Source organism: Rana temporaria, chromosome 13 (genome assembly GCF_905171775.1).
Source record: "Rana temporaria chromosome 13, aRanTem1.1, whole genome shotgun sequence".
Taxonomy (NCBI): Eukaryota; Metazoa; Chordata; class Amphibia; order Anura; family Ranidae; genus Rana; species Rana temporaria.
The window spans coordinates 15,129,133-15,269,454 of record NC_053501.1 but is presented as its reverse complement, the minus strand read 5'-3'; the positions used below and the strand labels follow the sequence as shown (position 1 = coordinate 15,269,454).

General features: G+C 48.6%; 9 protein-coding genes across 17 annotated transcripts; 5 read left to right on the top strand and 4 right to left on the bottom strand.

Annotated features, from left to right (window-relative positions):
- The first annotated feature begins 8,323 nt into the window (after nt 1-8,323).
- FOS (Fos proto-oncogene, AP-1 transcription factor subunit) lies at nt 8,324-12,301 on the top strand. Its single transcript, XM_040332272.1, is given in 11 exon segments — nt 8,324-8,811; nt 10,211-10,422; nt 10,550-10,621; nt 10,623-10,658; nt 10,783-10,804; nt 10,807-10,918; nt 10,920-11,172; nt 11,174-11,247; nt 11,249-11,310; nt 11,313-11,377; nt 11,380-12,301. Coding segments are annotated over 11 exon segments (1,134 nt in total). The 5' UTR covers nt 8,324-8,645; the 3' UTR covers nt 11,440-12,301.
- A 17,130-nt stretch (nt 12,302-29,431) lies between these two features.
- On the top strand, nt 29,432-47,607 carry NEK9 (NIMA related kinase 9). 3 transcript variants are annotated; one of them, XM_040333386.1, is made up of 23 exons: nt 29,432-29,680; nt 32,688-32,865; nt 32,938-32,993; nt 34,399-34,469; nt 34,998-35,103; nt 36,085-36,216; nt 37,188-37,298; nt 37,683-37,747; nt 37,835-37,885; nt 37,971-38,163; nt 38,245-38,389; nt 39,542-39,742; nt 39,821-39,867; nt 40,000-40,155; nt 40,236-40,344; nt 40,424-40,585; nt 40,657-40,827; nt 40,917-40,976; nt 41,894-42,075; nt 42,172-42,318; nt 43,414-43,581; nt 46,262-46,315; nt 47,203-47,607. In XM_040333386.1, exons 1-23 carry the CDS (start codon nt 29,513-29,515, stop codon nt 47,332-47,334), a joined length of 2,865 nt encoding a protein of 954 aa, XP_040189320.1. In that variant the 5' UTR covers nt 29,432-29,512; the 3' UTR covers nt 47,335-47,607. The 3 variants fall into 3 exon arrangements, with proteins under 3 accessions (XP_040189320.1, XP_040189318.1, XP_040189319.1); XM_040333384.1 differs by having other exon boundaries at nt 29,433-29,680; nt 40,233-40,344; XM_040333385.1 differs by having other exon boundaries at nt 29,434-29,680; nt 40,233-40,344; nt 46,265-46,315.
- A 2,747-nt stretch (nt 47,608-50,354) lies between these two features.
- ZC2HC1C (zinc finger C2HC-type containing 1C) lies at nt 50,355-63,046 on the bottom strand. Of its 3 annotated transcripts, none has more exons than XM_040332816.1 (3): nt 62,913-63,046; nt 52,731-54,042; nt 50,355-51,081 (listed from the first exon to the last, which is right to left on the bottom strand). In XM_040332816.1, the coding sequence occupies exons 1-3, from the start codon at nt 63,029-63,031 to the stop codon at nt 50,827-50,829; spliced, it is 1,686 nt and encodes a 561-aa protein (XP_040188750.1). In that variant the 5' UTR covers nt 63,032-63,046; the 3' UTR covers nt 50,355-50,826. The 3 variants fall into 3 exon arrangements, with proteins under 3 accessions (XP_040188750.1, XP_040188752.1, XP_040188751.1); XM_040332818.1 differs by having other exon boundaries at nt 50,356-51,081; nt 52,731-54,053; nt 62,913-63,000; XM_040332817.1 differs by lacking the exon at nt 62,913-63,046 and adding an exon at nt 58,144-58,267 and having other exon boundaries at nt 50,356-51,081.
- Nucleotides 58,324-60,753, top strand: ACYP1 (acylphosphatase 1). The gene is made up of 3 exons (XM_040332821.1): nt 58,324-58,442; nt 60,214-60,301; nt 60,437-60,753. The coding sequence occupies exons 2-3, from the start codon at nt 60,218-60,220 to the stop codon at nt 60,650-60,652; spliced, it is 300 nt and encodes a 99-aa protein (XP_040188755.1). The 5' UTR covers nt 58,324-58,442; nt 60,214-60,217; the 3' UTR covers nt 60,653-60,753.
- Nucleotides 63,047-63,123: 77 nt separating the features above from the next.
- MLH3 (mutL homolog 3) lies at nt 63,124-84,820 on the top strand. Of its 2 annotated transcripts, XM_040332813.1 has the most exons (13): nt 63,124-63,240; nt 66,928-69,526; nt 71,018-71,110; nt 71,268-71,332; nt 72,319-72,423; nt 75,664-75,736; nt 76,478-76,549; nt 78,727-78,832; nt 78,900-79,059; nt 79,143-79,166; nt 79,391-79,463; nt 81,338-81,489; nt 84,643-84,820. In XM_040332813.1, exons 2-13 carry the CDS (start codon nt 67,003-67,005, stop codon nt 84,817-84,819), a joined length of 3,624 nt encoding a protein of 1,207 aa, XP_040188747.1. In that variant the 5' UTR covers nt 63,124-63,240; nt 66,928-67,002; the 3' UTR covers nt 84,820. The 2 variants fall into 2 exon arrangements, with proteins under 2 accessions (XP_040188747.1, XP_040188749.1); XM_040332815.1 differs by lacking the exon at nt 71,018-71,110 and having other exon boundaries at nt 63,125-63,240.
- Nucleotides 84,782-92,204, bottom strand: EIF2B2 (eukaryotic translation initiation factor 2B subunit beta). Its single transcript, XM_040332819.1, has 8 exons — nt 91,974-92,204; nt 89,304-89,424; nt 87,968-88,119; nt 87,730-87,893; nt 87,565-87,660; nt 87,352-87,489; nt 85,090-85,156; nt 84,782-85,017 (listed from the first exon to the last, which is right to left on the bottom strand). Exons 1-8 carry the CDS (start codon nt 92,137-92,139, stop codon nt 84,860-84,862), a joined length of 1,062 nt encoding a protein of 353 aa, XP_040188753.1. The 5' UTR covers nt 92,140-92,204; the 3' UTR covers nt 84,782-84,859.
- LOC120920634 (protein RNA-directed DNA methylation 3-like) lies at nt 89,441-91,958 on the bottom strand. Its single transcript, XM_040332820.1, has 2 exons — nt 90,006-91,958; nt 89,441-89,975 (listed from the first exon to the last, which is right to left on the bottom strand). Exon 1 carries the CDS (start codon nt 90,894-90,896, stop codon nt 90,291-90,293), a length of 606 nt encoding a protein of 201 aa, XP_040188754.1. The 5' UTR covers nt 90,897-91,958; the 3' UTR covers nt 89,441-89,975; nt 90,006-90,290.
- A 222-nt stretch (nt 92,205-92,426) lies between the features above and the next one.
- On the top strand, nt 92,427-112,221 carry RPS6KL1 (ribosomal protein S6 kinase like 1). Of its 4 annotated transcripts, XM_040331933.1 has the most exons (12): nt 92,428-93,022; nt 96,496-96,583; nt 96,729-96,989; nt 98,898-99,022; nt 100,341-100,433; nt 100,918-100,965; nt 106,690-106,822; nt 106,909-107,184; nt 107,378-107,467; nt 108,132-108,214; nt 108,995-109,090; nt 111,984-112,221. In XM_040331933.1, exons 3-12 carry the CDS (start codon nt 96,794-96,796, stop codon nt 112,089-112,091), a joined length of 1,248 nt encoding a protein of 415 aa, XP_040187867.1. In that variant the 5' UTR covers nt 92,428-93,022; nt 96,496-96,583; nt 96,729-96,793; the 3' UTR covers nt 112,092-112,221. The 4 variants fall into 4 exon arrangements, with proteins under 4 accessions (XP_040187869.1, XP_040187867.1, XP_040187866.1 ...); XM_040331932.1 differs by lacking the exon at nt 96,496-96,583; XM_040331934.1 differs by lacking the exons at nt 92,428-93,022; nt 96,496-96,583 and adding an exon at nt 93,085-93,143.
- Nucleotides 112,222-118,012: 5,791 nt separating this feature from the next.
- Nucleotides 118,013-138,488, bottom strand: DLST (dihydrolipoamide S-succinyltransferase). The gene is made up of 15 exons (XM_040333580.1): nt 138,344-138,488; nt 129,114-129,147; nt 128,995-129,043; nt 128,849-128,898; nt 128,693-128,767; nt 128,509-128,564; nt 124,682-124,793; nt 123,664-123,831; nt 122,373-122,449; nt 122,158-122,255; nt 121,949-122,079; nt 120,691-120,764; nt 120,532-120,615; nt 120,003-120,170; nt 118,013-118,429 (listed from the first exon to the last, which is right to left on the bottom strand). Exons 1-15 carry the CDS (start codon nt 138,398-138,400, stop codon nt 118,295-118,297), a joined length of 1,368 nt encoding a protein of 455 aa, XP_040189514.1. The 5' UTR covers nt 138,401-138,488; the 3' UTR covers nt 118,013-118,294.
- Nucleotides 138,489-140,322: the final 1,834 nt, after the last annotated feature.

The window sequence follows — 140,322 nt, the reverse complement described above, 5'->3', positions numbered from 1 at the left end:
ATACGTTGGATATTAGCACAACACATTTTGGAATGGATTTACACCTCTATTCATACAGTATTATATGTGTATGGAGATTGCACAGTATATACTGTATGTTTAAATAATATTGGAGTGTATTAATACTTGGACAATCCTTTTGTTTTTCCACCATCATTCACACTTATTTTTCACATTTGAATTAATATAATTATAGGGGGGTTGCATTTTTTTATTTTATTTTTTTAGATCAGAGTCCCCTATATCCGATTTCTCTTTAGAGACCAGCCATTTGTCTGTAAGGGGGCTCCTGATATAAGGAGAGTTCCCCATATCAAATAGAGGTCTCTAACTGAGTGGGGGGTCTGATATAATGGGGGGGGGGGGTCTATAAGGGGGGTGCTGACTGCTGATCTAATTGGTCACCAGCGGTCAGCATCCCCCTCCCTACAGACTCTCCCTTCCCTTACATCGGTCCCTCTCTCGATTAGATTGGGGAACCCACCCATCGGTGTCCCCTACCCTGAAAGACCCCCATTAGACTGCCTTACCGAGAGCTGCTTTGAGACAGCAATTGTGGGAGCCGGTAGTCTGGGGGTGGAGCTCCTCTACTGTAGAGCCATTTTCCTTACTTCCATTGCGTGTGGGGCCTTGGGGAGATGTGCGTTGGCAAGACACATCCGAACTGGTGCACTCACTCACAAGGCGGCTGTTATCAATTATTGGGGCCCCATGCAGCCTACCTCATGGGGACCCCACCCCCTGAGGAGGGAAAGAGGTGAGGGGGTGAGATAAAGGGGGGAGGAGGCAGGAGAGAGAGAGGGGGATGAGAGAGAGAGACAGGAATGAGTGAGAGAGGAGGAGGAGGGGTGACAGAGAGTATGGGGGTCTGATAGAGAGGAGGGGGGTGACAGAGAGGAGGGGAGGGGAGGTGACAGAGAGACACAAGGTTTATACCCATACTGTATCACAAAGCTTCTGTTCTGCTGTGTTCTAATGTAGAATCTCCAAAGTACATGTCAGATAATAATATATTCATGTTTTTATTTTTTTTAATCGGAGATCAATCTATTCATGTTTATGTGGAGTTCCCTGAGTTTAGGACATCTGCACTGGGGCATTATTAATCTACATATCAAAGGGAGGACAATGTCTACATACACTAGGTGTGTACGCGGGTGTCTGCTTTTGACTACTCCATGTTTTGGGCGGGGTCTACTGTGCCCGTGCACGTGGGGTAACTCTCGCATGGAGTGTGCTCATTAATACCCAGGACCAAGCAAAGTCTGCGGTCATGTGAAGAATCTAACATTAAAGGGGTTGTAAAGGTTCGAATATTTTTTTATTTATTTTTTTAAATAACAAACATGTCACACTTACCTCCACTGTGCAGCTCGTTTTGCACAGAGTGGCCCCGAACTGCATTTTCTGGGGTCCCACGGCGGCTGTCTCGGCTCCTCCCCGCCTCAGATAACCCCCTCTGGGAAGCGCTCTCCCAAGGGAGATACCTTGCGGGCGCGCTCCCGATCCTGTATCCGGCGTCCATAGCCGCCGAGTACAGGACTCGGCCCCGGCGCCCACGTCATTGGAGTTGATTGACAGGGCGCAAGCCAATGGCTGCGCTGCTATTAATCTATCCAATGAAGAGTCGAGAAGTCGAGCAAAGGAAGAGCGCGTTCACGACGCAGATCTTTCCAAGGCTCATGTAAGTAAACCGGGGGGCTTGGTAAATGACAGATGTTTTTTCACCTTAATGCACAGGATGCATTAAGGTGAAAAAACATAAACCTTTACAACCCCTTTAAGGCAGTTCCTCAACTAAGCGATTCCTCAGAAAATCAACTTGTCCCATGTCACTACACACTGTAACTTGTATTGTTGCATTAGGAGGGATGTGCTGTGCCTGCACCTACTCCACCAGTCCTGCGTACCTCTGTTACCTCACTCCCAGTAACAGAATGGGGTCCCACCGAGCAACTAGCACCGCCCTTATGCGTGCTCTGACTTAACAACCTTCCTTCCCGTACCTCGTTGCTAGGCCATAGATCTCTTAACTCCAGTCTGCCCCTGGTTGCCATTGGAGATAGACCGAATAGAGCCGAGCCGACCCGAGCTTCTTTCGGGAAGTCGTGACACGCTGTATGCGCCGTCGTTTAGAATGTCAATCAATTGGCATGTCAATAGGAACGCCCACTCCCGCGGGATTCCCTACCAGGAAGCCGCGGTAAATTCTAAGGATAAACGCTATCTACGACGAAAAAAAAAAAAAAAAAGGTCAGTGTCATTTTATTTGCAGAACTGGGCTGGATGTAGTGTTAGAATTTTTTTATAGGGTGAACCCCCGCTTTAAGGGAGAAAAAAAAGAATAATCTTCCAGGGCTGAAGTGGTTAAAGTTTATGGCCCGGGTTCACATACACTGGCGCGTATTTATGACGCCGTAGCGTATCTCCTTTACGCTACGCCGACGCAGCGAAGAGAGGCAAGCACTGAATTCACAAAGCACTTCCTCCCAAATCTGCGCTGGGTTTCCAAGGCGTAAGTCGGTGGAAGTGGAAGTGGGCGTGAGTCATGCTAATGAGGCGTGACCCCATGCAAATGATGGGCCGAGCGCCAGACGGATACGAATGGCCAACTGCGCATGTGCCGTCCCATGGGCACATATCAGTGCGCATGCTCACAATCACGTCGGAACAACTGCCTAAGATACGTTGGATCACTGCCTATGGCGTGAACGTAACCTACGCCTAGTCATATTCACGTCCTACGTAAAATACGTTAGCTTGTGTTCCCTGGTGCAGCCCTTTGCATGGATGCTGCTGAGTTACACCTCCTTTATGGGGCATAACTTTACGCCAGATGTATGACTTTACGCGCACTGCGTCGGACATACGTTCGTGAATCGGCGTATCTCCCTCATTTGCATATGTGAAAAGAAAATCAATGGGAGCGCCAAATACGTCCAGCGTAAATATGCGCCCACTCTACGCCGGCGTAGGCAAGTTACGTCGGTCGGATGAAGCCTATTTTCAGGCGTATGTTAGTTTCTGAGTCCGGCGCATAGATACGACGGCGCATATTTGCACTTACGCGCCGTATCTCGAGATATGTCGGCGCAAGTGCTTTGTGAATCCGGGCCAATGTGTGTAAAAGCAGGTGTCCCAATACTTTTGACAACATAGTGTATGTTACTTTTATGTCCCCACCACACTGCATGGCCAGGAGGGTGACGCACACTATTACCTCTATTATAGTTGGCAGATATATTTTCTTAACATGAATTAAAATCTCACGTATCCTTAGGAGGTGCAACTGTTTTGAAATCCAAAGAGAAAGGGCTATATTCAGATAGCCCAGCGTAATTTTCTGTGGGCGTAACGTATCTCAGATACATTACGCCGCCGTAACTTAGGGCGCAAGTTCCGTATTCATAAAGAACTTGCGCCCTAAGTTACGGCGGCGTAGCGTATGTGGTCCGGCGTAAGCCGCCTAATTCAAATGTGGATGATGTGGGGCGTGTTTTATATAAATTATTTATGCCCCCACGTATTTGACGTTTTTTACGAACGGCGCATGCGCCGTCCGTGAAAGAATCCCAGTGCGCATGCTCGAAATTACGCCGCAAATCGTCAATGCTTTAGACGTGAACGTAACTTACGTACAGCCTTATTCGCGAACGACTTACGCAAACTACGTAATCGACGGAAAATTTGACGATGGCCCGACGTCCATACTTAACATAGGATACGCCTCATATAGCAGGGGGTAACTTTACGTCGAAAAAAGCCTAAACGTAAACGACGTAAAAAAAATGCGCCGGGCGACGTACGTTTCTGAATCGGCGTATCTACCGAATTAGCATATTCCTTGTGTAAATCGACGGAAGCTCCACCTAGCGGCCAGCGTAACTATGCAACTAAGATACGGCGACGTAAGAGACTTACGCCAGTCGGATCTTGACCTAATTTCGGCGTATCTTGCTTTCTGAATACAGAAAGAAGATACGCCGGCGCAGCTTTAAATTTACACGGCGTATCAATAGATACGCCGACGTAAATTCTTTCTGAATCTAGCCCAAAATGTACAAATGTTTTGGGGCTGACAATGGTATTCCAGCATTGTGTGTCTTTTTCAGGCTGTAGTGGTGAATGGTGTTAGAATACAGGCGGGGATAATCCTCTGAAGAGTGACATGTACAGTCTGGTGGAGAACACACAAGCAACGTGGACACATACTCTGACAGGGTGTGCACAGCTTGTTTATTGAAAATCCAGTCTGAGCAGTCCTATGATGTCACAGCCGACTGAGGGAATCCCTCTGCAAATCTCACAAGCCCAGTCAGGGAAAACCCTGATCTGGCCTCACATTGAAGAGGAGGAGGAGGGAGTCCTTCACTGGCCTCACATAGGAGGAGGAGGGGGGGGGGGAGGGAATCCTGCAACTGGGCCCTCACACAGGGAGGAGGAGGGAATCCTGCACTGGGCCCTCACACAGGGAGGAGGAGGGAATCCTGCACTGGGCCCTCACACAGGGAGGGAGCTTCCAGGAACAGAACAACAGACCAAAACAAAGTGAGAGTAGGGCTGAGGTTTCCTGCCCCCACCACTGAGGATATCCCAGCAAGAGGCTCCCTATACATGACATAAGAGCCAGAAAGGGAAAGTTGTGCCGTTGTGTCCATAACAACCAGAAACATAGTCTACAATGTGCACTGGGGGACACAACCCCCCCCCCCCAAATACACACACTATACAATCCACTCTATACACTGAGAGACACAACCCCCCCCCCCAAATACACACACTATACAATCCACACTGTACCAAATACACACACACACTATACAATCCACACTACCAAATACACACACACACACACACACACACACTATACAATCCACACTACCAAATACACACACACACACACTATACAATCCACTCTATACACTGAGAGACAACCCCCCCCCCATATACACACACACACTATACAATCCACTCTATACACTGAGAGACACAACCCCCCCCCCCCAATACACACACTATACAATCCCCTCTATATACTGAGAGACACAACCCCCCCCCCCCCCATACACACACACACACACACTATACAATCCACTCTATACACTGAGAGACACAACCCCCCCCACCCAATACACACACTATACAATCCACTCTATATACTGAGAGACACAACCCCCCCCCATACACACACACACACACTATACAATCCACTCTATACACTGAGAGACACAACCCCCCCCACCCAATACACACACACTATACAATCCACTCTGTACACTGAGAGATACAACCCCCCCCCCAAATACACACACGCTATACAATCCACACTGTACACTGGGGGACAAACCCCCCCCCCCCAAATACACACACTATACAATCCACACTACCAAATACACACACACACACTATACAATCCACTCTATACACTAAGAGACACAACCCCCCCCATACACACACACACACACACTATACAATCCACTCTATACACCGAGACACAACCCCCCCCCAATACACACACACACACACTATACAATCCACTATATACACTGAGAGACACAACCCCCCCCAATCACACACACACACACTATACAATCCACTCTATACACCGAGACACAACCCCCCTATACACACACATACTATACAATCCACTATATACACTGAGAGACACAACCCCCCCCCCCCCAATACACACACACACACACTATACAATCCACGCTGTACACTGAGAGATACAACCCCCCCCCAAATACACACACACTATTCATCCACACTGTACACTGGCGTAACACAACCCCCCAACACACACACCCACTATACAATCCACACTACACTGGGGACACCCCCCAACACACACACTACACAATCCACACTGTACACTGGGAACACCCCCCCCCAACACACACAGTATACAATCCACACTGTACGCAAAAATGTATAAGAAAGAACCGGGACGGCTGGCACTTCCAAAGAATAAAAATGTTGTTTCCTTTTAATAAAAACTGGTCACAACATGGATGTCACAGCAAAAAATCTGGAAAAAGGGCTAACGCGTTTCACACTCATACAGTGCTTATTCATAGCTGATACAATCCACACGGTACACTGCCACTGGGGGACACAACCCCCCCCCCCCCAACACACACATTATACAATTCACACTGTACACTGAGGGAAACAAACCTCCCCCCCCTCAACACACACAGTATACAATCCACGCTGCTGTGGGAATACGACATGCAGTATAACGATCCACATTGTACACTGACATGGCAACACAACATGCAATCACACTAACACAGTGATATAATATACACATGTCGTACATGGACACTACAGTCTATGTCTTTGACAAAACAAGTCCAATGTATTGTAGTGTGAAGAAAAAGGTGTGACTTTCTAGGTATAAACATCGATATGTTGTGTCCCTGTGGCATGTACAGCGTTAATTGTCTCCCTGTTTCAGTGTGGATCAGTATACTCTTATGTGTTTGTTGTGTCCCACATTGCATACTACATTTGTGTTGTATTCCCATGGCAGTATGGATTGCATAGTGTGTGTGTGTGTGGGGGGGGGGGTGTCCTCAGTGGCAGGGTACAGTGTGGATTGTACACTGTGTGTGTTTGTGGTCCCATTACAATGTACACTTTGGTGTATGTTGTGTCTCTGTGGAATTGTACAGCGTGGATTGTATGCTCTGGTTGTGTATACCATTAGACTATGCAGGTGTGTCCCTATGGAAGAGTGCAGTTTTGGATTGTATGGTGTGTGTGGTGTTCCATGGTATTTATAGTGTGGATTGTATAACATGTGTGTTGTGATCCTATGTCCGTGTCGATTGTATACTATGTGAAGTGGTGTTAATATAGCAGTGTAAATTATATACTGTGTGTGTGCTGTGTTCCTATGACAGTGTAGATTGTATACTGTGGTGTTGTGTTCCTATGACATGTAGATTGTATACTGTGTGTGTGTTGTGTTCCTATGACAGTGTAATTGTATACTGTGTGTGTTCCTATGACAGTGTGCAGTGTAGATTGTATACTGTGTGTGTGTTGGTTCCTATAACAGTGTACAGTGTAGATTGTATACTGTGTGTGTTGTGTTCCTATGACAGTGTAGATTGTATACTGTGTGTGTTGTGTTCCTATTACAGTGTAGATTGTATACTGTGTGTGTTCCTATGACTTGTGTGCAGTGTAGATTGTATACTGTGTGTGTTGTGTTCCTATGACAGTGTAGATTTGTATACTGTGTGTGCTGTGTTCCTATTACAGTGTAGATTGTATACTGTGTGTGTTCATATGACAGTGTGCAGTGTAGATTGTATGCTGTGGGTGTGTTGTGTTCCTATGACAGTGTGCAGTGTAAGATTGTATACTGTGTGTGTTCCTATGACAGTGTACAGTGTAGATTGTATACTGTGTGTTTGTGTTTCCTATGACAGTGTAGATTGTATACATGTGGTGCTCCTACAGCAGTGTACTATGTGTAGATTGTATACTCGTGTGTGGTTCCTATTACAGTGGTAGATTGTTACTGTGTGTGGTGTGTTCCTATGACAGTGTACAGTGGTAGAGTGTATACTGTGTGTGTTCCTATGACAGTGTACAGTGTAGATTGTATACTGTGTGTGTTGTGTTCCTATGACAGTGTAGATTGTATACTGTGTGTGTTCCTACAGCAGTGTACAGTGTAGATTGTATACTGTGTGTGTTCCTATTACAGTGTAGATTGTATACTGTGTGTGTTGTGTTCCTATTACAGTGTAGATTGTATAGTGTGTGTGTTGTGTTCCTATGACAGTGTAGATTGTATGCTGTGTGTGTGTTCGTACAGCAGTGTGCAGTGTAGATTGTATACTGTGTTCCCATGACAGTTTACAGTGTAGATTGTATACTGTGTGTGTTGTGTTCCTATGACAGTGTAGATTGTATGCTGTGTGTGTGTTCGTACAGCAGTGTGCAGTGTAGATTGTATACTGGGTTCCCATGACAGTGTGCAGTGTAGATTGTATGCTGTGTGTTGTGTTCCTATGACAGTGTAGATTGTATACTGTGTGTGTGTGTGTGTGTGTTGTGTTCCTATGACAGTGTAGATTGTAGCTGTGGTGTGTGTGTTCGTACAGCAGTGTGCAGTGTAGATTGTATACTGTGTTCCCATACAGTTTACAGTGTATGATTGTATACTGTGTGTGTTGTGTTGCGTTCCTATGGCAGTGTACAGAACCCCTCCCCTCTCGCTCTCCTCTCAGGGCTCTTCCCGGCAGCCCCGCCCTTCGGACGATGTTTTCCTTATAAGGATAACTGCGTCAGTGGATTCCCGTGGCCGAACCAAAAGCAGGGAATCCAAGGGGGGATCCGCGGCACATTGTGCGGCTTGTGGCGAGTTCTGACCAGTCAGAGAAGTGATAACACGGCTGTACCTATCAATCAGCTCTGGCCATTGAGATTCAGTGTAACGGAGACTGCGGCAGGGCTGTGTGGAGCGTTCCTTTCCTCCCCCCACACACTTGGTCCGTCCCGTTTTTTACGTCACCCATTCATAAATTGGCATGACAGCGAGTATAAAAGGGAGTCGAGCAGCTAGTTCGGCAGTGACAGCTCCGGCATTATAGGACGATCCTTTGCTTTTATACACAGCAGACATGTACCACGGCTTCTCCAGCAACAGCACCGACTACGAGGCGACATCCTCTCGGTGTAGCAGCGCCTCTCCAGCAGGAGACAGCATGGCTTACTACCCCTCCCCGTCCGCCTCCTTCTCCACATGATCCCCGCTCCACCCCCAACGGTAAGTGGGCGACACAAGACGTGAAATCTTGGGGGAGATTTGCTTTTTTGGGGGGGTTTACCTTACACTGGACCCGACTTTATAGTGTGTGATGAGTCTGGATCGGGCTCTTTACGGGTCACTATGTCCTGAATATGGGGGCTTATCTGTGATTGGGGTGTACAGCACAGGCAGTGGTGATTGAGGTTAACTGTGTCTGGATTTAGGTGCACAGGTGATATGGGCTGGGGTTAATGGTGTCTGGCTTGGGGGGTGCAGAGACCTAGACTTGGGGGTACACAAGTAACACAGATTGGGGTGCACAGTGCTGATGATATGCACTTGGGGTTAATGCTGTCTGGATGGGATGCACAGTACTGCTGATATAGGTTGGACACACCAATGACATGGATTGGGGGTGCACAGGTGCTTTGGACTTGGGGTTAATGCTGTCTGGATTGGGGGTGCACCAATGACATGGATTGGGGGTGCAACAGGTGATATGGGCTGGGGTTAATGGTGTCTGGCTTGGGGGTGCAGATGACCTAGACTTGGGGGGTACACAAGTAACACAGATTGGGGTGCACAGTGCTGATGATATGCACTTGGGGGTTAATGCTGTCTGGATTGGGGGTGCACAGTGATGTTGGGGGTTATACCGGTAGCATAGATTGGGGTGCAGGTGATATGCACTTGGGGGTTCTGCTTTCTGGATTGGGATGCACAGTACTGCTGATATAGGTTGGGACACACCAATGGACATGGTTTAGGGTGCACAGGTGATTGGGGACTTGGGGTTAAGGCTGTCTGGAGTGGGGTGCACAGTGCAGGTGATATGCACTTGGGGTTAATGCTGTCTGGATTGGGGTGCACAGTGATGTTGATATGGGTTGGGGGGGGTATACAGGTAGCATGTATTAGGGTGTAGGAGATGTGCACTGGAGTTAATGCTTTCTGGGGTGCCTAGTGTCGGAGTTATGGGTTGGGGTTGGCTGGTAACATTGATTAGGGTGTAGGTGATGTGGATTGGGGTGCACAGTGCCAGTGATGTGGACTGGGGTGCAGGGGATGTGGATCTGGGTTAATGCTGTCTGAATTAGGTTGCATAGTGCAGACTTTTGCAGCCCTGCTTGCTGCATAGTGCAGTGGCTGGGCTGAGCAGCTCCCCCCCTCCTGTGTGTGTAAAGCGGATTCATTGATAAAACACTTCCAGAGTTCATTCAGGAGACTCCAGAGCGGCCCCTGCGTCACTAGTGACGTCAGGGCTATTTTTATCCCCTTCTGTCTGGTGTGCTGGGATTGGAAATGCAGCTCCCTCTGGATCAGCCCATTCAGCGTGTGTGCATAGAGGGAGGGGAGGGGGGATATGGTGACTTGTCACACTTTATACTTAATGTCCCTTTTTTTTTTTTTTCCTTTAATTTCAGGAATTCGGCACAGACTCCAACAACAGCTTTGTCCCCACCGTCACAGCCATCTCCACCTCAGCAGACCTGCAGTGGTTGGTCCAGCCTACTCTCGTCTCATCTGTGGCCCCATCCCAGACCAGAGTTCACCCCTATGGAGCAGTTCCAGCTTACAGCCGCAGCGGGGTGTTAAAAAGCTCTTCTGGCAGAGGACAGAGCCAGGGCAGGAGAGGAAAAGTTGAACAGGTAATTGTCCAGATATTGTGTGCGATTTGCAGTCTTTTGCTTTTTTGCTCTCATCACGTATGAGACTCTGCAGATTTTATTCCTGAGTTCTAACTGGCTGTCCTTTTTTTTTTTTTTATCTTCATAGCTTTCTCCCGAGGAAGAGGAGAAAAGGAGAGTTAGACGTGTAAGGAACAAGATGGCAGCAGCTAAATGCCGTAAACCGTCGCCGGGAGCTGACAGACACCCTCCAAGCTGTAAGTAGATGTCCTTTTTAGCCTTTGGTGCTGTTGTACAGATCTAGTCTTGCATACCAGGTGGCATTACTGTGTTCTAGAATCCTCCTAATCTGTTGGCTTTTTTCTTTTCTTTTCTTCTCAGGAAACTGATGAGCTGGATGATGAGAATCAATCCTGCAGGCTGAGATTGCAGCCCTTCTGAAAGAGAATGAAAAGCTTGAGTTCATCCTTGCTGCTCACAAACCTGCCTGCAAGATTCCACATGACTTGGACGCAACCTTCAGGACCTGACCTCATCCTTGGACCTGACCCCCTCCCTGACATCCTCCTTGGACTGTCTTTGCTCCCAGAAGTGACTACTCTTCCAGCTCACAGGAAGACACAATTGAGCCCATGTTTTCCATCACCTCCACAGTCTTCCATCCCTGAGAAGGAATCCTCCCAGCTGCAGGTATCCCTGGGACTAAAATCTGAGCCTCTTGATGACTTCCTGTTCGGCGCTCCCCTTCCATGGGGATCTTCTGACGCAGCTTCGCTCTGTTCCTGATGTGGATTTGACAAGCACACTATACACCTCTGAATGGGACCCCTGTATAACACATTGTCTGTGACATGGAGCCTCTGTGTACCCCGGTTGTTACCTGCACTCCAACATGTACCACCTACACCACTTCTTTGTCTTCACATACCCAGAGTCTGAACCCTTCCCCAACTGTGGAGCCGCCCACAGGAGGGGAGCACCAGCAACGAGCAATCTTCTTCGGACTCTCTCAACTCTCCCACTCTACTGGCCTTGTAATGCCCAAGGTGAAGGTGACCTGGGACTGTAGCCACACAGTGGTCACAGCTTGGTGACTCTCTCCGCAGGCAATAAAAGGGATGTGGTTTCCTCCTCATCTTAGTAAGACTGCCTCCTTGCTGCTATAAGTGTACACTGTGCATGTGTAGTCCATTCATCTCTGGCCAAAGTTGTAATTGTGAAAAGCCTCGACTGAGCACACTGTCACTGCTAGAGCAAGGGTTGCCAACCTTCCCAGTGCCCGACAACTGCCACCCTGTCCCGCTGGCTGTGACTGGCAGACGTCTCCCTCTTCTTCCAACTGCCACCGAAGGCCGATACCTCTTCCTGACATGTAGCACTGGCATGGACCTTGTTGTGACTCCTGTTTTTAAATATGTAGCATGTTGTATCCTCGCTGCTGCGTCAGTGATGGTGTTTACATGTCGTGTTTCATTCTCCTGGTTTGGAAGCTACGGGCTGTCCATACAGCAGGTTTGTTATGGTGCTGGCTGCTTGTGGGCCGCTCTCACACAGAGCTCCATATCAGTCAAGATTATTTTATTTTCTGATCTGAGTTATATGATATATAAATATAAAACCCTCCCCTCCGAAGCCGGGAACCTTGTGAACGTGCAGTATCTTCCGTTTGATTGTAACACTCAGTCTTTGCTGTCTCTTTCCAAGGTTTCCATTGAAAACGTTTTATTTCTGTGTAGGACGGTTTTCGTTTAATTTATTTTGAATTTTGAGAATATTTATATTTTTATTGGTATTTTTGTTTTCTACTTTTGCGGACAGAGGGCCTGAAACAACTTATAGCATATTGTTTTTTGCTTCTTGTCCAAGACATGGAGAAGAAATTGTATTTGCATTCAATGCAGCTCTTGGTGTCTGAGTTTTCATTATCCTGAGTGCTAAGTTTATGGTGCGCTATTACTCTGGTACTGTCCAGGGGCAGAACTCTTTTATATGTAGGAAGCTTTATTAGATCTGTAAAAAAAAAACGCTCTTCAGGAAATAACAATTCACCTAGATCTGCTCTTCAACTTTTATAAATCCACTCATCATACACTGTATAAGGCTTGGCACAATGACACAACCTTTACCTGATCTAATCATTATGGCCGGTACACTGCCTACGACTGGCCACTAGAAATGCGCAGTTCTCGGGAACTGAAATCATGTATTTCAATTAGGTAATGAGGGATGTTGGGGTTTTTTTTTTTTTTTCTATGGCTTTGGATAAAGGGGGGGGGGGGATTAATGTCTCTTTATGATGGGTGGGGAATACTCAAGATATTTAGAGTGCTGAAATATTTTTCTAAATACAGGAAGAAAGTGTAATCTATTGCAGCCTACCAGTTCTTGGATGTGGTAGCTGAATTGGGGTCCCCCCCCCCAGGTGATCCTGCCAGAAACACACTTCCTGTTCTAGGGTGACAACACACTCGCTGCACTATGTCCAGAAGAAGTGCTGTCAACCTAAGAGTCGGTTCACACTAGGGCGACACGACTTCCAGCGGCTTTCAGAGGCGACTCCGACACGACTTGAGCATGAACCACAGGGCGATCTGGGGCGATTTACAACACGACTTGAAGTCGTCTCAAGGACAGGAGACTTTCCAGTGGCCAATCAAACAACAATCAGCTCTAGGGGAGGGAGAGGTTTGCCTGAGAATTGTATGTTATCTTCCTGGAAAGTCGCTTCAGTCCTGGAAAGTCGCTTCAGTTAAGACAGTGATCAGACTTGGAGGCGACTTACATTGAAATCAATGGGTACAAATCGCCTACAAGTCGGATTGAAGTAGTACAGGAACTTCTTTTTGAAGTCGGAGCGACTTGGGACGACTTGAGGCGACTTCAAGTCGGATTCCAAGTCGCCCCAGTGTGAACCGGCTCTTAAGCTGCTACACAATTTTTCCTTTTAAGATTTCCCAAAACCATATAATATGAGGTCAAACCTAAAACCTTTCAATTTGTATGCAATCAGGCAGGCCCTTGCACTACATGGGTTTTGGTAAAGCTGAAGGAAATCTGACAATAAAAGTTTGGATGGTGCGGTATGGGTAAGGTGACCAGATTTTTAAAATGAAATCCAGGGACATATTGTTTCTTTACTAGTAATGGCAACAATCAGCGACTCTCTGCCCTTCGCCGCCCGCCTCACAGCCTCTCAAGTCTAACTCTTCGGGCCCCGGCTACTACTGGATGGGGAGCGGAGGAAGATCACTCCGCAGGAGGGAAGGGAAGGAGATAGGCAGGTGGCTGGCCAGGATTTGAGCCAAGGCAGAAGAATATGCGTGGAGCTGAAGGGCATGCGCCCGAAACTGAATAAATATTCCCTCCACTCCGACCAGCACATGATCATCAGAAAGGGCACAGATAATGGGAAAAATACAACCCCTCCCTATGCTAGTAGGCACAGCGGAGCGGGGTGTGTAATTCTAATTTTTTTATTTTAATTCTGAACTGACTGTCTTTGAAATTGCCCCCTGCCCCCTATTAAATCTAATCTGGGGACAAAACCAGGGACAGACTTGGTCCGGGGACAGTGTGAACATTCAGGGGACTGTCCCCTGAAACTGGGGATTGAGCTGGTCACCCTAGTATGGCGGTCTAAGGCTGGACTACTGAACACCTCATGTTCATAACGAAGAGGGGAGCTGTTCTGCAGTTCAGTTGAACTGGACAGGTTCGGTTAAGATAGAAAAAAAACGCTGGGTACAGGCTAGGGCTAGATTTCCCCAGCCATCTTTCAGGGTAGCTGACAAGACGTAGAGCTCTTGCCCAATGGAACAGGAAACATGTTACACCCCCCCCCCCAAAAGAGAATATAGGGCAGTCCAGGCCCCGCTTCATTTTTAGGGGTTCCCTGGAACCATTGAGAAGGTCCCCCCCCCCAAGGGCTGCCAGAATCAACATTGCATTTTGTCACTTCCTGAACAGATAATGCCTTTAATAGCATATTAAGCAGGCCCAAAGTGAGCAAATACGTGAAGTTCCATTGTTAGGGTTTACATAATCTTTCATTGATAAAACCGAGGCAGACAAGTAGTTGCAATCTGTAAATGCCCCGTAACAACAAGACCGGGTCTTCCGAGGAGAGCTTTTGGCCGGGATTCCCGGCCATGTGTATGCTCCCTCGCAGTTTTTTCCGACTGGGGGAAAATTGCCAAACCCGCCGGCCAAAGAAAAGATAACCAGCTCTTTTTTTCCAGTCGGAATTCCCAACTGACTTTTTCCCGTCGGGACCACCGATTGTGAAGCCATAAGGCCTTCACTGACTCCCTTACTTGAGATGCTTGCGCCTGCACCCGAAGCCGATTGAAGAATTGACTCGGGTGAAGACACCGCTGGATTCCTGGACAGGTAAGTGTTCTTATAATAAAAGTCAGCAGCTACAGTATTTGTAGCTGCAGACTTTTAATGTTTTGGGGAGCCTGGAGGTCCTCTCTTTAAGGTCTCGGGGGAACTCTTACTAAAACTATTTAATGGGAGCCAGTTTATTTTCTTATTTATTGTAATTGATTTTATTTATTTTTACACTTAGGAATAAAAGTGACCCATTTTTTATTTATTTTTTTTATTACAAGGGATGTAAACAAAAAAAAGCATGACAGGTCCTCTTAAAATATGAGATCTGGGGTCAAAAAGACCTCAGATCTTATATTTACACTAAAATGCAATAATAATAAAAAAAAAATAAAAAAAATTGTCATTTGAAAAAAAAATGACGACAAAAAAAAATGTGCCTTGAGGCACCCGTACACACGACCAGTTTCCTCGGCAGAATTCAGCTTCCGACCGAGTTTCTGGCTGAATTCTGCCGAGGAAACTGGTCGTGTGTACACTTTCGGCCGAGGAAGCCGACGAGGAGCTCGACGAGAAAATAGAGAACATGTTCTCTATTTCCTCGTTGTTCTATGGGAGCTCTCGTCCCGCCGAGCTCCTCGGCGGCTTCAGGGCTGAACTGGACGAGGAACTCGATGGTGTTTTGGCACGTCGAGTTCCTCGGCCGTGTGTACGAGGCCTAAGACGTATGGTCGTAAGTGACATTTTGACGTTGCTTCCCTTCTGCTATGGTATGGAGACGGGTGGGGGCCATATTTGCCCTCACTGGTATCCATGCCACAGAGGGAGAAGGACCCGATCGCCTCCGCCGCTACCGACGGCTCTGGTAGCGGCATAGGATGCGGGGGGGGGGGGGGTAGCCCTCTCTCGCCGCTGATCTTGCGGCGAATCCGCTGCGGAGACCATCTATTATCGTTTTACAGCACCCACCGACTGAAGAGATGGATATCTCGGTTGTGGCAGCAGCTGCCGTTACCGAGATATCCCCTCTTCAAAGAGAGGACGTAATATAGTCGTGCGGCGGGGCTTAAGTGGTTAAACTCAACAACAAAAATGTATTATATTCCAGCCTTACCAATTCTTAGATGTGATGGCGGCACTTGTTTTTCTTAAGCTTTTTTTCTCCTTTATTTTCCCCTGATTATCCAGCCAGTAAGGCCCCTTTCACACTGAGGAGTTTTTTTTAGCCGGTTTTAGCGCTAAAAATAGCACCTAAATACCACATGAAAAACTCCTGCCCTGTAGTTCTCAGTGTGAAATCTGAGGGCTTTCACACTGAGGCGGTGCGCTAGCTGGACTGCTCCAAAAGTCCTGCTAGCCGCATCTTTGGAGCGGGAAGGAGCGGTGTGTTTTACTGCTCCTCCACCGCTCCTTCCCCGTGAAAACAATGGGACACCACGGCTATACCGCCGGCCAATGCGCCTCTGCAGAGGTGCATTGCGAGCGGTATAATACCCTTTTTCGGCCGCTAGTGGGGCGTTTTGTTAAAACTGCACCGCTAGCCGGCCGTATACCGCCGCAATGCCGCGGTAATTCCGACGGTATAGCGCTGCTAAAAATATACCGTCAGCGCACCTCCCACCCAGTGTGAAAGGTGCCTTAGTCTTTATGTTTTTAAATTCTTTTGACAGACAAAGCTGTCCAGCAAAACTGGCAGTTAGAATGGTCAGCTTTTATTCACTTATGTAAAATGTTTATGCCAAAAGGAAAAATAAAACAATTGCTGTAATGGCTTAGAAAGTGTTAGTTGGAGTCCAGGTTTCATTAGTGGGCCACTTAATCCATCCAAGCCGGCTAGTGCCTCTGACGCTACCCTCCCCGAGATTGAAAATGCTTCAGTCCAAAGACAGGAGGAGTGTTACTGGCCAGATCCCCAGGTGAAAAAAAAAGGAAATAAAAAGCCTGTGGTCATCGACTGTATCACGGGAGCGCGCCCGCAAGCTAACCCCCTTGGGAGAGCGCTTCCCAAAGGGGGGGTTAGCTCTTGCGGGGAGGAGCCGAGACAGCCGCCGAGGGACCCCAGAAGACGAGGATCGGGGTCACTCTGTGCAAAACGAACTGCACCAGTGGAGGTAAGTATGGTATGTTTGTTATTTAAAAAAAAAAAAAAAAGAACCTTTACCAACCCCTTTAAGTATGTGTGGGATTCAAACATGTATGGTCAGGTAAGGAAATGCCATTGCTGCATATTCTGCTTGTAGTTCTAATAGATGTTGCGTGCTGTAAAGCCTCTGTAGTGTCTTTCACTGTGGCCTGCAATCACAGGTGGGTTTCCATTCTGATTCTAGAGGCTTGGCAAAGAGTGTCCTCTGCTGGCCATTATAACTAATGACATCCTGGAGACCTGCTCTGTGATAACAGTTCCTCGTATACCTTTGAGCTACTAGATCCCATAAAGCTGCTGGGCTTTATACTAGCTAACTCATATACAATACATTTCCAAAAGAATTTGGGACGCCTGCCTTTACACGCACATGAACTTTAACCACTTAAGACCCGGACCAAAATGCAAGCTAAAGGACCTTGCCCCTTTTTGCGATTCGGCACTGCGTCGCTATTTAACAGACAATTGCGTGGTCGTGCGACGTGGCTCCCAAACAAAATTGGTGTCCTTTTTTTTCCCCCACAAAATAGAGCTTTTTTTTGGATGATATTTGATCACCTCTGCGGTTTTTATTTTTTGCGCTATAAGCAAAAATAGAGCGACAATTTAGAAAAAAATGCAATATTTTTTACTTTTTGCTATTATAAATATCCCCAAAAAAGATATACATTTTTTTTTTCCTCGGTTTAGGCTGATACGTATTCTTCTACCTATTTTTGGTAAAAAAAATCGCAATAAGCGTTTCTCGTTTGGTTTTGCGCAAAATTTATAGCGTTTACAAAATAGGGGATAGTTTTATTGCATTTTTATAAAAAAAAATGTTTTTACTACTAATGGCGGCGATCAGTGATTTTTTTCGTGACTGCGACATTATGGCGGACACTTCGGACAATTTTGACACATTTTTGGGACCATTGTCCTTTTTCACAGCAAAAAATGCATTTAAAGGACAACGTACATATACGTTGATGTGCCCAGCCATGCCATTCTGCCGACGTATATCGGCGTGAAGGGGTCGTTAAGTGGTTAATGACATCCCAGTCTTAGTCCGTAGGGTTCAATGTTGAGTTGGTCCACCCTTCTTCTTCAGGGAAGGCTGTCCACAAGGTTTATAGGAGTGTGTCTATGGAAATGTTTGACCCTTCTTCCAGAAGCACAGAGTCCTGACCTCAACACGATAGAACACCTAATTTTAAGAGGAGAGAGTTTGGTGGGACTTTATATGAGTCATTTACCTCCATCCCTATTAATTGTATGAAAAGGAGAGCGGGACTTTAAATGAAGTAAGTGCGGAAAAGCTTTAAAATGATAAAAAATAATTAAAGTATCTAATATTCATTGTAAATTATGATCTTTTGATACTTTCACATAATGTATCGTACATGACTATATTCCATTATTGAAGATAATCACAAATATACAATATTGGAAACCTAAATAGATTTATTCTAGTTCATGTCAACAGGAGAAGAACAAAGGAATAATAAGATTAAGATGCATAAACTTTAATGGAAAGGTTAAAATAGTTCAAAACAAACACTGGATACACAGACACAAATTGCAATGTGGGGTACTGTAATAACATATAATTGGAGCATGAAGTTGTTAGCTCTACGCGCTTTCGCGACTTTCAGTCGCTTTCATCCGGCGCAAAGATGCATTGTGTTTCTGTAAAAACAAAAGCACCAATTTTAGGGCTGGTTCAGGGCATCTGACATTCTGGAGACTGTGAACAATGGTCAAAGTCCCAGTTGGTATCACCGGGTATCCCTATGTAGCTGGCATGGAAGTCCAGCCCAGACAGACCCCAATAGGCATAAATAGCTCCTGCCAGGGACTGAGGGCAGGGTGCTGCACGACAGACGGCTCCCCACACACAAAGGGGCGTACCCAGGATGGACAGGCATCGGGCAAGAAGTGACGTATGGAAAAATTATGACTGCAGGGGGTGAGAAAGAGAGTGAAGTGCAAATTGCTAAGCAAAATAATGTTTGAAAAGAAAAAGATAAAAAAGAAAAGAAAATGTGTGTGAAAGGGGAAAAGATTGATGTGAAACTGAGCGCGTTGTCAGTGAGAGAGACTTAAGGAAAAAAATTACCTGTTAGATCAATATATGATGTAAAGCTCAATAGTGTCTTTCACTGAGGCCTGCAATCACAGGTGGGTTTCCATTCTGATTCTACAGGGCTTGGCAAAGAGTGCCCTCTGCTGGCCATTATAACTAATGACATACCTGGAGACCTGCTCTGTGATAACAGTTTCTCGTATACCTTTGAGCTTACTAGATCCCCATAAAGCTGCTGGGCTTTATACTAGCTACTCATATACAATATATTGCCAAAATAATTGGGACGCCTGCCTTTACACGCACATGAACTTTAATGACATCCCAGTCTTAGTCCGTAGGGTTCAATTTGAGTTGGTCCACCCTTCTTTCTGGGAAGGCCGACACAAGGTTTATAGGAAGTGTGTCTATGGAATGTTTGACTATTCTTCCAGAAGCACAGAGTCCTGACCTCAACACGATAGAACACCTATGGGATGAGTTAGAGTGGAGACTGCCAGCCAGGCCTTCTCATCCAACATCAGTACCTGACCTCACAAATGTGCTTCTGGAAGAATGGTCAAACATTCCCATAGACACACTCCTAAACCTTGTGGACAGCCTTCCCAGAAGAGTTAAAGGATCACTAAAGGATTTTTATTTTTTTTAGCTAAATCGCTTCCTTTACCTTACTGCAGTACTGGTTTCATGTCCTTATTGTTCGTTTTTGCTTTGTAGTTGCTGTAATTCTGCTCTGATCTCATTCTGGTTGTCTTTTTCCTTACAACCATCGTACTGGGAGCTTTTCACGATGGTCCTAAGCTGTCATTACTGTGTGTCTAAACTTAAACAGAACCAATCAGATTCATTTTAAAAACAAAACACTGCCCTGGATTTGTTTGTTTTTGTTCTGTGTGTCTCTCTAGTTCACAGGAACATGAAAACAGTTTAAAAGTGAAACTAACCTACAGGCACATTATATGATTGATTTTTTTTATCTATTTGTAATCATTTTTAAAAGAATCAGTTAACTTTTATGTCTCTATACCCTGTAAACAGTAATTTCAGCAAAAAAAAAAAAAATTCCTTTAGTGATCCTTTAAAGCTGTTATAGCTGCAAAAGGGTGGGCCAAACTCAATATTGATTCCTACGGACTAAAGTATTGGGACGCCTGCGAGTAAAGGCAGGTGTCCCAATACTTTTGACAATATAATGTACTTCTAAGCTGTATACTAGCTCCGTCCTCATACTATATTTCTAATCCTCATCTTAGGGTTGTCCAGATACCGATACTAGTATCGGTATCGGGACCGATACCGAGTATTTGCGGGAGTACTCCGTACTCGACGCAAATGCTCCCGATACTAAATAGAATACTTTTTTTGTATTTATCAACATGTTCTATGAAAATTCTTTGAGTTTTTTACTACTGCGTGACAAGCAAATAAAACATTTTTTACTCATTTTTATTCTTTTATAATGTCTTGAGTTAGAGTTCTTCATAATTCTAAGAAAAAATATCCTTAGTCTGTATTGTGGCTTGAAAACTGTCACATGACATTTAAAAAAAAGTATCGGTATTCGTTATCGGCGCTACATGAAAAAAGTATCGGTACTTGTACTCGGTCCTAAAAAAAGTGGTATCGGGACAACCCTACTCATACTATCACTTCATATACCTCTGTGCTTAATACTATTTGTTTGCATACATTTTTGATTCATGCCAGCTCCTTGTATACCTCTGAGTTTTTACTTATGCCGCGTACACACACGATCGGAAATTTCGAGAAAAAAAAAACGTGGATTTTTTTCCGACAAAATTGTGGCTCTAACTTGTGTTGCTTACACACGGTCACACAAAATTCGACCGTCAAGAACGTGGTGACGTACAACACTACGACGAGCCGAGAAAAATGAAGTTCAATGCTTCCGGGCATGCGTCAAATTGATTCAGAGCACGCGTGTTTTTTTTGTGCGTCGGAATTCCATACAGACGATCGGAATTTCCAACAAGAACTTTTCCATCAGGAAAATTTGAGAACCAGCTCTCAAATTTTTTGCTGTCGAAATTCCGACAGAAAAAGTCAAATGGGGGCTACACACGGTTGGAATTTCCGACCAAAAACTCACATCGAACTTTTCTTGTCGGAATTTCCATCGTGTGTACGCGGCATTACTCCTATGGCTTCATACTAGCTAGCTTTTCGCTTCAGATTAGCTCCTCTATGCTTCATACTAGCTCCTGATATATTTCTGTGCTTCATTTTTGTAAACATTTTAGGACAGCGGCTTTTTTTACAGTGACGAAACCTAAACGAAATCACATTTTCGTCCACTGACGAAAACTATGATAAAAAAATCAATTCCGTTTTCGTTAACGTAAAGAAAATGTGAGGGGGAGGGATGTTTTTCACCCTCGTAAACTTCCGGTTTTCCATGGAGCTCCACTGTGTAGAGCCTGTGAGTGCATCCGTTCCCAGCAAGCAAGCGACTGGAATGAGGGACACCTACTATCAAACGCATGTAGGCATAGGACACGCCCCCTGCCACACCACTTAAAAGAGAATCAACCAAAGAAAAAGGTTAATCAAACCCACAAGGAGCTTTTTTTTTATCCTAAGGCTGCATTTCACATCTTAGCGCGGCATTTTGTACCGCGATTTGCCGCGACAAATTGCAGCGTTTTGTACCGCGATTTTCCGCGACAAAACGAGTCGTTTTTTTAACCCAATCTTTTTTACAGGTCATTGTCGGCTAAGCCCGAACGCCGAAGCCGCCTGAATACGCGCGACAAAAAGGGTCCGGGACTTTTTTGAGCTTCACTTGATCGTGCGTTTCGGCGTTCGGCATGGAGATGTGAACCATCTCCATAGAGATTAGTGTTATTTCTCTCCTCCAGCGTATCTGAGCGTCGCGCTTCAGGCGTTTTGTCACTCAGGTTGTGAATGGAGCCTTAGTATTCCTTTATATTGGCTTTTAAAATGTACAAACACAGCCATTTAGAATTTGGATGAAAGGTTTTAGCACCGGGAAACACTTTTTTGATAGATAAAAAGTGCATTTTATATACAATTATAGAGATCAGACCAAAATAAGGGACAAATGAGGAGGAAAGAGGGACATTGCTCCAAATCAGGGACAGTCCCTCGAAATCAGGAACAGTTGGGAGCTATAGTAGAGTACTGGTGGATATAGGCTTTTGTGCAGTCAACACCAAAAAGTCTGATTGTAGCATACAGAATCTAGCAAATCTCAAGTGAGAAGGGTAGATGTGTCTTTACTCGGTAGGGGGTGCAAGCCAAATGGTACAACACTTCATCTCATACCTCCAGATGGTTTAATTGTCAGGCCAATGCTGGTTGCTCAGTTTGAACCATTGAACCTATTCCAACTTGCACTTGTACTTGAGAGGGAACAACTTTGATTTCTTCCAAATACCGTATTTATCAGCGTATACCGCGCACTATTTTGCCCTGACGTCCTGAGCGTACAGGACGTCAGCGCGAGAGTTGCCGAGCCTGCCCGAAGATACCCGAGTGTACTGCGTTTGGTATATGCCGGCGCAGTATTCAAACTCATGGCGGGGAGAATGCGAGGACGCCGCAGAAGAGATGCCGGACCAGCCGAAGAAGAGGACACCCGACCCCGCCGAAGACGGACGCCGGACCCGCCGAAGAGGACACCCAATGCCGCAGAAGGACGCCGGACCCGACGAGGCCGCCGATGGACGCCGCGCAAGACACCAAAACTGTAAGTACAAAAAAAAAACAAAAAAAATTTTTTTTTCCACAGGTTAGGGGGCCACTTTAGGGTGTGCGCGGTATTACGCGGGAGCGCGTTATACCGCGATAAATACGGTACTTCTCTACATCGCCCTGTGGCTGTTCCAGGACAAGGCGTCCACATTGCTGTGCCATCACTTGGCTTATATTGGTCATGTAGTTAAATGAGCCACCCAATGCCACTCCAGTGCTCCCAGCTTGTCTGTTTCCAGTTAAGCCATGGATTGTTGTATAGATGTCCCACCTGTCCTCCTATCGGGTACTTAAATTACCGTATTTATCCGGCGTATATTGCACACTTTTTTGCCTGAAAATAGGGTATAAATCGTGGCGTGCGCGATATACGCCGATACCCGCGCTGTGTTTGAACCACTGCACCGACATATAACCGAGCGCAGTACACTCGGGTATAGTCGGGCAGGCTCGGCTCCTCTCGCGGTCACGTCTGTGCCGTCCATGTACGTCCTTTACGAGAGAGGAGCCGAGCCTGCCCGACTATACACGAGTGTACTGCGCTCGGTATACGTCAGCGCAGTGGTTCAAACACAGCGCGGGAAGGGGATCGAGCAAAGAGGACACCACGATTGGCCGCAGAAGGACGCCGGACCGGACGAGGCCGCCGATGGACGACGGGCAGGACGCGATGGACGACGGGCAGGACACCGACGAGGGCATTCAAACTGTAAGTATTTTTTTTTTCAGGAATTTCCCCTCAAGTTCGGGGGTGCGGCGCTATACGCCGGGGCGCGTTATAGCAAGATAAATACGGTAATTTCTCAGTTATGGCCCAGACCAGAAGCAAACAGTTTCAATTTGAAGGAGCTATAATTGTGTGGATTACATTTTGTTGGTCGCGGACTGCGGTTGGCACAAGCGATAACATGTTCGAGTCCATTTTGTTCTTGGGCAAGCACAGGCCTTAGTCCTTAAAGCGGGAGTTCACCCATTTATTAATTTTTTTTTTTCTCCCCTTAGATTCCTGCTCGTTCGGTCTAGGGGAATTGGCTATTTGTATTAAAATATGAGCAGTACTACCCGTTTTCGAGCTGCATCTTCTTCCGTCGCTTCCGGGTATGGGTCTTCGGAGCGGGCATTCCTTCTTGATTGACAGGCTTCCGAGAGGCTTCCGACGGTCGCATCCATCGCGTCACTCGTAGCCGAAAGAAGCCGAACGTCGGTGCGGCTCTATACTGCGCCTGCGCACCGACGTTCGGCTTCTTTCGGAAAATCGTGACGCGATTGGATGCGACCGTCGGAAAGCCTCTCGGAAGACTGTCAATCAAGAAGGAACGCCCATTCCCGCAGCCCATACCCGGAAGCGACGGAGAGGATGCATCTCGTAAACGGGTAAGTACTGCACATATTTTAAAACAAATAGCCGATTCCCCTAGAGAAAACGAGCATTAATCTAAGGGGAAAAAGTGCCCTCTAAGGGTGAACCCCCGCTTTAAAAACGACTTTTCAGGGTAGACACGGAAAGGTTTTGTATAATCAGGCAAACACAAGGAGAGGGCAGTCATTAACCACTTCCGACCGCCGCCTGTATATGTACGTCCACAGAATGGCACGTACAGGCAAATGGCGTACAGGTACGTCCTTGCCTTCTAGCGGGTGGAGGGTCCGATCGGGACCCCCCCGCTACATGCGCGGTCGGGATTCCCGCGGGGAGCGATCTGGGACGACGGCGCGGCTATTCATTTATAGCCTGCTGCGTCGCGATCACTCCCCGGAGCTGAAGAACAGGGAGAGCCGTATGTAAACACAACTTCCCCGTGCTTCACTATGGCGCTGCATCGATCGAGTGATCCCTTATATAGGGAGACTCGATCGATGACGTCAGTCCCTACAGCCACACCCCCCTACAGTTAAACACACACTAAGTGAACACTAACTCCTACAGAGCGCCCCTGTGGGTTAACTCCCAAACTGCAACTGTAATTTTCACAATAAACAATGCTATTTAAATGCATTTTTTGCTGTGAAAATGACAATGGTCCCAAAAATGTGTCAAAATTGTCCGAAGTGTCCGCCATAATGTCGCAGTCACGAAAAAAAATCGCTGATCGCCGCCATTAGTAGTAAAAAAAAAAAAATAATAAAAATGCAATAAAAATATCCCCTATTTTGTAAACGCTATAAATTTTGCGCAAACAAATAAAAAAAAAAAAAAAAAAAAAAAAAAAAAAAAAAAAAAAAAAAAAAAAAAAAAAAAAAAAAAAAAAAAAAAAAAAAAAAAAAAAAAAAAAAAAAAAAAAAAAAAAAAAAAAAAAAAAAAAAAAAAAAAAAAAAAAAAAAAAAAAAAAAAAAAAAAAAAAAAAAAAAAAAAAAAAAAAAAAAAAAAAAAAAAAAAAAAAAAAAAAAAAAAAAAAAAAAAAAAAAAAAAAAAAAAAAAAAAAAAAAAAAAAAAAAAAAAAAAAAAAAAAAAAAAAAAAAAAAAAAAAAAAAAAAAAAAAAAAAAAAAAAAAAAAAAAAAAAAAAAAAAAAAAAAAAAAAAAAAAAAAAAAAAAAAAAAAAAAAAAAAAAAAAAAAAAAAAAAAAAAAAAAAAAAAAAAAAAAAAAAAAAAAAAAAAAAAAAAAAAAAAAAAAAAAAAAAAAAAAAAAAAAAAAAAAAAAAAAAAAAAAAAAAAAAAAAAAAAAAAAAAAAAAAAAAAAAAAAAAAAAAAAAAAAAAAAAAAAAAAAAAAAAAAAAAAAAAAAAAAAAAAAAAAAAAAAAAAAAAAAAAAAAAAAAAAAAAAAAAAAAAAAAAAAAAAAAAAAAAAAAAAAAAAAAAAAAAAAAAAAAAAAAAAAAAAAAAAAAAAAAAAAAAAAAAAAAAAAAAAAAAAAAAAAAAAAAAAAAAAAAACAAAAAAAAAAAAAAAAAAAAAAAAAAAAAAAAAAAAAAAAAAAAAAAAAAAAAAAAAAAAAAAAAAAAAAAAAAAAAAAAAAAAAAAAAAAAAAAAAAAAAAAAAAAAAAAAAAAAAAAAAAAAAAAAAAAAAAAAAAAAAAAAAAAAAAAAAAAAAAAAAAAAAAAAATAAAAAAAAAAAAAAAAAAAAAAATGAAAAAAAAAACAAACTAAAAAAAAACCTATCTATAAACGCCTATTTGCGATTTTTTTTACCAAAAATAGGTAGAAGAATACGTATCGGCCTAAACTGAGGAATTTTTTTTTTTTATATATGTTTTTGGGGGATATTTATTATAGCAAAAAGTAAAAAATATTGAATTTTTTTCAAAATTGTCGCTCTATTTTTGTTTATAGCGCAAAAAATAAAAACCGCAGAGGTGATCAAATACCACCAAAAGAAAGCTCTATTTGTGGGAAAAAAAGGACGCCAATTTTGTTTGGGAGCCACGTCGCACGACCGCGCAATTGTCTGTTAAAGCGACGCAGTGCCGAATCGCAAAACCTGGCCTGGGCATTTAGCTGCCTAAAGGTCCGGGGCTTAAGTGATTAATCGTTCCTTGGGGGTTTCAAAAGCTTCTCCTGTGCTGCTTACCAATTGGCCTGGAACGAAGAAGGTGACTTCTGCTGAGTAGAGAAGCCCTTCTGCTGAGTAGAGCGCCCGCTCAGCAACTGTGTACGATTGGCTGCAACCTGAGCAAACCTGTCAGTAGTACCCTACCAGTCCAAGAAAAGAGCACAGTTCCATCCCAGTTTTGGGGGCTGGCCAACGCCAAACTGCTCATAGCTTGACCGGGTCAGGGGACACCCCTCCAGCCTCTACTACATGGCTTAGATACTGTATTCAACTTCTCATATAATTACATTTGCCTGGTTTTCGTCTTTAGCGTGTACTGTGTTAGTCAGGTGAAAATCGGATTAAGATGGTGAATATGATCTTCAAAGGTTTTTAGAAAAGATGATGATGTCATCCAGATAAATGAGTGCTGTCCAAAAATTGAGGCCTCCCAAACATTGTTCCATGAGTCTCTGAAATGTACTAGGGGCATTAGTTAGGCCAAAGGGCATGCAATTCAAGTTATACAGTCCTAGAGGAATGATAAAAGCAGGTTTTTCTCGATCCTTCTCTCTCACAGGTGCATGCCAGTAGCCACTAGCCAAGTCCAAAGTTGAAAAGTAGCATGCCTGCCTTAAGGCCATGAAAAACTCTATTCATGGCAAGGGATAAACATCTCAATGAGTGTGTGCATTCAGCTTCCGATAATCCACACAGAAGCATATGCTCCAATCTTTTATTCTGAACTAGGACCATTGGGTCAGCCAACCAGCTCTGACTTTCTCAGAAGACCACACTCTGTAACATATTATGGAGTAAGTCCTTAATATGATCGCGGTGATCAGTGGTGATGTGTGTCACTCTGCATTGTCCGATCGTAGTAAAGAACCTCTGACGGAGGCCCCTTACCACGTGATCAGCTGTGACCAATCACAGCGTGAACTAGGAAGTGCCGGTAAACGGCTTTCCTCGGTTTGCGCTGACAGGGAGAGCAGATCCCTGTCAGAGCGGGTGAGGGGTCTGTGCTGATAATCGCAGCCTCATCAGATGTGCCACCAACAGTGCCCATCAGCTGCCAGTCAGTGCCCCATCAGAAACGCCGGTGCCCGTCGGCGCTGCATATCAGTGCCGCCTATAAGAATTTTATAACAGAAACAAAGAAAGACTTTTATTTTTCAAAAATGTTGGTCTTTTTTAGTTTGTTTAGCAAAAAATAAAAACCGCAGAGGTGATCAAATACCACCAAAAGAAAGCTCTATTTGTGGTAACAAAAATGTAGTTTGGGTACAGTGTCGCATGACCGCGTAATTGTCATTCAAAGTGCGACAACGCTGAAAGCTGAAATAGTCCTGGGCAGGTGGGGGGTAAAGTGCCCGGTATTACCCACTTAACCACTTAAAGACCTCAGGTGTTTTTCAGATTTGGTGTTTGCAAGACTAAAACAGTTTTTTCTGGGATCTGGGGTCAAAAAGACCTCAGATCTCATATTTAGGCTTAAATGCAAAAAAAAAAAAAAAAAAAGGAAAATGAAAAGAAAAGAAAAAAGGAAAATGACAAAAAAAAAATTGTCTCTTTAAGAGGCTGGGCGGGACTGACGTTTTAACGTCACTTCCGCCCAGCAGAGCTATGAGGATGGGTGGGGGCCATCTTGCCCTCACTCAAGTCCTCACTCTCCAGGCGGCAGCATCGGATCTCCTCCGCCGCTACCGACGGCTCCGGTAAGCGGCGGAGGGCGCGGAAAAGCGGCGTGAGGGGGGGGGGCCCCCTCTCCCGCCACCGATAACGGCGATCTCGCGGCGAATCCGCCGCGGAGACCGCCGTTATCGTTTACATGGCCGCCCGCTGAAAACATGGATATCTCAGTTGTGGCAGCAGCTGCTGCCGTTACTGAGATATCCATGTTTAAAAAGAGGACGTACATTTACAATAGGCGGGTCTTTAAGTGGTTAAGGACCGCCTCCTGCACATATACGTCGGCAGAATGGCACGGCTGGGCACAAGCACGTAACTGTACGTCCTCCTTGAGTGCCCAGCCGTGGGTCGCTGGCGCGCGACCCGGTCCGAAGCTCTGTTACCACGGCCGCGGGACCCGCGGACCCGATCGCCGCTGGAGTCCCGCGATCGGTTCCCGGAGCTGAAGAATGAGGAGAGCTGTGTGTAAACACGACTTCCCCGTTCTTCACTGTGGCGCCGTCATCAATCGTGTGTTCCCTAATATAGGGAAACACGATCAATGATGTCACACGTCCAGCCCCGCCCCCCCTACAGTGAGAAACACATATGAGGTCACACTTAACCACTAGGGGGTTAACTCCCAAACTGCAATTGTCATTTTCACAGTAAACAATGCATTTGTATAGCATTTTTTTGCTGTGAAAATGACAATGGTCCCAAAAATGTGTCAAAATTGTCCGAAGTGTCCGCCATAATGTCGCAGTCACGAAAAAAAACCGCTGATCGCCGCCATTAGTAGTAAAAAAAAAATTATTAATAAAAATGCAATAAAACTATCCCCTATTTTGTAAACGCTATAAATTTTGCGCAAACCAATCGATAAACGCTTATTGCGATTTTTTTTACCAAAAATAGGTAGAAGAATACGTATCGGCCTAAACTGAGGAAAAAAAAAGTTTTTTATATATTTTTGGGGGATATTTATTATAGCAAAAAGGGAAAAATATTGCATTTTTTTTTCAAAATTGTCGCTCTATTTTTGTTTATAGCGCAAAAAATAAAAACCGCAGTGGTGATCAAATTCCACCAAAAGAAAGCTCTATTGGTGGGGAAAAAAGGACGCCAATTTTGTTTGGGAGCCACGTCGCACGACCGCGCAATTGTTAGTTAAAGCGACGGCAGTGCCGAATCGCAAAAACTGACCGGGTCCTGCATTTTGGTCTGGTGTGTTTTGGAGATATTGCTTGGACACCAAACCAACTGTGCTGAGAACTATCAGAAGAAAGTCACCGCCCCCTCCTGCACTGAACTGTCACTTTACTAGTAACATACATCCATGACGACACTGTGGCTCTATAATGGGGATCCGCCCAGAAAGATCTGATTTGCTGGGTGACATTTCATCAGCTAGACGGCTGCTGGTTGTTAGCTCCGCCCTCTGGGCGGGTCCTGTGGCTTCTCAATCCAATCGCGATCGAAGGACACCGCAATAGCAACACTACATCTCCCCGCCCCATTTGCTGCGACGTCAGAGACAGTAGCAGCGTCCCTAGCAAAATCACGTGCTCTACGGCTCGGCACCTGCCCTTAAGAAAGATGGCGGCGGCTCTGGATCACGTGCCTGTGAGCGGGGCGGTCAGCAGTTCCGGGTCAGCCTGAGTCCAATATGGCGGCGGGCAGAGTCGGCTGAACTCGCCATGTCCGCCCTCGGCCGGTATGACCGGCACTGCGACTCCATCAACTCGGACTATGGAGAGTCAGCGCGGAGCTGCGCCGGCCCCGAGCAGGAGGAGCTTCACTACATCCCCATCCGGGTCCTGGGACACGGGGCCTACGGGGAGGCCACCCTCTACCGGAGGACCGAGGTAGTGCTTGCCCCTCCCCGGGGGCGGGTCGCTGAGTGGAACGGGGAGGGTGGGCTGTCTCTGTCTAGCGACCGAGGCACTTTATTGCACCTCCCTGGGGGCGGGGTTCTTTCTGCCTGAAGTGTACTCCTTGGGGGTGGGGTTCTCCACCTTACAGAGGACTAAATTACCATATGCTTCTTTTGTGGGTGTTTCCTCCACTGGAAGAATGAGGTACTGCACACTGCTCCTCAGGGGCGGAATCAGAGAAGGCTATTTTGGCAGGAGGGGCTTGAGAATGGCTCCTCAGGGGGAGAGCAAAGCAGGAGAAGGTTCCTGGGGGGAGGGTGAAGCAGGAAAAAGGTTTCTTTGAGAGGGTGAAGCAGGAAAGGGCTCCTTGAGGTGAGGAAGGGCACAGAAAAGGCCCATCGGGGAGGAGTTTGCATGGGAAGGAAGGAAGGAAGGCAATAAAGGCGCATGCGTCGTTCGTGAAAGAATCCCAGTGCCCATGCTCGAAATTCCGCCGCAAATCGTCATTGCTTTCGACGTGAACGTAAAGTACGTCCAGCCCTATTCGCGAACAACTTGCGCAAACAACGTAAAAAATTCAAAATTTGACGCGGGAACGACGTCCATACTTAACATTGGTTGCTCCTCATATAGCAGAGTCGGCATGATGCGGTGTCTGGACTGATATTGGTGATGTCAGCAGAGTGGACTTCAGTCTGCTCTGTGCTGAAAAAGGGTCACAGGAGTGCAAAATGAATTGCACTCCTGTGACCCAGAGGAGAAGCCCAGCCAAACGAGCTCAGGCTGAACTTCTCCTTTTAAGTGTTTAAACTGACCTAATTTACAGTCCGAAGTGCATCCCTTTGATCTTAATTCTAAAAGAACCAAATGATACAATGTTTCTTTTTATCTCTCAGCGCTGAGCAATGCTGTGATAAACTTTGCCAGCTGCCTTTTTTTTTTTTTTTGTGACAACTCTGAGCAGAGAATGGCTCTGCACTTGTTACATGAATTGTGGAAATGCTGGATTAAAATCGTGAGGGGCGTTCGAATCAATTTTTTTTTTTTTTAAGGATTAATTGTGCAGCTCTAGTCCTGCCCAGTGCAGCTGTTGGAGGGGGGGGGGGGATCCTGGCGAGTATATACTGTAAATGGTGGCCTCATGCAGTTGGATCAGCTCTGAGGAAGGGAGCGTGTCTACCGAAACACGTCATCTTCCCAACCCTAGAGGTGTGATATTCCTGTCACTGGAGTTTTGTGTTCGACATGCATTTTATCTTCTCATGTTTGCGAGTATGACTTTGGCGGGTTTAATAAATTTAATTGGTGTTGAAGGTAATGCACTAGGGCATGGGTGCTCAACCTGTGGCTCTCCAGCTGTTGCGAAACTACAATTCCCATGAGGCATTGCAAGCCGCTGACAGGTACAAGCATGTCTCCCAAAGGCTGAGGCATTATGGGAATTGTAGTTTTGCAACAGCTGGAGAGCCACAGGTTGAGCACCCATGCACTAGGGGTTTGCGCTCCCTCCTTTTTTCTTTGTAGTCCTTGCAGAGAATAGTGAAGGAAAGGCTCTGGAGAAGAAAGAGGGGCAGGAAAGGTTTCTCAGGGAAAGGGGGTGCCAATTAGGTTCATTGCAGCGAATAGTTCAGGAGAGGTTCCTCGAAAAGAGGGGAGGGAAAAGTTCCTCAGGGGAATGGGGTGCCAGAAAGTTTTCTTGGGAGGAAGGGGTCTTGAAAAGGCTCATCAAGAAGAAAATGGGGTGCCAGATAGGTTCCTTGCAGAGAATGGTGAGGGAAAGGCTCCAGAGAAAAAAAGGGTCGGGAAATGTTTCTTGGAAAAAAGGGGGTGCCAGGTTCCTCTGGGGGAAAAAAGGGTGTGGGAAAGGCTCCCCAAAAAGTAAGAGGGTCAGGAAAGGTTTCTCGGGGAGAAGAGGTGCCCGTTCCTTGCAGAGAAGGCTTGTGAGAAAGGCTCCCGGAGCAGAAAGGGGGTGAAAGGTTTCTTGCAGAGAATGGTGTGGGAAATTGTTCGCGAGAAGGAAGGGCGATAAAAGTTTTTTATGGAGAAGGGTGTGCCAGGTTCCTTTGGGAAGAAAGGTGTGGGAAGGGCTCCCCTAAAAGAGGTGCCAGAAAGTTTCCTTGGGAAAAAGGGGTGTAGGAAAGGCTCATTGAGAAGAAAAGGGGAGGCTGAATGGACGACGCGTTACGAGGGGAGATTGCCTCTTCCTCAGTGGATCTCCCCTCGAAACATGTTAGTAATTGTGTTGTTATATTCTGGTGCCAGAAGGTTCCTTGGGGAGTAGGGGTGTGGGAAAGGCTCATTGAGAAGAAAAAGGGCCTGGAAAGGTTTCTCAGGGAGAAGGTGTGCCAGGTTCTTTGGGTAGAAGGGGTGCAGGAAATGTTTCTTCGGGTGATGGGGAGGCCAAATAGGCTTCTTGGGAAGAAGGGGGGGGGGCATTAAAGGCTCAACGAGAAGGGGAAAAAAGGGGGCCGAAAAGGTTTCTCAGAGAGAAGGGGTGCCTGGAAGGTTTCTTGGAGAGAAGGGGTGTGGGAAAGGCTCCCCAAGAAGAAAAATGGGCAGGAAAGGTTGAAGGGGGAGGGGGTGCCATATAGTTTCCTTGGGGATAAGGAGTGTGGGAAAGGCTCCTGGAGAAGAAAGAAGGGCAGGAAAGGTTTCTCAGGAAGAAAGGGCGCCAGCTTCTTTGTGTAGAAGGGTGCAGGAAATGTTTCTCAGGGTGATGGGTGGGGGGGGGGGAGATAGGCGAGAGGGGTTGCGGGGAAGGCTGCCTATGTTAGGGAGAGCTTGAGGAAGGCTCCCCAAGCAGGAAAGATTTCTCAGGGAGGAGAGGGTGCGGGAAAGGTTTTTCAGGGAGAGGAGGGTGCGGGAAAGGTTTTTCAAGGAGAGCCAGGGACCAAAAATATAAGATACTTTATCAGTGTGTTAAAGCACAATGAAACTTTAGTAGAGGATTATTTCCCCTTCTCTTACACTGTTCTTGCTCGGAACTGTTTCACTAAAGGATGACTCGCTGGTTGTATGGAAGGAGGTTGGCTTGGCTCGACTTTCGGAAAAGGAACGCCGCGATGCTCTGAATGAGATTGTAATTTTGTCCCTCCTCCAGCATGATAACATCATAGCGTATTATAACCACTTCCTGGACAGCAACACACTGCTGATCGAGCTGGAGTACTGCAATGGTGAGTTGAATTTCAGCTGCTCCTCTCTGTGGAACTGAACTGTCTTCTTACCTCCATCCTCCTTTTTCACAGGTGGTAATCTGTTTGACAAGATCGTCCGTCAGAAGAGCCAGTTGTTTCAGGAGGAGGTGAGAGGTGGTGGGTGGAGGGAGCGGGGTATGGAGTTCCAGGGGAGGAGGTGGTGGGTGGAGGGAGCAGGGTATGGAGTTCCAGGAGGAGGTGAGAGGTGGTGGGTGGAGGGAGCGGGGTATGGAGTTCCAGGAGGAGGTGAGAGGTGGTGGGTGGAGGGAGCGGGGTATGGAGTTCCAGGAGGAGGTGAGAGGTGGAGGGAGCGGGGTATGGAGTTCCAGGAGGAGGTGAGAGGTGGTGGGTGGAGGGAGCGGGGTATGGAGTTCCAGGAGGAGGTGAGAGGTGGAGGGAGCGGGGTATGGAGTTCCAGGAGGAGGTGAGAGGTGGTGGGTGGAGGGAGCGGGGTATGGAGTTCCAGGAGGAGGTGCAAGGTGGTAAGTGGGGGGGAGAAGTATATAATTCCAGGAGGAGTTAGCGGATAGTGAAAGGGGATATACAGTATAGTTCCAGAAGAAGGTGATAGGTGGGGGAGGGGGGTTTAGAATTCCAAGAGGAGGTGGTGAGGAATGAATGAATGAATGAATGAGTGACTTGTATAGCGCTACACATGCAAACTGAATCGCCACTAGGCGCTTTTTGCAACCAGTATTTTCCTGGCTGGTGCAGTTATTTACCCCGTAGGATCTCAACATGCTTGGGACACACAGTCGTACACACATATATACTTGGCCAATTTGGACAGGTTCCAGTTAACCTACCAGCATGTCTTTGGAGTGTGGAAGGAAACCGGAGTACCCAGAGGAAACCCACACAGAGACAGGGAGAACATACAAACTCCAGGCAGATGGTGTCGTGGTCGGGATTTAAACCAGCGACCCTTTTGCTGCTAGGTGAAAGTTCTAACCACTACACCACTGTGCTGTAGTGGGACTCTATACCCCCTCCTCCACTCGCTATCGAGGGGATGTACAGGCGATGGCGAGTGGAGGAGGTGAGAAGTGGAAAGTGGGGTATAAGGTGCCCTTACTTGTCAAGGACCAAGGGGATGTACAGTATAGTTCCAGAAGGAGGTGGTGGGTGGTATAGAGTTCCAGAAAAAGGTGATAGATGGTGGGTGGGGAAGGGGGGTATAGAGTTTCAGGAGGAGGTGGCGGGTAGTGAAAGGGAATGTACGCTATAGTTTCAGAAGGAGGTGCTAGATGGTGAGTGGGCAAGGGGGTATAGAGTTCCAGAAGATGGTGGTGGGTGGGGAAGGGGTATAGAGTTCCAGGAGGAGGTGGTGGGTAGTGAAAAGGGATGTACAGTATAGTTCCAGAAGGAGATGGTAGATGGCAAGTGGAGGAGGGGGTATAGAGTCCCAGGAGGAGGTGAGAACTGGAAATGGGGGTATAGAGTGCCCTTACTTGTCAAGGACCAAGGGGCAGAACAGTATGTCATTGTGACATGTACATTTATTTTCTGCAGATGGTCATTTGGTATCTCTTTCAAATCGTGTCTGCGGTGAGTTGCATACACCGAGCTGGGATTCTTCACAGGTAAGTGTACATGTCCCATAGTCACTATATAGGGCAATGATAGATATACTGCTCCCTAGTGGTTTTGGTTGGAAGGTGGTGATGGTGGGTACACTGCCCCTTAGTGGTATCATCTTGAAGGGGAGTGGGTACACTGCTCCTAGTGGTAAAATGATAAAGTGGAGGTTATGGCGGGCACACTGCTCCACCGGTTACATCATGGAGGAGAGGTGATGGTGGGCACACTACCCCTACTGGTAAAATCATGGAGGAGAGGTGATGGTGGGCACACTACCCCTACTGGTAACGTCATGGAGGAGAGGTGATGGTGGGCACACTACCCCTACTGGTAACGTCATGGAGGAGAGGTGATGGTGGGCACACTACCCCTACTGGTAAAATCATGGAGGAGAGGTGATGGTGGGCACACTACCCCTACTGGTAACGTCATGGAGGAGAGGTGATGGTGGGCACACTACCCCTACTGGTAACATCATGGAGGTGGGTGGCTTTTTAGTACGTGTTAACGTCTCCAGTTTCTCTTTACAGAGACATTAAGACATTAAACATCTTCTTAACCAAAGCCAACCTAATCAAACTGGGAGACTATGGACTGGCAAAGCAGCTGGGCTCCGAGTTCTCGATGGCAGAAACGGTAAGCCTCTTGTTGTATAGAATATAGAAGAAATTATTTGCATCTCTTCAGTTTTCGAATCTGACAGGAAGAGAATACAATTAAAGGGGTTGTAAAGGAAAAATTAGTTTTCCCTAAATATCTTCCTTTCCCTTAGTGCAGTCCTCCTTCACTTACCTCATCCTTCCATTTTGCTTTTAAATGTCCTTATTTCTTCTGAGAAATCCTCACTTCCTGTTCTTCTGTCTGTAACTCCACACAGTAATGCAAGGCTTTCTCCCTGGTGTGGAGAAAGCCTCTTGAGGGGGGAGGGGGCGAGCAGGAGTGTCAGGACGCCCACTAACACACAGCTCCTTTCACTATCTGCAAAGTAGAGAGCGTCCTGACTCTCCTGCTCGCCCCCTCCCCCCTCAAGAGGCTTTCTCCACACCAGGGAGAAAGCCTTGCATTACTGTGTGGAGTTACAGACAGAAGAACAGGAAGTGAGGATTTCTCAGAAGAAATAAGGACATTTCAAAGCAAAATGGAAGGATGAGGTAAGTGAAGGAGGACTGCACTAAGGTAAAGGAAGATATTTAGGGGGAAAAAAAAATTCTTTACAACCCTTTTAAATGCTATCTCGCATATGTCATTGTGGTTGAGCAGATTCCGATTTTTTTTTTTTTTTTTTTTTTTTTTTTTTTTATAAATGTCCCTTCCTGACTAGTTCTCTGTTTATAACCAAAACATAGCTATATCCCAAATTTTATACAGTGCTGAGTATATAACAGCCTCACAGGGAGGGCATGGTTTTCAATGAATCAGTTAAAACAAAGACTTGCATTATAAGAAGAGGCATTAAAGCACAACTACTGTGTTGTGCTGCCAAGCAAGAAACAGCTAAAGTACGTAATGGGCAGACATGTCTGTGTGTACATACATCATTACAGATGATACAAATTGTTGTATATATGTTTGTACAGTCCAGTGCTGTGGTCACATACATGTATAATGTGTTTGCAGTGTGTGGGCACCCTGTATTACATGTCCCCAGAGCTGTGCCAGGGGGTGAAGTACAGCTTTAAGTCCGACATCTGGGCAGTAGGATGTGTGCTGTACGAGCTGCTGACTCTGACAAGAACCTTTGATGCAACGGTAAGTGTCCATCTCCCTTTCCTACACTCTTCTCCTTCCAGCAGTTCCCCCCTCCGCTCCACTCCACTCCTCCTGTTGGCGGTTCCTCCCTCCCTCCCCTCCGCTCCACTCCACTCCTCCTGTCGGCTGTTCCTCCCTCCACTCCACTCCACTCCTCCTGTCGGCTGTTCCTCCCTCCACTCCACTCCACTCCTCCTGTCGGCTGTTCCTCCCTCCGCTCCACTCCACTCCTCCTGTCGGCTGTTCCTCCCTCCGCTCCGCTCCACTCCTCCTGTCGGCGGTTCCTCCGCTCCTCTCCTCTCCACTCCTCCTGTCGGCGCTTCCTCCGCTTCTCTCCACTCCTCCTGTCGGTGGTCCTTCTACTCCACTCCTCCTGTAAGTCCCTCCCTTCTCTCCACTCTGCTTCTCCTGTAAACGCGGTCGCTCCACTCCTGTCAGTGGTTCCGCCCTCTACTCCACTCCTCCTGTTAGCGGTTCCTCCCTCTACTCCACTCCTCCTGTTAGCGGTTCCTCCCTCTACTCCACTCCTCCTGTTAGCGTTTCCTCCCTCTACTCCACTCCTCCTGTTAGCGGTTTCTCTCTCTACTCCACTCCTCCTGTTAGCGGTTCCTCCCTCTACTCCACTCCTCCTGTTAGCGGTTCCTCCCTCTACTCCACTCCTCCTGTTAGCGGTTCCCCCCTCTACTCCACTCCTCCTGTTAGCGGTTTCTCTCTCTACTCCACTCCTCTCCGGTCCTTCTGTCAGTGGTCCCTCTACTCCACTTCTCCTGTAAGGAGTTCCTCCCTTTGCTCCACTCTGCTTCTCCTGTAAGGGGTTGCTCCACCCCACTCTTGTCAGCGGTTCCTCCCTCCGCTCCACCCCACGCTCTGTGATTTCACCCTCCACTCCTTTTCTCTCCGGTTGGTGGTTGCTTCGCCTGCTCTTCCCCTGTCAGCCATTCATTCATCATCTTATTCTTCACTGCCTGCAGAATCCTCTGAATCTATGTGTGAAGATTGTGCAAGGAAACTGGGGAGTGCAGCTGGACAACAGCGTCTACTCCCAGGAGATGGTTGATGTGGTGCGGTCCTGTTTGGAGCAGGTGAGTGTATACTCCAGATGCTGATTGTAGGAGGTTACTGCTTAGTTCAGGAGCTGATTTGTTATAGTGTGGTCCTTTTCTGTAGAAAGTTAGTGTGTCCTCGAGAAACTGATATATGTAGTGTGGTCCTGTGTGTAGCAATTTAGTGTGTACTCCTGTAGCTGAGTGAGGTAGTGTGGTCCTATGTGTAGCAGGTTAGTGGTGTACTCCAGGAGCGGATCGATCTAGTGCAGTCTTTTGCATAACAATTGGTGTATAGTCCAGGAGCTAATTGATATAGTGTAGTATGGCTATGTTTGAAGCGGGTGTGTACTCCAGAGGTTGAATGTGGAAAGCTGACAATGTATTTTCTGGCCTCATCTGTGTCCTCTCTCTCTAATTCAGGAACCAGATATGCGACCGAGTGCTGATGAGATCCTGGAGAGGCCTCTGCTGGCCCGGAGGGGGAGGTGAGGCTGGACGATGTGCATCTTCTAATGTGCTCTTTCCAGTAGTCCTCTTTGCAGGATAATTTTTTTGCTCTGGTTTCTCCACAGAGAAATGGAAGAAGAGGTTTCCCTACTGAACAAGTCCAACAAACGCTCCAGGTGAGAGCGCTTTGGAACGCGCAGCAGCCCCTTGTGCTAATCCCCAGCTGGTACCATGTCTCATCAAGTCCCTTCTCTCTCCCAGGCCAGGCGCAGTAAATGAGGCGCCAATTGCAGTGGTGACCTCTCGAAGCAGTGAAGTTTACGTGTGGGGAGGAGGAAAGTCCACTCCTCAGAAATTGGACGTTTTTAAAGGTGGTTGCCGTGCGCGGCAGGTCTGTGCTGGAGATGCTCATTTTGCGGTGGTGACTGTGGAGAAGGAGTTGTACACCTGGGTGGTAAGTGCTGCAAGTTGCTGGGGGTTGGGTAAACACAAGATGTGCCAGGATCCAATACCATAATATATTCTCGTTGCTTAGAACATGCAAGGGGGATCAAAGCTGCATGGGCAGCTGGGCCATGGAGATCGTGCCTCTTATCGACAACCAAAACATGTGGAGAAGCTGCAAGGCAAATCTATGAAACAAGTCAGCTGTGGAGGGGATTTCACTATGTGTATTACAGGTTAGTATGAAGGGTGGATGAAGACATGAGAGGGAGCCTCAGGGCTGGATGAGGTTAGAGGGGCCCCTGAGGGGTGGATGAAGGGAGGAAAAGGGGCCCCTCATGTTGACGAGGAAGCGAGAGGACATCAAGGGTGGATAAGGAGGTGAATTATAAGCATCTTCTTTAAAAGGATTGCAGTCGGATTTTGAAACATTGGCTCCACTCCACTCCTCCTGTTGGCTGTTCCTCCCTCCGCTCAACTCCACTCCTCCTGTTGGCTGTTCCTCCCTCCGCTCCACTCCACTCCTCCTGTTGGCTGTTCCTCCCTCCGCTCCACTCCACTCCTCCTGTCGGCTGTTCCTCCCTCCGCTCCACTCCACTCCTCCTGTCGGCGGTTCCTCCGCTCCTCTCCTCTCCACTCCTCCTGTCGGTGATCCTTCTACTCCACTCGTCCTGTAAGGAGTCCCTCCCTTCGCTCCACTCTGCTTCTCCTGTAAACGCGGTCGCTCCACTCCTCTCCTGTTAGCGGTTCCTCCTTCTACTCCACTCCTCCTGTTAGCGGTTCCTCCCTCTACTCCACTCCTCCTGTTAGCGGTTCCTCCCTCTACTCCACTCCTCCTGTTAGCGGTTCCTCCCTCGACTCCACTCCTCCTGTTATCGGTTTCTCTCTCTACTCCACTCCTCCTGTTAGCGGTTCCTCCCTCCGCTCTGCTCCACTCCTCTCTGGTCCTTCTGTCAGTGGTCCCTCTACTCCACTCCTCCTGTAAGGAGTTTCTCCCTTTGCTCCACTCTGCTTCTCCTGTAAGAGGTTGATCCACCCCATTCTTGTCAGCGGTTCCTCCCTCCGCTCCACCCCACGCTCTGTGATTTCACCCTCCGCTCCTTTTCTCTCCGGTTGATGGTTGCTTCGCCTCTGTGCAAAACGAACTGCACGGTGGAGGTATGACATGTTTGTTGTTTTTAAAAAAAAAAAAATATATACCTTTTACAACCCCTTGGCAAGGAGGTGAATTGTATGAGCATCATCTTTAGATGAATTGCAATCAGACCTTTAACCATTATTTGTAGAGTGTGACCATTGAACCAGGCAGTGGAAACATGATGAGGATAGTGATATGATATATAATGGTGGAGGGGCCTCAGCCCATTAACCTTGTATGTCTTCTTCAGATGAAGGCCAGGTCTACTCTTTCGGCTCAGACTATTATGGCTGCCTCGGCGTGGGTCAGGCTGAGGGCTCGGAGGTTCTAGAGCCCATTCTGGTAGACTTCTTCTTGAATGAGCCAGTTGAGCAGGTGTCCTGTGGTGACAGTCACGTCATGGTGCTAACGCGAAGCAAGTCTGTGTACTCCTGGGGTTGTGGAGAGTATGGTGAGTGTACTGTGGTGTTCTCTATATGAAGACATTCTGGATCTGGTGGGCTCGGTGTAATCTATATGTCTCCTGTAGGACGCCTAGGCCTGGACTCAGAAGATGACGTCTACTCTCCTCAGAAGGTGACTCCTCAGCCCTCTTTGTCCTGTGCTAGTGTTTTTATATCTATGTATGCCTTGTGCTGTAATCTCTGCTCTCGGACTTGGACACTGTATCAGGTTTTTCTTCACATCCAATTTTCCTCTCTGTGTCAGGTGGAGGTGCAGCGAGGCCTCTGCATTGTGAGCGTCAGCTGCGGCTCAGATGGCAGTTTTCTCCTGACACAATCTGGTAAAGTTCTTGCCTGCGGTTCGAATGAACACAACAAGCTGGGGCTGAACCAGTGCACGGCTGGATTAATTAACCATGAGGTGAGAGCCTGACCACTCCTTGACTAAAATGTGAGGATTTCACTACACAGGGTGACCAAACTTTCTTCTCCTTCCAGAAGACCTATGAGGAGGTGCCGTACACCACCTCCCTGACGCTGGCCAAGCTGCTGTCCTTCTATAAAGTGCGTAGCATCTCTCCGGGAAAGACGCACACTGCTGCCATAGATGGTGAGATGTGTCTATAGTCTTCCCTCTGTCCCTTGTCATCTTCCCATGTCACTTACACTCCCTCTGCTTTCTTGAATAGAGCGTGGCAGGCTCTTGACGTTTGGTTCCAACAAGTGTGGGCAGCTAGGTGTTGGAGACTACCGGAAACATCTTGGCATTAACCTGCTCGGAGGACCTCTTGGAGGGAAACAGGTGATCATAGTGTCCTGTGGGGATGAGTTCACCATTGCTGCTACAGCTGGTGAGTAAACCTGCCTGTGCTAGCGGCACTGTGTGCTGTGGAACTTTTTAATGAAGGATTTCTCTCCTCAGATAATCACATATTTGCCTGGGGAAACGGAGGAAATGGACGTCTAGCCATGACTCCTAATGAACGGCCTCAAGGCACTGACATCTGTACCTCGTGGCCTCGTCCGATATTTGGCTCATTACATCATGTGCCCGAGCTCTCTTGCCGTGGCTGGAACACCATCCTCATTGTGGGTGAGTATTTGGAAATTGTGTCTTGTTGGTGGGGTATGATGAGATTTTTAAGCCTCTTATGCTAAGATCTCTCTGCTTTCTTCCCGTAGAGAAAGTCCTCAACTCAAAGACTATCCGGTCAAACAGCAGTGGCCTGTCTATTGGAACCCGTGAGTGATTGGCTGGGATGGGGGGGGGGGGGGGGGGGTGTCTATCGAACCCCATGAGAGGTTGGCTGGGAGGGTTGTATCAGAACTGGTGAGTGAAGGCTGGGGGAGAGGGTTAAAGGCATGGGGAGGGCATTAAGTCTTTTGCATCTCTTATGCCAGGGGTCCCCAACCCCCGGGCTGCTGTCCACGGCCTGTTGTTGACCAGGCCGCACAGCAGGAAATGAGTGCTGACCACGGTCTGCACAGGGCTATCGCAGACCACAGTTGCCGCGCAGCCATACCGGTTTGTCCTTTTCCGGCAACTCTGCCCACCTGGCTAATGATGTCATACAATCAGGGCAGGGGCAGGAGGAGCTGCAAATCAGAATAGAGAGCTCTTCCTGCCCCCTGACGATAGGGTGACATCATCAGGAGGGTGGGGGAGCCGGGAGAGGACACACGGACTAAAAACAGCCTCTGCCCTGTGTGCTGTGCAGGAGAGGCAGAGATTAAAATTAGAATTGGAAAGTTTCATATTAGAGGGGAAAGGGGGGCAGCAGACTGCAGGGGCATTGTGATTGCTAGGGGCACTGTAATATAAAAGGGACTGCACTGATTTACAGAGCAGTCCCCTTTACATTACCGTGGCCCCTTTACATTAAAGTAAAGGGCACTGTGATGTAAAGGATACTGCACTGTCATTTAAAGGGGGGGCTGTGATGTGAAGGGGAACTAAGGATACTGATGTAAGGGGGTGCTGAGGACAGACTCCGTCAATAGCCCATCCCTGACCCTGAACCCCGCCCCTCCCCCCGGGTAAATTGACTGCAGTGAAACTGGTTTCTGGTGCCAAAAAGGTTGGGGTCTGCCATCTTACAGGACCAGGGCTTATTTGCTGGGTAGCTCTGATAAAGAGATGGGAATATTTTTACTTACAGTTGCCCAGAGCTGCTCATCAGGGGGATCTGCACAAGTGGAGGTTGACAGCGCACGGGATTGCCTGTCTTCTGAGCCCAGTGATGGTGGGTTCCGTGGCACAATGGAGGCGGAGCCAGAGACCAGTCCATTTAACACCACAGAAAATATGGAGAGCAGTGCTTGTCCCAGCTGGTTGCGGCAGGTAACAGGACCATGCCAGATACATTTGTTTAGGTTCTGCTTATTAATTGCTCTGTGTGTATTTGAAAGCTATGAACTTCGGTTTGTGTATCTGCAGGAGCTGGAAGAAGCAGAGTTTATCCCAATGCCAGATACACCATCCTCTGCAAGTATGGATGTGCCGCAGGTTATATCGGCATCTCTTCCACAGCACACAGAGGCCTCTCCGTCAGCAACGTCACAGAGTACAGAGGAGGTTCTACAGGTGAGAGGGAGGCCATGTGGAGGATGGATGGGGGAAGTACAAAGTAGGTTCTAGAGGGGGAGGACATGTGGAGGACTGCTGGGGAAGTACAAAGTAGGTTCTACAGGTGACATGGAGGCCATATGGGGGGGATGGATGGGGAATTACAAAGTAGGTTCTACAGGTGAGAGGGAGGTCATGTGGAGGATGGATGGGGAAATACAAAGTAGGTTCTACAGGTGAGAGGGAGGCCATGTTGAGGATGGATGGGGGAAGTACAAAGTAGGTTCTACAGGTAACATGGAGGCCATATGGGGGGGATGGATGGGGAAGTACAAAGTAGGTTCTACAGGTGAGAGGGAGGCCATGTTGAGGATAGATGGAGAAGTACAAAGTGGGTTCTACAAGGGGAGGCCATGTGGAGGATGGATGGGGAAATACAAAGTAGGTTCTAAGGGTGAGAGAGAGGCCATGTGGAGGATGGATGGGGGAAGTACGAAGTAGGTTCACCAGGTAAGAGGGAGGCCATGTGGAGGATGGATGGGGGGGGTACAAAGTAGGTTCTACAAGGGGAGGCCATGTGGAGGATGGATGGGGAAGTACAAAGTGGGTTCTACAGGTGAGAGGGAGGCCATGTGGAGGATGGATGGGGGGGGGGGGGGGGAGTACAAAGTAGGTTCTGCAAGGGGAGGCCATGTGGAGGATGGATGGGGGAAATACAAAGTGGGTTCTACAGTTGAGAGGGAGGCCATGTGAAGGATGGATATGGGGGAATACAGGGGAGACCGGATAGGTAGGAGTACAGAGGAGGTTTAACAGGTGAGAGGGAGGCAATGTGGAGACTGGACAGGGGGCATGAGAGTTGATATGATTTCCTTCATCCCGTCCAGCTCTGCACTCCATACTGTATATAAGGCTGGGTACACACCTCTGGGGCGGCCGCGGTTCGCACTGGAAAAGGGTCATGTGTGTCTTTTGGCTTAGTTTCAGGTTCGAATTCAGGCAAATATTAGGGCCGTATTCGCACCTGAAATGGAGAACAGGGACACACCAGACCCCCTGCTGTGAGCCGCAGCTAGTGAGAATCTGGCCTGAAATGTTACTCTTGGTTTGCAGGAGCAGCAGGGCTCCAGCTGTGCGTGTAATGCTCTGCAGGAGGAGGTACAAAGGCTGCAGACTCTTGTGTCATCCTGTAAGAGTGAGCAGGAGAATCTACGGCGAGAAAACACGCAGCTGACGCTAAGAGTTCAGGAGCTTGAGGACAAATTGCAGGTGCTGATGCAGGTGAGCGTCCATTCTGTTGTATGTTTATAATGAAGAGGGCCGCTGTGCTATATACGTTTTTATTTAAAATCTGAAAGCAATCTTTGTTTATACTGTATAAAGCGGAGCCCATTCCCATCATGACAGCTTGTGTGACACAACAAGAAGTGTGTGCTCTCTAGCCACTTGCCTACCAGACACTTTCAATCTTTTCTGCCCAGGCCAATTTCCACCTTTCAGCGTTGTCACACTTTGAATGACAATTGCACGGTCATGCAACACTGTACTCGTGAAATTTTTATGATTTTGTTGACACAAATATTATTTTGGTGTAATTAATCACCACTGGGGTTTTTTATTTTTTGCTAAACAAATGAAAAAAGACCAACAATTTTGAAAAATAAAATTTTGTTTTGTTATGAAACTTTGGCAATAAGTAATTTTTCTTCTTCGCTGATGTGTGGTGATGAGGCGTCACTGATGATCAGGGCACTAATGATTAGAGGTCCACTGATATATCGGACAATTTTTTTTTTTTTTTTTTTTATTAATTGACCGATTGTATTGCAAATTAGGCTGATTAATTTATGCACTAGCCGGTTCACACAGGGGCGATCCGACTTGCGGGGCGACTCAGCGTGACTTATGTAATAGAAGTCAATGCAAGTCACCTGAAGTCTCCCTGAGTCCTATTTGGGCAGCCTGCCAAGTCTGAGAACATGCTGTTAAAAGAAGCAAAGAGATGCAATGTTTCTACTTATCAAAGGAATGAACACCAGTGTGTAGATGATCTCAGTTTAACCATTTAAAGACTTGAGGCCCCTTTCACACTACTGCAACTTCAAAATCACGTGATTTTACTGCAATTTTGCAGTGATTTCAGAGAATGCCTGTGTAAGTGGCATCAAAATCGGACAAAAGTACTGCAGGGACTACTTTGAAGTCGCAACGACTTGAAGTCATACTAATATGAATGGTTGTCATTGGAAATAATGGAAAACAACTTGTCATGCTACTTTGCCATCACAAATCGTGGGACAAGTCGTATAAGTGTGACAGGGGCCTCAATCTTTTCTGACATGTGTTGCTTACAAGTAAAGATCCAGTATTTTCTGCTAGAAAATCAATTGGAACCCCCCAATATATATATTTTTCTAAGCAGAGACTTTAGAGAATAAAATGACGTCTGTTTTAATATTTTATGTCGCACCGTATTTGCGCAGCGGTCTTTCAAACGCAATTTTTTGGGGGGAAAAAAATACACATTAATAAATGAAAAAAATAAATGGTAAAGTTAGCCCATTTTTTTTTTTTTTTTGTCATCCACCTGTTTTTGTGTATTTATTATTTAAGATGGATAGATAGTGTTTTTTTTTTCCCCCTATCTAAATTATACAAGTGCACTGATTGGAGGCATGTTGTGTTTAATAAATGCTTAATTGAATACATTTTCTGTATCGCTTATTACTTAACTGTCAGATTTTATGAGATGAAGGGGGAAAAAAATAAAAAAATAATCGGAATCATATATCAGCCGCCGCAATTTCGAAATATCGTCATTGGCCAGAGAAAAACCCATATCGGTCGATCTCTACTAATGATCAGTGGAAATGTGCCCTGTCACAGGAAAGCCAGTTATTGGCTTTTCTTTCCTCAGACAGTAACAGGGCTGAGGAAAGGAATTGCTAATAACTGGCATTTGTTTACCATATGATCAGCTTTGCCCAATCACAGCTGATCAAATGTAAACTGTCGCTGCAATTGGCCCTTTACCTCGATCAGGGATCAGCTTTGTTTGAAGGACACCGCAATCACAGACCATCATTTGGCTATAGTGTGGTCGGGAGGAGGCTGGTGTGACAGTGCTTGGGAAGGGGTGGATTGAGTTTGCTGTCCAGCCTGACACCGTAATAGTCGTGGGAGAGGTGTCTTCCCCCGGTCTGACACCATGGTGGGAGGTGAACCAAAAGATTGAGAGCTGGTTCTCTATTTTTCAGACGAAAAAGTTCCTGTCGGAAAATCCGCTTGTCTGTATGCAATTCCAACGCGCAAAAAAAACACGCATGCTCAGAATCAAGCAGAAGAGCCGAACTGCCTATTGAACTTCATTGATCTCGGCTCGTCGTACGTCACGCGTTCTTGACGGTCGGAATTTCCGACAAGATTTGTGCGACCGTGTGTATGCAACACAAGTTTGAGCCAACATTCCGTCAGGAAAAATCCATGGTTTTCTTGTCGGAATTTCCAATCGTATGCATGCGGCATTACACTTTGTTGGTGGAATGTGTGGGAAAGTTCCCCCCCCCCCCCCTCTAGTCTGACTGTGGTGGGTAATGAAGTGTGCTCTGTAGTGGAGGGTTAGAGCATGCTTGCTAGCCTGATACCCGGTTTGGGGGGGTGCAGGAAGGAGGTGTCAGGTGTGCTCTGCAGCCTGACACCATGGCGGGAAAGGTGCTCTCCAGCCGCAGGGGTGAGACTTGGCGGGGTGTGGGGGGTAGAGGTGTGCTCTCTATTCTGACTTTGCGAGGGGGGGGGGGGGGGTATTGGATGGATAGGGGGAGAGTTCTCTCTAACTTGACACCCTCAATGGGGAAGAAGTTGCGAGGAGGGAATGGCATGCAAGCTGTCCAGACAGATTTAGAGATAAGTGGAGCTGTAGACTAATGTTGTTGGTATAATGTTTTTTTATTTTTTTTCCCAGCAGGGTCAAACAGTCAGCCACCATGGAGAGGTTATACAGAATCTTCAGAAACAGGTAAGTGACCATTATGGGGGCCACCATTGATAGGATACAAAGAGGCAGATGATTGGTTCTGTATGTTGCTGACAGGCAGTAATTGACTCAAGTCATCAGATTTCACTATAACAATTCTAAGATCAGCTTACGCAGTTAAAGTGATACTATATATATATATATATATTTTTTTTTTTTTAAGCGAACCTAAACGTCATACTTACCTCCACTGTGCAGCTCGTTTTGCAGTGTTCCGGATTTCCCCTGGCTACTGTCTCGGCTCCTCCCCTCTTCAGATAACCCCCTATGGGAAGCTCTCTCCCAAGGGGGTTACCTTGCGGGCACGCTCCCGAGTCCTGCATTTGGCGTCCATAGAAGCGTAGTGCAGGACTCGGCCCCACGTCATTGGATTTGATGGACAGCAGCGGGAGCCAATGGCTGCGCTGCTATCAATCTATCCAATAAAGAGCCGAGAACCCCGGGGAAACATCAAGCGTGTTCTCGACGTGGGACTTTCAAGGGCTCAGGTAAGTAAAACGGGGCTGGGGGGCCGGTAACTGTCAGATGTTTTTTCCACATTAATGCATCCTGAAAAAGGGTTATAAACATGAGGGCTTATAACCCCTTTCATATTTCAGATCTGTGCTGAAGCAAAGAGCTGTCATCCCCTGGCTTTGTCAGGAATTATACAAAGATATACCTATAAAATGTGCTGCAACCCACAATTCCCTCTAAAACACAGAGAAGCAGGAAGCATCACGCATATCCTCTTCTCTGTACTCCTCCAGTGTAAATGGAAATGCTGGTCAGATTGTGACTTTTTTTCTACAATCATTACACACGGACTCTTTTATAACTAATGTAACTTTTTATTGTTTACTTAGAGCTGTGTACTGTCTTTCCTGTAGGTGGCGCTTTGTGCAAAAGGACTATCGCCAGCTGCTGGCAGTGCGGAGACCTCCCGGGAGGATTCAGATGCAGAGTCATGGTGTTTCTTGGGTGCTGACCCCTGTCGTTCTGCCTCTGGGACCCCCATGTGACAACCCTTGCAATGGACACACAAACTTTTTTCTAGTGCCTTATACGAGTACTGTCTCTAGACGCCCGCCTCACATGTGGAACATTTATTGCCAGACTGGACGATGGTTGTACACAGCCTTTGCTGTAGAGGCCGAGTGCTATTACTGTGGATGGCTGCCGAAACAGTGAGCAAGAGCACCGCCTCAGCATCTGACACACTGTACACAGCTCAGTATTCAGCTTCTTGGCCATTACTCACAGTAACGTTGAAATAAAACACTGTGTGGATGCCATGTCAGCCTATTCCTGACCACGTATAGTGTGCTGGGGGTACCGGTTTGTAAGGTCCAATGCTCTCTGGAGTATATATAACTTATGTAATGATAATGTCTCTTCTCTGTATACTAGTCAGATCTCCAAAACATTCTGCATTACCAACAGGGACTAGGAGTAGGATTTATTTTTTATCCATTGAGTCCTGATTCACACTGATGCAAATTCTATGCAGATTCGAACTGATAGGCATAGATTAGATTCGCATGTCATTCTGATCCAATCAAAAAAATGAAAAAGGGCCCTGTGTACGTTGTGCATTTTATCTCCAGCCAAGCCGAATCCCCTCAGAAATCTAATTTAAAAGAGTAGTAAAGGTTTTGGTTTTTTTCCATATTCATACTTACCTAGGTGAATGTAGCATCGGTCCCCCAACTCCTCTACACTGAGAACCGTGTGATCAAAAATCAGATCCCCGAGCAGAGAGCTGCTGCCTGTCAATCAGCAGCTCTCCGCTCTGCCCCTTCATGCTCACGGGTAGCGCTGTGGCGCACAGCCGTCTCAGCGTCTCGCTGAGAGCGGTGTCAGTCAAGGCACCTGGTGGATCCAGACTTTATTGTCGCAATGACGCAGTTCGCTCTCTGCTGAAAACTGGTCACAGGAGTGCAAAATTGCACTCCTGTGACCCATAGAAGAAGCCCAGCCAAACAAGCTTTGGCTGGACTTCTCCTTTAATTTGCATTAGAATCGCACATGTCGCAACAGAATTTGCATTGCATCAGTGTGAACCGAGACTAAAGCAGGCCATACACGGTCGAACTTTGAACATTTCTTTTTTTTCAAAATCAGAAAGTTTTATTTTTTTTTGTGATCCGCTGATACCATTGATTTTCGAAATTTGGCAGACAAAACCTTCATGTTGCCGGGAATATTTGTTTCTCTCCGGGAATATTCTTTTCTTGCACATGCGCATTTTATTTTCAATTGCATTTCTCGCACGATTTTTCTCCCATCATTGATCAGAAAATCGTTTGTTTTTCAAAAAATGTACAACATGTTGGATTTTTCAAATTTGTTTGCCGCATGAAAATCAGCTGTTGCTGCAGCCCACTAACGGTGTGAAATTCGTATGAAAATTCTTTGATACGATTTTCAAAATAAAATTATTTCGAAATTCGAACAGTGTATGGTCGCCTTTAGGGACAGGAATTTAGATACTGCCATCCACAGGAAAAAGGGACACTGGCAAAGAAAAACAATGTAGTCTAGCCCAATATAACCCCCCTCCTACTCTTACCATGCCTTGTGTTTTTTTTTTTTTTTTTAGTGGCCTAGGAGGATGGATACCTTTTCCTGACCTCTGCTGAGAAAAATCTTAAAGCGGAGGTCCACCCTTAAAAAAAAAAAAATAGCCAAAAAGGCTACAAAAAAATTACAATTTACCAGAAGTGCCTGTTACTAGGTAGATTGTCCTAATCTGCCACTTCCTCGTCCACAGTGATCTTCGCGCTGCCTCCTGGGGAAATGGGGAGCGGTGTCTTCTGGGACCTGTGTGTGTCCCAGGAGACATCCGCCCATTCACATAGCGCCACGTGACTCGCGCATGCGCAGTAGGGAACCGGGAAGTGAAGCTGCAACGCTTCACTTCCTGATTCCCTCACCAAGGATGGCGGTGGTTCAGCCGAGACTCGAGCGATTGCTCGGCTTCCGACATCGCGGGCACCCTGGACAAGTAAGTGTCCTTATTTAAAGTCAGCAGCTACAGTGTTGGTAGCTGCTGACTTTTATTTATTTATTTTTAACGCCGGCCCTCCGCTTTAAGTACTTTACTTTTTTGCTAGTTTTTTCTTGTTGCTTCAGCTGGTCTCTACATAGCAGCAATCCAGATCTAGGCTTGCAGGCCATACCTGGACCATGCTGAACTGGATCTGTGACACTAGCCATGAATGTCACTTTGGGCCAAGCACCGTGGCTCTTTCCAGACTAGATTGTACTGTTATCTGTGAAGCTCTTTTCAGGTCCAGAACCGGGCACAGACTTGGGTGTGACACTGTGGAGTTGATTTACTAAAACAGGAGAGTGCAAAATCTCATGCAGCTGTGCATGGTAGCCAATCTAACTTCAGCTTGTTCAATTAAGCTGGCAAAAAAAAACATGGAAGCCAATTCTGTTTCTATGCAGAGCTGCATCAGATTTTGCAAATCAACCCCTTTGTGTCTTAAGACTCACTTTGTAAGTAAGGTTCAGGCTGAAGCAGATCAGCATTTCCTCAGCCTAGATTTAGACACTATTAGGTAGATTCAGTAAGAGTTAGGCCGGCTTATCAGTAGATCAGCCGGCCTAACTCAGAATCTACGCAGTTTTACGCAGTTTCCGTAAAGGCCTTTACAGGCCTAAAGTTATTCCACCTATGAGGTGGAATAACAATGTTAAAGTATGGCCGCCGTTCCCGCCGCGAGGTTCGAATTTTTTACGTCGTTTGCGTAAGTCGTCTGCGAATCGGGAGTTACGTCGTTTATGTCCACGTCGAAATCAATAGGCCCGTACGGCGTACTTAGCCGCAATGCGCCCTGGGAAATGTAGGCGCCCGGCGCGTGCGCAGTGTAAAAAAATCGTGAGGTCAAGCCTCATTACCATTAAACACGCCTCCCCCCCCAACCCATTTGAGTTAGGCGCCCTTACGCCCGCCGTATTTACACTACGCCGCCCTAAGTGCTTTGAGAATCATGTACTTGCCTCTCTTACTTAAGGCGGCGTAGTGTAAACACGCTAGGCTACGCCGCCGCAAAAGAGCGCGCCCGTACCTGAATCTACCCATATACCCAGACCCTGTTGGACAACAAGCCTAACCTTGAACATGTCTTCCTAGATAATCCCCCCCCCCCCTTACCTTGTAGTTCTCTATCAGGGGTCTCCAAACTTTCTAAACAAAGGGCCAGTTTACCCTCCAACGGACTGTGGCTGGTGGGAGTAGAAATGCTGTCAATTGCAATACCCCATTGTTGGTTTTAATGGGAGAAATAGTGCCCCATCATTGTTGTCAGTTGGAGGAATAGTGCTGCATTGTTGGTATCAATTGGAGGAACAGCTCGCCATCATGGGCATCAGTGCCCAAAGGGCTGCATCTGACCCTCCCGTCGCAGTTTGGGGACACTGCTTTATATAGTGGGTGCCTAGCCTGCATCTCTTACCCATCTCTGCAAGGATATTTCACACATTAATCCCATAGTGTACGGGTGTCAGCGTCGCCGGCCTGGAGGAGGACAGGGCCTGTTCTTAATCGTTGCACACATGGGTATATGGCGTTCGGCAGGTCGTGGAGCAAAGCGGCGACTGCAGTGAGGACAGGTCACATAATCTGGATTTTCATCTGGTGGAGGTGGAGGCACGTCAGATGGTTTCCCTCCTTTGCTCACAACGTCCTGCACCACGCGAGCCTGGCGAATGTTTCGGATGAAAGACTCGTGCTTCTGACGCCATGAGCTGCCTTTGACCTGAAGTGGAGAGAAAACGTCAATGCCAGGGTCAGAAATTACACTAGAATGGGAAACGGCCTTTCAAGAATCATAACTAAGCAAGCAATGATCTACAGTATATGATGTATGGGTAAAACAGACCTACATATCCTCATCAAGCCATGGTCTTGCACAGGCAGAGTGATAGGGTGGCCATCCAAACAGCAAGTGGCAAATCATTTTTTACCTTAATGCAGGGAATGCATTAAAGTAGATTTCCACCCAAAAGTGGAACTTCTGCTTTAAGCACTCCTCGCCCCCTTGCAGGACACATTTGGCGTGTAATATATATATATAGATTTTTTTTTACACTTTTTTTTATCACTTTTATTGCTATTACAGTGGAACCTCTGTTTAAGAGTAACTTGGTTTGAGAGCGTTTTGATTTGCAAGCAACTTTTTAAAAAAAATTCTGACTTGGTTTGCGAGTGTTGACTCGCAAGACAAGCAGAATTCAAGTTAAATAGGCCTGCAGTGCCTCATTTGGCCTGAGGTACTGGGGGCGCAGAAGCCGAGCAGACCCGAAAATAGGCCTGCAGTACCTCATTTGGCCTGAGGTACGGGCGCAGGAGCAGAGAAAAGCCGAAAATTGGCCTGCAGTACCTCATTTGGCCTGAGGTATAGGGGCACAGGAGCCGAGCAGACCCGAAAATAGGCCTGCGGTACCTCATTTGGCTTGAGGTACGGGGTGCAGGAGCCGAGAAAAGCTGAACATTGGCCTGCGGTACCTCATTTGGCATGAGGTATAGGGGCACAGGAAACGAGCCAAAGTGTCCTCAGGCCTTTTCGGTGCTCTCTGGCCCCCCCCACCTCTGGCCGCATTTGGTATTGCATCCCATTGAAGTCAATGCGGAACCAATTATTTTCGTTTCCACTGACATCAAATGGGAAAACTCGCTTTGATATGCGAGTACTTTGGATTACGAGCATACTCCTGGAACGGAATATGCTCGTAATCCGAGGTTTAACTGTACAAGGAATTTATCGTGAAAGGTCCTCTTTATGGAGTTATGCAGGGTCAACAAGACCCCACATCTCTCCTGCAGGCTGGAAAGCATGAGATTGAGAAAAAAAAAAAAAAAATTCACTGACCGCGATCACCGCTTTGTTTACATGCAGGGTCCGGGTGTGACGTCGTAACGTTGCACCCGGGCCTCCGACGGTCATATAGATGACTGGAAAATCCCTATGGTTGTCATCTGGCGGCGTCCGAATCTTTGTCTAGGTCCACGATTGCACGGGAGAGCCCGGAGAAGCACTGGATGGCGGCGGGAGGGGGGACGTCCCCTCCTGTCGCCTATAAGAACGATCAAGCGATGGAACTGCCGCTATGATCGTTCTCATCTTGCACAGAATCGCCACCTGCAAATAATGATGTCTGAATGATGCCTGTAGCTGCCCCATCATTAAGATATCACCGCACAAAGTCAAGGACGTCATATGACGGCGTGTGGTATTGAAGTGGTTAACTCCTTTTTTTTATTTTTTTATATAATTTTCCTTTAGGGGGCGTGGCAGGGGGTGTTGTCCTATGCCTACATACTTTTGCTAATAGGTGTCTCTCATTCCCATCTCAAAAAATTGAGAGGTAAGCAGAACATGTTAGTAAGAAGAAGAGATGGAGTTACCTGTGGTGGTGGGTCTTTCGTTCTTCCTTTGGTGTGTAGATATTGCTCGAGGTCGGTCCCTTTGGCCCTTGCTTTGGAAGAATCAAACACCTTCCTTTTGGAGTTCAGCATCTTCTGGCAGACCTGCATATGTTTCTCTAGACGATGCACCATAAAACGTCGCCCGCACAGGTCACATGGAACCAAGTCCTCTTCATTGACCTCTACGTCATCGCCTATGGCGGATCTGTTGGTTTGAGCACCTTGGGGTGCCATTGTGATATGGGACGAGCCATTTGTCAGCGGTGGAGTAACATTCTTGGTTTGTCCGATATGTTTTGTGCTCCTATCTAAGGTCGGCTCCTGGACCTGGCTTTTAGCTTCTATGTCCTGATAGGATCTGTCCTCCACATGATAGGATCTGTCCTCCACATGATGAGGTCTGTCCTCCCCGTGTTTCTGTTCGCTGTAGCCTGAATAATGGTAGGTCTTTGTTGCCCGGTGCTGGGTTGTGGCTGCCCTCACTCTCCTGGTGTCCTGAATCTCTTGGACTCTTCTGGTGTCCTGAATCTCTTGGACTCTCCTGGGGTCCTGAATCTCTTGGACTCTCCTGGGGTCCCGAATCTCTTGGACTCTCCTGGGGTCCTGAATCTCTTGGACTCTCCTGGGGTCCTGAATCTCTTGGACTCTCCCGTCTTCCATTTCCGCCTCTTCTCTCTCTCTCTGCATGCGGCGCAGTTCTTCCTCTGTTTTCCGCAGCTTTTCTCTTAGCAGCGCTTCTTTCCTGCGAATTTCAGCTTCCAGGTTGGACTCCTTTTTCTCAAGCTGTTGCCAAGGGTTTGTCCGGGCTGGGCCAGATTTGGACCTTACCTGCTCTTGTACTGGAGGAGGTTTGTACCTGTTAGCTGACGGAGGGTGATGGCTGCCGGGCACGTGTGTGGTGGCCTTCCTGTGATAGACTGGTTTGAGAGGATGTGCGCGGTCTATGCCAGCAGTCCTCTTGCTTACTGTCCAGTTAGAGGCCCATGCGCTTTCCTCTGGGGCCCAGGGACTTGAATATGGGTTCTGGTGGACTTCATGAAATGACTTGTGTTGAGAAGGATATGCAGTGTACAGGGAAGAGTTGGTGGCCCTGTGTGAGATGCGCTCTTGTTGCTGTTTTAGCAGAGTCATCATCTTCTCCTCTTTGACTCGGAGGTTTCGCTCTTGGTAGTCGTTCTTTAACAACTCTAGTCGGGACGGCATTTTAGGGGCTTGCAGTGTAGGAAGCCTTGATTCAACTAACCCCTCGGGGTATGCGTTTGGAGCCATCTTGAGCCTCGCCATGCTGGCCCTGGGGAGAAACTAAAATGTTACAGAATTCAGTATTATGTATACATGTAAGAAGATCTCTACATGGCTACCTTCCCTGTGTACAGTATGGAACCCTATGCATTCTGGGCTGAAATGGGTGAAAGGCTGTGCAGAAATATGCTGAATGTATAGAAATCTATGCTGCTTATGAGCTATAGTAATGACCTGGTGTGTACATTTAGTGCCATGCGTGTCAAACATAAGGCCTACAGGCTGAATCAGCCTGCCAGGCTGCAGTTGCGGCACCCACCTTGTCTCAGCAGAGAGGACGACAGAACTACTCCACCAGATTCTGTGCAGCCACAGCACCCCCTCATCTCCACCTCCCCTGGTCTTCACATTAGGCAGTTGACTCCAGCCCTCCTTCAGACTCTGCACTTTCTGCTTTCCAGTTTCACTCCCAGCAGCAGCAGCACTAGGTAAGGAGGGTGCACTGTGATGTAAGGGAGGGTGGGGGGCTCTTCATATCGATGTAATGTGCTCTGGCCATCTAGTCTTACAGTCACAACTGGCCCTTTGAAGGCGACCATGATGCTGCTGCAGTCATACCCCTATTCTATACTGTGTAGGTGGTGAGAATTAAAGCGGAGTTCCACCCAAAAATTGACCTTCCGCTTTTCGGATTCCTCCCCTCCTCCGGTGTACCACCTCCCCCTCCCTTTAGAATGTAAGCTCTAACCGTACAGATCCACTAAAAATTGATTTGTATACTTTATAGATTTGAGCAGCATTCTCACATATTGAACACATTGGTTCCCTGTATTATTTTGTGATTCACTAGACAAGCGCAGGAGACCTCTTCTCTTAATTTCTAACCGTACAGGTTTAGGAGATATTCATTTTACCTACAGGTAAGCCTCATTATAGGCTTACCCGTAGGTAAAAGAAAACAGGGCGTGCAGGGGCGGCGAGCTGTGTGTGTAGGGCGTGCAGGGGCGGCGAGCTGTGTGTGTAGGGCGTGCAGGGGCGGCGAGCTATGTGTGTGTAGGGCGTGCAGGGGCGGCGAGCTGTGTGTGTAGGGCGTGCAGGGGCGGCGAGCTGTGTGTGTAGGGCGTGCAGGGGCGGCGAGCTGTGTGTGTGTAGGGCGTGCAGGGGCGGCGAGCTGTGTGTGCAGGGGCGGCGAGCTGTGTGTGCAGGGGCGGCGAGCTGTGTGTGCGCAGGGCGTGCAGGGCCGTAAGCTGTGTGTGTAGGACGTGCGGACCGTGAGCTGTGTGTGGGGGCCGTGAGCTGTGTGTGTGGGCCGTGAGCCGTAAGCTGTGTGTGCGGGCCGTAAGCTGTGTGTGCAGGCCATGCCAAGGGATGGATTGGCTTCGGGTAAGGACATTACAGGCTCCCTTGACAGGTAAGTGTCTTTATATTAAAAGTTAGCAGCTACAGTATTTGTAGCTGCTGACTTAAAAAAAAAATCCCCCCCAGGCGGAACTCCGCTTTAAAAGGTACCTTAAAAGCTTCAACAAAGCTTGCTGAAAGCTCTCTGTTCACACTGCTCCGATACAAGCTGAAGCCCATGTGAAACAGGCCTTTGAATGCAGGATATCCCCTTGATATAGGTCCAGTGAGGAGCGTACCATCAATGGAGGAACTATTTCAGTGACTGAAGCAGAAATGGTAGCATCTGGTGTTTATTGGTGTCACCATGACTACTATCTGCTGGCACACCTCTGGCTTCAAGAACCATTCATTGTCCTGGAATATCCTGCGACTCACAAAGTCCACAAGGAAGTGCTGAGAGGCGGGTACATAGGCGGCTCTCAGGTTTAATACGTTTTTCTGGTCCTACTGCAGCCCCTTTTGTAAATTATAGATCACTGCAGGTTTGATGTCAATGTAAACAATTACAGATTCACTTCTATTGAGAGGGGCAAATGCTTCTTATGGCTTTAAGGTCCCATTTACACTTGTGCGACTTTGGACCCAAAAGTCGCGTGACAAGTCGCACCCCATGTTTCCAAATGAGTACCATTCACATCTGTGCAACTTAAAGTTGCAGTGACTTTAAAGTAGTTTATCCACTACTTTGGTCTGACTTTCATGAGACTTGATGGCCATAGACTTCAATGTAAACCCTCAAAAGTCGCACCCGCATGATATACATGCGACTTGTGAAAGGAATGCAGGCAATTAAAATAAAGCTTCACTTTGGTTTTTTATTTTCTAATAAATTCCACATTTTCAGAACAATTCAAATTCAATTCAGTCAAAAATTGATCAACTGATCTGAATTCTGTGTGAAGAATAGCTGGTTGTTAATGAGCGGACCGGGAAGCCGGCCGCCGCATCCATAACAACAGATGGCTCAGCTGTCAGCTGGTTTCCCCACTGACAGCTGAATGTAAATAAAAAACTGCGCGGGGTCCCCTCCTGATGCATACCAGGCCCTTTGGGTCTGGCATGGATTTTAAGGGGAACCCCATGCCAAAAAAAAAAAATGGCATGGAGTCCCCAGATCCATATCAGACCCTTATTCAAGCATGCAGCCAGCAGGTCAGGGGAGGGGGAAACACAAGAGCTTCATGGGGGGGCTCTGTGTAGTATCTGTAATGCACTTAAGCCATGTGCTGTGACTGTGTGTGCGCAGTGTGCACAGGCTGGGTGTCCCATAGGGTTGCCACCTCATCCCTTAAAACCGAACACATAATAATTACACAGGTTCAATGGCTGATAGAGGTGGTAATTAAACTCACTTTGTGACTTATCTGCATTAAACTATTCTTAGAACCTGTGTAATTCATATGTGTTCGCTTTTTATGGGATGAGGTGGCAACCCACCCGTGACTTTGTGTAGTGTGTGCACGTCATGAGCTGGGACTGTGTGGGTGCAGCGCGTGCAGGCCCAGACTGTCTGTGCAGGCTTTGGGTCATGACTGCATGCAGGCTGTGAGCTGTGTGTGCAGGGCGTGCAGGCTGTGAGCTGTTAATGTTGACAGGCTTTGGGCTGTGACTGTGTGCAGGCCGGGACTGTATGTGCAGGCTTTGGGCCGGGACTGTGTGCAGGCCAGCCATGGGTCGTGACTGCATGCAGGCCGTGAGCTGTGTGTGCAGGCCAGGACTGTGTGTACAGGGCGTGTAGGCTGTGAGCTGTTAACGTTGGCAGGCTTTGGGCTGTGACTGTGTGCAGGGCGTGCAGGCTGGGACTGTGTGTGCAGGCTTTGGGCCGTGACTGCATGCAGGCCATGAGATGTGTGTGCAGTGCGGGACTGTGTGTTCAGGGCATGCAGGCAGGCTGAGCATTGTGTCATTTTGTGCATTCCCCTACACCCGACAATGCCCAACATTAAAAGGATCCCATTCTCTTCTATAGCGGTTTGTATAGATCAGGGGTCTCCAAACTCTCTAAGCAAAGGGCCAGTTTATTGCGGTTTGCTTTGGAGCAACCTGGACTGTGATCAGTGGAAGCAAACAATGCCCCATCATTGGATTTAATGTGAGGAATAGTGCCCCATCACTGGTGTCAGTGGGAGAAGCGGTGCCCCATCATTGGCGCCAGTGGGAGAAGCGGTGCCCCATCACTGGCGCCAGTGGGAGAAGCGGTGCCCCCATCACTGGCGCCAGTGGGAGAAGCGGTGCCCCCATCACTGGCGCCAGTGGCAGAAGCGGTGCCCCATCACTGGCGCCAGTGGCAGAAGCGGTGCCCCATCACTGGCGCCAGTGGGAGGAGCCGTGCCCCATCACTGGCGCCAGTGGGAGGAGCCGTGCCCCATCACTGGCGCCAGTGGATGGCATAGCGTACACAAGGCCGGATAAAGGCAAGTGAAGGGCCACATTGGCCCCAGTCTGGAGACCCCGGAATGGGACATCTCTACACTGATCAGCTTTCTTCCACGCTGTGGTTTTGGCCTCATAGAAAATGTTTGTTTTTTTTGCACACAAATGACTGTCCTCCTCAACAAAACCCCCCCAGAGCTTCCACACAGCCACGTCCACTCACTACACAGCACACAATGGGTGACAACAGAGAGCAGACATAAGAGAGGGTGTGGGGGAGGGTCTGCATAGCTAAGAGAGGGTGTCCAGGATCCCTCCAGTACTGCTGACCGGGAACACTGAGAAGTAGAGAACAGACAGACGGGATTCTACTCACTGACACTGGAAGGGTGAATGGCTGCAGGAATCCTCCGATCTTCCTCACTTCTCCACCAGCCTGGAAGGAGGGAAATCTCTGTGTACTGCAGGAACCATGGAGACCGCTGCCATGGAAACAGAGGAGGGACTTGTGTGCGGGATATAAAGGGAAGACGAATCAGTGTGCTGCGGGCGGGATACAGGCGACGGAGCCAATGGGCGGGACCGAAGCTGGGACGCGCAAAGGAACGGAATCTCCTACGTCATCATCCTGCGACTCTGCTGGCCGGTGTTGTCATAGGAACGGAGCAGCGCAAAGTGAGTGTCAGCAGAGGGTCCATGTATGTCCAACCATGAAGGGCCCCTCTTGTGTATGAATGGGAGGACTGTGAGACTCGCTATATATATCCAGACATGTAGGAGCTCCTCCTATATATCCAGCCACAGAGGGGGTGAAAGATTGTGAGACCCCCATATATATCCAGCCCCTTTCCAGTGTAAGGAGGGTGCAGAAGCCCCCATATATCCAGCCATGTATGGGGGTCTCCCCATTTCTCCTGGAGTTGTGTCTTTAGATGCCCCCTCTATATACAGTGATGGAAGGGCTTCTTCCTGTATATAAGGGAAGGGGTAGAGCACTGTTCCAGCAAGAGGCCCCTATATATCCAACCATATGGGACCCCTCCTGTGTATGGTGGGGTAGAGTATTGTGATGCCCACTATATAGTCAGAGATGAAAGGGCACGGTTCAAGATTGTGACCCCCCCCATATATCCAGCCATGAAGGGGGTCCTTGTGTATGGGGGTCTTCTCATTCCTCCTGTGTTCACAGGGGCCCCTCCTATGTCCCCTGTATGGGGGAAGGGGTGGAGAATTCTGTAAGCAGGGTCCCTCATGTGTATGGTGGGTGTAGAGCAGGGTTCGCCAAACTTTCTAAACAAAAGGGACAGTTTACTGTCCTCCAGACTTTAGGAGGGGGGGTCCTACTGTGGCTATTGGAAGATGAAAGGGTCCCTGACATCAAAAAAACAATACCCCGTCATTGGGAGAAATTGTGTCTCATCGTTGGTGTCATTGGGGGGGGGGGGGGGGGGTGGAAATAATGCTTGTTGTTGGTATCAGTGGATCAAATAAAAGCAAGCAAAGTGCCACATCTGGCTCTTGGGCCGCAGTTTGGAGACCACTGGTGTAGAGGATTGTGAGGCCCCTTATATATCAAGCCGTTGGGGGGGGGGGGGTGGATAGAGGATAGTTAGGGGCCCCTCCTGTGTATGTGGGGGGTAGGGTTTTGTCAGTAGATACCCCTATATATATTCAACCATGGGGGTTTCCTCCTGTGTATGGTGAGGGTAGACTATATATATATATATATATATATATATATATATATATATATATATATATATATATATATATATATATATATATATATATATATATATATATATATATATATATATATATCTATCGCCATTGGGGGTGGGGGCTTCTGCGTATGGTGGGGGTAGAGGATTGCAAGGCCTCTTCTATATCAATCCATGGTGGGTTAGAGGACAGTTAGGGGCCCGCCTGCTTATGGGACTTTCCTTGTGTCTTCTCATTCCCCCTGTGTACTCTTGTATATGGGGGTAGGGTTGTGTCAGCAGAAGCTCCTATATACCCTCCATTGTATGGTGGGGGTAGAGTATTGCAAAGCTATATATATATATATATATATATATATATATATATATATATATATATATAACCATTAGGGGGGAGGGGTAGAGGAGCGTTAGGGACCCTTCTTATGTATGGGAGCCTCCTTTATGTTTTCTCATTCCTCCCATGTCCGTGAGCACAGTTTTATCCAGAAGTTGTTTTTATCTCAGCAGCCATTCCCCTGGCAAGTACAGGCTGCCATGTCTGAGGTACAAACACCCAGTACAGGGAGAGTAAGAAATGCTCTGACAAATTCAGAGATGGAACTATGTAACAGCAAAGCAACACGAGTGATGAAGGATGTAATGAGCTGAGAAGAGGGATTGGTCAGTGAAGAATCGATGAGCTATCACCATGGTAACCATGTCATTTGTCTCTTCCCCCTCAGGAACATGGCGGAGGGTGGTTCGCTCATCTCCCTGGACTATGAGGTGTTTGGGAAGGTGCAGGGGGTTTTCTTCCGCAAGTACACACAGGTAACGTCCATCCATCCCGCTCACCGAGGAGGACCTCACATGTTGCCCCCAAGTGGGCGTGTCACGTTGTCATTCTTATTGCTCAGATTTCCGACATCATCGTGCTGACGGTGCTCTTTGTTCCCCCAATTTCAGGCGGAGGGGACACGTCTGGGCTTGGTTGGCTGGGTGAAGAATACAGACAATGGGACGGTCCAAGGGCAGATTCAGGGGCAGCTGAGCCGAGTGCGGGAGATGCAGGAATGGCTGCAGAAAAAAGGGAGCCCCAAATCCAGAATCACAGAGGCCAAATTTCACAACCAGAGGGACATCCAACAACTGGAGTTCAGAAGTTTCTCCGTTAAAAAGTGACAGTCCAGACATGCAGGAGTTAATGGCGAACATTTCGTCCTGCAGGATTGTCCGGGTGATGTCAGAGAAAATGACTGAATGCTTGTACTGCGGGAACATTCCCCCAGCTGTTCACTCCATATATGTGTTATGAGAAAGTGGGTAACCGCTCAAAGAGAACCAGGTGATCTATTTCCTATGATCCGAGTCTAGGGTGCAGGCAGTGCAATCAAAATGCAGGTTGGGATGAAAGAAAAGAAGCTGGGATAGCCGCACTCCAAAAAAACTCCTCCTTTAATTAAAAATCACAAAACGCATGCGTTTTGTGATTTTTTAATTAAAGGAGGAGTTTTTTTGGAGTGTGGCTATCCCAGCTTCTTTTCTTTCATCCCAACCTCCATATATGTGTTATGTTGTTGGTTCTGTTGCACTGAAATAAAGGGAAATACCCCTCAAAATTTCCTCTGTGTGCTTTTCTCTAACTATCTCATGTCGGAGCACAGGGCCAGCAATCCAGAATATCCCCCACACCGGAGCTAACCATCCATGTATACAGAATATCCCTCACACCGGAGCTAACCATCCATGTACACAGAATATCCCTCACACCGGAGCTAACCATCCATGTACACAGAATATCCCTCACACCGGAGCTAACCATCCATGTACACAGAATATCCCTCACACCGGAGCTAACCATCCATGTACACAGAATATCCCTCACACCGGAGCTAACCATCCATCTACACAGAATATCCCTCACACCGGGGCTAACCATCCATCTACACAGAATATCCCTCACACCGGAGCTAACCATCCATCTACACAGAATATCCCCCACACCGGAGCTAACCATCCATCTACACAGAATATCCCTCACACCGGGGCTAACCATCCATCTACACAGAATATCCCTCACACCGGGGCTAACCATCCATCTACACAGAATATCCCTCACACCGGAGCTAACCATCCATGTACACAGAATATCCCTCACACCGGAGCTAACCATCCATCTACACAGAATATCCCTCACACCGGGGCTAACCATCCATGTACACAGAATATCTCTCACACCGGAGCTAACCATCCATGTACACAGAATATCCCTCACACCAGAGCTAACCATTCATCTACACAGAATATCCCTCACACCAGAGCTAACCATTCATCTACACAGAATATCCCTCACACCGGAGCTAACCATCCATGTACACAGAATATCCCTCACACCATCTGTGTACACCAAGGGTGACCAACGGCACCCTCTGATGTGGCCCTCTATCACCTGCTCTGGGATGGCGGGTTGGCAAGCCCAGATTGCAGGTTTCCAACCTGCCATCCCGAGCATCAGTGTGAAGAACGGAGCTGACACTAGAGGAAGCAGAGCTGACAGCGGAGTGATATCCTTTGACAGGAGCGATATAGGAAGCATTGGCTCTGCTCTCTACTCCAGCCACATGCCTTCTCTAGCGCCGGTTCCTGTCACACTGATGCTCTGGGATGGTGGGCCCGGAACCAGCCAGCAGGACCCGCCAGCAGTACCAGCCCTGGAAGACAGCCAGCGGTACCTGCAGGAATCCTGAGGAAGAAGTGAAGATTGTCAGTTGAGGTGCAGGTACCGCAGTGTATCAGTGTGACTGCAGATCGGTTTTATCAGGTCAGACGCTCCATTGACTTCTATAGAGCGGCAGATGTAAACAGACTTGTGTCCCTTTATACCCGCCTACTAAGGATGAGCTCCGGCGTGTTCGCATAGAACGCGTGCAGAGCCCGCCAGGAAGTCGGCACCCGCGCTGCGCTAATCACAGCCAGGCAGACATTTCACGATCTCTGCAGCCAAGCATCAGACAATGTCTGCCTGTGATTAGCGCAGCGCGGGTGCCAACTTCCTGGCGGGCTCTGCACGTGTTCTATGCGAACACGCCGGAGCTCATCCTTACCGCCTACCTGCCGTCTAAGCCGCTTAAAAAAACAGAAGTGGATCCGTCCCCTTCTATGTGGGTGGATCGGAGGGTCCATAGAGTAGAGTGGGCTGCGTCCATGTCTGCTCTGTGTATGAAGAGTGGACACAGACCTGTCATCCGCCCGCTCTTCTCATCGTGGCCCGCGACCGCTTACCAAGTCGCTAAAGTGGCCCTCACTCTGTAAAAGTTTGAGCACCCCTGGTGTACACAGTATATCCCCCACACTGGTACACAGGAGATAACATTCTATCTGCATATTGGAGGTCAATCAGAAGTTTGGTTCTGGGGAAGGTAAGGGAGGATCTTTTCCTTACCTTTTGAGACGAACGAAACCACGTGACACGAGCTGCAGAAACTTTTGTTTACGGATGTGTGCACACACGTACTGATTACATGTCTGCTGTAACCAAGAAGTGCCCGCCCCTGTATCCATGACAATCCGAGGACCCGCCTATTGGAATCGAGAAGACCGGAAGAGCCCGCCCCCTGTGACCAAAACGAACATAGGAAACCGCCCCCAGTAACTAGGAAGGAGGGAATAGTCCCGCCCCCTGTAACCAGGAAGAAGGAAAGCGTCCCGCCCCCTGTAACCAGGAAACCCGTTTGATTGATGGATAAAGAAAGGTCATTGAACTAACTGAGGTAAAACATCTATTCCATTACTGTTACTGCCCCCTGACATCATATTACCCTGTGTACACCTCCATTACATTGTATATACTTCTATTACATTGTATATACCTCTATTACATTGTATATACCTCTGTCACCCTTATATATACCTCTATTACATTGTATATACCTCCATTACATTGTATATACCTCTATTACATTGTATATACTTCTATTACATTGTATATACCTCTATTACATTGTATATACCTCTGTCACCCTTATATATACCTCTATTACATTGTATATACTTCCATTACATTGTATATACTTCCATTACATTGTATATACCTCCATTACATTGTATATACCTCCATTACATTGTTTATACCTCTATTACATTGTATATACCTCCATTACATTGTATATACCTCCATTACATTGTATATACCTCTATTACATTGTATATACCTCTATTACATTGTATATACCTCTATTACATTGTATATACTTCTATTACATTGTATATACCTCTATTACATTGTATATACCTCTATTACATTGTATATACCTCTATTACATTGTATATACCTCTATTACATTGTATATACCTCTACTACATTGTATATACCTCCATTACATTGTATATACCTCTATTACATTGTATATACCTCTGTCACCCTTATATATACCTCCATTACATTGTATATACTTCCATTACATTGTTTATACCTCCATTACATTGTTTATACCTCTATTACATTGTATATACCTCTATTACATTGTATATACCTCTATTACATTGTATATACTTCTATTACATTGTATATACTTCTATTACATTGTATATACCTCCATTACATTGTATATACTTCCATTACATTGTATATACCTCTATTACATTGTATATACCTCTATTACATTGTATATACTTCCATTACATTGTATATACCTCCATTACATTGTTTATACCTCTATTACATTGTATATACCTCTATTACATTGTATATACCTCTATTACATTGTATATACCTCTATTACATTGTATATACCTTTATCACGCCTTTCTGGTACTGCATTTGGCCAGAGAAGCGGGGGGGGGGAGCGGTGACCCTCCGAAGCACTCCGTTCCCGAGTGTCTCCGAGCCTCTCCAAGTGTTTCCAAATGTCTCCAGCGCCCCCCCCCCCCCCCCACCTCTGGTTACATGCGGTACTGCATACACTAGCAGTGCCGCTGGAACAGATTATTTGATATACGAGTGCTTTGGATTACAAGCGTTCTTCTGGAGCAAATTATTCTTGTAATCCAAGGTACCACTCTACTTCTATTACACTATATAGCATTGCATACAGTCAGGGCTTCTTTTCAGCGGGGGAACGCAGTTCCGGCACCTCCTTGACTGACTGTATGTAATGGCAAGGGGTGCTGGGGTGTGCTGCAGGGTATTGATGCTCACTGCTGGGGATCTATTTTTGCAGGGGGGGTCTATTGTTGCTGGGGAGGTCTATTTGTTGCTGGTGGGGGTCTTATGTTGCTGGGGGGTCAGTTGTTGCTGAAAGAGATTTACTGTTGAGGGAGGGGTCTATTGTTGATGGCAGCCAGAGAGACTATTAACCGCTTAAGGACCGCCTCCTGCACATATACGTCGGCAGAATGGCACGGCTGGGCACAAGCACGTACAGGTACATCCTCTTTAAGTGCCCAGCCGTGGGTCGCGGACGCGCGCCCGCGAACCGGTCCGAAGCTCCGCGACCCGCGGACCCGATCGGCGCTGGAGTCCCGCGATCGGTCCCCGGAGCTGAAGAACGGGGAGAGCTGTGTGTAAACACAGCGTCCCCGTTCTTCACTGTGGCGCCGTCATCGATAGTGTGTTCCCTTTTATAGGGAAACACAATCAATGACGTCACACCTACACCCACACCCCCCCCTGTTGCAGATACAGTTAGAAACACAAATGAGGTCACACTTAACCCCTTCAGCGCCCCCTTGTGGTTAACTCCCAAACTGCAATTGTCATTTTCACAGTAAACAATGCACTTTTAATGCATTTTTTGCTGTGAAAATGACAATGGTCCCAAAAATGTGCCAAAATTGGCCGATGTGTCCGCCATAATGTCGCAGTCACGAAAAAATCGCTGATCGCCGCCATTAGTAGTAAAAATAATAATTAATAAAAATGCAATAAAACTATCCCCTATTTTGTAAACGCTATAAATTTTGTGCAAACCAATCGATAAACGCTTATTGCGATTTTTTATTTTTTTACCAAAAATAGGTAGAAAAATACGTATCGGCCTAAACTGAGGAAAAAAAATGTTTTTTTTATATATTTTTGGGGGATATTTATTATAGCAAAAAGTTAAAAATATTGATTTTTTAAAAAAATTTTACGCTCTATTTTTGTTTATAGCGCAAAAAATAAAAACCACAGAGGTGATCAAATACCACCAAAAGAAAGCTCTATTTGTGGGAAAAAAAGGACGCCAATTTTGTTTGGGAGCCACGTCGCACGACCGCGCAATTGTCAGTAAAAACGACACAGTGCTGAATCGCAATTACTGGCCAGGTCCTTAAGCTGCCTAAAGGTCCGGGTCTTAAGTGGTTAATGCTGGCTGTGCGGAGATCTGTTGTTGCTGCCGGGAGTCTATTGTTGCTGGCGGTGACATTTTGTTGTGGGTGGTCCATTGTTGTTAGGGGGATCTATTGTTGCTGGCTGCAGGCAGGGGATCTATTTTACTGCTTTTCTTGATATCATTAAATGATACTTGGTTCTATATAGTCTAAAAGGGACGGTACTGGGAGGTGGGTAGGGGGCGGAGAAAAGGGGTGACTCAGAAAGGGGGAGTTCCTGCATCTATTATCTGAGATTATCCCTGCATACAGTGGGGCAGAATCAGGTACCGCTGTGCACTCCTTACGGAGGCGCAGCGTCCCGTTTTTGCCCTGCGCCCCGCAAATTATTTGCGCTACGCTTCATTCACGAAGCAGTAGCCACGTAATTTGCGTGGGCGCTCCTCAAAAATGCCCGGCGTAAGGGCGCGTAATTTAAATGATCCCGTAGGGGGCGTGGATCATTTAAATTAGGCGCGTTCCCGCGCCGAACGTAGTGCGCATGCTCCGTCTGGAAACTTTCCCGACGTGCATTGCGGCAAATGACGTCGCAAGGGCGTCATTTGCTTCAAAGTGAACGTAAATGGCGTCCAGCGCCATTCACGATTCACTTATGCAAACTACGTAAAATTTAAACTTCGCGACGCGGGAACGACGGGTATACGTAGCATTGGCTGCCCCTGCTATTAGCAGGAGCAGCCTTACGCGAAACCCGACGTACGCAAACGACGTAAACTGCGTACGCAGGGCTCGCGTAGGGTTGTGAATCGGCGTTAGTATGCAATTTGCATACTCTACGCTGACCACAACGGGAACGCCCCCTAGCGCCCAACGTAAGAATGCAGCCTACGATATGACTGGCATAAGAGCCTTATGCTAGTCATATCTTAGGCTGCCGTCGGAGTAACGAGGTTCCTGAATCAGGAGCATTCGAAACGCCGGCGCAAGTAAGCAATTGCGCTACGTAACTATGGTTAAGCAGACGCAATTGCTTCTTGAATCTGGGCCAGTGTATCCACATTACACCATATCGCATTGTATATACCCCTGTTACACTATGTTGTCTTGTATTGTGTTAATCATTGTTATTTCTGTTTTTTTTTCAGTCAAGTATCTATAGCAGTATGGGTCTGTGAAGATGGAGGTCCATTTCCACGTTCCTATGTACTGTCTCGCTTAGGATGATCCGCGTCTTGCCAGAGGATGTCAGATGTCGTTTGCGGTCAGGAATTGCTATAACATCGGTCAGTCAGTGTGTGGAAGAACTTCTGCTGAACGGTGCTGATGCCCAGGCCACGTGTATTGCAGTACGGGTTGACCTTGAGATCTTTAGGGTGCAGGTGGTGGATAACGGCTGCGGTTTGGGCCCAGAGGACATGGAAAGAGTGGGGATGAGATACTTCACCAGTAAGTGCCATTCCCTGAAGGACTTGGAAGATTTAAGATTTTATGGGTTTCGCGGGGAGGCGATCGCCAGCATGGCCGAGGTGTGCAGCGTCGTAGAGATCTCCTCCAAGCAGAAACCTACCGGCCGAACGTTCACCAAACTTTTCCAGAACAGGAAGCCACTCCCGGTGCAGCGGCCTGAGGTGACCCGCCCCAGCGCTGGTACCACCGTGACGCTGTATAACCTCTTCTATAATCTACCCGTGCGGAGGGGGTGCGTGGATCCCGTCTTGGAGCTGGAGAGGATTCGCCAGAAGGTGGAAGCGGCTTCTCTCATGAAACCAACCATCTCCTTTTCTTTGAAGAATGATGCTCTTCATTCTATGGTTCTGCAGCTGCCAAAAACCCGGGACGTGTGTTCACGCTTCTGCCAGATCTATGGGCCGATGAAATCCCAGCACCTTCGAGAGATCCACCATACACAGGACAGGTTGAAGGTTGTTGGCGTTATCAGTTCCGAAGGACACTACAACAAAACAATGCAGTTCCTGTATGTCAATAGTCGACTGGTGTTGAAAACACACTTACACAAACTCATTGACTCTCTTTTGAGGAAAGAAAGTGTGATATGCCGGCCAAAAGCCAGCCAAGCCGTGCGCACAAGCTCCAGCCCTGGCTCCCACCGGACGGGTGCTGAGTTGCATGGCATTTTTGTGCTCAATATCCAGTGCCCCTATGATGAGTATGACATCTGCTTTGAGCCTAATAAAACATTGATTGAATTCCAAGACTGGGGCTCTGTGCTTCTGTGTGTAGAGCAGGGGGTAAAGGACTTCTTGAAGAAAGAGAACCTGTATTTAGAACCTTCTAAAGAAGAGGTCACTGAATTTAATCAGAAACATCAGGTCGGTTTATCAGGCCATGAGTCGTCACCTGAAGACAATTCGGAGCCATCAAATTCCAGAGGCATCAGCGAGTCCATATTGGTCTACCCTGACCTGAGCAGCCTGCGATCAAAGTCAGTGTGTCGGAAAAATGTGATTTTAGCGAATATGGTGGACAGTTCCGCAATCGAGGATACAACTGACACCAAGGCTGCCAGCGGAGAAGGAATTTCACTGTCCTCATCTACCTCACAGATGGACAGGGAGAAAGTGGACTGTCCGAATTTTAGTTCTGATTTCGCACCCTGCAGGTCAGGAAAGCTGAATCTCGAGTCTGATGGAGAAGAAGACGTTCAGCAATTATCTGGGCAGCAAATCAGACTCTGTCATCATGGTGTCACAGCTGGCTGCTCCAGATTGGAATCCTGTAGGAATGACCAGGAGTTTGTCACTTCCAGACACTCGCTGGAACATCATCCAGGACAAAGCATGCTTTCAAATATAAGTCTAAATGCTGAATTGAAGGGAGCAGACCAGAGCAGCTCCAAGCCTCCATCCAGGGGTATGCACACTTCTGATGGAGAACCAGGCTGTTTATCTTCTGTCGCCTACACGCCTCATTTTCTGGATTCAGCGCACAGAAACAGCGCAGATCATCCTACAGGTATAACAATTTCTAAAACAACCACCGTACCTCCAGAGCTCGCAATGAAAAAAAACCCATTGAAGTTGCATCTGCCAGTGAGCCTAGGATCTCTGGATAAATTCAAAAGAGCATATGGAAAGAAGGGGGCTGCAGCCCCTGTTGGCCTAGTCTGTGATAGAGCAGAGTCAGCCAGGGTAGAGGCCTCATGTCCTTCAATTGAACGCATAAAGCCAGCTGTGCAACAGACCGCGTTCCACGCAGAGAGTGAGAAGAGGGCTGAGATTGCCAGTCCCTTGACTCTATCCAGCTATGCAAGTTTAAGGGAAAAGGAGCCAGGAACCATCAAACTTCACAGCTCCATATCGACTAAGCTGTGTCGACTAAAAAAGGACAAGGACCTGGCCTGTTGCCCTCTGGAGATACGATCTGGAGAGTTACAGCCAAAGAATGACACTGACCACTTAATGGTTGAAGTTCCCCAAACCTCAGCACCCTCCAGCGACATTCAGCTATGTGCAAATGTGAGTATGGACACAGGAGGCTTGGGTTGTGAGCCAGAAAAAGATGAACTGGAGCCACGGATGTCACAGACAGGAATCCACCAAGAAAAGAAAGAAGCGGAGAATTCCTCCACGGAGTGGCTGCAACATTATGAGCAAAGTCTGGGGAGGAATGTCTTCATCAACCCCTGCACTGGACTCAGCACTTACAGCGCCCCGCAGGCGGACCAAACCGTGGCCTGTACCAAAGACTTATCCACTTTGTCTGTCCAGGTGGTCTGTGATAATGGTACGTACCATCCATTTGTGAAAGCTGGCCTCACTCTGCCATCTTACCCAGTTTACAGTGCCATATACAGCAGGTTGAATTTTTAAAGGATATCTAGACCCAAGAACAAAAATTTTATATATTGCAGCCTACCAGTCCGTAGATGTGGTGGCTGCATTAATTTTCATTTTTTTTTTTGTACCTGCTGAACCTTCCAGAAATCCACTGTTTTGTAATTTCCTGTGAGATAACCTGGATCTCAAACAATAGTATCAGGCTTCCCAGCTTTCCTTGAAAATTCCACAACACCCCCCTGAATGGTAATGAGATAAAATACTGTATGCGGTAAATCAGTTGTGAAAGTTCAGGCAGGTCAGAAAAGGGGGGGACAAGGTACTTTGGGCTCAAAGCACCCCCTGCCCCCAAAACGCCCACCCCCCTGGTACTGACTGGTTTCCCACGCTGCTTTTTGTTCAAAATTTTCAGGAGGGGATGGGGCTAGCTCTCCGCCCACCTTACCCAACCTGGCGGGCTGCATGCTCGGATAAGGGTCTGGTATGGATTTTGGGAGGATCCAACACTGTTTTTTTTATTTATTTTTTATTATTATTTATTTTGACATAGGGTTCCCCTTAAAATCCATACCAGACCCAAAGAACCTGGTACAGACTGGCGGGGGGAACCCCACGCTGTTTTTTTTTTTCTTCATAGAAAATAGTTAATTGTCTGATTTTTGTTTTACAATCAGCTGTAGTAGGGAGGCCCAATGACAACTGATTAGTCATTGGTTGTTAAGGACGTGGCGGCTGTTTTTTGACAAATACCGGCAGCCAAACTCTGGTGGTAAATATCACATGCTTTTTAACTCTCTGGTCCATTTGTGAAATAGATTTAAAGTAGAGTTCTGCCAATTTCTTTTTTTAAGTCAGCAGCTGCAAATAAGGACACTTACCTGTCCAGGGCGCCCGCGATGTCGGCACCCGAAGCCGATCTATCCCTCGACTTTCAGGTACTGCCGCCGTCATCTTCGGTAAGGAATCAGGAAGTGAAGCCTTGCGGTTTAACTTCCTGGTTTCCTACTGTGTATGCGTGACTCGCGCTGTGCTATCCCACTGGTCCATGCTGTCTTTCGGGAACCTGTGTGTCTCCCAGAAAAGGCGCCGTAAGTGGCGTAGATACCCGCGAATGGCTCGGGTATCTATTCCCGGAAGTGGGACCATAATACCCATATTAGACAGGTATCTCCTCCCCCCTGAAAGGTGCCAAATGTGGGGGGGAGGAATCCGAAAAGCGGAAGTTCCATTTTTGGGTGGAACTCCGTTTTAAGAGCCTTTTCTGCAGTATTTGTTTTTTTAAGCCATAGATGTCGAATGCTGGTCAGATGTGCTCCTTCTGTGTTCCTGCATTGGTTGTAAGATTTGCAGAAATAGCCCATAAAATAGCTATGCTCTGACAACAGAGGAATCCAGGCTGACCCGTATAACAGCAGTAGATTTGTTTCCTTTCATCTAGGATTCCAGTACCAATGTCATCCGTTTAGGACTGAGCTGCTAGAGCCATTCTTACCCAGAGCCAGTTCAGAGAGAGGCCCACCCAGCCAGAGAGGTAGAGACTAACTTCTGTCCTTCTGATACAGAGGACTGTCCTTCCCAATCCCCTCTTACTCCTCTTATGATCTCTTATAATCTCTCCTCAATCCTCTGATACAGAGGACTGTCCTTCCCCCTCCTCCCTCAATGTAATGGAGAATATCTCTTTACAGGTGACGGCTCACTAGAGATGATGTACTCAAAGTGGCAGAATCCAGTGTTTGCCCGACATCTTGAAGTAAGTGATCCATGTGGCCTCTGATATTTATTCTGAAAATTCACTCCTTACCACCACACACACAATCCCTTTGTATACTGTACATACACAATGGGAGTTGTAAGATATCACCCAGTGCTCACAGAGACCGGCCTGCATCAAGTTCAGACTTAACCCTACTGAACACCATTGGGATTCAGGGATGGACTGGCCATTGGGACTACAGGGAGTTTCCCGGTGGGCTGATGGCTCAGTGGGCCGGCTTCAGTGACAGCGGACTGCCGCCCCCCTCTGCTCCTATGTCTGTCTCTCCCTCCCCACAGCGTTCACCTGGGGGGACCAGAGGAGCAGGGGGAGGACCAGAGGAGCATGGGGGAGGGGACAGACAGCTGACTCAACAGCTATGGCCTGGGAGTTTCTCACGTCTGCCTAATCTTGTCCCATAAGGGGGGGGCACCGAACTGATTCTTTGCATTGGTGTTAAAATATAGTCTAGCTTCCCCACTGGTACTGCCTATAAGAGTACCAGTACCAGCCGTTCTACTCTAATAAAAGTAGAATGGCTAGTGGCTAGTGAAGGGGGAGTTGCCCGGCTGCCATGGGAGAGACCTGTCAAAGTGGGCCAGTCTGGATGAAGTCCAGGGCCAAATCTCTGTCCCAGTCCAGCCCTGTTGGGATTAATTGGACTTTAGTACATGACCTCAAAAATTTCCACAAACACTGAAAAATCTTGTAGAAAGCCTTCCCAGTAGAGTGGTGATGGTGGGGGGTGGGGTTGGTAAAGCCACAAGTGGGTGCCTACTCCACATTAATGGCCATGGTTTTTGAATGGGCGTTCCAACAGGCATGTATAGATGTGATGGTCAGAGGTCTGCATACATTTGACCTTTTACAGTGTATAATAATTGCATGTACACATCACACTCATTGTACAGAGATTACCATTGGTCCTGGCTCACAGCACTTTGCATACGGCTTTGTTTCATTGCACATTTTTCTTGTGCCAGGTGGCAGTGGACATCGGTAAGGACCGTTCAGACTCTTTGGCTGTGAAGATACACAATATATTGTACCCATATCGATTTACCAAGGAGATGATTCACAGCATGGAGGTACGTTGACCATCCATTATAATGGAGGGGGAAAAGTGTGCTGTGGACAGTTGTAGCACTCCTGAAGGAAATCTATCTCCCTTGGACATTAGACTGTCAAGATTTCAAACAAACTTCTTTCACATTGTCATTCTGGGGTATTGTTTGTAGAATTTTGAGGAAAATAATAAATGTAATCCATTTTGGAATAAAGCTGTAACACACAGGTGTCAAACACAAGGCCCGCAGGCCAAATCCGGCCCTCCAGGCCTTTTTATGTGGCCCTTGCACCTCCAGCCCTCCTCTGGTCCTCTTCCAGACCCTCACTTTCTGCTTTTAACCACTTCCGTACCGGGCCTATTTTGGCACTTCTCTCCTACATGCAAAATAATTTTTTGCTAAAAAAATACTCGGAAACCCCTAAACACTATATATATGTTTTTTTAGCAGACACCCTAGGGAATAAAATGGAGGTCATTGCAACTTTTTATCTTGCACGGTATTTGCGCAATCATTTTTCAAATGCCTTTTTTTGTGGGAGAAAAAGGTTTCATGAATTAAAAAATAACAAAACAGTAAAGTTGGCCCAATTTGTTTGTATAATGTGAAAGATGAAGTTACGCTGAGTAAATAGATACCTAACATGTCACACTTTAAAAGTGCGCACACTCATGGAATGGAGTCAAACTTCAGTACTTAAAAATCTCCATAGGCGTCGCTTATTTTTTTTTTTACAGGTTACCAGTTTAGAGTTACAGAGGAGGTCTAGTGCTAGAATTGTTGCTGACGCTCTAAGGCACGCGTGTTCGCTTCTGAAAGCGAGCTACCAGGGACAGGGGCGTTTAAAATATTTTTTTTATTATTTTATTTTTTATTTTACTTAATTTATTTTATTTTTATATTTATTACACTTTTTTTTACATATTTTTTTTTATTCCTATTACAAGGAATGTAAACATCCCTTGTAATAGGAATGGTTCGTGACAGGTACTCTTTATGGAGAGATGCGGGGTCAATAAGACCCCACATCTCTCCTCCAGGCTGGAAAGCATGAGATTGCGGCTTTGTTTACATTCCGGTACCCGGGCGTGACGTCATAACATGCGCCCGGGCCTCCGACGATCATAGAGATGACTGGTGACCATCTGGTCACCAGTCATCTCTATGCCTCCCATCGGGCGCCGGCAGATCGTTTCTCCGGGTCTCTGATGGCACGGGAGAGTCCAGAGAAGCACTGGATGGCGGTTGGAGGGGGGGGCGTCCCCTCCCATCGCCTATAAGAACAATCAAGCAGCGGAACTGCCACTATGATCATTCTTATGGTGCACAGGATCGCCGGCTGAAGAGATGGATATCTGAATGATGCCTGTAGCTGCAGGCATCTTTCAGATATCCCCACTGAAAGTCCAGGACAGTCCAGTGGTTAAGCAATGCATCCAGCTTCTTTGCAGCAGCAGCATAAGGAAAGGGAGTGCACCGTGATGTAGGAGAGAGTGGGGGGACTTAACTTCTGATGGTGGGGTGGCTCTTGACATCTAATGTAAGGGGAGGGGATGCGCTGGACATCTAATCTTACAGATACCACCGGCCCTTTTGAGGGCAATCATAATGCTGATGCGGCCCGCAATGAAATTGAGTTTGACACTCCTGCTGTAACATAACAAAATGTGGAAAAAGTCACGTGTATATATACGCAATCCTGTGCACAGCTGCCGCCAGTGAAAGCACTATAGGTCAGTCTTAGGGGTGCAACGGATCGTCACCGATCCGTGATCCGGACGGGCCACCCCGTTCGGATCGGCACACCCCGCGATCCGCGGAGCGCTCCGGAGCCTAGGCCTAGGAAAGTCCCCGGCTTCGGCCTAGCTCCGGAGCGGCGGCCAGTCTGCTGCCAGAGCCCAGCGTGACACGCCTCCCCGGGGAGGCGTGTCACGCTGTGCACTGGGCTCTGGCAAGCCGACATGGAGAGGGAATATTAGCAGAGAAGCACTGGTGTGAGAGGAGGGGGGGGGGGGGGGAAGAGCACATTTCAGGGGTGGATTAAAGAGGAAGCAGGTGAGGCTGTTTGGGACTTGTTAAAAGTACAATCTTGATGTTTTTACAGAAAATATATATATATATATATATATATATATATATATATATCTGTAAAAACATCGATTGTACTTTTAACAAGTCCCAAACAGCCTCACCTGCTTCCTCTTTAATCCACCCCTGAAATGTATGTGTGTGTGTGTATATATATATATATATATAATGTACACATTTATTTATTTTTTTGGACCAATGAAAACACCCTTTTTTTTTTTTTTTTTGCGCTGATCCGAAAATGATCCGATCCGTGACTCCTGATCCGATCCGTGAGTTTTTTGATCCGTTGCACCCCTAGTCAGTCTGCAAGTGTTTAAAGCAGAACTTTGCCCATAAAAACTTGGTAATAAGTAATGTTCTTTAGCAAGGAACATACAGTACATTTCAGATAAATAATTATGCTACCAAAATGAGTGAGTGTTGTAAATTGCCTCCGGTATTGTTCCTGTTTCCTCAAGTTGTTGACTACCATTTTGCTGAAGCCCAGAACCCCTGAACAGCAGTAAATCATATAACGGAACTAAACTCATGGATTTAACAGTTTAAAAAAACAGTTGCATTCCTAGAATGCCAGGAAGAGTGGCAAGAAGAAAGCCATAGTTGAAAGAAAACCATCAGAAGTCCAGTTTGCAGTGTTTGCGAGAAGCCATCTGGGGGACACAGCAAACATATGGAAGAAGGTGCTCTGGTCAGATGAGAACAAAATTTTACTTTTTAGCCTAAAAGCAAAACTAACACTGCATATTACCCTGAACACACCATCCCCACTGTGAAACATGGTGGTGACAGCATCATGTTGTGGGGATGCTTTTATTCAGCAGGGACAGGGAAGCTGGTCTCTTAATGAGTAGCCTAATTTACCAATAGGCTTAAGAGGTGGGAGGGGCTAAGAACACGTTTTACAAGACTTGACCCAGTGTTGGAAGACTTGAGACAGGTTCGGTTTGACTGGACAGATATTAAATGTCTGCAATTTTAGTAATTCCAGTATCTTAAAACTAGATCCTGATTGGTGTGAATGAAAGCTGATAGAAAGTAACAAAACTGCATGACCAGAAGCCACAGAGGGAATGTTTAGGAAACATTACAGCCCGGCGTTAGTGTGAGGAGATGCTGGACTCTAGAGCCCTCTGATGTTATGTCACATTTTATTCATATTCTTCTTTGCAGGTTCTGCAACAAGTGGACAATAAGTTTATTGCATGCTTGGTTGACACAAAGACTGAAAGGGCAGGAAAATCAGGTGAGGACATGGGGACAGGCAGGGTAAGGGAGGCGGTAGGGTCAGGTGAGGTCCTGGGAGCAGGTGGTGTCATCGGAGTACCTGGGAGAGGGTAGGGCTAGTTGAGAGCCTGGGAAAAGGTAGAGTTAGGCAAGGCCCCAGGAGCCAGCAGAGCCAGGTGATGGGAGGTCCTAGGAGGTAGCAGAGCCAGGTGAGTGGAGGTCCTAGGAGCCAGCAGAGCCAGGTGAGTGGAGGTCCTAGGAGCCAGCAGAGCCAGGTGAGGGGAGGTCCTAGGAGCCAGCAGAGCCAGGTGAGGGGAGGTCCTAGGAGGTAGCAGAGTCAGGTGCGGTCTTGGGGGGGGGGGGGGCAGAGTTGGGTTAGGGCCTAAGAGGAGGGGCCGGAGGTGGATGAGGGCCTGGGAGAGGACTGGTCCAGGCAAGGGCCATGGAGGCGGCAGGGTAAGTGAAAGCTTTGAGTTCATGAGATATCTACAATGAATGGATGTCACCTAAGGAGGAAATCAGAGTGACAACTGACTTTTTTCTTTTTTTTAAAAAAGGCATTGGGTGTAGGTCACGTAGCAAAGTTTTCTTGCTTCATTGCACTGCAAGTGACAGCAATACAAAATCTATCGTTGGGGACTCCAGCAGAGATATCAAGCCATAGTTCCTGTTCCTTCCCCACTCACCCACTCCCACCAGAGATTTCTCAGATAGAATCATTTGAATCCATTTTCGTCTTTTCTAAGTGTGAGTTTTGCAGGTGGGAACCTCTTGGTGTTGGTGGATCAGCATGCAGCTCACGAGCGGGTGCGTTTGGAGCAGCTGATTGCAGGTAAAAAAAAAATATTTATTCATCCTATCTTTTCCAGATAATAAACTAGAGCTCCACCCAAAAGTGGAATCTCAGCTTGTTTGCCCCACATTTTCCACCTTTTGGGGGGCAGGGGGGAGCGGTTACCTGTATTTGACAGGTACCTGCTCCGACTGAGCTGGAAGTTCAGCCCCCCCACCCCCTCTTTCTCCCACAGCCTTCTGGGACACTTCTTAGGTCCCAGAACACTGCAGCCCATTCACAAAGCGCAGTGCATGCACAGTAGGAGAGTGGCTGTGAAGCCGCAAGGCTTTACTGCCGGTTTCCATTAGCCAAGATGGCACCGCCACCACCCATTCTGACATGTTCTTCAGATCTCACGCAGTACAATCCTAAATAGTTATTCTATTTTTTATACTATTATTTCTAAATACATTAAAGTGGAGGTTCCCCCTAAAAAAAAATTCTACTCATACCCGGAAGCCGAGGGATGAAACGGCGATATCGAGGTATGTACGAAAAAAAAAAAGCCAGCCTACCCGCAGTGTAGGCAGTCTTCCGAATGTATTGTTAGAATTTTTTTTTAGGGGGAACCACCCCTTTAAGAAAAGGTATTTCCAGTCTCGGCCACCTAGGCAATTTTGGCATTAGGTGTTTCCCGTGGATTCCTGGAATATCCGTGTCATCTATCCCAGGAGTCTTCAGGAAGCCTGCCGATTGGCAGGTTGCCATAACAATGGGGTGGGAACTTCCGCCACCATTGCTATGGCAACCTGTAATCAACAAAGTGCGACGCGCAGTGTCATTACTGTGCGGGCGCGAGACTTGGAGGTGCATGCTGGGTAGCCAGCTGCATGGAATCCCAGAAATGCGCGGGCTTCAGCTGCCCACATCTTCAATGGCCGCCAGGATCATGTAAGAAATTACTGATTTATAAGTTAAAAAGTAAGAGGGCAGTTATGACCGTATGCTAATTGTATAGTACTATATATAGAGTACGAAGAATCAGGAGGGTGCTTTTATTAAAAAATCACTTAGGAGACTGAAGCTCAGCTATAACAAGCCCCACCGATGCCTCCTTTATCACACGCAGGGGCTGATTTACTAAAAGTGGAGAGTACAAAATCTGGTACAGCCCTGCATATAAACCAATCAGGTTGCATTTTTTTTTTTTTATCAAAGCTTAATTGAACAAGCTGAAGTAAGAAGCTGATTGGCTGCCATGCAAAGCTGTACCAGATTTAGCACTCTAGTTTTTAGGGATGCACCGATATATCGGTGGTCGATACATATCGACCGAAAACAGCTGTTTTGGGGACATGCCGAATAATTGCCGATAATGACTGCTTGTACGATCACCGCTGACTGTCCCGTGTCCTCCTCCGGCCCCCCTCCGTTTTGCTGCAGTCTCTCTCCCTCCGTTTCCCCCTCGGTTTTTCCTTCTCCTCTGTGTCCCCCTCGGTTTTTCCTTCTCCTCTGTGTCCCCCTCGGTTTTTCCTTCTCCTCTGTGTCCCCCTCGGTTTTTCCTTCTCCTCTGTGTCCCCCTTCGGTTTCTCCTTCTCCTCTGTGTCCCCCTTCGGTTTCTCCTTCTCCTCTGTGTCCCCCTCGGTTTCTCCTTCTCCTCCGTGTCCCCCTCGGTTTTTCCTTCTCCTCCGTGTCCCCCTCGGTTTTTCCTTCTCCTCCGTGTCCCCCTCGGTTTTTCCTTCTCCTCCGTGTCCCCCTCGGTTTTTCCTTCTCCTCTGTGTCCCCCTCGGTTTTTCCTTCTCCTCTGTGTCCCCCTTCGGTTTCTCCTTCTCCTCTGTGTCCCCCTTCGGTTTCTCCTTCTCCTCTGTGTCCCCCTTCGGTTTCTCCTTCTCCTCTGTGTCCCCCTTCGGTTTCTCCTTCTCCTCCGTGTCCCCTTCGGTTTCTCCTTCTCCTCTGTGTCCCCCTCGGTTTCTCCTTCTCCTCCGTGTCCCCCTCGGTTTTTCCTTCTCCTCCGTGTCCCCCTCGGTTTTTCCTTCTCCTCCGTGTCCCCCTCTGTGTTTCCTTCTCCCCCCATGTCCCCCGCCGTGTTTGTCCGTGGTGTGCTGGCAGACATCTACACTGCATTGTGCATGCTCCAGTCTCTAGCTGGTGGTTGCTGCAGCATCCATTATTTTAGAGCCTATTTCAGGAACGTGTAGATTGGGAATATGGAAGTTTACCTTTATCCCACACAGACTCCTACGAGCCATCATCAGAAGACGGTGGAAGGAAACTAAAGGTTTCCATTGTGAATCCCCCGCTAGAGCTGGACATAACAGAAGAACAGAGCCGCCTCCTCAGGTATGTCATGTTGTTCATCTCCCGCTATGGTTCAGTTTCTCCAACTCATGGAAACCTCTTTGTTCAGGATACGCGCAGGTGCCCTGCAGCGGGTTGGACTGTCCCTCTCATTTCCTGCCAGCTGCTCATCCCGGGTACTGGTCAGCGAGATCCCCCAGTGTTTTGTGGAGAAGAAGGTCAGTGAAACACAACGGAGGAGAGTGATGATGGCCAGGAAGATGGTGGAGGTGAGAACCAGGACAATGTGAGCTGATTTGCTTAGGGGATTGAGAAAGATGACTTTTACTTTATCTCATTTCTCTTTTTTCAGGAGTTTCTGCAGGAAGAGGTGCAGGTGAGTCTCAGGGACACAAAGCTGTTGTAAAGCTTTTTGTTGTAGGAAGCATAGAGGATTGAGTAATATGGTGTGCAGCATGTATATTGGGCAGCATTATGGGATGTCTGCTGGGGCTGCAGCGGGGTGTGCAGTGTCTGTACAGCGCATTCTTGTCAGGCTCTGGGGAGGGGTAGATTATCCTGTTACAAAAGATCTGTTACTTACTCTCATTTTTCCCTCAGCAATCTCCAGGAGCTCCACTTGGACCTCTTCCAGGGACAGTTTTAAAGGTGCTGGCATCTCAAGCCTGTCACGGTAAGGACAGTCTGTAGTGTTCAAGGTTCCATGGGGGTACAGAGGGTGTTATTTAATAAGCCAACTGTGCAAAAGACTAGAAACCACCCCAACCTATAACTGGCCTTTGCAGCAAAGTGCACATGGAAGGGCGATAGGTAGGGAGACCGCCGCTCCAGGTGAGCACAGGCAGGTAATCAATGTCCACTCAGGAATCACACGGGTGCTGGCAATGCATAGAATTAAGCAGGTGGGAGAATGGATGGACAGCCGCACTCCAAAAAGTCTTGTTGAAAAAAGACGTGCTCTTTATTGTAAAAAGGAAAAAATGCACAGCACACAACAGCATACAGTGGGATAGACAACTGACGCGTTTCGCATTAACAACTAATGCTTAGTCATAGCACAAGGAAGGGCAAAGCATATCACAAACAAACCGATTTCCGAGAACACTTACCTGCCAGCCTGCAAAACAACCAAATTGGCCCTGTCTAAGGCCCCCTTCACACTGGGGCTGGAGGTGCAGTGGCGGTAAAGCGGCGCTATTTTTAGTGGCGCTGTACCATCGGAATTTTGGCGGTATTCGGCCGCTAGCGGGCGCAAAAGGGTTAATATTGGCCGCAATACGCCTCTGCAAGGGCGCATTGCCGGCGGAATAGCCACGGTTTCCTACTGCTTTCAATGGGAAGAAGCGGTGGAGGAGCATTAAACACACCGCTCCAAAGATGCAGCTAGCAGGACTTTTGGAGCGATCCTGCTAGCGCACCACTCCAGTGTGAACGCCCTTGGGCTTTCACACTGGAGAAACAGCAGCCGCTGTTTCAAGTCGGTTTGCAGACGCTATTTTTAGCGCAATAGCGCCTGCAAACCGCCCTAGTGTGAAAGGGGTCTTACAGTTTCTTTTTAAAAAACAGATTTTGTTTTGTTTGCACATTTATGCAAATATATGCATGAGCTGCTGTGCCAATGCCAAGGCTCCTCTGTATATACTGTGGTCCTAACTCTAAATGTCCAGAGCCTCCATAATAATTGCACATATAAGAACGAATATATTAAGGGCAAGTATGTGTGGAGGGAGCCCACCCCTCCTTAAACGCACAGGGAAGCACGTGATGCCCAGCAAAAGCGCATTAGCAGCGGAGGGATCCAGTGCGTCCCCGCACAGAGTTTAGCCAACTGTACAAAAAACTGGCAACCACCCCAACCTATAACCTCCTATGTGCTCCTACTATGGAAATTTAGCCTGAGGATTGCAGTATATACAGAGGTCCCTTGGCGTGGAAACTGCGGCTTGCGTAATATTTGCATACAAAACCCTCTGTTTTTAACGTAAAGCGTTAGACAGGGACAATTTGGTTGTTTTGCAAGTTGGCTCAAATCTTTTCTTTGTTTGTGGTGTTATTTAAAAAGGAATTTGCCGGCTGATGCTGTCCTAGGTGGTGTACATTTGGTATCTCTCCACCTGTGGCAGGAGCCGGCACTATACAGGAAGCATTGGCTTATGCAGCTCTGCTCCGCAGCTGCTTGCTTTTCGCTATCGCTGGCTTCATTCACAACACTGGCATGGCAGGCCGGCAACCTGCAATCTGGGCTTGCCAACCCGCCATCCCAAAGCGGGAGGTCACGGGCCACATGGGGCCCCCCGGGGACACTAGTTGAGCACCCTTGCCATAGACATTTGTTTGGCAGACAACCAAGTCCGACTAGACTGTCTGCTGGGGATCCTGAATTTTACACATGAAGGCCCCTCTGGATTAGGGTTTTCAAATTATGTACAGAATTACATTTACCTTACCTAAACTGGGAGCCGTTTCTTGGTGGACATCTTCCATGTGGTGATGGGAAGGGAGAGTTACTCTTGGGTCTGATATGAATTTCATCTTGTTTTTTTGCAGGCGCCGTGAAGTTTAATGATCCTCTGAGTATGGATGAGTGTCAACACTTGGTGCGCTGTCTGGCACAGTGTTCCCTGCCCTTCCAGTGTGCACATGGAAGACCGGCCATCCTGCCTCTCGCAGATCTGCTTCACCTGCAGTCGGAGGACCAGGTATTCTAACAGCTACCCATCATTCTCCCAACACCCATGGGGGCTACACATTGCACCTTGCTGCTCCACATTGCACCTGTCAGCAGGCCTAAAGCTTTGTATCTGGAGCCAATGAAATTGTACAAGACCAAAAATCATATTACCCAAACACAGTACAGTGGAACCTGGGATTACGAGCATACTCCTTTCCAGGAGAATGCTCGTAATCCAAAGTACTCGCATATCAAAGCGAGTTTCCCTATTGAAGTCAATGGAAACGAAAATAATTAGTTCCGTATTGACTTCAAATGGTATGCAATACCGCATGCAGCCAGAGGTGGTGGGGCGCCGGAGAGCCTTGAAAACGGCCCGAGGACACCTCGGCAAACCTCAGAAAGACTCCGTTCCCGAGGTTTGCCAAGGTCAGCCGAACTGTCCTCTGGCCTTCCCCCCCCCCCACCTCAGGCCAAACACGGTACTGCACACCGCTTTGGCCTGAATCCTGCTCGTATTGCGAGACAACACTCGCAAACCGAGTTAGGATTTTTTTTAATACAGTGCTCGTATTGCGAAACACTCGTTAACCGCGTTACTCGCAATCCGAGGTTCCACTGTAAAACCAACTAGACCAGGGGCTGACCCACTTCTAATAACCAGGAAGGCATATTGGTTCACAGGGGGGGGACACTCTCCTGCCGCTGATAAGTGATATTGCGGCGAATCCGCGCAGAGACCACTTTTATCTGTAAAGGCCCGTACACACGGTCGGACTTTTTGCCAACAAACTTCAAAATCTGCAAGTTTTCAAATTGGTCCGATGGTGTGTACGCTCCATCGGACCAACTTTTTCAGGTTTCATCGGACAAAAAGTTCGGTCTGCAAACAAACAACAAACTTTACGTCAACAAAAGTCCGATGGTGCCTAGTCTGACTGTGTGTACAGCAAGCAATCGGACTTTTGTACAAAGTACAAACGCGCATGCTCAGAAGCAAAGACCATCCGGAAGCGTTCTGTCTGGTAAAACTAGCGTTCGTATTTGAAAGAGCACATTCGTGACGCGGCAAGTTCTGAAATCAAGAAAAGCAGCGCACATTCTCTTCTTCTTTATAATGTGATAATACTAAAAGCTGCTTTGCTGGTGATACTGACGGAGTAAAAACAAATGTCTTTACTTTGGATTAGTGTATTTTGGTTATATGAATCAAACATATTTTTATTTTTTTTGTGGGTCAAGTTAGCACAACCCCATTGCGCAACATGTCTGCTTGACGAACGGACGTTCAGAAACGAACAAAATTGCACGAAACTGAAAATCGCGAATGCACACAGACGAAACCTCTACTAACACTCAATTAGCAGGAGGAGCCCAAAGGGTGACGCCGGAGAATTGAACTTCCTCTTTTAAACTCTCTTCCGTACATGGAAACGTCACTATGTTCGTGTTTGTTGCCGAAAATGTCCGAGCGTGTGCATGCTATGGGTGTGACCGGACAACTCCCTTTGGACAAAAATCCAAGGGAAAGTTTGTTTGATGTCCGACCGTATGTACGAGGCTTAAGAGAACCGCCGGCTCTTGAAGAGGCTACCGGGGTTATGGTAGCTAGCTGCTACCATAACAACGGTATTCCTCTTCTAAGACAGGACGTATATAGTCAGGCGGGAAGGAAGCGGATAAACGCAGAAGCAAAATAGTGTTATTACACAGCTGCTCTGTACAAACAGGAAGTGGTTGGAGCTGCCCTGTCCTAGTTCTCTATTGTTTCCCAGTGCATTATGGGATACAGGAACCTCCACTGCCTCCTGCCTCGTCCTAGCTAACACTTTATAAACGATTCAGATGTTGTTACAGAGCATTACCATTAAAATCAGTGGAGGCAGCTGAGAGCTATCAATGCCTCATGAAAGTGACATGCTGCTTAATTTTTACAGAAGTGCTATATTGTTGAGAGTGACTGATGCTTTATTCAAAATGAAATGGTAGGAGTTCTCAGCCCCATTGGAGTGCACATAACCTGTGCTGGAAACAGCCAATTAAATATAACTGTGGTGTACAATATACACTCACCAGACACTTTATTAGGTCCCCCTTGCTAGTAGCGGGTTGGACCCCCTTTTTGCCTTCATTCTTCGTGGAATAGATACAACTCAGAGATTTTGCTTCCACCACATCCCAAAGGGTCTCTATTGGATGAGATGTGGTGAGTGTGGAGACCATTGGAGTCCAGGGACCTCATTGTCCAGTGGTGAGATGATTGGAGCTTTTTGACATGGTGACATTATCCTGCTGGAAGGAGCCATCAGAAGATGGGGACACTGTAGTAATAAAGGGATGGACATGGTCAGCAACAATACTCAGGTAGGTTGTGGTGCGTAAACGATGCTCAATTGGTACTAAACTATTTGTTTATAGCGCAAAAAATAAAAACCGCGTGATCAAATACCACCAAAAGAAAGCTTTATTTGTAGGAAAAAAAAGGACGCCAATTTTGTTTGGGAGCCATGCCGCACGACCGCGCAATTGTCTGTTAAAGCGACGCAGTGCCGAATCGCAAAACCTGGCCGGGTCCTTTAGCTGCCTAAAGGTCCGGGTCTTAAGTGGTTAAAGACCATAAAGAGGACCTGTCATCCCTTTACTTCTATCACAAGGGATGTTTACATTCCTTGTGATGGAAATAAAAGTGATAAAAAAAAAAAAAAAGTGAGTGTAAAATATAATAAAGAAACTTTTTTTTTTTTTATATATATACACATTTAAAAGCATCCCCTCCCTCCATGCTCATGCACAGAAGCAAAATACATTGAAAATGCATGTGCAAGAACGCAAAACGCACTGCAGAAACCGATCAAAAGCAAACTGCACCGGTGTGATTGAGGCCTAAGGCTAGCGAAAGACTAGGTTAAACTTTTCCCAGCAGAGGTGAAGAAAGGGCATGAATTCATAGAACACTAGATTAACCATTTTCTAACTACCCCATAGCAGTTTTTACACTGCCCCAGTCCCCTTTAGCCAGAAATATAACCCAATTGTTCCTGAATTCCTGTGACCCTCAATGGATGACGCACAAATCACTGTACAATTTGGGAACAAAAAGACAAGCCAGCAGCTGGTGAATAGGTGGATTGGGCACCGGATCCCAGGATTTGCTTTAATTGCTCTCACTTTCTACCATCAGGTTTCTCCAAAGCCCAACCTGAGCCGTCTGCGACGCCACTACAAGGCCTGGCGGCTCTTTGGCGCAGGGTCGTCTTGTTCCATGGAGCAGCCAATCAGAGCAGAGACTCATCCAGATACACAACACTCGAAGGCTGAAGTGGAGTGTAAAACACACAATACAATATTTATTTCTTGAATTCAGTCTTCATGTGTTTATTAGTGCATATACGGCGGTATCACAGGTCATTGTCTGCAGGGTGGTAGAGTTCACTCATCAGACGGTAAATGTATGATGGAGCGTTCCCTCCGATGTTGGTTATGAACAGTGTGATCAGCTCCGCAGGGACATGGTCAAAGATGGGACAGTGAGCACTAACTTTGGACAGAATCTCACCTGCAAAGAAAAGATGTGTTACTCTCCATATACACAGTGCACAGCTGTGGAGCAGAAAAGAGCGCCCCCTACCTTGTGAGAATGGGAGAACTTCTTGTGGAGACACAAACTTGTGGAAGGAGTCTTCTTCATTTGGGAACTGAGGAAGGGAAAAGACAGTACTGTTACCACCAACATTCATCCCCATCCAATTAATAAAATGAGGGAGGGGCCACACAAACTGACACAGAGGGTGAGGGAGGAGCCACATACAGCGAGGGAGGAGATAAAATGACAGAGGATGAGGGAGGAGCTACACAAACTGGCACAGAGGGAGGGCCCACAAAGCGAGGAAGGGGCTGGCCAAACTGACAGAAAGGGAGGGGCCACAGACTGATGGAAAGGGTGAGAGGAGGAGCCACATACAGCAAGGCAGGAGATAAACTGACCGAGGATGAGGGAGGGGCCACATAAAGCAGGGTAGGAGCCAGAAAAACTGACACAAAGGCTGCTTTCACATTGAGGCGTGCAGCCGCGGTGACGGTATAGCCGCGCTATTTGTAGCGCGGCTATACAGTCGTATTTACCGCAATATTCGGGCGCTAGCGGTGAGGTTTTAACCCCCGCTAGCGGCCGAAAAAGGGTTATTTTGCCACGCTTTCCCATTGATTTCAATGGGAAGGAGCGGTGAATGAACCGCTCCTATACCGCGGTAAAGATGCGGCTAGCAGGACTTTTGGTGCGCTCCTGCTAGCGCACTGCTTCAATGTGAAAGCCTTCGGGCTTTAACATTGAACACTACAGGGCATGATTTTTCATGCGGTATAGCAGCGCTATTTTTAGCGCTGTACCGCATGAAAAACGCCCCAATGTGAAAGGGGCCAAAGTGAGGGAGAAGCCAGACAAACTGACAAAGAGGGTGAGGGAGGAGCCACATACAGCAAGGAGGATAAACTGACAGCGCGTGAGGGGCCACATAAAGCAGGGAAGGAGCCAGCCAAACTGACACAGAGATTGGGGGGAGGAGCCATATACAGAAAGGAAGGATATTAAACTGTTTGAGGAGGAAGGAGGGGCCACAAAGCAAGGGAGGAGCCAGACAAACTGAAACAGAGGGTAAGGGAGGGACCATAAACACAGACAAAAAGGGGAAAGGAGGGGATTGCAAAAAGTGACACAGAAGATGATGGAGGGGCCACATACAGCAAGGGGGGAGATATACTGACTGAGGATGTGGGAGGGGCCACATAAAGCAGGGAAGGAGTGAGACAAACTGACACAGAACGTGAGGGTGGAGATAGACTGACAGGAAATGAGAGGAGCCAGACAAAGAGGGTGAGGGAGGAGCCACATACAGCAAGGGAGGGGATAAACAGAGAGAAAGAGGGAGGAGCCACGTAAAGCAAGAGAGGGGCCAGACAAACTGACACAGAGTGAGGGGAGGAGATAAACTGACAGAGGATGAGGGAGGGGCCACATAAAGCAAGAGAGGGGCCAGACAAACTGACACAGAGTGAGGGCGGAGATTGACTGACAGGAAATGAGAGGAGCCAGACAAACTGACAAAGAGGGTGAGGGAGGAACCACATACAGCAAGGGAGGGGATAAACAGAGAGAAAGAGGGAGGAGCCACGTAAAGCAAGAGAGGGGCCAGACAAACTGACACAGAGTGAGGGGAGGAGATAAACTGACAGAGGATGAGGGAGGGGCCACATAAACTGACACAGAGGGTGATGGGGGGGTTTGAGCTACACACAGAAAGAGGCGATACACTGACAGAGGATGAGGGAGGGGCCACATAAACTGACACTGGGGGGGAGTTTGAGCTACACACAGAAAGAGGCAATACACTGACAGAGGATGAGGGAGGAGCCAGACAAACTGGGTGAGATAGGAGCCACATACAGCAAGGGGTTGGATAAACAGAGAAAGAGGGAGTGGCCACATAAAGCGGGGAAGGAGCCAGCCAAACTGACACAGAAATTGAGGGGAGGAGCCACATACAGAAATAGAGGAGATAAACTGTTTGAGGAAGAGGGAGGGTCCACAAAGCAAGGGAGGAGCCAGACGGTAAGGGAGGGACCATAAACACAAACAAAAGGTTGAAGGAGGGCATTGCACAAAAAGTGACACAAGATGATGGCGGGAACACACACAGCAAGGGGGGGAAAGGCACAAACCGATACATGGCCAGGGAGGAGGGAAACAAAGTGAAGGTGGAGCCACAAAAACTGACACACTTGGTGAGGGAGGAGCCTACAAGCCGACAAACGGAAGGAAGAACAGGCCACAGATACTAACAAGTTACAGAAACTTCTGGTATTATCACCAACATTGCCCACACTTAGGATGTACCTGTGGTGAGAGTTTGAACATGGGCGCGCACACTATGAGCGGAGTGGAGTGATGCTTTGCGGCCAGAGCCAATGCATGCGTCCCGGACACTGCGCGTAGGGAGCCGTTAGCCAGGATGGTCTTGGTGCCAATAATAACCTGAGAAAGAAGGGATATCGTCACTTTCCACACACAGATCTGGCCAGACTAACATCACCCTTCCCCCCCACTCACTTTATTCACACGGGACATGACTGCAAAGATGGCAGCATCTGTGATGACTGTAGTCTCTATACCCGCTTTCGCCAAACTGACCGCCATTTCGTGACCCTAAAAACAGGAAGTGTCAGCGGTGGGGAGTAGATGACCTACCTTGAATGTAGAGTCCCCTCTACTTACCTGACAGAAGGGGGCGCACTCCGCCACTATAACATGGAATGTTCTCTTACGGGCAGCCTCCTGCAGAAAACGCAGCACAGTCCGTGAACTCCCGATCGTCATGATCACCTCGTTGGAATGGATGTGTTCCTTGGCCTGGGTCTCAATGTTGTCGGTGGTGCCCTCTGCCGGGAGACATTGACCAATTAGAAACAGACCTAGTGGGGAGAGACGTTCACATGCCTAGGCAGATTATTACCCAGTTCCACGAGCAGCTCGTTTACGGCTTCGATCACATTGGCTTTTAGCAGCGGGAAGAAAGTGCTGAAGTCCTCGCTGAGCCCCTCCTCCACCATCACCAGCTTGTGGAGCGATTCCTGCTGGTCATTCTCCTCACTGCAGCCGCGCAACCTGCGCACAAGATGGACGCTAATTAGGTGGCAAATTATTTATTCACTTAAAGACCATGGCCATACAGTGGGTTATGATGTGTATAATACATTTAGTCCACAACTTAGTGCAGGAAATGTTTAAGGGGCACAAAGGTTGATTGTATGGGGGCGTGTCAGCAAGAGGCAGAGAAACAACCATACACTGATCTTCCCAGTGCAAAGCTGTGCGGGGGGGGGGGGGGGGGGGGGGGGGGCGCGTCAGCCCAGGTCTTGGTCATTGGAAAGAGAATGAAGCCATCATGCTAATCCCATGTCTTAACTTCTATCTCTGGAACAAGCATAGAGATCAAGGCCCAGATTCTCAAAGGGCTTACGACGGCGCAATACCATGTACGCCGTCGTAAGTCCTAATCTGGGCCGTCGTATCTATGCGACTGATTCTTACAATCAGTTACGCATAGATAACCATTAGATCCGACAGGCGTAAGGCTCTTACGCCGTCAGATCTTAAATGCAATTTTTTTTTTGCCCGCTAGGTGTCGCCTACTTTTTTTTCCCGTCAAGTATGCAAATTAGCTAGATACGCAAATTCCCGAACGTACGCGCGGCCGACGCAGTGAAGTTACGACGTTTACGTTAGGCTTGTCCCGGCGTAAAGTTGTCCCTGGGTATATGAGGCGCAATCAATGTTAAGTATGGCCGTCGTTCCCGCGTCAAAATTTGTAAATTTACGTCGTTTGCGTAAGTCGTCCGTGAATAGGGCTGGACGCCATTTACGTTCACGTCGAAACCAATGACGTCCTTGCGACGTCATTTGGAGCAATGCACCCTGGGATATTCTTCGGAAGGGCGCATGAGCAGTACGTTCGGCGCGGGAACGCGCTTAATTTAAATACTACACGCCCCCTACCCGCCTAATTTGAATTAGGCGGGCTTGCGTCGGGTGATTTACGCTACGCCGCCGCAACTTTACAGGCAAGTTCTTTGTGAATAAAGCACTTGCCTGTAAAACTTGCGGCGGCGTAACGTAAATGAGATACGTTACGCCGCCACAGAGATACGCCGATCTCTGTGAATCTGGGCCCAAGAGTTCAGACTTCAATGGCTTCATGCTCGCTCCAGGTCAGACATGGCAGTCCTCATGGTACAGAGTGTGGCGGGGGGGGGGGGGGGGGGGGGGGGGGTATGATTGAGGCTCCTCACCTGCCATACTCCTCACGTATGAGTTTCAGCACCCGGCGCACCATGTTGCCTACGGTGGTCTCCGAAGGCTGTGCAGCCGTCATCCTTCTCCCTTCCCTTCGGATAATGTCCATCAGCTCTCCTAGAGGAATGAGAGATGTTACACAAGTGAAGACCAAACTGCCCACCCCAATCCTGGGAGTGACCCCCCATGCCCACCGCACATTGCAAGGGTGATCCCATCATCTACAGGGAGGGCTTCTCACCATCTGTCCCCATTGCGGGGGGGTGGACCCTGTCATTTGTCCTCATCCTGGGGCGTGACCATGCTTGTCCCCCCTCGTCACCGGGGTGACCTTCTGTCTGCCCCCTCTCCCCCATTATCTGCCCTCATACTGCTGGTGACTTTGCGGTCTATCCTTTTTCTGGGGGTGATCCCGCCATCCTCTCTTGTCATGGGGGCGACTGGCCATCTATTCTTGTCCCAGAGATGACCCAAATCATTTGTCCTCATTCCGGGGATTGACCTTACTGACTGTTCACCCTCATCCTGGAGGTGACCCCACCGTTATCCCCAGCATCTACATTCATCCCAATGGTGACCCCGCTGTCCATCCTTTTCCTGGAGGTGACCACATCTTCCTCCCTCATCATAGGGGGTGACATTCCAACTGTCCTCGTCCTGGAGGTGACCTCATTGTCCTTCCTTGTCATGGAGGTGACCCCGTATCCACCCGCAATACAAGGGTTCCCCTCCTCTTCCTTATTACAGAGGTGCCCCCTAAAATCTGCATTCATCTCGATGGTGACCCCGCAGTTCATCCTTTTTCCCCCGAAGGTGACCACATCTTCTTCCCTCGTCATGGAGGTGACCCCACTATCCACCTGCGCTACAAGGGTTCCCCTCCTCTCTCTTTTTACAGGGGTTCCCACTAACATTTGCAGTCATTAAAATGGTGACCCCGCTGTTCATCCTTTTCCCGGAGGTGACCCCACCATCGTCCCTCGTCATGGAGGTGACCCCACCATCGTCATCGAGGTGACCCCACCATCGTCCCTCGTCATCGAGGTGACCCCACCATCGTCCCTCGTCATCGAGGTGACCCCACCATCGTCCCTCGTCATCGAGGTGACCCCACCATCGTCCCTCGTCATCGAGGTGACCCCACCATCGTCATCGAGGTGACCCCACCATCGTCCCTCGTCATCGAGGTGACCCCACCATCGTCCCTCGTCATCGAGGTGACCCCACCATCGTCCCTCGTCATCGAGGTGACCCCACCATCGTCCCTCGTCATCGAGGTGACCCCACCATCGTCCCTCGTCATCGAGGTGACCCCACCATCGTCCCTCTTCATCGAGGTGACCCCACCATCGTCCCTCGCCATCGAGGTGACCCCACCATCGTCCCTCGCCATCGAGGTGACCCCACCATCGTCCCTCGTCATCGAGGTGACCCCACCATCGTCCCTCGTCATCGAGGTGACCCCACCATCGTCCCTCGTCATCGAGGTGACCCCACCATCGTCCCTCGTCATCGAGGTGACCCCACCATCGTCCCTCGCCATCGAGGTGACCCCACCATCGTCCCTCGTCATGGAGGTGACCCACCATCGTCCTTCTTCATCGAGGTGACCCCACCATCGTCCCTCGTCATGGAGGTGACCCCACCATCGTCCCTCGTCATCGAGGTGACCCCACCATCGTCCCTCGTCATCGAGGTGACCCCACCATCGTCCCTCGTCATCGAGGTGACCCCACCATCGTCCCTCGCCATCGAGGTGACCCCACCATCGTCCCTCGTCATGGAGGTGACCCCACCATCGTCCTTCTTCATCGAGGTGACCCCACCATCGTCCCTCGTCATGGAGGTGACCCCACTATCGTCCCTCGTCATGGAGGTGACCCACCATCGTCCCTCGTCATGGAGGTGACCCACCATCGTCCCTCGTCATGGAGGTGACCCACCATCGTCCTTCTTCATCGAGGTGACCCCACCATCGTCACTCGTCATGGAGGTGACCCCACTATCGTCCCTCGTCATGGAGGTGACCACACTATCGTCCCTCGTCATGGAGGTGACCCCACCATCGTCCCTCGTCATGGAGGTGACCCCCACCATCGTCCCTCGTCATGGAGGTGACCCACTATTCACCCACATTGCAGGGGTTCTCCTCCTCTCCCTTATTACAGGGGTGCCTCCTAACATCTGATTTCATCCTGATGATGACCCCGCCACCCATCCCTTTTCGTGGAGGGGACCACATCTTCCTTCCTCGTCATTGGGGTGACCTGCCATCCACCCTTATTACAGGGGTGCAGCTCTCAACTAATGACCGCTCTTATCCTGGGGGTGACCCCCACTGTCCGCCTTCAACCTGGGGTGACGAACACCTGGGACACTCCAAAGAGAATAGTAATGTGGTACACATAGTGTCCCCTTATCCTCCTGGCAAGTGTCAAGCCCTGTTTCGGGCCACATTCCTCGCTGAATAATGTGTCCGGGTTTCAGGTCAAAACCCGGACTGTCCGGGTGAATCCCGGACAGGTGGCAACCCTACGATGACCCGGTCACCCATCCTTGTCTCGGAGGAGACCTCTTTGTCACAGGGGTGACCCGCAGTCTATCCTCATCATTGTGGTGACCCCACTGCTTGCCCTTCGCTCCTGTACACCCACTGGGGGCCTCACCCGCGTTGCCCCATCTGGCCTGAGCGATAATACGGCGAAGAAGGCCCACAGTCTCTCGGGCGGTCTCCTCCGAACTCGAGCGCCCTCCCCCCCTCTTCAGGCCAGTGATGAAAGCTTCAATCCGCTCCGATAACTCCGATTCCTTCTCTGATCCGCCCGGCGGCATGATGACAACCGTGACCAGGAGTACCAAGATGGCCGACGGAGGAGAAGAAACATGGCGGCGTTGTACGTGACGTCACCGCGCAGCGCACGTCTCACTCAGGTGTTCTGTCAGATGAGCAATGTTTGTTTCCTGGCACCAGTGAGCACGTGACCACCACGCTTTTTCCCGCACTGTCTCCTCCCCAGCTGGGCGGAGAGTAGAGGGGGAGGAGCTGAGTGGGGTTGGGCGGGTCGGAGGAGGCGTGGTTCTTCTCCGGTGCGCACGGTGCGGCAGCAGTTATTTTCGCTGACAATCTGGGAAAGGGGAATCACAACAATGTGATTGGAGGAAATGATATCGCGGGGGTGTGGGCGGTTCTTACAGTGTGTGGAGGAGATTGTACAATCTAATTGGATTAGCATTTCCAAATCCTGGAAACCTGTGGCCCCGCCCACAATTCAGGTCTAAAGGGCGGAGCTGTTTAACCCTTTGACCAATCACCTTGTAGCTGATAATGTTCAGCTCTGTATTGTGGGTCAGACTAGGAATCTGATTGGCTGTCAGCTATGGTTACAGTACACAGTGGCACACATTCCACTCTCCCATTGGACTGTGGAGAAATAGGAAATGGTGTACTGTTACCCCTAGCAACCATTACTGGGGAAAGTAAACAAGGTCTCTGATTGGTCTTCCTGGGTTCAGGTGTGAATGGCCCTTGGAGAGTTCCCTGACCCCTGACCCCGGTGCAGCTGGCTGATGTCATCTGATGCTGCATGTGTATGTCCCTTTAATCTGCAGCAGGATGCTGATTGGCTGTTGGAGTATGATGTCATCTACAAGACTGAGGAGGGGAAGCAGAACTCAGGGTGGAGCTGCCAGTTGATGCTGGAAATACCTTCAAGAGGTAAGGAGGGGCCCTGGGCCCCGCTGTGTTTGTGTTTGTGTGATGTATGCTCCTCCCCCTGCGCTCCCTGTGTGATGCTTCCATCATTGGTGACCTCTCCGTAAATCCTTCCACTGCTACGGCAAGTGTGACTTCTCATCCCTGCCTCATAATCCGTACGATGTCTCATCCCGTGTCATCCTCTCCGTCTCTGTCCCTGGTGGCCCTCCATCACTAATGACCCCTCCATCCCCGTCCCGGACAGATCTTCTCCATCACTAATGACCCCTCCATCCCCATCAGGTCTTCTCCATCCCCGACAGGTCTTCTCCATCACTGATGACCCCTCCATCCCCATCAGGTCTTCTCCATCCCCCCGTCCCCGACATGCCTTCTCCATCCCCGTCCCTGACATGCCTTCTCCGTCACTGATGACCCCTCCATCCCGACAGGTCTTCTCCATCACTAATGACCCCTCCATCCCGACAGGTCTTCTCCATCACTAATGACCCCTCCATCTCCGACAGATCTTCTCCATCCCCGTCCCCGACATGCTTTCTCCATCACTAATGACCCCTCCATCTCCGTCCCGGTCAAGTTTTCTTCATCCCTGTCCCTGAGATTCCTTCTTCATCCCTGTCCCTGAGATTCCTTCTTCATCCCTGTCCCTGAGATTCCTTCTTCATCCCTGTCCCTGAGATTCCTTCTCTTATCCCTGTCCCTGAGATTCCTTCTCTTATCCCTGTCCCTGAAATTCCTTCTCCTTCCCTGTCCCCGATATTCCTTCTCCATCACTAATGACCCCTCCATCTCCGTCCCGGTCAAGTCTTCTTCATCCCTGTCCCTGATATTCCTTCTCCATCCCTGTCCCCGACAGGTCTTCTTCACCCCCATCCCCTATATTCCTTCTCCGTCCCCAACGTGTCTTCCCTACCCCCAATGTGCCTTCTCTATCCCTTCCCCCGACGTGCCTTCTCTATCCCCACCGTGCCCGGCACCCTATCTTCATTCCATGCATTTCATTTTCATCCCCAGAGACCCTCCTCATCCCTGTCCCTGGTAACTGTTCTTCATCTTTCATCTCCATCCCTGTTCCTGGCAACCCCTTTTTTTCCATCCCTGGCAAGCTTTCTTCAACCTTAATGACCCCTCTTTATCCTTTCTTTGGCTACCCCTCTCTGTTTTCATGCCTAATGACCCCTTTCCCTTGAGACTCCTCTTCATTCATGTCCCTGATGATCCCTCATCATCCTGCCCATATGACCACGTTCCATTCTTGTCCTTGGCAACCCCTCTTCTATGGCTAGCGCTTTCCATCCCTGACTCTGATGACCCCTCTCCATCCCCATACCTAGCGAGCCCTTTGCATCTCTGTCACTGGTGACCAATCTTAATCCTTTCCCTGGAGACCCCCTGTCCATCCTTGTCCCTGATGATCCAATCCCATCCCGTCCCTCAGTCCCAGTCCCTTTTAATTCAATCCATGGTGTCTCAATCCTGGTCCCTGATTACTCCTTTCCATCCCTGTCGCCACCTCTTCATTCTGATGACCCCTTTCCATCTCTGTCCCCAGCTACCCTTCATCATCCCATCTGTGGTGACCCCTCTCAATCCCCGTCCCTGGACACCCCTCTCTCTCCATCATTGTCCCTGGACACCCCCCTCTCTCTCCATCATTGTCCCTGGACACCCCCCTCTCTCTCCATCATTGTCCCTGGACACCCCCCTCTCTCAATCATTGTCCCTGGACACCCCCCTCTCTCAATCATTGTCCCTGGACACCCCCCCCCTCTCTCTCTCCATCATTGTCCCTGGACACCCCCTCTCTCTCTCTCTCCATCATTGTCCCTGGACACCCCCCCTCTCTCTCTCTCCATCATTGTCCCTGGACACCCCCCCTCTCTCTCTCTCCATCATTGTCCCTGGACACCCCCCCTCTCTCTCTCTCTCCATCATTGTCCCTGGACACCCCCCCTCTCTCTCTCTCTCCATCATTGTCCCTGGACACCCCCCCTCTCTCTCTCTCTCCATCATTGTCCCTGGACACCCCCCCTCTCTCTCTCTCTCCATCATTGTCCCTGGACACCCCCCCTCTCTCTCCATCATTGTCCCTGGACACCCCCCCTCTCTCTCTCTCTCCATCATTGTCCCTGGACACCCCCCCCCTCTCTCTCTCTCCATCATTGTCCCTGGACACCCCCCCTCTCTCTCTCTCTCCATCATTGTCCCTGGACACCCCCCCCCCCTCTCTCTCTCTCTCCATCATTGTCCCTGGACACCCCCCCTCTCTCTCTCTCCATCATTGTCCCTGGACACCCCCCCTCTCTCTCTCTCCATCATTGTCCCTGGACACCCCCCCTCTCTCTCTCTCTCCATCATTGTCCCTGGACACCCCCCCTCTCTCTCTCTCTCCATCATTGTCCCTGGACACCCCCCCTCTCTCTCTCTCTCCATCATTGTCCCTGGACACCCCCCCTCTCTCTCTCTCTCCATCATTGTCCCTGGACACCCCCCCTCTCTCTCTCTCCATCATTGTCCCTGGACACCCCCCCTCTCTCTCTCTCTCCATCATTGTCCCTGGACACCCCCTCTCTCTCTCTCTCTCCATCATTGTCCCTGGACACCCCCCCTCTCTCTCTCTCTCCATCATTGTCCCTGGACACCCCCCCTCTCTCTCTCTCTCCATCATTGTCCCTGGACACCCCCCCTCTCTCTCTCTCTCCATCATTGTCCCTGGACACCCCCCCTCTCTCTCTCTCTCCATCATTGTCCCTGGACACCCCCCCTCTCTCTCTCTCTCCATCATTGTCCCTCGACCCCCCCCCTCTCTCTCTCTCTCCATCATTGTCCCTGGACACCCCCCCTCTCTCTCTCTCTCCATCATTGTCCCTGGACACCCCCCCTCTCTCTCTCTCCATCATTGTCCCTGGACACCCCCCCTCTCTCTCTCTCCATCATTGTCCCTGGACACCCCCCCTCTCTCTCTCTCCATCATTGTCCCTGGACACCCCCCCCCCCTCTCTCTCTCCATCATTGTCCCTGGAAACCCCCCTTCTCTCTCTCTCTCTCTCTCTCTCTCCATCATTGTCCCTGGACACACCCCCCCTCTCTCTCTCTCTCTCTCCATCATTGTCCCTGGACACCCCCCCCCTCTCTCTCTCCATCATTGTCCCTGGAAACCCCCCTTCTCTCTCTCTCTCTCCATCATTGTCCCTGGACACACCCCCCCCCCTCTCTCCATCATTGTCCCTGTGACCTTTCTCCTGTGATTTTTCTATCTCCACGCTCCTCTCTCCTGCCCAGTTTCCCATTTCTCCGGTAGAGTATTGCTGTAAAGATGCCCACACACCCCCCCCCAGCACAGAACATTTGGGGTCACAACTGAGGTCCCCCCCTCCATAGTGCATTGCAGTCACAGCTGGCTCCTTCCATTTGTCAGTAATCTGAACCTCTTCTTTTTTTTGAGTGAACAATAAACAGGTCATGTTTTCCAGGTCTCTGCTCACAACCTCAGCTCTGCTCCTACCTGGACGTCTTGGAGCAATGAAGGGACTTGGACACTGACACTGATATCGATTTAAAGTAAACCTTTTTCTCAACCAGCTTGATTACTTGTTTTATGTTCCCAAAAACAAAACCTAATGTCTGATTTACTTTCGATAAAAATGACTCCACTTTCCAATGGAAGGGGACAATTTTGATTCTTCTGTACTTTTTTTCGTTACAGCCCCACCCTGACTACAGTGGCACCTTCCCGGGACTTTCCCCCTCGTGTCACGGTTCAGGCGGGAGATGAGCTGTGATAGAGACTTCTCCTGTCATTACCGAGTTATTGAGCCGACATCCAAACCGCCGTCCAAGAGGGATTACCTAGTGGATGCAGCCAAGCAGCTTCACGTGGCGCAGGAGCGGGATGCTAATGAAGAGTACGAGGCGGCATTCAACCACTACAAGCATGGCGTGGAGCTCCTTCTCAGTGGGGTGACAGGTCAGTGTGGACACCAGAATAGACAAGAGTCTAATCTGCTGCGGCCATATTGTAAATGATAATCCAAGGAGTGCCATTAATGTGACATTCTATAGTGGAGGAGTATGTCTGAGTTCTGCTCCTCTCCAAGCTGATTGGTTGGTTGCTACACTGTGTTGCACTGCCCCCCCCCCCCCTCCATTATCCTCTCCTCCCATCTTCTTTCTTCTTGTCCTCTCCATAATCCTTCATCTTCCTCCCACACCCCCCCAATCCCCTCTGTTTTTCAGTCTTCTTCCCCCTCCCATCCTTTCCTTTTTCCTCGCTACCCCCTCCTTTTATCCTCCCATCTCCTTCCCCGCTGTCCTTTTTCCTCCCATCTCCTTCCCCGCTGTCCTCTCCTTCCCCGCTGTCCTCTCCTTCCCCGCTGTCCTCTCCTTCCCCGCTGTCCTCTCCTTCCCCGCTGTCCTCTCCTTATCCGCTGTCCTCTCCTTTATCCTCCCCATCTCCTTCCCCGCTGTCCTCTCCTTTATCCTCCCCATCTCCTTCCCCGCTGCCCCCTCCTTTTATCCTCCCATCTCCTTTCCGCTGCCCCCTCCTTTATTCTCCCATTTCTTCCCCTCTGTCCTCTCCTTTATCCTCCCATCTCCCTCCCCGCTGCCCCCTCCTTTTATCCTCCCATCTTCTTTCCGCTGCCCCCTCCTTTATTCTCCCATTTCTTCCCCTCTGTCCTCTCCTTTATCCTCCCATCTCCCTCCCCGCTGCCCTCTCCTTTTTCCTCCCATCTCCTTCCCCGCTGCCCTCTCCTTTATTATCCTCCCATCTCCTTCCCCGCTGTCCTCTCCTTTTATCCTCCCATCTCCTTCCCCGCTGTCCTCTCCTTTTATCCTCCCATCTCCTTCCCCGCTGCCCTCTCCTTTTATCCTCCCATCTCCTTCCCCGCTGCCCTCTCCTTTTCATCCTCCCATTTTCTACTCTACTGTCCTCTCCTCTGTATTCTGTACTCTATTTTCTTCCCCATCCTCCATCCTTTTCCATGCTATCCTATTCTCTATTCTTCTTTCTTCTTCTACTGCCACTTTCTTTACCTCCTATCCCCTCTTCCTCTGTTGCCCTCTCCTCCAACTTCCATCTTCTTCCCCTCATTCTCTCCTTGATACCCCCCCATCGTCTCCCCTCCTTTATCTTCTTCCCCTGTTGTCCGCTCCTCTATTCTCTGTATTCTTCTTTTCTGTCATCTCCTCTATTTTCCTAGCTGTCTTCTCCTCCTCTATCATCTTCCCTGCTATTCTCCCATCTGTCCTTTTCCCAGCTGACCTCTACCACTTTTCATATTTCCTGCTATTCTCTCATCTATCATCCTCTTCTTTTTTTTTTTTTTTTTTTTTTTTTTTCTTCCTTGCTGTCCTCTCCTTTACTCTCCATATTTTCCCTAGCTGTCCTCTAATGTGTCCTCTTTCATCCTCCCTAATGTTCTTTCCTATATTCATCGTTTCTCCCTACTGCCCTCCCCTCGTTAAGCTGCCCATAGATTTCTCCATTAACACAAATGAATTGGACAGAGGAATCCCCCTTCCCTGCAGGATTCTGCACTGTCAGAATACACTGATCAGTAGCTGCGGCCCATTGGCTGAGCAAAAAAAGTTCTCATCTTGTCCGTTCATCAGAAGTCAATATAATGATCTACTGAGTGGGGATGACCACACAAGTGGAAATCCAGCCGGTCCCTGCTGAACCCGCCAACTTTAGATCCATCTATGGCCAGCCTAACTCTAGCTCTCCCCCCCCCCCCCCCCACAGTCCTCTCCGCGTTTTTTTCCTCTATGCTCCTAATTGGTATAATGTATGGTAGTGATCTTCACATTTTTCATCTCTGCTCCGATTTGCACCGCCATCTCCTCTTACCAGTTCTTTGGGTTTTTCTTGCAGTGGACCCGAGTCGGGAGCGACGCGATGCAGTCAAACGGAAAATCTCACAGTACTTAAAGCGTGCTGAAGAAATCTTTAACTGTCACTTGCAGAGGCCTCTGGGAAGTGTGGGTGGAGCAGCAGAGGTCAGTCCTGAGATCTGTATGGCTGAGGAAGGGGGCAGGCTGTGTGTGTGTTAAAAACACATTTGAGGTTCTTTGCTCTTCTGTTAAAGAGCAGTGTGTGTGAGTTGGCCCACCATTTGCAGCTATAACAGCTTCACCTCTTCTGGGAAGGCTGTCCACAAGGTTTAGGAGTGTGTCTATGGGAATGTTTGACCATTCTTCCAGAAGTGCATTTGTGAGTTCAGGTACTGATGTTGGACGACAAGGACTGGCTCCGCTCTAATTCATCCCAAAGGCATTCCATTGGGTTGAGGCCAGGACTCTGTGCAGGCCAGTCAAGTTTCTCCACCCCAAACTCACTCATTCAGGTCTTTATGGACCTTGCTTTGTACACAAACTGTTCCCACAAAGTTGGGAGAATGAAATTGTCAAAAATTTCTTGGTATGCTGACGCCTTAAGAGTTCCCTTCACTGGAAGCCCAACCCCTGAAAAACAACCCCACACCCTGATTCCCCCCCCCCCCCTCCTCCACCAAATGATTTGGACCTGTGCACAAAGCAAGGTCTATAAAGACATGGATGAGCGAACTTAACTGGCCTGCACAGAATCCTGACCTCAACCCGATAGGACACCTTCCAGGCCCCTTCCTGCTCCAACATGACTGCACACCAGTGCACAAAGCAAGGTCCATAAAGACATGGGTGGCTCAAACGCGATTGGCACTGTGCTGACAAGCCATTCACCTCTGCAGCTAGAGGTTCGGATCCCGGTCTCAGCTACATGTGAATTGAGTTTGGTGGTCTCAGCCCGGCTCCCGGTGGGTGTGCTATGCGAGGTAAGCTTGCGCTTAGTACGCCCACCCCCCTCCCACAAAAACCACCACACTTACACGCACTCGAAATTGGGTTAACATGCACGCACTTTGACCACGCGGTCTCTAAAAAGAGAGGCAAAGGACTAACTGGGCTGGTTGAGCGGGCAAATCCTCTCACTCCCTTATAGGGAGTCCCTCTGCCCCGTTGGGCTTCAAAGCGGAGCAGGTAGGGCGGGCTGTGTGGGAGGACCCCCTCACACACCCACCATTGCCACCCGGGGCATGGAGAAAGGTGGCAGATTGCCTCTGGGGGAGGCCTGCCTACTCCCAACTCCTGCAGTCCGGCTCCTCTCTCGAGGACACGCACAAAATACACTTTAAAAAAAAGACATGGGTGACACACAATGCTCTTTAACAGAAGAGTAAGAGTTCAGTGAACTTCCCTTCAGAAGAAAGATTGGGGTCTCTGGCCTGATAAAATGAAGGCCCATATGTGCGACTTACCAATTCCATTCCTATTTCAGGGTTACAGCAGTTTGAGATTTCGACCAATCAGAGTCCTGAGTGCAGCTGTGGAAAATTTGAAGCGTTGCCAAGTGTTGCAGATTATTGACAAGGTAACCAATATCGCGTTCTAGTGTATGATTGGGCGTGTCATTTTGTGGGGCGGGGCCTAACTGTACAACGATACCACATTGGCTGCAAAAGAGTTGTACTCTCCTGTGAAGTGAATTGGGAAACTCACGTTTTTCACTCTCTCTATCCCCCCCTCCTTTACCACACTCCATCTATTCTGCCCCCCCTGCCTACCCCCCTCTATTCTGTGACCCTTACCCTCCCTTTTCTGCACCTCCTCTTTATCCCGCCCCGTCTCTGCTGCTTTTTCTTTATTTGGCCTCTCTTAATCACACCTCCTCCATTCTGCCCTTGCACGTTATTTCCCCTCCTCTATTCTGTAACTCCCTTTTTCACACCCCTCTGTTCTGTTCTGCCGTTCCTTCTGCATGTCCCTTTAACTCACCCCCTCTATCCTGCTCCTCCCTTTTATCCTACCCTGTGTATTTTGCTCCTCCCACTATTTCTGCCCCCACCTGGATTTAGGTGCAGTTGGTTCGGGATCCATCCACAGGAGCAACATTTATCCTAAAGGTAAAAGTCTTCGCCTCTTCACTACACTGATTGCTGATTTTTCTGAATTGATATATAAAACTTTGGAAAGATAATATATATTAGCGAGGAGCGAGGCCGAGGTTATTGATCTGTTGATTCCTGGAAGGAGAATATGGATTAGTGAGGAGCAGGACTGAGGATATTGATATGGAGGAGCCTTGCAAAGATAATGGGCCAGATTCACAATTGACTTAGGCCGACGTATCTGTTGATACGCCGCGTAAGTTGTAGTATGCGCCGTCGTATCTATGCGCTGTATTCAGGAAACAAGATACGCCTGAATTTCTGCTTGATCCGACCGATGTAAGTCTCCTTACGCCGTCGCAGGGGCGTACCTAGAGCATATGGCACCCGGGGCGGATCCAATATCTGGCACCCTTCACCTCTGGACCCTTTTACATTACACAGCACCCTGCACCTCTGGGCCCCTTTACATTACACAGCACCCTGCACCTCTGGGCCCCTTTACATTACACAACACCCTGCACCTCTTTACATTACACAGCCCCTGCACCACTGGACCCCTTTACATCACATAGCCCTCTGGACCCCTTTACATTACACAGCACCCTGCACCTCTGGACCCCTTTACATTACACAGCACTCTGCATCACTGGACCCCTTTACATTATACAGCACCCTGCATCACTGGACCCCTTTATATCTCATAGCCCCGCACCTCTGGACCCTTTTACATTGCACAGCACCCTGCATCACTGCACCCCTTTTACATTACACAGCCACCTGCACCTCTGGACCCCTGCATATTACACAGACCCCCCCCCCCCCCCTCAGTGCAAACCCCCTCGGTGCAACCCCCCAGTGCAAACACCCCCTTAGTACATCCCCACCCCTTCAGTGAAATCCCCCCCAGGTACAAACACCCCCCCTTCCCATTCAGTACCTCAGATCATCGCAGGCAGCGCCACGGGACATGGACAGAAGGTCCCCTCGGCCCCTCCCCCTCTGTACACACAAACAGAGAGGAGGGGGCTGTGCCTGTGTGCCGACCACCGCTAACAGCCCATGGCTGTGAGAGAAGGGGATGGATGGTGCTGCGTTGTCACCCCACAACCCCCCTCCTCTTGTACCGCGGCGCTTATCGCTGCGTGTCACCCCTCTAGCGTGTGTCACCCGGGGCGGACCGCACCCCCCTAGGAACGGCTCTGTGCCGTCGTATCTTGGGTGCATATTTACGCTGGGCGCTAGGGGCGCTTCCGTTGATTTACGCGTCGATTATGTAAATGAGCTAGATACGCCGATTCACGAACGTATTTGCGCCTGTCGCAGTAAGCTACGTCGTTTACGTAAGGCGCACGTCTGTCGTAAAGTTACCCCTCATAAAGCAGGGGTAAGTCATGTTAAGGTATGGGCGCGGGAACAGCGTCGTATTTTACGTCATTTACGTAAGTCGTACGTGAATGGGGCTGGTCGTAGGTTACGTTCACGTCGAAAGAATTGAGCCAACGTATCTTAGGGAGTATTTGCAACGTGATTCTGAGCATGCGCGCGCATGCGTCGTTCGTTCGGCCATGCATTTACATGGTGTCACGCTTCATTATAATACTACACGCCCACTGCCTTGCTACTTTGAATACGCCGGCCATTTTACGTTAGGCCGGCGCAAGAAAGGGAGCAAGTGCTTTGTGAATACAGTACGAGCCTCTCTGTTACGACGGCGTAGCGCAAATCAGATGCGCTACGCCGCTCTAAAGATAAGCCGATCACTCTGAATCTGGCCCAATATGTATTAGTGAGGAGCGAGGCAGAGGTCATCAATATATAGAATCCTGGAGGGAGGTGAGTATGTATTGGTGAGCAGCGAGGCTGTGATGATTGAAACCTAGATTCCTGGAGGGAGAATATGACTTATGCCGCGTACACACGATCGAAAATTCCAACAAGAAAACCGTGGATTTTTTTCCGACAACATTTTGGCTCAAACTTGTGTTGCATACACACGGTCACACAAAATTCCGACCGTCAAGAACGCAGTGACGTACAACACTACGAGAAGCCGAGATAAATGAAGTTCAATGATTCCGAGCATGCGTCGACTTGATTCCAAGCATGCGTGTTATTTTGCATGTTGGAATTGCATACAGACGATCAGAACTTTTCCCGTCGGAAAATTTGAGTACCCGCTCTCAAATTTTTGCTGTCGGAAATTCCGAAAAAAAAAGTCCGATGGGGCCTACACACGGTCGGAATATCCAACCAAGACCTCACATCAAACTTTTCTTGTAGGAAATTCCGACCGTGTGTACGCGGCATAAGTGAGGAGCAAGACTGAGGATCTTGATATATAGAACTTTGGAAAGATAATATGTATTAGTGAGGAGCGAGGCCGACATTATTGATCTATAGCATCCTGGAGGGGATATCATGTTGTAGTGAGGAGCAATGCTGAGTATACTGAGAGATAGAGAGAAAATATATATATATATATATATATATATATATATATATATATATATATATATATATATATATATATATATAATCTATATCTTGGAGGAATAATATACACCAACTGGCCACTTTATTAGGTACACCTGTTAAATTGCTTGGTAACACAAATTGCTAATTGGCCAATCACATGTCAGCAACTCAATGCATTTAGGCATCTAGACGTGGTCAAGACCAGAAGTTTTCAGCCTCCGTCCCTAAAAAAAAAAAAAAAATTAACAATACATTCAGAAGACTGATTACACTGCGGGTATGTTGTTGGTTTTTTTTTTTTTTTTTCGTACATACCTCGATATCGCCATTTCATCCCTCGGCTTCCGGGTATGATTCTTGTGGGGCTGGGCGTTCCTAGTTGATTGACGTTCCTCCGACCGACGCATACTTGGCGTCACGACTTTCCGAAAGAAGCCGAACGTCGCTGCGCAGGCGCCGTATAGAGCCAACTCTATACGGCGCCTGCGCAATGACGTTCGGCTTCTGTCGGAAAGTCGTGACGCGCAGTATGCGCCGGTCGGAGGAACGTCAATCAACTAGGTCCAGCAAGAATCATACCCGGAAGCCGAGGGATGAAACGGCGATAACGAGGTATGTACGACAGTGATTGACAGTCTTCCGAGAGGCTTCCGACGGTCGCATCCATCACGTCACTAGTAGCCGAAAGAAGCCGAACGACGGTGTGGCTCTATACTGCGCACCGATGTTCGGCTTCTTTCGGAAAATCGTGACGCGATGGATGCGACCGTCGGAAGCCTCTCGGAAGACTGTCAATCAAAATAGGAACGCCCAGTCCCGCAGCCCATACCCGGAAGCGACGGAGAAGATGCATCTCGAAAACGGTAAGTACTGCTCATATTTTAAAACAACTAGCCGATTCCCCTAGACAAAACGAGCATCCATCTAAGGGGGAAAAAGTGTTATGTACGGGTGAACCCCCGCTTTAAATCCAAAGTACAAACACGCATGCTCCGAACCAATGCTAAACATAGGACAACAATAGCAGAAGTTGCCCAAAGGGTGGCGCTAAAGAGCTGAAAAAAGCGTGGTTTGGTGAATGTTGGCTCAAAATGATCTGCTGTCTGTATGCAGAAAAAGTTCACGGACAACACCCCTCGAACAAAAATCCACGGATTTGTCCGATCGTCTGTATGAGGGTTTAGTGTCGCCTCTCTGATATGCAAATACCGATCAGCTGGTGTAAGACCAGACGTAATCTATAAAACACTAGCAGGATCTCATGAGACTTGTGACAATGACATAGACAGAGGCCATCAATTAGAAGAGATGACGTGGGAGTGTGGGCGGATGGAGGACGGGGACACCGATCAATAGAGATGACGGGGACGTGTGGGTGGGCAGAGGATGTGTTCTGCAGTGAGTAAGAATGGAAGATGAGAATGTGTTCTGTGTATGGGAAGAGTCAAATGTCTGGATTGTGGAGGAGGAGAATGAAGATCGGAAATATCTATCAAGGCACAGACATTGTAGAACGCACAAAGATCAATAGATTAAGGTAGATGGGTGCGGGGAGGACGGAGGAGGAGAAGAGTGTAGAAAATGACACAAGATGAGGTCTCCGTAGATTGAACCATCTGCAAAAGGAAGGATGAACGGTGACAACCCAGGGGCCATTCCTAGGCTGCAGTTATTAGAATTTCCTGTAACTTTTGGGAATGAGATAACAGACTATTATTGGCTGCTGTAAAAATATGGGGACAGGAGAAGGGTGGAGCATATAGGGGTTTATATTCTGGGTCCCTGAAGATGAAGGGATTGGCTCCGATCAATTTAGTTTTTTTTTTTTTTTTTTTTTTTACGAATTTCGACAAATTTGTTAATTCGAAAATATCCAAATGAACGAAAACCCATTTAACCAGTTCCCTACCGCCGTATTGTAGAATGAGGGCGGCAGGAACCCTCCCTCCCCCTGGGTGGACGTCATAAGATGTCTTTTCTTCCCGGTATTGTGCGGAGCACGCTCGCGCGTCACTGTGGTCCCGATGCGCATGCGGCCGCCAGGGACGTAGATCTTGTGGTGTGTGTGTGTGTGTGTGTGTGTGTGTGTGTGTGTGTAAAAACACACAGATCCACGTCCTGTCAGGGGAGAGGAGAACTGATCGCATGTTCCTTGTTGTTCCTTTATACCAGGGGTCTCCAAACTTCCTAAACAAAGGGCCGGTTTAATGTCCTTCAGACTTTAAGGGGGCCGGACTGTGGCCATCCCAAGTACAAAATGTCCCAGCATCAGTGGGAGTAAGCAAACCCCCATCATTGGTGTCAGTGGGAGGAATTGTACCCCTTCATTGGTGTCATTGGGCCCTTTTGTTGGTGCCATTGGGAGGAATTGTGCCCCATCAGTGGGTCCCATTGTGGCTGTCATTGGAAAAAAATTTGCCTCATCATTGGTGTCACTGGGTCCAATTGTTGGTGTCATTGATAGGAACTGTGCCCCATGGTTGGTGTCATTGGACACAATTGTTGGCGTTATTGGGAGCTGCTGTGCCCCATTGTTGGTGTCATTGGGAGGAATTGTGCCCTTCGTGGTTGGTGAATAAAATAGCACCCCCAAGGGCCAGTTAAAAGCAAGCAAAGGGCCACATCTGGCCCCCGGGTGGCAGTTTGGAGACCCCTGCTATATACAATCGGTCACCACCTCATCAGTCGTCCCCCCCCCCCCCCCACCACAGTTAGAATCGCTCCCTAGGACACACAATTAACCCCTTGATCGCCCCCTAGTGATAACCCCCTTCCCTGCCAGTCACGTTTATACAGTAATTGGTGCATTTTTCTAGCACTGATCGCTGTATAAATGTGGTCCCAAAATGGTGTCAAAAGTGTCCGATATATCCGCTGCAATGTCAGTCACGCTAAAAATCGCAGATCGACGCCATTGGTAGTAAATAATAATAAAAATACCATAAATCTATCCCCTAGTTCAGTGATGGCGAACCTTGGCACCCCAGATGTTGTGACGAAAACCAATTTTTCTGCAGTGCACGTGTCTAATGATCTGTGAGATGACCCTGATGACTTTTTCTTCCTATAAATCATTTTTAATAACCCTGAAGGTCTGAAATGAGTGAGTGTGTGTGTGTGTGTGTGTGTGTATGTCCCCCCCCCCCCCCCCAAGCCGCAGCCATATCCAAGTTTCCATGATGTTGTATTGGGTGTTTGCATTGCCTGCTGTCTCCCACGGGCTCTGTAGGGTTACCTGTTCCTTTCTTTCTGTCCTCGTAGTCTCTGATGAAGTCCGGCCGGAGCGGTACTGGAACAGTAACAATTATTCCGCAGGGTGTTCCCTTCATGGTTCCGCTGCAGCGATTCTACGTCAGTGATGACTCCGTGTACCTCCAGCTGCAGCATGTTAAAGGTCAGTCATGTGACAGTTGCTGATCCCAGCATGCTTTACTCCCCCCCCCCCCCCCCCCCTCCAACCATTGCTTTCCTTCCTTGCAGGTGGCCGGCTCTGGGACCATCTCAGGAATTTACGAGCACAAGAAACAAACAGCAGACAAGTCCCGCAGGTATCGGTCTGTAGGGCTGATCAGGGCATCAGCCAACCACATCACGAGCTAAGTGTGTCTCTGGACAATGCTTCTCCAGCAGCGGGCGTCCTGGATTCGCAGGTCCGATTGTGGGCGGCACAGCTGGTGTTGGCGCTGGATGCTCTTCACCAGGACGGGGTGCTGTGCCAGGATTTGAATCCTCGCAACCTGCTTATGGGGGAGAAAGGTGAGATCTTCGTTGTAACACTCCAGTGACCTATAGAGTGCCTGCAAAACAGAACGCAGCACGGACGATATGAGCGCTGTTATTACAAGCGGCAAAAAGTCGCCATCTCCGTCCTTAGCTGTGCTCTGTTTTTCAGCAGTTGTAAAGCTTCACTGTACATAAGATGACAATGTAAGTATAAATTGTCCCTCAGGTGAGGTATGCTTGACATACTTTGGCCAGTGGCGAGAGGTTGACCATGTCTGTTGTCCGGAGGCAGTGGAGAACCTGTATGTGGCACCAGGTGAGACACCAAGTCCTCTTCAATCTTATGACCATTTACCTTCCCAGTCGTCCCTCTGATTCCTTCCCTTGCCCAGCACTGGTCCTATCCCCTTGTCAGCAACCCATCTCGTTCCCTCCCTGGTCAGTGCCTAGTCTATTACCTTTTCAGCAATCCCTTGGATTCCCTTCCTGGTCGGTACCTGGCCTGCTGCCTTCCCAGCAATCCCTTGGATTCCCTTCCTGGTCGGTACCTGGCCTGCTGCCTTCCCAGCAATCCCTTGGATTCCCTTCCTGGTCGGTACCTGGCCTGCTGCCTTCCCAGCAATCCCTTGGATTCCCTTCCTGGTCGGTACCTGGCCTGCTGCCTTCCCAGCAATCCCTTGGATTCCCTCCCTGGTCGGTACCTGGCCTGCTGCCTTCCCAGCAATCCCTTGGATTCCCTTCCCGGTCGGTACCTGGCCTGCTGCCTTCCCAGCAATCCCTTGGATTCCCTTCCCGGTCGGTACCTGGCCTGCTGCCTTCCCAGGAATCCCCCCATGGACCTCTTCTGTCATCCCAGTGATCCCTCCATCTCCGTCCCTGGACAGCACTTGTCTTGTTACCTTCTATTATAAATCCTATACATTGCTTATAATTGTTTTTTTCTTTTATATTCCTGCTGCTGTTCACTGACTTGTCTGCAGAGGTCCAAGGGGTGGGGCCAGTGAGCGAAGCCTGCGATTGGTGGAGCCTAGGAGTTCTACTCTATGAGATGCTGTGCGGCCAGGTAAGTGATGAGTATGTGTGGCATTGTTGTGGGTGCCCAGCATAGTTTTTTTTTTTTTTGCCCAATTAATGTTTCACCTGCTGTGTCTGGCCCCTGGGGTGGGTGCCCTGCCTGCTGTGTCTGGCCCCTGGGGTGGGTGCCCTGCCTGCTGTGTCTGGCCCCTGGGGTGGGTGCCCTGCCTGCTGTGTCTGGCCCCTGGGGTGGGTTCCCTGCCTGCTGTGTCTGGCCCCTGGGGTGGGTTCCCTGCCTGCTGTGTCTGGCCCCTGGGGTGGGTGCCCTGCCTGCTGTGTCTGGCCCCTGGGGTGGGTGCCCTGCCTGCTGTGTCTGGCCCCTGGGGTGGGTGCCCTGCCTGCTGTGTCTGGCCCCTGGGGTGGGTGCCCTGCCTGCTGTGTCTGGCCCCTGGGGTGGGTGCCCTGCCTGCTGTGTCTGGCCCCTGGGGTGGGTGCCCTGCCTGCTGTGTCTGGCCCCTGGGGTGGGTTCCCTGAATGCTGTGTCTGGCCCCTGGGGTGGGTTCCCTGCCTGCTGTGTCTGGCCCCTGGGGTGGGTTCCCTGCCTGCTGTGTCTGGCCCCTGGGGTGGGTTCCCTGCCTGCTGTGTCTGGCCCCTGGGGTGGGTTCCCTGCCTGCTGTGTCTCGCCCCTGGGGTGGGTTCCCTGCCTGCTGTGTCTCGCCCCTGGGGTGGGTTCCCTGCCTGCTGTGTCTCGCCCCCTGGCAAATGTCTCACTTTTTTGTGAGTGTTCACCTGCGCTGGGGTGGGTGTCTGACCTGCTGTGTCTCTGCAGTCTCTTTGCAGGAACCAGAATTCGGGACTCAGTGCTCACATGAAAATCCCCTACCCAGAATTCCTCGGTGCAGATGCCATTTCTCTGTTAAGGGAGGTAAGTTTATGGGGGTGTATTCCCATCATTATCATTTTTAGCATTTTCTAATTGGGCTGATCTTTCTCAAATTCCAGCTTGGGCACCGCATTCCACTCTGTATGTTTAATATTTCCCAGTAAGGCCCCTTTCACACTTATACAACTTGGGACTGCAAAGTATCCCATGATTTCCAATGTTACAGCCTTATTCCAAAAGGAATTAAATACATTAATTTCCTCAGAATTCTACAAACAATACCCCATAATGACAACGTGAAAGAAGTTTTGTATGAAGTCTTTGCAAATTTATTAAAAAGATCCCATGTACATAAGTATTCCCAGCCTTTGCTCAATACTTTGAAGCTCCATTGGCACCAATTACAGCCTCAAGTCTTTTTGATGCTACAAGCTTGGCACACCTAGTTTTGGGCAGTTTCTCCCATTCTTCTTTGCAGGACCTCTCAAGCTCCATCAGGTTGGATGGGGAGCGTCAGTGCACAGCCATTTTCAGATCTCTCCAGAGATGTTCAAGTCTATGCTCTGGCTGGGCCACTCAAGGACATTCAGAGTTGTCCTGTAGACACTCATTTTGTTAGATTTGCTGTGTGTTTGGGGTCGTTGTTCTGCCCCGTTCTGAGGTCCAGAGCAGGTTTTCATTAAGGATGTCTCTGTACATTGCTGCATTCATCTTTCTCTCGATCCTGACTAGTCTTGCCAGTTCCTGCCGCTGAAAAACATCCCCACAGCCTGATGCTGCCACCACCATGCTTCACAGTAGGGATGGTATTGGCCAGGTGATGAGCGGCGCCTAATTTCCTCCAGACATGACGCTTACCATTCAGGCCAAAGAGTTTAATCTTTGTTTCATCAGATCAGAGGATTTTGTTTCTCATGGTCTGAGTCCTTCAGGTGCCTTTTGGCAAACTCCAGACGGGCTGTTGTGTGCCTTTTACTGAGGAGTGGCTTCCGTCTGGTCACTCTACCATACAGGCCTGATTGATGGAGTGCTGCAGAGATGGTTGTTCTTCTGGAAGGTTCTCCTCTCTCCACAGAGAAACACTGGAGCTCTGTCAGAGTGACCATCAGGTTCTTGGCCACCTCCCTGACTAAGGCCCTTCTCCCTGATCGCTCAGTTTGACAGGGCGACCTCCTGTAGGAAGAGTCCTGCTGGTTCCAAATGTCTTCCATTTATGGATGATGGAGTCCGTTGTGCTCATTGGGACCTTAAATGCTGCAGAAATTTTTCTGTACCCTTCCCCAGAGCTGTGCCTCCATAAAATCCCCTGTCTCCGAGGTCTACAGACAATTCCTTGGACTTCTTGGCTTCATTTTTGTTTTGACATGCACTGTTTAACCACTTAAGACTCGGACCTTTAGGCAGGTAAAGGACCTGGCCAGTTTTTGCGATTCGGCACTGCGTCGCTTTAACTGACAATTGCGCGGTCGTGCGACGTGGCTCCCAAACAAAATTGGCGTTTCCCCCCCCCCCCCCCCCCCCACAAATAGAGCTTTCTTTTGGTGGTATTTGATCACCTCTGCGTTTTTTATTTTTTGCGCTATAAACAAAAATAGAGCGACAATTTTAAAAGACATACATTTTTTTTTTCTCCTCAGTTTAGGCCGATACGTATTCTTCTACATATTTTTGGTAAAAATCACAATAAGCGTTTATCGATTGGTTTGCGCAAAATGTATAGCGTTTACAAAATAGGGGATAGTTCTATTGCATTTGTATTAATTTTTTTTTTTTACTACTAATGGCGGCTATCAGCAATTTTAATTTTTTTTCCTCTTCTTCGTGACTGCGACATTATGGCGGACACTTCGAACAATTTTGACACATTTTTGGGACCATTTGCATTTTTTGCTGAGAAAATGACATTTTTTACTGTGAAAATGACAATTGCAGTTTGGGAGTTAAGTGTGACCTCATCTGTGTGTCTAACTGTAGGGGGGGTGTGGCTGTAGGTGTGATGTCATTGATTGTGGTTCTCTATATTAGGGAACACACGATCGATGACGGCGTCACAAGGAAGCTGTGTTTACACACAGCTCTCCCCGTTCTTCAGCTCCGGGGACCGATCGCGGGACTCCAGCAGCGATCGGGTCCCGCAGAGCTTCGGACCGGGTCGCGGGCGCATGCCCGGGCACTTAGAGGACGTACCTGTAGTGCTTGTGCCCAGCCGTGCCATTCTGCTGACGTATATGTGCAGGAGGCGGACCTTAACTGTGGGACCTTTTTATAGACAGGTGTGTGCCTTTCCAAATCATGTCAATCAACTGAATTTACCACAGGTGGACTCAATCAATCAAGTTGTAGAAACATCTCAAGGATGATAAGTACCTGAGCTCAAATGGGCAAAGGGTGTAAATACGTGTGTGTGTATATGTATGTGTGTATAATTTTTTTTTTTATAAATTTGCAAAGATTTCAATTGCGTTGTCATTATGGGGTATTGTTTGTATAATTTTGACGGAAAATAATTAATTTAATCCATTTTGGAATGAGGCTATAACATAAATGGTGGAAAAAGTGAAGCGCTGTGAATACTTTCTGAATGCACTGTGTACATAGGATGACAGGAATGCATGCTGTCAGGTGGGAAGTCTGTCTGTTGGGGATGGGAGGGGAAGTTCTTACAACCTTCAGAGGACATCTGAGCAGAATTATAGTGAAGTATAACTTACAGAATGGCGTTCTATGTCATTGTATGTGTGACAATAATGGTGCTGTGTAATATAGTGGGTGTCAGGATGGTGAAGGGGGTTGGGGAGGTTTCTTTGTATGACCACCAGCAGCCATTCTAATTGCCGATGAGTTTGTTTTTTTGCTCCTTGTCCAAGATTTTATATGAATTGGCATGTCTGTAGTATTCTTCTTATTGTTTAGTCATGACATCTCTATCCTACAGCTTCTGCATTACGAACCAGAGAAGCGGCTCGGCTCCGGCCCAGGTGGTGCACAGAAGATAAAATCCCACCCTTACTTCAGCGTCATTCAGTGGAACAAGCTGGTGTGAGCGGCCACAGGAAGCAGCCAATATCGGGATGCATGCCACTGTGATGTCATTTCCTAAGGCACAGGGCCACAAAAGTTCCCCATCACTGTGATGTCGCCTGTTCACATGAACAATAAATGATCGCACTCTGCTTCTGTCTGTGTTTTGTATCCACCTCCGGTGAGAAGCGTAGCCTTCCGCATCAGGCGGGGGGAGGGGTTGGGCGGCTAAGAACATTCGCTCAGCTCCATATCGGTCTTCTACCATCCATAATAGAAAGTCCACAGCAACCAATGAGCTACTCCATTTCATCTGGTTTGTGTAGAGCATTAAGAAGGAAGGAGTAATCTGATTAGTTGCTGTTGGATAGGTGAAGAGGCCCCTTGGATATGTCTCCCGGCACCCCTGTCAGATTAGAAATATGGGGGGGCTGACATTTGCTATTTGTTTTAAAGCTGATTGTTTGTTTGAGATGTGAGTGTGTTGGGCGTGCTCCAGCTCTTCCATTCTCCTGATAATTCTGATCTACCTCCTGAGATTTACACCCGGTGGTAACTGATTTGCCTCCCTGAAACCTTCCTTGCGCAGACTCATTGGCCCGGATTCACAAAGCACTTACGCCGACGTATAACAAGTTACGCCGACGTAAGTGAAAATGTGTGCCGTCGTATCTGTGCACCGGACCCACAGAGATGCGCCTAAAACCAGGCTACACCCTGCCAACGTATCTTGCTTACGCCGGCGTAGAGTGGGCGCACATTTAGGCTGGGAGCATAGTGCCGCTCCCATTGATTAGTCATTCAAATATGTAAATGAGGACATCTCTGTTAAAAAAAAAAAATGCAAATAAGGGAAATACAGTGATTCACGAACCGCGTGTGCCCGGCGCAGGCTACAAGAGGTGCGCGTAAGTTGTATGTCAGGTGTAAAGTTAAGCCCCATAAAGGAGGTGTAACTCAGCAGCAGACATGCAAAGGTCTGCACCAGGGAACACAAGCCGGCGTATTTTACGTTAGACGTGTGTCTGGCTGGGCGTAGGTTACGTTCATGGCATATGCATTGCTCCGGCGTATCTTAGGCCCCATACTCACGACCAAACATGTCTGCTGAAACTGGTCCGCGGACCAGTTTCAGCAGACATGTTTGGCCGTGTGTAGGCACGAGCGGACCATTTTCGGGCCGATCGGACAGGTTTCCAGGACTTGCTTTAAAACAGTCCGCTGGAAACCTGTCCCCCCGACATGTACGGTCGTCTGTACAGACCTAGCGTACATGTCCGGCCGCCCGCCATCCCTCGCATGCGTCGAATGACTTTGACGCATGCGTGGAAGCATTTTAAAGGCAGGCCGCCCACGTTGCCGCGTCATTGTCGCGGCAACACCGCGGACACGCCCCGCGTATTGTTTACGCGCGGACTTCTGTTCGATGGTGTGTACAGCCATCGAACAGAAGTCCCCGGGCAGACATGTCCGATGAAAACGGTCCGCGGACCGGTTTCATCGGACATGTCTGCTCGTGAGTACTCGGCCTTAGGCAGTTGTTCCGACGTGGTTGTGAGCATGCGCAGGGGGATGCGTCCATGTCACGGCGCATGCGCAGTTCGGTAAACGTACTTGTCTGGCGCTCGAAACAATTATTTGCATGGGGTCACACCTCTGTTGCATGGGCCTAGCCCACTTCACCTGCGCCACGCAGCGTTGGGAGCACTGGCTTCCTGAAGTCCATGCTTGCCTCTCTGCGTCGCGTATTATTTGCGCAATGTGCGCCCGCTCTCAGTGGATCCAGGCTATTGTTCTTAGAAGCACAGAATGCTAGTTGCTCTCTAGTGTTTGAGGATAACGCAATTGGATCGAACCTGATAACCCAGTCATTTTTGAGCATTTTTTTTTCCCTCCTGTTGATATGCCGATAATATTCAGCAGGCATCTCCTTTTCCCTTCTGCTCACGGGTGCTGCCTGGTGTTCTGTGGCAGTCGGCTTTCCATCCCCCGTCTCTCCACTGACCATGCTCGATCTTTGGAGCGACAGCAGTCCTGGCTGGAGTCGGTGACGCTCAGGAGTGCTTCGGTGAGCCTCGGGAAACATCAGCGAGGCCCGAAGTTTGATGCTGTTGTTTCCCTTACAACTTGCGGTGTTAAGAGCTGCAACTGGTAAAGCTCGGCAAGGATCACAGAAACTTGGATAGAAAAGACTGGTAACTTTATAGTTTAAACTTGAGGAGAGCAGAGCTGTAACCCATCAGAAGAATTTTAAAGAAATAGATAAATAAACAAACAAACAAAATTGAATTTATATAAACTTTCAAAAAAAAGGGGGGGAAGGAAAAGGAGAGTGGACGAAGGAGAGGAGGAAAAACAATCCCCCCCCCCTTCTTTCCCTGTGGCTGTTCTAATTGTGACCACTTAGACCCCTTTCACACTGAGTTTTTCAGGTGGTACAGCGCTAAAAATAGAGCTGCTATACCGCCTGAAAAACTCATGCACTGCATACTCAATGTGAAAGCCTGAGGGCTTTCACACAGGCTATGCGCTGGCGGGAGAGAAAAAAAAAATCTCCTGCCAGCAGCATCTTTGGAGCGGTGAGAGGAGTGGCGTGTATACCGCTCCTTCCCATTTAAAACAGAGGCGCATTGCGGGCGGTATTAACCCTTTATCGGCCGCAAGCGGGGGTTAATACCGCACCGCTATCGGCCGAATCCCGCGGCAAATCCGAATGTTTAGCGGCGCTATACTGCCACCGCGCCTCCCGCCCCAGTGTGAAAGGGGCCTTAGGCTCGGTTCACATGAGCCGCATGCAGCTCACAGCAAGGGTCCGGTGCATCCCGGTTCACCATTTAAGGTCTGATTTCAGCCCGAATTTTGAGCTAAATTCGGAACTGAAAAGGTACCAAAAGACGCACCGAACCCGCCGCAGAGGAATGTGAAACTGACTCCATAGAGAGCCGGTCAAAATCTCCTGCTATTGCGAATTGGATGCAGGGATTCTTCAACCAAAACTGCACACTACAGTAAAGATATCATCAGTGTTTTTGCTTTTTTTTTTTTTTTTTTTTTAACTTGTAGAGGCAGCGCCAACAGCCACGAGCGGTAGCAGAAAGGATTCGGGTGACGTCACAGCAAAAGCTCCTCCACCGTACGCACGTTACGACCGGTATGGACTTTGTCAGCGGTGGGTGGAGCTAGTACGTCACCCAACGTCTAAATACAGGCCTGGTAACCAAGGAGAGCGTCAACAAAAGTAATATCTAATTTGATCGTGTGTATGAGCTTAAAGGGTTTGTAAAGGAATTTTTTTTTTATCTTAATCGCTTTCTTTACCTTAATGCAGTGCCGTTTTCATGTCCTGATTGTTTGTTTTTGCTCTCAAGTTGCTGTAATTCTTCTCTGTTCTGGACACTTCCTGGCTGTCTCTTTCTTAATGACCACAGTACTGGGAGCTTTCTCTCTGTGGTCACTTATCAAGGAGGTGTGATTACTGTGTGTCTAAAACCCCTCAGCACCAGTTTCGTTTTCCAAACCATCACTGCCCTGTATTGGCTCTGTACATCACAGAAGCAGGAAACATGCAAAAACGAAACTAGAAACTGCAGGTACATTATATGATTGATTTTTATCTATTTTTAAAAGGAATCAGTTAACTATTATGTCTCTATACCCTGTAAACAGTCATTTCAGCAAAAAAAAAATTCCTTTAAGTCCTCTTAGTGATGAGGAGTGGGAGCAGGCTTTGAAGAATTTATTCAGAGTATCCTTGTCCCCATCACAGTGTCTGACCCAGTTATTTATTATTCATAGGATTCCACTACACTCAATGAAGCCCTGAAAAATCCTTGAAAATTTGGTCTTGGTCTCAATGAGGCCGAGGAAAATTAATGAGACTGATCCATAGAGGTAGATAACTGTTGACAACTACATATATAAAATGTTGCTAAAGGGGTAGTTATTGGACTTTTCCAGAGCCTCTCCAAGCCTATGGAACTCCTTACCTCAATCTATCCGCCTATCTCCTTCTCTATTAGCTTTTAGAGGATCCCTGAAAACCCTCCTCTTCAGAGAAGCCTACCCCCTACCCACCACACCTAACAACTGTATTTTCATTTGAGCCCATCTGATCATCCCCCACAGCTACTACCCTTTGTTCCACTTGACCCTCCCTTCTAGATTGTAAGCTCTAACGAGCAGGGCCCTCTGATCCCTCCTGTATTGATTTGTATTGCGACTGTACTGTCTACCCTGAAGTAAAGCGCTGCGCAAACTGTTGGCGATATATAAATCCTGTATAATAATAATAATTAGGGATGTCCCGGTACCAATACCAAGCATTTTCCCGAGTACATGTACTCGGGGGGGAAATTCTCCGATGCCTCACCCGATACCTAAGCAGTCAGGGTGATCGTTGCGGCAGGGGAGTTGCAAGTCTTCTCCGAGCTGTCCCCCCCCCCGTGCTCCGTGTGCTGCCTTCTCCCCCCCCCCGTGCGCTGCCTTCTCCCCCCCCGTGCGCTGCCTTCTCCCCCCCCCCCCCCGTCCTCCGTGTGCTGCCTTCTCCCCCCCCCCCCCGTGCGCTGCCTTCTCCCCCCCCCCGTGCGCTGCCTTCTCTCCCCCCCCCCCCGTACTCCGTGTGCTGCCTTCTCCCCCCCCCCCCGTGTGCTGCCTTCTCCCCCCCCCGTGCTCCGCCTTCTCTCCCCCCCCCCGTGCTCCGCCTTCCCCCCCCCCCCCCGTGCTGCCTTCTCCTCCCCCCCCGTGCGCTGCCTTCTCCCCTCCCGTGCTGCTTCCCCCCCAACCTGCTCCGTGTACTGCCTTCTCCCCCTCCGTGCCCGTATTGTCCCCCCTCCGTGCTGCTAAATCCGGCTCCTACCTTTTCGGAATGAACAGAGTCAGTGATTACTGACTCTGTCCATTCACATAACTGAGCATCGTAACCTGTGTTTACGATGCTTCAGTTTATGAATAGAGAGGAGCTTCTCTCCATTCATTTTAGCTGAGAAAGGGACTGGGGAATCTGTGTCCCTAGTCCCTTTCTCTGTCTCAAAGAGGAGATGTCAGAGGTCTGTTAAGACCCCTGATATCTCTCCAAAGACCCCCAACAGGGCTGATTAAAAAAAAAAAAAAAAAAATTGCAATAAATAATAATAAAAAAAAAATATTAAAAAAAATTTTTAATAATAAAAAAAAAAAAAAAAAACAACACACACACACACACACACACACACACACACACACACATAATCCACCCCCCCTAAAAAAATAAAATACAAATTTTAAAAAAATACTGTCACATGACATTAAAAAAAAGTATCGGTATTCGGTATCGGCGAGTACTTGTAAAAAAGTATCGGTACTTGTACTCGGTCTCAAAAAAGTGGTATGGGGACAACCCTAGATAATAACTAGGGTTGTCCCGATACCATTTTTTTTAGGACCGAGTACAAGTACTGATACTTTTTTTTTAAATGTGTCCCCAAATGCAGCCATGTCCCCCCACAAATGCAGCCATGTCCCCCCACATATTGCAGCCACCCAGTGCCCAATCAATTACCTCCTTAGTTCTTGTGGTTTGAATACGGAAGCAAATAACATTTCTGAAGGACACGCTTGAAATCCGCTGTTCGTATACAGAGGTTATAACCCACCTGAACAATAATGGAAGACTTGAGGCCACCTTTGAGCAGTCGGAAGATGGCTGAATACATACAAACATACTGGAGAGCTGTGATGTCACCATCATCATATAACTCCACATATCAGAGAGCTGTGACATCATTGTGTCACATGATACACCTGGAGGGAATATTGGGTTCTTCTATTTCGCGGGGTTCGGAGAGGAGTTGCGCGATTCTCATAACAGGAAGTTTGTGGCCTTGTTGTGCAACTTCCTCCATTGTTTTATCACTTCTGACAGTAGCATATTGCAGCTTTGCAAATACAATGTTTTCCACTCAAGCGTGTTTTCATAAATGGCGTTTATTTTTAAACATTTAAAATCAAGTCCTTAAATATTGTAGTTAACTCTGTATATGCCGCAAGGTGCCATATTGATAGGTGGAAGAGATGATGACCCAACCCACTGGAAGAGGAGTCTGTAAAAAGCGCACACCAAGTCTCTGAATTGGCGCCTAATTGCTCAGTGGGGGTTGGGTAGGGGGGGGACGGTGGCCCCAACATAAAACTGGGGGGGAAGGGGGGGTGGGGAATAAATGGATCCTTGAGAAGCGTGCAGAAAATCCCTCAGAGATCCAGAAGAAGAATGCGAGGATCTTCCACTGCCGCCTTGATCTTACGCAGGAAAAGGACGGCTTCTCTGCCGTCTATTAGTCGGTGGTCATACGTTAGAGCAACATACATCATTGGGCGCACCTCCACCTGTGAGAGCAGCGAGGTATAATGAGGAAAATAATAGTAGACAAGCCAAGAAAAAGAGAGGAAGAGGTCCAATGAGCCCAAATACACACTCAACATTCCATATTGCAATGAGCACCCCTAAAAATCCCCCCACAATCTATACAACCTCAATATACAAAGCCCACCACACTCTTAATATACACCCCCCTTCAACTCTTCGTATACACTCACCGGCCACTATTAGTTACACCTGTGCTTGAGAACACAAATTGCTAATCAGCCAATCACATGGCAGCAACTTGATGCATTTAGACATCTAGATGCAGTGAAGAGGACTTGCTGCAGTTCAAACCAAACATCAGAATGGGGAAGAAAATGAAATTTTGGTGGCTTTGAACGTGGCATGGTTGTTGGTTCCAGACGGGCTGGTTTGAGGATTTCTGGGATTTTCACACACACAACCATCTCTCGGGTTTACAGAGAATGGTGGGGAAAAGAGAAAATATCCAGTGAGCGGTAGTTCTTTGGAGGAAAATGCCTCGCTGATGTCAGAGGAGATGGGCAGACTAGTTCCAGACAATAGAAAGGTAACAGTAACTCAAATAACCACTCATTACAACCAAGGTATACAGAATACCATCTCTAAACGCACAACATACGGAACCTTGAAGCAGACGGGCTACAGCAGCAAAAGACCACACCGGGTGCCACTCCTGTCAGCTAACAGGAAACTGAGGCTACAATTCACACAGGATCACCAATATTGGACGATAGAAGCTTGGAAAACGTTGCCTGGTCTGAGGAGTCTCGATTTCAGCTGCGACATTCAGATGGTCGGGTCAGATTTTGGTCACTGTACTCCAAGGTGTAAGGGTGTGGGGGGGATATTTTCTTGGCACACTTTAGGCCCCTTAGTACCAATTCAGCATCGTTTAAACCCCACTGGCCTGCCTGATTATTGTTGCTGACCATGTCCCCTTATGACTACAGTGCCCCCATCTTCTGATGGCTCCTTCCAGCAGGATAATGCACCATGTCACAAAGATCCAATCATCTCACCACTGGACAATGAGGTCACTGTCCTCCAATGGTCTCCACACTCACCACTGGACAACGAGGTCACTGTCCAATGGCCTCCACATCTCACCACTGGACAATGAGGTCACTGCCCTCCAATGGCCTCCACACTCACCAGATCTCACCACTGGACAATGAGGTCAATGGCCTCCACACTCACCAGATCTCACCACTGGACAATGAGGTCACTGGACTCCAATGGCTTCCACACTCACCACATCTCACCCAATAGAACACCTTTGGGATGTGGACGAATGGGAGATTCGCATCATGGGTGTGCAGCCAACAAATCTGCAGCAACTGTGTGATGTTATCATGTCACTATGGAGCAAAATCGCTGAGAAATGTTTCCAACACCTTGTTGTATCTGTGCCTCAAAAAATGAAGGCAAAAGGGGGTCCAACCCGGGACAAGCAAAGGGGGACCCAATAAAGTGTCTGGTGAGTGTATAGGATCCCAAACCCCTAATCCCGCCAACACTGACCCTACAGACCCCCACTACCCCAAATGTACGTACCTTTCCAGATATGGCCACAGGCCGGTCAAATATGCCGTGCATTCCCAGGATGGCAGACTGTGGAGGATTGATGATAGGTGTGCCAAACATGGACCCGAACACCCCTCCATTACTGATCGTGAAGGTGCCACCATCCATGTCTTCAATTGCCAACTCATTCTTGCGAGCCTGAAGAGGGAAACATGCGTCCATTATTCAAACAGTTCAGATCTACTCCTACCACCACCAACTCCTCCCACTTCCCACCCTGTTGACGTCATGCTCTCTACTTCACCCACTGACCCTTCCACTTCCCATTGCTAATGTTTTTTCATCCACCCTGCCCTCCTCCTTCCAAGGAATTCTGCACATAGTCACGGTAAATGGATATTTTTTCTCTTCCGTTCATGGACGGACACAGCAGCAAATTGACCTTAGGGTATTATCCTCCCTTTTAGGAGATTGACTAGGCAGAAAAACAGCATGTTAAGTGTTAAAACACTCCACACAGTACAGTACTCCCAAGCAGAGGCCTTCTATATTACATCACCTTCTCTCCAAGCTCTGCAATGGTCCGTTCGATGTCAGCAAAGTTCATAGATTCCACACTACGTAACACGGGAACCACCAGACCCTGCAAGGGAAGGGAAAGGTAGAGTCAGAATCTTTCCGCTAACCCCACCCCTCACTCAAATGTTCACTCACTCACCCGGGGTGTAGATACGGCCACACTGATGTCTATATAGTCTCTGTACACAATCTCCTTCGTCGTATCATCAATAACTATGAGGAAAAAAACACAGAGAGAAGGTGGGATAGAGAACTTCAGGGGAGCAGCCTGTAATACGCAGGGAAGGGACAGGGACCGGAGAGGGAGGAGCCTGTAATACACAGGGAAGGGACAGGAAAGGGAGGAGCCTGTAACAGGCAGTAAGGGGAGAGGGAGGAGCCTGTAACAGGCAGTGAGGGGACCAGAGAGGGAGGAGCCCGTAACAGGCAGTGAGGGGACCGGAGAGGGGGGAGCCTGTAAACAGGTAGTCAGGGGGCCGGAGAGGGAGGAGCCTGTAATACACAGTGAGGGGACCGGAGAGGGAGGAGCCTGTAATACACAGTGAGGGGACCGGAGAGGGAGGAGCCTGTAATACACAGTGAGGGGACCGGAGAGGGAGGAGCCTGTAATACGCAGTGAGGGGACCGGAGAGGGAGGAGCCTGTAATACACAGTGAGGGGACCGGAGAGGGAGGAGCCTGTAATACGCAGTGAGGGGACCGGAGAGGGAGGAGCCTGTAACAGGCAGTGAGGGGACCGGAGAGGGAGGAGCCTGTAACAGGCAGTGAGGGGACCGGAGAGGGGGGAGCCTGTAATACGCAGTGAGGGTACCGGAGAGGGAGGAGCCTGTAATACGCAGTGAGGGTACCGGAGAGGGAGGAGCCTGTAATACGCAGTGAGGGGACCGGAGAGGAAGGAGCATGTAATACGCAGTGAGGGGACCCAGGACTAGGAGGAGGACCGCTAATAGAAAGAACAAAAGACCAGAGAGGAAGGAACTCAATATGCAGGAAAAGAGAAGTGGGGGCCTCTAAAATACAGAATAGGGAAAGGGTAGCCTCCAATTCACAGGCAGAGGAGAGGTAACATGGACTGTGGAGGGAGGGGCCTCTAACATGCAGGGTGCAGACAGAACAGGCACTAGTAAGAGGCTCTAATAAAACAGGTAGGGGACAGATATCAAGAATTGGGAAGCCTCCAACATGCAGGCCAGGGAATGACAAAGGAGGACCTCTAATATACAGAGCAGGGACTAGAGGAAGCAGTCTTATATGCAGGACAGGCACAAAGGATTGGGGGGGGGGATTGATTCTAACATACAGAACAGGGTGGAGCCTGCAACATTAGATCAGACCCAGATAGGAGGGTGTAAGAATGGGTGGGCCATGGGGTGTTACATAGAAAGGGGAGGGGCTCACCAGCATTGACGGCCGGCTGGTCACGGAGAGCGAAGGCTGCAGCTTTAACAAAAGCGGACATAAAGCCGAGCTTTAGATTGTGTTTCTTCAAGAAAGCATCTTTGTGCAGCGTCCTCATCTGCTGGATGGTACTGAAGAAGAGGAAGATGTGTTATTTAGACTCCAAGCAGGAAGACCCAACCCCCCGCTCCCTGCTGCTGGACACTTACCTCATATCCACCTCATTGAAGGTGGTCAGCATAGCACACGTGTTCTGAGCTTCCTTCAGCCTCTGAGCGATTCTTTGGCGCATCCGGTTCATTTTCACCTGCAAAGGGCACACTGAGTAAAGCGGCACACAGAGCAAAGGAAAGGAAGGAGGGGTTTACCATGCAGGGAGGAGGGGCTTATCCTGCTGGTTTCAGGGAAGGGAGGAGGAGCTTACCCTGTGTTCTGTCCGTGTGCTGCCAGCTGGGGCGACCTCAGACACAGGAGCGGCAGATGTTGGCTTCACAGCAGATACTGCAAGTTCATAATAGGTCAATAACAACTCCGCCCACCGAACAGTTCCACCAATACCAACTATATACTATTATCTCTCACAACTTGTGCCCAATCACCGACCTCCATATCTACAGTGTCCACCCAATGCTCGTGTCCAATTACTAACCCCAGTATCTACATCTACCCACTTACCCCCAGTATCTACAGTGCCCAATCACTTACCTCCTCCATTACCTACAGCAGGGCTCGACAAATCCCGGTCGCCTGGGCGACCAGAAATAGGGTCCTGGCGACTTGGCTTGGAAGGGGGGGGCAAAATATATATATATATATATATATATAATTTTGTGAGCTGGCGCCATCTGGTGGTGGCCGTTGGTATTACAAGTTAAGCATTACAAGTTAAACAGCAATTCTAATGTAATTTTTCACTATTTTCACTGCCATCTTCTTCCCTCTAATTAGAACCCCCAAACATTATATATATTTTTTATCCTAACACCCTAGAGAATAAAATGGCGATCGTTGCAATACTTTCTGTCACGCCGTATTTGCGCAGCGGTCTTACAATCGCACTTTTTTGGGGAAAAAATTACACTTTTTAATTAAAATATAAGACAACAGTAAAGTTATCCACATTTTTTTTAATATTATGAAAGATAATGTTACGCCGAGTAAATTGATACCCAGCATGTCACGCTTCAAAATTACGTCCGCTCGTGGAATGGCGACAAACTTTTACCCTTTAAAATCTCCATAGGCGACGTTTAAAAAAACTCTACAGGTTGCATGTTTTGAGTTACAGAGGACGTCTAGGGCTAGAATTATTGCTCTCGCTCTACCAATCGCGGCGATACCTCACATGTGTGGTTTGAACACCGCTTACATATGCGGTCGCTGCTCACGTATGTGTTCGCTTCTGCGCGCAAGCTCGTCGGGACGGGGAGCGTTTTCTGGCTCCTAACTTTTTAAGCTGGCTCCTAGATTCCAAGCAAATTTGTCAACCCCTGACCTACAGTGCCCACCCAGTCCCAGTGTCCAATCAATTACCTCCATATCTACAGTGTCCAAGCACTACCCTCCTTATCTACAGTGTAGTTGTCCACCTAATAGTACTGTCCACTATGTCCTTCATATCTACTGTTCCCATTCCACTTACACAGAAATTTGGCAAAACAATTCTAACCAATCACACATCACCCAACATCTTGTAGACACGCTCTGCAACGTACCAGGCTTTGTTTCCAGTGGTTGGGAAGAGACGGGTGGCACATGTGGAAGAGATGTGGGAATTGGACCAGCAGCAGGAGGCGGGGCTGAAGGAGGCTGAGGGCTGGCTGTAGGAGGAGCTGCAGATGGAGGAGGAGCTGCAGCCTCGGCTGGTTTGCTTTTAGGAGCAGCTGAACAGAAAACAAAATTAACAAAGCAAATAAATCTACTACCTTCTATACGTTTCTTCAAGACTGGCCACACCCCACCTTTCTCCAGCCAATACAATTCCCCCTCCCCTATTCTTCCTCCAGCTATTTACCTCCAAAACTGACCACGCCCCTTTCTATCCTCTAGTCTAGCCAAGTAGATCCAGACTGACCCCCCTCCCATTTTGTCCGCTAATCAGCATTATGTACCTCCAGACTGACCCCTCCCCTTTCTTCCTCAACCAATACTAAGAAGCTCCAGAGTGATCCCTCCCCCCCTTTTCCCTCTAGGCATTACTATGTACCTCCAGACTGACCAGTCCTCCACCCTTCCTCTTGCCAATACTACAAAACTTCAGACTGACTCCTCCCCTTCTTACACTAGCCAATACAATGTAGCTCCAGACTGACCTCCCTCCCCCCCCCCCCACTTCCTGCAGCCAGTACTATATGGCGCCAGACTGATCCCTCCCCCTTCTTCCTCTAGCCAATTCTATGCAACTCTAGAATGACTCCTCCCCTTCTTACACTAGCCAATACAATGTAGCTCCAGACTGACCTCCCTCCCCCCGCTTCCTGCAGCCAGTACTATATGGCGCCAGACTGATCCCTCCCCCTTCTTCCTCTAGCCAATGCTATGCAACTCCAGAATGACTCCTCCCCTTCTTACACTAGCCAATACAATGTAGCTCCAGACTGACCTCCCTCCCCCCCGCTTCCTGCAGCCAGTACTATATGGCGCCAGACTGATCCCTCCCCCTTCTTCCTCTAGCCAATTCTATGCAACTCCAGAATGACTCCTCCCCTTCTTCCTCCAGTCATTATTATGTACCTCCGGACTTCCTAAGGACAAAGAGAGGAGTCCCACCCTCCACCTTTCCGCCATCAGGGACCAGAAGAGCCTCGATAACTCCAGCTGTAGGAGCGGGTACTTGCACCGATGTCTACACAAAGAAAACATGAAGCTTATGGAGTGAAACATGAAGGTAAACAAAGAGAACCAGTCATGACCGGGACTATACTTAACAGCAAATACCACAAGATGCCTATTATGTGTATTAGCCAGAAAAACCTGTCCTGTGCCCCTCCCCCTCTGATTTTTGTTGCAGAGCGCTCCTTGATTTCATGGCTAAACTCCACCACCGGCCCTGTCCAATGAAAGGTCATTGCACAATGGAATGATAGTAGGCAGGGTTTCAGAATTAGGAAGTCACATAATAGAGAGGTTTTCTTTAACCTGCAGAAGACAACATGCACTTTGTAGTGGAGGTTCAGTGCAAACTACAGGGAGCTGTGCTGGATACTGCTATAGTGAGCTGGAAAACAGCGTGTGGCATCTATAGGAGTTCAGGAAGGTATCAGGGCAGCCTCAGCTCCTGGGGTCATCAAGAGCAAGACACAGAAATCTGTCAGCAGGCACAGCTGTGACCACCTCACAAGAGGGCCCCCGATTTATAGAACCTCACGAGGGCCCCTACTTATACAAGAGCTGTAAACCATCCCACATGCAGGCCGCTATTTATAGCGCCTCACAAAAGGGATCCCTATTTATAGCACCGAACATGAATACCGCCATTTATGGCAGAGCAGTCCTAGCACAAGGGTCCCGATTTATAGCAGAGCTGTGATCATTTCACAAGGGTCCCCATTTATAGCACCTCCCACCAGCCCCCGCATTTTTAGCACTTCCCCCTGCCCCCCCATTTATAGCACCTCCCACCTGCCCCCTCCATTTATAGCACCTCCCCCTGCCCCCCCATTTATAACACCTATTAGATTGTAAGCTCTTCTAAACAGGGCCCTCTTAATCCTCTTGTATTTTATTGTATTGTAACTGTATTGTCTCCCTTTTATATTGTAAAGTGCTGCGTAAACCGTTGGCGCTATAAATCCTGTATTATAATCATAGCACCCGCACCCCCCCCCCCATTTATAGCACCTCCCACCTGCCCCCCGCCCCCATTTATAGCATCACCCACCAGGTCCCCCCGATTTATAGCATCTCCCATCAGGGCCCCCCCACTTATAACACCTCCCACCAAGGGTGCTCCCCATTTATAGCACCTCTCACCAAGTTGCCCTCCTCCCTATTTATAGCACCTGCCACCAGGGCCGCCAATTTATAGCACCTCACACAAGGGCTTTCCCATTTATAGCACTCCACACAAGCCCCACACTTAAAGCACCTCACAAAAGCCCCCCCCCCCCTCATTTATAGCATAGCCAGAGCTGTGACCACTCCTTATTTACTGTAGATCTGTGACCACTTCTTATTTATTGTAGAGCTGTGACCACTCCTTATTTATTGTAGATCTGTGACCACTCCTTATTTATTGTAGAGCTGTGACCACTCCTTATTTATTGTAGAGCTGTGACCACTCCTTATTTATTGTAGAGCTGTGACCACTTCTTATTTATTGTAGAGCTGTGACCACTCCTTATTTATTGTAGAGCTGTGACCACTCCTTATTTATTGTAGATCTGTGACCACTTCTTATTTATTGTAGAGCTGTGACCACTCCTTATTTATTGTAGAGCTGTGACCACTCCTTATTTATTGTAGAGCTGTGACCACCTCACAGGGTATTCTAGGAGGTGGACAGACAGTTGTGGATGGGACAACCTGTAAAGTGTTCTGGGAGATAGACAGAGCTCTGATTGTGGCCCTTGTTGACATGTTCTGGAGGGCAGAGAGTTGTGAATGAAGGTCACATGACCACACAGCCATCCTTACTGAAGTCCTTCACTGTGATAACTGGCCCATTTACTCATTTATATTAAATTGTCAGTTTGGCGTTAGTGGGTGGAGTCCAGGAGGTTTACACAAGGCACCTCTGTCCTCATTGCAGGGAGACTCTGGTGACTCAATAACTGATCGTAGGCAACATCAACAGATTCTGTCTTTACAATACTGCAACTAATCATTGCGACTACAGAGGGCGGCGGGGGGCCTCCCACACCCCGACTACAGAGGGCGGCGGGGGGCCTCCCACACCCCGACTACAGAGGGCGGCGGGGGGCCTCCCACACCCTCACTACAGAGGGCGGCGGGGGGCCTCCCACACCCTCACTACAGAGGGCGGCGGGGGCCTCCCACACCCTCACTACAGAGGGCGGCGGGGGCCTCCCACACCCTCACTACAGAGGGCGGCGGGGGCCTCCCACACCCTCACTACAGAGGGCGGCGGGGGCCTCCCACACCCCCACTACAGAGGGCGGCGGGGGCCTCCCACACCCCGACTACAGAGGGCGGCGGGGGCCTCCCACACCCCGACTACAGAGGGCGGCGGGGGCCTCCCACACCCCGACTACAGAGGGCGGCGGGGGCCTCCCACACCCTCACTACAGAGGGCGGCGGGGGCCTCCCACACCCCGACTACAGAGGGCGGCGGGGGCCTCCCACACCCTCACTACAGAGGGCGGCGGGGGCCTCCCACACCCTCACTACAGAGGGCGGCGGGGGCCTCCCACACCCTCACTACAGAGGGCGGCGGGGGCCTCCCACACCCTCACTACAGAGGGCGGCGGGGGCCTCCCACACCCCGACTACAGAGGGCGGCGGGGGCCTCCCACACCCCGACTACAGAGGGCGGCGGGGGGCCTCCCACACCCCGACTACAGAGGGCGGCGGGGGCCTCCCACACCCTCACTACAGAGGGCGGCGGGGGGCTCCCACACCCTCACTACAGAGGGCGGCGGGGGCCTCCCACACCCCGACTACAGAGGGCGGCGGGGGCCTCCCACACCCTCACTACAGAGGGCGGCGGGGGCCTCCCACACCCCGACTACAGAGGGCGGCGGGGGCCTCCCACACCCTCACTACAGAGGGCGGCGGGGGCCTCCCACACCCCGACTACAGAGGGCGGCGGGGGCCTCCCACACCCTCACTACAGAGGGCGGCGGGGGCCTCCCACACCCCGACTACAGAGGGCGGCGGGGGGCCTCCCACACCCCGACTACAGAGGGCGGCGGGGGGCTCCCACACCCCGACTACAGAGGGCGGCGGGGGGCCTCCCACACCCCGACTACAGAGGGCGGCGGGGGGCTCCCACACCCTCACTACAGAGGGCGGCGGGGGCCTCCCACACCCCGACTACAGAGGGCGGCGGGGGCCTCCCACACCCTCACTACAGAGGGCGGCGGGGGCCTCCCACACCCTCACTACAGAGGGCGGCGGGGGCCTCCCACACCCTCACTACAGAGGGCGGCGGGGGCCTCCCACACCCCGACTACAGAGGGCGGCGGGGGCCTCCCACACCCCGACTACAGAGGGCGGCGGGGGCCTCCCACACCCCGACTACAGAGGGCGGCGGGGGCCTCCCACACCCCGACTACAGAGGGCGGCGGGGGCCTCCCACACCCCGACTACAGAGGGCGGCGGGGGCCTCCCACACCCCGACTACAGAGGGCGGCGGGGGCCTCCCACACCCCGACTACAGAGGGCGGCGGGGGCCTCCCACACCCCGACTACAGAGGGCGGCGGGGGCCTCCCACACCCCGACTACAGAGGGCGGCGGGGGCCTCCCACACCCCGACTACAGAGGGCGGCGGGGCCTCCCACACCCCGACTACCTCCTACTTAGCATATGGGATAGTCAGTGCAATGAACCACTGTCTAGAGAACAGAAGTAGGTAAAAATCCCGTAGAACTCCAATCACCTTGTCAGTCTCAATCTCGCACACAACTTCATCCTCAGATACGGAATCCCCGACAGCTGAAAAAAAAAAAAACAATAAGGGGTTAACTGACCACACTCGGAGCCTGGCTGCCCAGAAAACTCCCCCCACAGCTAACCACCCCTGGCCCGCCTTTTCCTTCCCCCACCCAGCACCACCATCTCACCTTTCTCCCACCTGACGTCTCCCTCTGTGACGGATTCAGCAAATGCTGGTGTGTTGACGGTTACCACGTCCTGCCCTGCCGGGGGGAGGAGGAGGGATTAGGAGAATAGTGGTCACTGAATTGTTTATCCGATTGGTAAACGGTGCTAGTACTTACTGCAAACGGCTGACGTTCGATAGAACCTGATGGCATCTGTACTGGAGGGTCTGCAGAGAAAAAAAAAAAGACCAGACACTGCAATCAGCATCCTGTCCAAACACACACAACCCAGATCCACAGCGCAGGCGCTGAACTCTACTTACAGAAAGTTCTTCTGGGTGCCAACAGACGTGATCCGGCTCCCAGCGGCCCCTGAAAAAATAAACAGAACATAAGGATCAACTCTGCACTATTCTCTGCAGAACATCGCACTCATACTCACGTGTGTAAAGTCGGATCTGCGCGCCGCTGGAACCCTGTGGGAGAGAGAAGAACTATCAGAGACTGGGGAGGAGCTCTGCCAACATTCCTCCAATCAGCTGTGTGCATTGTGCTCCTCCCACCTTTACTAGAGGGCAGCCCTCCAATCAGCTGCCTGCACTGTGCTTCCCCTACTTCAACTATACGGCATAGTGCCAACATTCCTCCAATCAGCTGTGTGCATTGTGCTCCTCCCACCTTTACTAGAGGGCAGCCCTCCAATCAGCTGCCTGCACTGTGCTTCCCCTACTTCAACTATACGGCATAGTGCCAACATTCCTCCAATCAGCTGTGTGCATTGTGCTCCTCCCACCTTTACTAGAGGGCAGCCCTCCAATCAGCTGCCTGCACTGTGCTTCCCCTACTTCCACTATACGGCATAGTGCCAACATTCCTCCAATCAGCTGTGTGCATTGTGCTCCTCCCACCTTTACTAGAGGGCAGCCCTCCAATCAGCTGCCTGCACTGTGCTTCCCCTACTTCCACTATACGGCATAGTACTAATGTTCCTCCAATCAGCTGTGTGCATTGTGCTCCTCCCACCTTCACTAGAGAGCAGCCCTCCAATGAGCTGCCTGCACCGCTTCCCCTACTTCCACTATACAGCATAGTACTAATGCTCCTCCAATCAGCTGTGTGCATTGTGCTCCTCCCACCTTCACTAGAGGGCAGCCCTCCAATCAGCTGCCTGCACCGCTTCCCCTACTTCCACTATATAGCATAGTACTAATGTTCCTCCAATCAGCTGCCTGCACCGTGCTGCTCCTACTTCTATGGCAGACTGGCAATATTCCTCCAATCAGCTGCCTGCACCGTGCTTCTCCCACCCCTATCATAAGGCATAGTGCCCCCAACGTGACAAATTACGACTCCTCTGATAAAGGAACAGCAGAGCCAATGGAAAACTCTGTCCAGAATCGTGCACTGCTGAACATTCAGTAACACACCAGAGAAAATTAATTTTTTTGGGCTTTCTTGGAATACAGAGCACACTGAGAATATTTAAATCAATTACAAAAGATTTTAGGGTTCCGCTGTCACCTTCAGGCGATTGGACACTGGCAATAAAACACACAGGAAAGTCTCCTCCAAGGCTTCAGTTTTTGAAGCAAGCCATGAACCTTAAAAGGAAAAAAAAGGGGCGGGATCTTTGGGTCCGGTGTTGTACAGGTAAATAAATACCATTTTCTTTATTGTACATCACGGACATCTTCATATCCATGATGGCAGGGATGTCCCAAAGCACTGAACATGAGAAGAGGACAACACAGAAACTGGCCCCAACAACGAAGCCAGAACAGGTTAGAACCTCACGCCGTGGCCCTCAACACACGCCGACCAAAAAAAGGTACCGTCCTCAGCGGCTCCAACATCTACTCGGTAAAACTTTGTGAAAGTAGCAAAACCCAGATCGTTTTACAAACTTGAGCTACAGAAGCCCGACGACGAGTAGCCCAGGAGGCACCAACGCTCCTGGTAGAATGATTCGTTACAAGGGAGCTGCGGTGGCTCAACGCGATTGGCACTGCGCTGACAAGCCATTCACCTCTGCAGCTAGGGGTTCGGATCCCGGTCTCGGCTACATGTGAATTGAGTTTGGTGGTCTCAGCCCGGCTCCCGGTGGGTGTGCTATGCGAGGTAAGCCTGCGCTTAGTACGCCCACCCCCTCCCACAAAAACCACCACACTTACACACACTCGAAATTGGGTTAACATGCACGCACTTTGACCACGCGGTCTCTAAAAAGAGAGGCAAAGGATTAACGGGGCTGGTTGAGCAGGCAAATCCTCTCACTCCCTTATAGGGAGTCCCTCTGCCCCGTTGGGCTTCAAAGCGGAGCAGGTAGGGCGGGCTGTGTGGGAGGACCCCCTCACACACCCGCCATTGCCACCCGGGGCACGGAGAAAGGTGGCAGATTGGCTCTGGGGGAGGCCTGCCTACTCCCAACTCCTGCAGTCCGGCTCCTCTCTCGAGTACACGCACAAAAAATACACTTTGAAAAAAAAAAAAAAAAAGGAGACGTTACAGAAAATGGTGGAACTTTGCCTTTTAGACCGAACGCTTGAGCGATAAGCTGACCATTTGGGCCTTCAGGAAGGACAAAAAAAAGGAATGCGACTGACATAGCAGCAGTCAACCTCAGGTAACACCCGATGGCAAGAACTAGGGATGTACCAACACCTTTGCAGTGCAATTTGAGCCCATACAAAATGATGCAGTTTCCCGCACCGCTCCTGTGCGAAGTCACTATGGCACAACCACATGCGACTCGGACAGGAATCGCACCACATTCCTGTTCAAATCACATGACATTCTTTGCAGTGCCATTTCAGCCCACTAATTTTGTATGGATTCAAATCACACCGCAAAAGGGTATCAGAGCATTTGCATGTGTACAAGTACTCGTTCAAATGCTTAGTATGGGCCACGGATGCTGGTATCGACGCAACCTTAGCACAAACCACATCTAAAAATGGTGAAGAGCCTCGTCCCTCAGTATCTGAGGCTTAGGAAACAACAACACATAGGGGGAGATTTACTAAAACTGGAGCACTCAGAATATGGTGCAGCTGTGCATGGTACCCAATCAGCTTCTATCCTAAGCTTGTTCAATTAAAGGAGTTGTAAAGGAAAACATTTTTTTTTGCCTAAAATTAATGTCTGCAAGGTAGACAGACAGAATAGTGTAATGATTCTGTTAAAAAACGAGTAAATACCTAATAAATTCCGGCATTCTAGTTTCTGTTCTCTCATTCACTTCCTGGTTTGCATCGCTCGTTCATGTAAGAACTACATTTCCCAGTATGAATTGCGGCACGCCCAGTGATTCACACCTCCTTGAGGTCTCTAACACATAGAGAGCGTCCTGCCACACAGATGTAGTTCCCAGGAGGGGGCGAGCACATTACTGACCACCGCAGTAAACCCTCCTGTCACGGTGGTCAGTAAAATCAGACAAGCAGGAAGTGAACAGAAAAGAAATAGAGCAACTTCTGAGCAAAAACGAACAATGAGGAAGTGAAGAGGAATGTCTGCAGGTAAAGGATGCTTATTATGAAAAAAATAAAATAAAATATTCCTTTACAACCCCTTTAAGCTTTGGCAATAAAACCTGGAAGCGGATTGGTGTCTTTGCAGAGCCGGATTTTGCACTCTCCAGCTTTAGTAAATAAACCCCAGCGTCCTGGTTAAGATGAAAATAATGGCTGAGGCCATAGAATCGCCTCATCACAGTGAAGCACCAGGAGAAGTTTCTTACAGGGAAGAGTAACCAATTCCGAGAGCCGAAGTAATGGCAACCAGAAAAATAACCTTCAGAAGAAGGACTAAAGGAATATCTTGGATGGGTTCAAACGGAGATCTCTGCATTATAAAAAGTACCAAGTTTAGTTCCCACAGAGTCATGACGGGTGGGAAAAAACAAGTGACGCCTTCCACAAAGACATGAGTAACAACTGGTCTCTGAAAAAGGCAGAAACTCGACCCTTGATCGTACTCAAGGCCGGAGATTAAGAGAGCATAAAGCAGGGCTTGACAAATTTGTTTCAAATCTAGGAACCAGCTAAAAATTTTTAGGAGACAGTTCTTTTTAGCCAACAAAGCTTTACAGGTGAAACATGCAACATGTTCCCAAAGATGAACTTATCCTTTAACCCAGTGGTCATCAACCCTGTCCTCAGGGCCACTAACAGGCCAGGTTTGCAAGATAACTGAAATACATCACAGGTGATATCATTTGCTGCTCAGTGATTGCCGTATTCTAGTCTGCGTCTCCCCAAGGTAATACATAAAACCTGGCCTGTTAGTGGGCCCTGAGCACAGGAGTTGATGACCACTGTAACCCTTTTACAGCCAGAGCCTTCGTCTGGGCTTTTTTAAAATTAAAAAATAATAATTTTAGGCCCGAAGATTACATAAAAAATGTTTTTCCTGAAAGCGTAGACCTCCAGCTGTTGCAAAACTACAAGTCCTATCATGCCTCTGGTGTCATGCTTGTGGCTGTCAGAGTCTTGCTATGCCTCATGGGAATTGTAGTTCTGCAACAGCTGGAGGTCCGCTAATTGCATATCCCTGCCCTAGAGAATAAAATAGTAGTAGTTCCAATTTTTTAGGTGACACAATATTACCGCAAAAGGTCTATGAAACACAATTTTAGTAAAAAAAATCACCCAAGTTTTTAGTAAAATATAAAAGCTGAGGTTGCATCGAGTAAATAGATACCCAACATGTCAAACCTTCAAACTTGTGCGCGCCCGTGAAATGGTAACAAACATCAGTACCCTGTATTTTCCCATCGCTGGCGCTTTACAAGCCCTCAATCAGTCATCAGTTTAGCGTTATACAGGTGGTCTTGTGCTAGAATTATTGCTCTCATTCCAGCGTGCACGCCGATATTGCAATCAACATTTTCAGGTGTAGGCACCCTGCGTTAACGTTTGTACATGCGCATATGAGGGGTGGGGTGGCCCTCTTTTTTGGGGGGCGGGGGGGTTTAATGTGCTCGGGTGTAACTTAAATTCTTTACAATTAAAGCGGGGGTTCACCCTAAAAAAATATATTTTTTTTCTACCATGCCATCCAGCATACTAGCGCGAGCTACAGTATGTCTATTTTTATTTTTTTGCGCCGTACTCACAGTTTAATCCGTTAGTTACGTTTCAGACTCCCCACGGGGAGTAGGCGTTCCTATGCAGAGGGGAATATGATTGGCGGCCGGCTATGGCGCGTCACGCTTCCCGAAAAAAGCCGAAATAGGACTTGGCTCTTCACGGCGCCTGCGCAGTCAGCTCCTAGTCTGTGCGCAGGCGCCGTATAGCGCCGTGAAGAGCCGAGTCCTACTCCGGCTATTTTCGGGAAGCGTGACGCGCCATAGCCGGCCGTCAGTCATGTTCCCCTCTGCATAGGAACGCCCATTCCCCGCGGGTGCCTGAAATTTAACTAGGGGATTAAACTGAGTACGGCGCAAAAATAAATAAATAAAGGCATACTGTAGCTGACGCTAGTATGCTGAATGGCAAGGTAGATACTTGTTTTTTAGGGTGAACCTCCGCTTTAAGAATTTATTTATGTTTTCTTAATTTTCTCTTTACCGTCACATAGGGGACAAAAAGTAGGGGAAAATTTGTCGCCATGGCGCCTGGGGTTGGTCGAGCCCTGGCATAAGGCACGATGGAGGAAGGCTCTGAAGGTCCCGCTTGTAGCTGTGAGACACTATATTGTGGATCCACATGTCTGAAATCTCCTCCTACCAAACTAGGGTTGCACCGATACCACTTTTTTAAGACTGAGTACAAGTACCAATACTTTTTTCGAAGTACTCGCCGATACCGATTACAGATAAAAAAAAAATGATTGTCATGTGACCGTGATCAAAGCACAATTTTGTAAATAAGTACATTTTTCTCCTTCACTGATGTGCACTGATAGGCTGCACTGATGGGCACTGATGAGGAGTCACTAATATGCAGCACTGGTGGGCTATGATGGGGTGGCACCAAAAGGCAGCACTGATTTGGCAGTGTAACATAAATTGGCTATGTGCAACAACTAACAAGCCTTAGGCCCCGTACACACGACCGGATCTATCCGCTGGGATTGATCCGCGGATCAGTTCCAGCGGACAAATCCGGTCGTCTGTACGGCCTAGCGGATATTTATCCGCGGAGATTCGTCGGGCCGATCGATTTCAAGCGGATATAAATTTCTTAGCATGCTAAGAAATCTATCTGCTTGAATCGGCTCCAGCGGATTGATCCGGTGGTCTGTACAGACTCACCGGATCAATCCGTCCGCTCCCCTCCCTCGCATGCATCGTAATGATTTGACGCATGAGTGGAAGTACTTACCTTCCAGCGTCGCGCACGTCATCGTCGCAGCGACGGCGCGACACGTCACGGCGGATGAATTCCGCACGGATTTGGATCCGATGGTGTGTACACGCCATCGGATCCAAATCCGGAGGAGGAATCTTCGCTGGAAACGATCCGGCAGATCGTTTCCAGCGGAGATCCGGTGGTGTGCACGTGGCCTTACTGTGAGGCGAGTGCTGGGTGTACGGGGTGTACCAATATGGCTGCCACACTGTTCTGACACCTCCAACATGCCGCTGACTCCCCCTGTCTTCACAGCCCACTGACTTCCGGGAACGAGCCGCTGAACACCTCCAATACACCTCTTCCTGTGGTGCTGCTGGAACCTGGAGTTATCGGATTAAGCAACGGAGCACTTTACAAGTACTAGTATCGGTATCGGTGCAGCCCTATACCAAACCTTTGCAAAGAGCTGCAAACATCCCCTCCATCCGTGTGAGCGGGTGCATCCTTTCATTGTAAGGAGGACCTGTTCCCTGGCTTAGCGGACTTTGAAATCCATGGTTTCTTCAAGTGGCACTACACTGCGATTGAGCACCAGAAACACTGTTTAATCAATTATTATTCAAAACAAACTCCTCCCATCCATCCATGTCTCCCCACTTTTATTTGCCGAGAAATCACTTTAAAAACCGCCCCCTTAGCATTTCAAGCTGCGGCCATCTTGGGAAAGGGCAGATGGTTCCTGTATCATTTACTTCCTGGAATACATCTGCACTCAGCATTAGGGTTGTCCCGATACCACTTATTTAAGACCGAGTACAAGTACCGATACTTTTTTTCAAAGTACTCGCCGATACCGAATACTTATTTTTTGTCATGTGACAGTGGCAGTGGGTTTTTTATTTTAATTGTTGTTATTTTTTTATTATTATTTTTTGCAATTTTTTCTTTTTTTTAGCCCTGTTGGGGGGCTTTGGTGAGTTATCAGGGGTCTTAACATACCTCTGACATCTCCCCTTTGAGACAGAGAAAGGGACCAAGGACACAGATCCCCCAGTCCCTTTCTCAGCTGCACTGAAAATGAATGGAGAGAAGACATCATCTGGAACGGCCCATTCTCCTCTGACATCTACAAGGCATTTTCCTCCACACAACACTGGATATTTTCTCTTTTTTGCACCATTCTCTGTAAACCCGAGAGATGTTTGTGTGTGAAAATCCCAGCGGATTGCTGGTGGCATTTGAACGGGTGTACCTAATAAAGTGGCCGGTGAGTGTAATCTGGAATGGCATTAAGGGGAAGACGCCGCGGCGCCTCCACGTCCCATGTGAGCGGTTATATTGGCACCAAGGCAGAAAGATATACGGTCCGCTCACCTGTCATGTGATCCAATGCCGACACACCAGTCACATGACCTCGCTGAGGCCCCTAGAGTATGTGATCCAATGCCGGTGCACTGCCATGAAATGTGTTTTGCCATGAAATGTGATGGTCCGCCTCCATCACATCCCATTGGCTCACTCATGTCATGTGACATATACACACGTCATCAGTCTCAGCTAGGCTATTATAGGGAGAGGATCTCCTCTCCCTGTGATAGCTTCAGCTATATATGTGGATGAGGGCTGAAGTGTCGCCCCTTCACCTCTTCTGCGCCTTCCATAGAACTGAGAGTGATACCCGTGTAACCAAAAGATAATATAAAAGTCCTATTGGAGAGTATGGGGGATTTCCAGGGTGCAGAATCCAAGAATCAAAGCACGTAGCTGGTATATACTGTTAGGAAGGAGAAGCCAGTGTGATATGCACAGCTCTGTGAGGAGCAGCCTGTGTTGCAGTGAGTGCATTGCTCGTGTAACAATGTATAGAAACAATGATCTCACACACATCTATAGGCTGCCTCTCCCCTCCTCCTGCTCTCAGGCTGTGTGACCAGCAGCACACACACACACCATGGGCAGCCTGTATAATGGAGCAGCCTCCCATCTGCCTGCCCCCCTCTCCTCTCTCTTAGCCCTTTGAAGAGCTGCACGGGGGCTGACCTCCCTGGGTGTGCGAGTAAGCTACATTTACTACTACAGCTCCGTGCAGCTGAACCTATCATAGGAAGAGGAGATCCTCTCCCTATAATAGCCTAGCTGAGACTGATGACGTGTGTATATGTCACATGACATGAGTGAGCCAATGGGATGTGATGGAGGCGGACCATCACATTTCATGGCAAATCGCATTTCATGGCAATGCACCGGCGCACCAGTCACATGACCTCGCTGAGCGCACTAGGGTATGTGATCTAATGCCGGTGCACCAGTCACATGACCTCGCTGGGGTATGTGATCCAATGCCAGTGCACCAGTCACATGACCTCGCTGAGGGCACTAGGGTATGTGATCCAATGCCGGCGCACCAGTCACATGACCTCGCTGAGGGCACTGGGGTATGTGATCCAATGCCGGCGCACCAGTCACATGACCTCGCTGAGGGCACTGGGGTATGTGATCCAATGCCGGCGCACCAGTCACATGACCTCGCTGAGCGCACTAGGGTATGTGATCTAATGCCGGTGCACCAGTCACATGACCTCGCTGGGGTATGTGATCCAATGCCAGTGCACCAGTCACATGACCTCGCTGAGGGCACTAGGGTATGTGATCCAATGCCGGCGCACCAGTCACATGACCTCGCTGAGGGCACTGGGGTATGTGATCCAATGCCGGCGCACCAGTCACATGACCTCGCTGAGGGCACTGGGGTATGTGATCCAATGCCGGCGCACCAGTCACATGACCTCGCTGAGGGCACTGGGGTATGTGATCCAATTCCGGCGCACCAGTCACATGACCTCGCTGAGGGCACTGGGGTAAATGCCGACACACCAGTCACATGACCGCGCTGGGGTATGTGATCCAATGCTGGGGCACCAGTCACATGACCTCGCTGAGGGCACTGGGGTATGTGATCCAATGCTGGCGCACCAGTCACATGACCTCGATGAGGGCGCTGGGGTATGTGATCCAATGCTGGCGCACCAGTCACATGACCTCGCTGAGGGCACTGGGGTATGTGATCCAATGCCGGCGCACCAGTCATATGACCTCGCTGAGAGCGCTGGGGTGGCACAGATCACATGACTGGCGACAAACACCAACATTGCAAGACCTCGATACGGCTTATGTAGGCGACACATGACATGACCCCCCCCAAATAATAGGCAAACCACACCCTGACACGACCTGAGGTGACCTCTGGTGGTATAGAGAAGTATATGTGGGAAGGTAGGTACCTTCTCAGAGGGGAAATAGGTAGACTCACCCTTCGAAGGGCGGACACCGAATAACACAGGGAGGGGGAGGGCTGGGGGTACATAATTAGACTCACCCTCCGGAGGGCGGACACCGGGCAGCGCAGGGTTCGACTCAGGCAGCGGGAGAACATGGCTGGGACAGTCGCCTCAAGGACACGCCGGAAACAGGACCGGACCAGTGACCCGGGAGAGGGGGAGCTTCGATCCCTACGGTGACCCTGTCCCTCCGTCCGCCATTTTTTCGGAGTCCGAGTCCCTTTCTTCCCTGTGGGCAGTCCCTGGGAAGATGGCGGACGCGCCGGAGGCCGGAAGTGCTAACGTTCGGCCTCTAGCGGGTGGGAAAGTCGGAAGTAAGGGAGGGTGGGGCTGAACTAAAAACACTTCCATTACAGGGAGGAGGTTGCCATGTGACCAGGGGGCGTGGCCAACCCTTAGGGCGAATGCTTATCATATACCGCCCCCTGTGCAGGGAGATTGTATAATATGATTGTGAGGCGACATACAAGGCCGAGCAAAGTCACATGAAGCCATTACCAGGATATAGCTTTCAATAGGGCCACCAACTCTACTGCCAGTCACAAAAACAAACTTCACCACACCATTTTATTATATATATATATATATATATAATCTGACAACACTGAAGAAATGACACTTGGCTTCAATGTAAAGTAGTGAGTGTACAGCTTGTAAATTTGCTGTCCCCTCAAAATAACTCAACACGCAGCCATTAAAGCGGGGGTTCTCCCTAAATTTTTTTTTTTCTAGCATGTCATTCAGCATAGTAGCGTGAGCTACAGTATGCCTTTATATTTTTTTTTAGCGCCGTACTCACTGTTTAATCGTGTAGTAAAGTTTCAGGGGAATGGGCGTTCATATGCAGAGGGCTATGGCGCTTCACGGAAATAGCCGAAATAGGTGTTTGCTCTTCACGGTGCCTGCGCAGTCAGCTCCGATGTCTGTGCGCAGGCGCAGTGAAGAGCCGAGACCTACTCCGGCTATTTTCGTGAAGCGTGACGCGCCATAGCCAGCCGTCAATCACGAGCCCTCTGCATAGGAACGCCCATTCCCCGCAGGGAGACTGAAACTTTACTACGCGATTAAACTGTTAGTACGGCGCCAAAAAAATAAATAAACGCATACTGTAGCTCGCGCTACTATGCTGAATGACATGCTAGAAAGTTGTTTTTTCGGGTGAAACACCGCTTTAACTTAACCCCCAGACCATATTGCTGGTCAAAGACCAGAGCACTTTTTGCGATTCGGCACTGCGTCGCTTTAACTGACAATTGCCCGGTCGTGCGACGTGGCTCCCAAACAAAATTGGCGTCCTTTTTTCCCCCACCAATTTTCAGCTTTCAGCGCTGTCACAATTTGAATGACATTTGCGCGGTCATGCAACACTTTTTTCCCCACAATTAGAGCTTTCTTTTGATGGTATTTGATCACCTCTGCGATTTTTAGTTTTTGCGCTATAAACAAAAATATAGCGACAATTTTTAAAAAAAATTAATATTTTTTTTACTTTTTACCATAATAAATATCCCCCAAAAATATAAAAAAAAACGTTTTTTTCCATCAGTTTAGGGCGATACGTATTCTTCTACATATTTTTCGTTAAAAAAAAAAATCGCAATAAGCGTTTATTGATTGGTTTGCGCAAAAGTTATAGCGTTTACAAAATAGGGGGTAGTTTTATGGCATTTTTATTAATATTTTTTTTTTACTAGTAATGGCGGCAATCAGCGATTTTTTTTCGGTACTGCGACATTATGGCGGACACTTTTGACACATTTTTGGGACCATTGGCATTTTTATAGCGATCAGTGCTATAAAAATGCATTGGATTGCTATAAAAATGCCACTGGCAGGGAAGGGGTTAACACTAGGGGGCGGGGAAGGGGTTCCAACTGTAGGGGGGGGGACTCACTAGGGGAAATGACTGATCGCTCTTCATACATTGTATGAACAGACGGTCAGGCATTTCTCTCCCTGACAGGACCGGGAGCTGTGCGTTTACACACACAGCTCCCGGTCCTCGCTCTGTAACGAG

Excerpts from the sequence above, each read along its gene's own strand:
- NEK9 (XM_040333384.1), top strand. The coding sequence starts at position 29,513 with ATGTCCGCCCTCGGCCGGTATGACCGGCACTGCGACTCCATCAACTCG. Across the intron at positions 34,470-34,997 it reads CGAGCTGGGATTCTTCACAG|AGACATTAAGACATTAAACA; the intron begins GTAAGTGTACAT and ends TTCTCTTTACAG. Across the intron at positions 35,104-36,084 it reads AGTTCTCGATGGCAGAAACG|TGTGTGGGCACCCTGTATTA; the intron begins GTAAGCCTCTTG and ends ATGTGTTTGCAG.
- ACYP1 (XM_040332821.1), top strand. The coding sequence starts at position 60,218 with ATGGCGGAGGGTGGTTCGCTCATCTCCCTGGACTATGAGGTGTTTGGG. Across the intron at positions 60,302-60,436 it reads TCTTCCGCAAGTACACACAG|GCGGAGGGGACACGTCTGGG; the intron begins GTAACGTCCATC and ends CCCCAATTTCAG.
- ZC2HC1C (XM_040332816.1), bottom strand. The coding sequence starts at position 63,031 with ATGGATACAGGGGCGGGCACTTCTTGGTTACAGCAGACATGTAATCAG. Across the intron at positions 54,043-62,912 it reads GGTTTCGTTCGTCTCAAAAG|GGCCAGCATGGCGAGGCTCA; the intron begins GTAAGGAAAAGA and ends GTTTCTCCCCAG. Across the intron at positions 51,082-52,730 it reads CGAAAGACCCACCACCACAG|GTCAAAGGCAGCTCATGGCG; the intron begins GTAACTCCATCT and ends TCTCCACTTCAG.
- MLH3 (XM_040332813.1), top strand. The coding sequence starts at position 67,003 with ATGATCCGCGTCTTGCCAGAGGATGTCAGATGTCGTTTGCGGTCAGGA. Across the intron at positions 71,333-72,318 it reads TGTTTGCCCGACATCTTGAA|GTGGCAGTGGACATCGGTAA; the intron begins GTAAGTGATCCA and ends TTCTTGTGCCAG. Across the intron at positions 81,490-84,642 it reads ACCTGCAGTCGGAGGACCAG|GTTTCTCCAAAGCCCAACCT; the intron begins GTATTCTAACAG and ends TTCTACCATCAG.
- LOC120920634 (XM_040332820.1), bottom strand. The coding sequence starts at position 90,896 with ATGGTGGGTCACCTCCATGACGAGGGACGATGGTGGGGTCACCTCGAT.
- EIF2B2 (XM_040332819.1), bottom strand. The coding sequence starts at position 92,139 with ATGCCGCCGGGCGGATCAGAGAAGGAATCGGAGTTATCGGAGCGGATT. Across the intron at positions 89,425-91,973 it reads GGCCAGATGGGGCAACGCGG|GAGAGCTGATGGACATTATC; the intron begins GTGAGGCCCCCA and ends TCATTCCTCTAG. Across the intron at positions 85,157-87,351 it reads TGTTCAAACTCTCACCACAG|TTCCCAAATGAAGAAGACTC; the intron begins GTACATCCTAAG and ends TCCCTTCCTCAG.
- RPS6KL1 (XM_040331932.1), top strand. The coding sequence starts at position 96,794 with ATGAGCTGTGATAGAGACTTCTCCTGTCATTACCGAGTTATTGAGCCG. Across the intron at positions 108,215-108,994 it reads ATGAGATGCTGTGCGGCCAG|TCTCTTTGCAGGAACCAGAA; the intron begins GTAAGTGATGAG and ends GTGTCTCTGCAG. Across the intron at positions 109,091-111,983 it reads CCATTTCTCTGTTAAGGGAG|CTTCTGCATTACGAACCAGA; the intron begins GTAAGTTTATGG and ends TCTATCCTACAG.
- DLST (XM_040333580.1), bottom strand. The coding sequence starts at position 138,400 with ATGTTCTCCCGCTGCCTGAGTCGAACCCTGCGCTGCCCGGTGTCCGCC. Across the intron at positions 129,044-129,113 it reads GCAGATCCGACTTTACACAC|GGGCCGCTGGGAGCCGGATC; the intron begins GTGAGTATGAGT and ends TTATTTTTTCAG. Across the intron at positions 124,794-128,508 it reads GCGAGATTGAGACTGACAAG|ACATCGGTGCAAGTACCCGC; the intron begins GTGATTGGAGTT and ends TTCTTTGTGTAG.